This window comes from Centropristis striata, chromosome 7 (assembly GCF_030273125.1).
Source record: "Centropristis striata isolate RG_2023a ecotype Rhode Island chromosome 7, C.striata_1.0, whole genome shotgun sequence".
In the NCBI taxonomy this organism is placed as follows: Eukaryota; Metazoa; Chordata; class Actinopteri; order Perciformes; family Serranidae; genus Centropristis; species Centropristis striata.
In genome coordinates this window covers 236,923-361,099 of record NC_081523.1, presented here as the reverse complement: position 1 = coordinate 361,099, position 124,177 = coordinate 236,923, and the positions used below count along the sequence as shown (strand labels likewise).

Here is a 124,177-nt window from a genome sequence, read left to right as displayed (position 1 = left end):
ATAATAAAAAGTGATAATAAAGAGATAATAAAGATGTGTAGAGCGCCCCCTGCTGCTGCAGGAAGACTTTTTTTTTTTTTACATTTGTGCATTTTTTTTGGTGCCATTTAATTTAAAAAAAATATTATTTTAAATAATCAGAATCCATGTTTCATTTATCCTAGCTATGATAATAATAATAATAATAATAATAATAATAATAATAATAATAATGTTAAATGCACTTTAAATTAGAGTAAAAATAATTCTAAAAAAGAAAATAGGTATTGGGACAAATCATTCCAACAGATATTCATGAGGGAAGTTAATTATTAATCATTAATAAAAGTTTTATTTGGATAAAAAAAAATATTTTCAAGTCCCTGGCTTTTTATTATTATTTTTAATAATCAGAATCTATGTCTTTTTTATGCTAGCTTTTAATAATAATAATAATAATTATTATTATTATTATACATTGTGAAATGCACTTCAAATTAGAGTAAAAATAATTGTATGAAAGAAAGAATCTAATGTGATTCATGAGAGGAACAAACTTTATTATATTAAAAACACTGACAACTTATAACTTGTAATTTATAAGTATATTATAATAATAATAATTTTTGTGTGCATTCAGCATTTTCAATGCATTTTTTCTTCAATCTTTTGTGCTTAATGTTATTTTCTGTGTCATTTGTGTGGTTTTTGATTTCTGTAATTTTTGTGTTTTTAAATGTTTTTTAATTATTTTTTGTATGTTTTTGTATTTTTTGTTTGTTTGTAATTTTTTGTTTTTGTGTGGGGTTTTTTGTTTGTGTTTTTTTAATGTTTAATTATTTTTTGTGTTTTTATGTGGTTTTTTGGTTTTTGTATTTTTTGTGCGTTTTTTGTAATTTTTGTGTGTTTTTTTAATGTTTTTTGTATTTTGTTTGTGTGGGTCTTTTGTTAGTTTTTTTGTGTGTTTTTAAAAATATTTCTGGGTTTTTTTGTATTTGTATTTTTTGTGTGTGTTTATAATGTTTTTGTGTGTTTTTTAAATGTTTGTGTGTTTTTTTGTATTTTTTTTGTGTGTTTTTGTGTTTTTGAAATGTTGATCCAGTAAGTCAAAATGAAAAACAATAATCGGGTCGTATCAATAAAACAATAACACCAACATGACGTGTTGAACACTTTTTAACTGTTTTATAAACAGACAGAATAAAAAAAGAGTCAAAAACCAAGAAAATAAAAACTCTGAAGAGAAAGAAGGCGTTAAACTGCTGCTGATGAAAAGAACGAGACAGAAACAAACTCAGATTAGATTTTTATTATTTAGAAGTCATCTCAAACAGAAGAAAACAGAAGCTTTGTGTCTAAATATTGCGGTTAGAATAGAATCATTTGTTAGATTTAATAGAAATAAAAGGAGGCGAGTCGTGTGCGTAGCTTAGAACCAAACCTCCCAAAAACAAAACCACAAATATATAAATAAATGCTTTCAAAGAAAAGTAGATCGACTATAAATCAGTGGTTCATCCATGTGATTAATAAACAATAAACACAAACAAAGTAGTGATTCAACAAATAGATGTAGTGTGAAGAAACAAACACCTTTACTGAGAAGGAGAGAGGCTTAAAAGATGATTTTTTATTGTTAAAAAGGAGAAAATATTCTGCCAGAATGATTATTTGATTTGTTTTTATTCAGCTTCACCACAATAAGTCAACAAATGTCAACTTTTAAAGAGTTTTTATGATTGTAAATTGCATTTTTGATCACTTTACTGGACTTTTTAAATCATTTTCTGACATTTAATCGTCTAAATGACGAATGAAAGATTATTAAACTAATTATAGCAGAATTAAATCAATCAGGAAAATGATGCTGATTTAGAAAAGTGTTAGAAAATAAAATCCACGTCGTTTAATCAATTTAAAGAGATTCATAAACTGAATTTAAAGAGATTCATAAACTGAATTTAAAGAGATTTATAAACTGAATTTAAATAGACAAACAAACAGAAAAATGATGTTTTAAAACTGTGCACAAGATAAAATAAGTTCACTGATAAAGAACAGAATCTTTAAAGTTGTGTGAAGATTTGCTGTTTGATTATTGCTAATCAATTAATTTATTAACTGATTAATCTGGGTTTTTTTAAATCAAGCATAAATGTCAATAATTAGCTTGTTTCCAGGTGCTTTTCTCTATTTTATATGATTATAAATTGAATATGTTTCTGTTTAAGGCAGACAAATAAAAATAAAATAAAATCAGGACATTTTAGACTCTTTTTAAAACAATTATCTGACATTTAACAGTCTAAAAACTATAATTAAACTAATTATTACCAGATTTAAACTGATGAGTTGCAGCCAGATCTTCAAAATAAAATCCTCTCGTTCTACTAAATCAAGAGATTTTTTAAAAAAAAGGATCATAATTCTCAGACTGACGGATTATTTTCACCTTTTTGTTACAAACTAAAACTTCAGATTTTAAGACTCTCGGTCGTCTCGTTTGCAGTTTAAACCTCCAACAGAAAACTTTCCTCTAAAAACTAACAAAATAAAAGCTGAACCAGCCGGCTGGTTGGAACTCGTCTTCTGTTTCTGTCTCTCCGCTGTTTGTTTGTTTGTTTACGTCGAAACATATGTAAACAAACTCAAAGTAAACATGTTTGTAAACACCAAAGGGCCCAGACGGCTGCAGTAACACGTCGCTCCACCAGGGGGCGCCGGAGACCACAGACCGCCAAGAAACCGCCAACAAACCGCCAAGAAACCGCCAAGAAACCGCCAACAAACCACCAAGAAACCGCCAATAAACCACCAAGAAACCACCAATAAACTACCAATAATCCACCAATAATCCACCAATAAACCACCGATAAACCACCAATAATCCACCAATAATCCACCAATAAACCACCGATAAACCACCAATAATCCACCAATAATCCACCAATAAACCACCAGTAATCCACCAATAAACCACCGATAAACCACCAATAAACCACCAGTAATCCACCAGTAATCCACCAGTAATCCACCAGAGGCTTGGTAGCAGCAGTAGTGTTTATAGAAAACAGAAAAAAAGACAAACAGGAAGTAGAATTCTCTCCTCACCGTCACCAGCTCTGATCTCACACTGAAAAAAGATCTAAAAACCAGATAAATCTGCTGCATGGACAGATCATTTCACAAAAATATAATAAAAAAAATGTCAGAAAGAAAGAAATAATTGTCAGAGAAACAGAAAAAAATAGACAAAAAAACAGGAAAAATGAATCAGAAAAACAGAAAAAAATTGTCAGAAAAACAGAGAAAAATAGTCAGAAAAACAGAAAAAATTACTCAGAAAAACAGAAAAAAATTGTCAGAAAAACAGAGAAAAAGGCAGAAAAACAGGAAAAAATGATTCAGAAAAACAGAAAAAATAGTCAGAAAAACAGAAAAAATTACTCAGAAAAACTGGAAAGAAATAGTCAGAAAAACAGGAAAAAAAGTCAGAAAAACTGGAAAAAATAGTCCGAAAAAATTACTCAGAAAAACCGGAAAAATGAATCAGAAAAACAGAAAAAAAGTCAGAAAAACTGGAAAAAATTGTCAGAAAAAATTACTCAGAAAAACTGGAAAAATTAATCAGAAAAACAGAAAAAAAGGAGTCGAAAAATTGCCCTTTAAAATACTAAATGAACTCTTAAACCAGATAAAGTAAAGCTGCCAGCAGTGATGAACTGGCCGAGCAGAGTGACCTGATGATTATTTGGTTCTTACCAAGATAAAAAAAAACTTTAGATTTAGAAGTGTTAGATCATTTATGTTTTTGTTTTAAGAGTTAATTTCTTATTTTAAGTGTTCAACATGCTTATTTCTAGATTTAATAATCTTAATTTAATAAATCTTGTCAAGGTAAATTATCTGTCCGTGCAGCAGATTTACTGTTTTTCTGGTTTTAGACCTTTTTTGTTTTGCAGTGCAACAGTTTTCGTGGCGCTTCAGGATCATGTAGAGAATGTTTCAGGCACGAAGCGGTTGTTCTGCTGCTCCTGATCAACAGGAACACATTAAACTGTTTCATGTTCTACCTTTTAAAGGGGAGAACTTTCCTCTAGTGGAGATAAACCAGGAGATTCTCTCTTTGTGCTACAGACCGTTTGAAGAGACAGATTGGTAAATCATATTTATGATCCTTAGAGGAATTATTTCCAGATTAAACTGGTTTAACATGAGATTTATTGTTATTTTTAATCAGAATTCAGGAGATTAATAACCTACATCAGACATGAAAACTATCCCTGAAAGAGGAGAATCAAACTGGACTCTTTAGATCTGGATCCACCTTTAGAACCGGCTCAGACAGACGGAGTCTCGTTAAAGTGCAAACTGACGAAGGTTCGATTCCCTCTCCGCCTCAGACCGGCCGGAGCGCGGAGGGGACCAGCCACACAGGAGAACAGCCGGTCCAGAGGGGCCCCGGGGCCCTGAGGGGCCCTGGGGCCCAGAGGGTCCAGAGGGTCTGAGGGCCCCTGGTCCAGAGGTCCGAGGGCCCCTGGGTCCAGAGGGTCCGAGGGTCCAGAGGTCCGAGGGCCCCTGGGTCTGAGGGCCCCTGGGTCTGAGGGTCTGAGGGCCCCTGGGTCCAGAGGGTCCGAGGGCCCCTGGGTCCAGAGGGTCCGAGGGCCCCTGGGTCCAGAGGGTCCGAGGGTCCAGAGGTCCGAGGGCCCCTGGGTCTGAGGGCCCCTGGGTCTGAGGGCCCCTGGGTCCAGAGGGTCCGAGGGTCCAGAGGTCCGAGGGCCCCTGGGTCTGAGGGCCCCTGGGTCCAGAGGGTCTGAGGGCCCCTGGGTCCAGAGGTCTGAGGGCCCCTGGGTCCAGAGGTCTGAGGGCCCCTGGGTCCAGAGGGTCTGAGGGCCCCTGGGTCTGAGGGTCTGAGGGCCCCTGGGTCCAGAGGGTCTGAGGGCCCCTGGGTCCGAGGGTCTGAGGGCCCCTGGGTCCAGAGGGTCCGAGGGCCCCTGGGTCCAGAGGGTCCGAGGGCCCCTGGGTCTGAGGGTCTGAGGGCCCCTGGGTCTGAGGGCCCCTGGGTCTGAGGGTCTGAGGGCCCCTGGGTCCAGAGGGTCTGAGGGCCCCTGGGTCCGAGGGTCTGAGGGCCCCTGGGTCCAGAGGGTCTGAGGGCCCCTGGGTCCAGAGGGTCTGAGGGCCCCTGGGTCTGAGGGTCTGAGGGCCCCTGGGTCTGAGGGCCCCTGGGTCTCCTGCTTTAATGGCTCTCGATGACGACGGGCTCGTAGCCGCCTGCAGAAACTCTGAAAACAACCAAAGAACAAATTCATCATTCTGATGTTTGTTTCTGTTAATGGTCACTATGGTTACTGCTGACAGCAACACATTCATAGAGTCGGCTCGTCAAAAGTATCAATACTAAAAAAAGTATCAATACTAAAACATGTATCAATACTAAAACATTGTATCCAGATACGATACTCATTTTCAAAAGTATCGATCGAGCAACTTATTAAGCAGCTAAACCATACAACCTCTAAATATTGTTCTAACTGTTATTGTTTATTGTATTATTATTATTATTATTATTATTATTATTATATGTCACTATATATTATGTGTTGAACTACCTTGTTATCATAGTTGCAGTTTCGGTTTTTTATTATAAATATTTAACCTGTTTGGTTCTGTTCATTTTTAAATGTCTCACCTGTCTGATTATTAATGTCTCACCTGTCTGATTATTAATGTCTCACCTGTCTGATTATTGATATCTCACCTGTCTGATTATTAATGTCTCACCTGTCTGATTATTAATGTCTCACCTGTCTGATTATTAATGTCTCACCTGTCTGATTATTAATGTCTCACCTGTCTGATTATTAATATCTCACCTGTCTGATTATTAATATCTCACCTGTCTGATTATTAATGTCTCACCTGTCTGATTATTGATATCTCACCTGTCTGATTATTGATATCTCACCTGTCTGATTATTAATGTCTCACCTGTCTGATTATTAATGTCTCACCTGTCTGATTATTGATATCTCACCTGTCTGATTATTAATGTCTCACCTGTCTGATTATTAATGTCTCACCTGTCTGCTTATTAATGTCTCACCTGTCTGATTATTAATGTCTCACCTGTCTGCTTATTAATGTCTCACCTGTCTGATTATTAATGTCTCACCTGTCTGATTATTAATGTCTCACCTGTCTGATTATTAATGTCTCACCTGTCTGATTACTAATGTCTCACCTGTCTGATTATTGATATCTCACCTGTCTGATTACTAATGTCTCACCTGTCTGATTATTGATATCTCACCTGTCTGATTATTGATATCTTACCTGTCTGATTATTAATATCTCACCTGTCTGATTATTGATATCTCACCTGTCTGATTATTAATGTCTCACCTGTCTGATTATTAATGTCTCACCTGTCTGATTATTGATATCTCACCTGTCTGATTATTAATGTCTCACCTGTCTGATTATTAATGTCTCACCTGTCTGATTATTAATGTCTCACCTGTCTGATTATTGATATCTCACCTGTCTGATTATTGATATCTCACCTGTCTGATTATTGATATCTCACCTGTCTGATTATTGATATCTCACCTGTCTGATTATTGATATCTCACCTGTCTGATTATAGATATCTCACCTGTCTGATTACTAATGTCTCACCTGTCTGATTATTGATATCTCACCTGTCTGATTATAGATATCTCACCTGTCTGATTACTAATGTCTCACCTGTCTGATTATTGATATCTCACCTGTCTGATTATAGATATCTCACCTGTCTGATTACTAATGTCTCACCTGTCTGATTATTGATATCTCACCTGTCTGATTATTAATGTCTCACCTGTCTGATTACTAATGTCTCACCTGTTTCCCAGCCTGATGCCGCTGAGCTCGGTGGTCCCGTCTCTGCTGACGAACAGTCGCAGGTTGCTGTCTGAAACAGTCAGAAACACTTTCACACATTAATAATCGTCACACCTGAGACATCACTGCTGCTAAAATCAGTTCATGTTTGGTCGTTTTGAACAAGTCTGGAGTTGTTTAAGAGATTTATGGAAAAAAATCTGAAAAAAATATTGCTGTATGTTGATTTAACAGCAGTTTGAGTGAGCGTGGAGGCTCACCAGAGGGCAGTAAATGCATTAATGGAGGATAAAAGACATGGAAGGGTTAAAGACTATGGATTTAAAAAAATTACTAAAAAGAAAAGTGGGGGGGGCACTGGAGGTAGTATCAAAAAGACACAAAATGACACAAAAAAGACACAAAATCACAAAAAACAGACATATAAGGACTGAAAAACCACTAAATTACTTAAAAGAGACACAAAAAGACAAAAAAAGACACAAAATGACCCCAAAAAAGACACAAAATGACCAAAAAAAAGACACAAAATGACAGAAAAAAAACCTAAATTACTTTAAAAAGACCCAAAATCACAAAAAACAGACTTATAATGACTGAAAAACCACTAAATTACTTAAAAAAGACACAAAATGACCCAAAAAAGACACAAAATCACAAAAAACAGACATATATTGACTGAAAAACAACTAAATTACTTAAAAGAGACACAAAAAGACAAAAAAGACACAAAATGACCCAAAAAAGACACAAAATTACACAAAAAGACACAAAATCACAAAAAAACAGACGTATGACTGAAAAACCACTAAATTACTTAAGAGACACAAAAAGACACAAAAAGACACAAAATGACCCAAAAAGACACAAAAAACAGACATATGACTGAAAAACCACTAAATTACTTAAAAAAAAGACACAAAATGACCCAAAAAAGACACAAAAAACAGACATTTGACTGAAAAACCACTAAATTACTTAAAAGAGACACAAAAAGACAAAAAAGACACAAAATGACCCAAAAAAGACACAAAATCACAAAAAAACAGACATATGACTGAAAAACCACTAAATTACTTAAAAAAAGACACAAAATGACCCAAAAAAGACACAAAAACAGACATATGACTGAAAAACCACTAAATTACTTCAAAGAGACACAAAAAGACAAAAAAAGACACAAAATGAAATGAATGCCTCAAGCTGCAACACAGGCAAAATGATCAACAAATGAAACAAAAAAAGAAGAGAAAAATGTACAAAAATCCCTTTTAAAGCGGCCGTGTGACCTGTGACATCATGTCATCATGTGATAAAACAAGTCGACCTTTAACCTTTAGAGCCGTGACGAGACTTGTTTCATATTTTATGACCTCTGTCCCGGCAGGAACTCTGATAAAGATAAAGATTGTGATAAAGAGCTGCTTCAGCTTGTTGCACCTTGTTGTGACTGTGATGGATGATTGACTGGAGATAAACACACCATCTTCACTGTGGCGGCCATCTTTAACCAGCAGGTTTAACACGTTTGGGACTAAGTCCTCTCTGATAACTGGAGCCTTCAGGGTTTTCTGCTCCCTCGGCCTCATTCCTGCCCGTTTCCTTCTTCTTCTAAGCTGTAAAGTCTTGTGATTACCAAGGTTACAATAGTTTGGGATTTTTCATCAGTTTTAGTTTTAATTTCGTTGTTAGTTTTTGTTTTCAAACTCAGTTAGTTTTTAGAGTGAGTTTGCTAGTTTTAATCAGTTTTTATTTTTTGGAAAATGCTTAGTTTTAGTTTAGTTTTTATTAGTTGTAGTTTAGTTTTTATTAGTTGTAGTTGTTTTGTAATGGGGTATTTGTTGGGTGCCAGATTCAATAAGGTCACAATAAATGTTTCCTGTTTGTCACTTTTTTCTCATTAATTTGTCACTTTTTTCTTGTAAATTTGTGAATTTCTTCTTGTAAATTCGTCACTTTTTTCTCATTAATTGGTCACTTTTTTCTTGTAAATTTGTGACTTTTTTCTCATTAATTCGTCACTTTTTTCTCATTAATTCGTCACTTTTTTCTCATTAATTCGTCACTTTTTTCTTGTATATCTGTCACTTTTTTCTTGTAAATTTGAGAATTTTTTTCTTGTAAATTTGAGAATATTACTGGTTTTGGAAAGTCTTGACAAGACAAATTTTCTTGTTCCATTGGCAGCAAATTTTGATATTTTAAAGCAAAATAAACCTCATTTTTGTACTTTTGTCCTTGTTTTTGTGAGGTGTCTGTTTTCAGTGTGATGCTGTTTTTCCACCTCACCTTCAGTGTTGTTGATGTCTGCAAAGTTTTGGCTTTGGACGATTTTCTCCACGATGTCGTCGGCATCGATGCGAGTGTCGTTGACCCAGGAGGGGTGAGTCTCCACCGAGTCCTGCTTCCTCCTGACACCAGCAGGAGAAGAAAACCAGAGTTAGAGCGGGACACCAGAGTTAGAGCGGGACACCAGAGTTAGAGCGGGACACCAGAATTAGAGCGGGACACCAGAGTTAGAGCGGGACACCAGAGTTAGAGCGGGACACCAGAGTTAGAGCGGGACACCAGAGTTAGAGCGGGACACCAGAATTAGAGCGGGAAACCAGAATTAGAGCGGGACACCAGAATTAGAGCGGGACACCAGAGTTAGAGCGGGACACCAGAATTAGAGCGGGACACCAGAGTTAGAGCGGGTCACCAGAGTTAGAGCGGGACACCAGAGTTAGAGCGGGACACCAGAGTTAGAGCGGGACACCAGAATTAGAGCGGGACACCAGAGTTAGAGCGGGACACCAGAGTTAGAGCGGGACACCAGAGTTAGAGCGGGTCACCAGAGTTAGAGCGGGACACCAGAGTTAGAGCGGGACACCAGAGTTAGAGCGGGACACCAGAGTTAGAGCGGGTCACCAGAGTTAGGGCGGGACACCAGAGTTAGAGCGGGACACCAGAGTTAGAGCGGGACACCAGAGTTAGAGCGGGACACCAGAGTTAGAGCGGGACACCAGAATTAGAGCGGGACACCAGAGTTAGAGCGGGACACCAGAGTTAGAGCGGGTCACCAGAGTTAGGGCGGGACACCAGAGTTAGAGCGGGACACCAGAGTTAGAGCGGGACACCAGAGTTAGAGCGGGACACCAGAATTAGAGCGGGACACCAGAGTTAGAGCGGGACACCAGAGTTAGAGCGGGTCACCAGAGTTAGAGCGGGACACCAGAGTTAGAGCGGGACACCAGAGATAGAGTGGGACACCAGAGTTAGACTCGTTACACTAGAATTAGAGCGGGACACCAGAGTTAGAGCGGGAGACCAGAGTTAGAGCGGGACACCAGAGCTAGAGTGGGCAACCACAGTTAGAGCGGGACACCAGAGTTAGACTCGTTACACTAGAATTAGAGCGGGACACCAGAGTTAGAGCGGGACACCAGAGTTAGAGCGGGACACCAGAGCTAGAGCGGGACACCAGAGTTAGAGCGGGTCACCAGAGTTAGACTCGTTACACTAGAATTAGAGCGGGACACCAGAGTTAGAGCGGGACACCAGAGTTAGAGCGGGACACCAGAGTTAGAGCGGGACACCAGAGTTAGAGCGGGACACCAGAATTAGAGCGGGACACCAGAATTAGAGCGGGACACCAGAGTTAGAGCGGGACACCAGAGATAGAGTGGGACACCAGAGTTAGACTCGTTACACTAGAATTAGAGCGGGACACCAGAGTTAGAGCGGGAGACCAGAGTTAGAGCGGGACACCAGAGCTAGAGTGGGACACCACAGTTAGAGCGGGACACCAGAGTTAGACTCGTTACACTAGAATTAGAGCGGGACACCAGAGTTAGAGCGGGACACCAGAGTTAGAGCGGGACACCAGAATTAGAGCGGGACACCAGAGTTAGAGCGGGACACCAGAGTTAGAGCAGGACACCAGAGTTAGAGCGGGACACCAGAGTTAGAATGGGACACCAGAGTTAGAGCGGGACACCAGAGTTAGAGCAGGACACCAGAGTTAGAGCGGGACACCAGAGTTAGAATGGGACACCAGAGTTAGAGCGGGACACCAGAGTTAGAATGGGACACCAGAGTTAGAGCGGGACACCAGAGTTAGAGCGGGACACCAGAGTTAGAGCGGGACACCAGAGTTAGAATGGGACACCAGAGTTAGAGCGGGACACCAGAGTTAGAGCGGGACACCAGAGTTAGAATGGGACACCAGAGTTAGAGCGGGACACCAGAGTTAGAGCGGGACACCAGAGTTAGAATGGGACACCAGAGTTAGAGCGGGACACCAGAGTTAGAGCGGGTCACCAGAGTTAGAGCGGGACACCAGAGATAGAGCGGGACACCAGAGATAGAGCGGGACACCAGAGTTAGAGTGGGACACCAGAGTTAGACTCGTTACACTAGAACTAGAGCGGGACACCAGAGTTAGAGCGGGAGACCAGAGTTAGAGCGGGACACCAGAGCTAGAGTGGGACACCACAGTTAGAGCGGGACACCAGAGTTAGAGCGGGACACCAGAGTTAGAGCGGGACACCAGAGTTAGAGTGGGACACCAGAGTTAGAGCGGGACACCAGAGTTAGAGCGGGACACCAGAGGAGCTGGAGGCTACGGTTCTATGAATTCTGGATGACCGCCAGAGTTCTCCGTCACTCGGATCTCAGTTTCGTGAGAAGATCCAGTTGGAACAGATCCTCTGGTGACACCAGAACTTAGAGATGTTCCCGGGTCATCCAGGGGTCATCCAGGGGTCATCCAGGGGTCACAGGTCACTTTGTTGGCATAACTACTCGACCAGCGCATGCCCGAGATAGAATATCCAGTGTTTAAAGCAGCTCACCTGGCGGTCAGTAAGAATTCATAGAACCGTAGTTACATATGTAACTCTCGTTTCACACCATCTCCACCATCTTTTTATATGATTTTTTTTTTAGGTTAAATGTAGTGAAGTTAAATATTTTCCTCCAAACTGTAGGAGAGTAGAAGTAAAATGGTTCATACAGTCACGGAAAAACATGTCAGACCTCCTTGTTTTCTTCAGTTTCTTGTTCATTTTAATGTCTGGTTCAACTAAAGGTTCATTTGTTTGGACAAATATAATGATAACAACAACAATATCTGATAAGAGTTTAGTTTAAGAGCTGATATCTAGACATTTAACATGGTTTTATTCATAATGATTTTGGTTATTATCAATAAAACCATGTTAAATGTCTAGATATCAGCTCTTACATAATTATCTCTGTTATTATGTCTGTGAGTACCTGGAGGGCCTGTTGGGGGGCAGGGCAGGCCGCGGGGGGCGAGGGGGTCTCTCTGGACGTCCGGCGTCCTTGTCCCCGTCGGGGGGCGTGTCCACAGTGAAGGCCACGCCCCCAGAGGTGCTGCTGCCTGTCGACGTGTTCCTGCGGTGAGTGAGGTCAGACAGGCTGGACGAGCACGACAGCTCGGTGCTGTAGCCTGAGATCCTGCTGTGCTGGCTGGCGTAGCTGGAGTTACGGGAGTGACCGGACTGGAAGACGTCTGCAGGACCAGACTGGTTCACCTCGGACTCCTCCAGCAGACCTGGAGACAACAAGACAACAAGACACAGCTGGAACCATCGATGGGGATTTATTCTGACTCACAGTATTGGTTTTCAGCTAACTGTTAGCCTGTTAGCAATTTGTAGACTGGACGCTAAGGGGTTAACATCCCCTCCGAGGAGGACTGTGCCGCTTCGACTCGTTCTTACTCTTCTTAACGAGCCTCTGGCCCCGCGGCTTGTTAAGAAGAGCCTCTGGCCCCCGCGGCTCGTTTAGAAGAGCCTCCGACCCCCGCGGCTCTTTAAGAAGAGCCTCAGGCCCCCGCGGCTCGTTAAGAAGACCCTCCGGCCCCCGCGGCTCGTTAAGAAGACCCTCCGGCCCCCGCGGCTCGTTAAGAAGACCCTCTGGCCCCCGCGGCTCATTAAGAAGAGCCTCCGGCCCCCGCGGCTCGTTAAGAAGAGCCTCCGACCCCCGCGGCTCGTTAAGAAGAGCCTCCGGCCCCCGCGGCTCGTTAAGAAGAGCCTCCGACCCCCGCGGCTCGTTAAGAAGAGCCTCCGGCCCCCGCGGCTCGTTAAGAAGAGCCTCCGACCCCCGCGGCTCGTTAAGAAGAGCCTCCGACCCCCGCGGCTCGTTAAGAAGAGCCTCCGACCCCCGCGGCTCGTTAAGAAGAGCCTCTGACCCCCGCGGCTCGTTAAGAAGAGCCTCCGGCCCCCGCGGCTCGTTAAGAAGAGCCTCCGACCCCCGCGGCTCGTTAAGAAGAGCCTCCGACCCCCGCGGCTCGTTAAGAAGAGCCTCCGGCCCCCGCGGCTCGTTAAGAAGAGCCTCCGGCCCCCGCGGCTCATTAAGAAGAGCCTCTGACCCCCGCGGCTCGTTAAGAAGAGCCTCCGGCCCCCGCGGCTCGTTAAGAAGACTAAGAACGAGTCTCCAAAAGTCTCCTATAACACCAGAAAAAGTCACTGGATTTGTCTCCAGTCGCCTTCTTGAAAAATAGTCTCTAAGGGGGTCTGGAAAGTCTCTAAATTTAGCAACTAAGTTGCTAAGTTGCCAACACTGCTTCACCAGCTTTTACAAATGTTGCGTGTTGTTGTGGCGTCCAGTACTACGTCACATCCTGCTTAGCGTTCTATCCAATCAGCAACCAGGCTGTTTTCAGGGGAGAATAAAGACCCTGCTCTTCTACAGGGACTAAAGAAGTCCAGACTAAAGACCGCTAGGACGGCTCGTATTCAGATTAGAGGCGTTTCGGCGAGTGAGACCGCCTCATTCTGGGTGTTGGACTTTAGTGCTACATGATAAAAACTATGAGGTTTTAGCCTTAAACTGCATGTTATCAGCATAAAGCATCATGTATGTAAAGAGGAGACCAGTGGGACACAGAGAGCCTGTTTTCATTCACAGAGCAGGAGGTCAGAGGTCACATGACCGCTTTGAAAATCACCTAAACAGACTAAAATAAACTTTGCAGCGTTTGTTCAGCAGCTTCCCGTCCTGGTACCCAGACATGAGACACCAGGAAGTAGAGCTGAAGGAGACGGGCTTCTGTGAACCTGAGCTGATGATGGAGGGTCTGGGTTTGGGGGCTCGGCCCAGAGAGACTCCTCCTCCTGCTGCTCCTCCTGCGCCTCCTGCTGCTCCTCCCGTCCCCTCCCCCTTACAGTCCAGCTGCAGGGTGGGCTCTCGTCCCGGGACGGAGATGGACTTGGCTGAGCTCGGAGGCCTCGGAGACAAAACACAACACCAGTTATCAGTGAGGGACGGATTCAAGAGCTCAGAGCTAAAGATTATTATTATTATTATTATTATTATTATTATTGTTATTATTATTATAATGGCTTAATAATCTGGTTAAAAGGTTAAACATGGATATAAGATATATAATTGTTATTATAAATTCCTAATAATCTGTTAAAAGGTTAAAAATGGAAATAAATATATAATAATAATAATAATTATTATTATTATTATTATAAAGGCTTAATAATCTGGTTAAAAGGTTGAACATGGACATAAAATATATAATTATTATGATAAATTCCTAATAATCTGTTAAAAGGTTAAAAATGGAAATAAATATGTAATAATAATAATAATTATTATTATTATAATAAGGGCTTAATATTCTGGTTAAAAGGTTAAACATGGACATAAAATATATAATAATAATTATAATAATAATAATAATTATTAAGATATAATAATAATAATTATTATTATTATTATTATAAGGGCTCAATAATCTGGTTAAAGGGTTAAAAATGTATATATATATATATATATATATATATATATATATATATATAATATAAATTCTGTATCTTTAGAAATCTCTGTAAATGTAATTTTTAATTTTATTAGTTTCAGTTTAGTTTTCATTGCTTTTAGTTTGGTATTAATTTAATTTAATTAATTCTGTATCTTTCTTCTGTGACATTAAAACAGACCGTCACGATAAAAAAATGTGACGATTATAAATACTCACGTTTTAAAACATGGATCTCCAGACAGCAGGGTCATCCCGATGATCACCTGTCACAAATATCAAATAAATATTAACACTTCATTTTAAAACAAGGGATGAAACATGCAAAGCTACAAAGTTAACGCTACAGATCAATTATTGCCCTTTATTATAATTAACCCTTTGATGCACAACACGGAGTTTTTATGTTCTATATCTTTGTAATAAATTATTTTCATCATTGAGTATTGCAGGTTTTCCTCAATTAGTTTGTTTTTGATCATCATACATCCTCATTTTATGTTTTCATTTCTTACTTTTTGAATAAAAACCCTTCTTTTAAAATGCTACGCTTCTAATGCACAAGGTAATTTTTGATCATGGGTCTCAAACTGGCGGCCCGCGGGCCAATTGTGGCCCTCGTGATGATATTTTGTGGCCCCCACCTTGATATGAAAGTTTAATGTGAGTTTTATATGAATGGCACTTTACCGTGTTGTGTGTGGAAGGTCCCTTTAATTACTGTTTTTGGTAATTTTGTGTCTTTTTTGGAAATGTTGTGTCTTTTTTTAAATAATTGTGTGTCTTTTTAATAATTTTGTGTATTTTTGTAATAATTTTGTGTCTTTTTAAAAATAATTTTGTGTCTTTTTTGGTAATTTTGTGTCTTTTTTTGGTCATTTTGTGTCTTTATTAAAATAATTTTGTGTCTTTTTTTAAATAATTGTGTGTATTTTTAATAATTTTGTGTCTTTTTAAAAATAATTTTGTGTCTTTTTTTTTTATAATTTTGTGTCTTTTTTAAATAATTGTGTGTCTTTTTTTGGTCATTTTGTGTCTTTATTAAAATCATTGTGTCTTTTTTAGTAATTTTGTGTCTTTTTTGGTAATTTTGTGTCTTTTAAATAATTGTGTGTCTATTTAATAATTTTGTGTATTTTTGTAATAATTTTGTGTCTTTTTTAATAAGTGTGTTTCTTTTTTATAATTTTCTGTCTTTTTTGGTAATTTTGCATCTTTTTAATAATTTTGTGTATTTTTGTAATAATTGTGTGTCTTTTTTAATAATTTTTGTCTTTTTTTGGTCATTTTGTGTCTTTATTAAAATAATTTAGTGTCTTTTTTTCTTACATTTTCTAATGTAAGTGATTATTTGGTGGCTCTAATAAGTCTCAAATGTTAAAATATGTGATTTTCCAATGTAATCTGGTGGTTCTAACAACTCTTTTAAAGTTAAACCTTCAAAATAAGACAAACATAGTTACACATATACTCACATTGTTAATGTAGTGAATCACTTTTTGTATCACTACTCTTCTAATGCACAAGGTCATTTTAGACCCATGTCTGTAAACTTGATGTAATAGTACAAAAACTATTTTTCTTCATAAAGTATGAAAGGAAACATGGATATAGGTTTGTGTATTAGAAGGTGTTTATATGTTGAGCATCAAAGGGTTAAAAGACAGAAAATGACAAAAAAAAAGACACAAAATGACCAAAAAAGACACAAAATGACCAAAAAAAGACACAAAAAGACTAAAAAAAGACACAAAATGACACAAAATGACACAAAATGACCAAAAAAAGACCAAAAAAGACACAAAGACACAAAATGACCAAAAAAGACACAAAATGACAAAAAAAAGACACAAAATGTCAAAAAAGACACAAAATGACCAAAAAAGACACAAAATTACACAAAAAGACCAAAAAAGACACAAAATGACTAAAAAAAAGTCACAGAATGACAAAAAAGACCAAAAAAGACACAAAGACACAAAATGACCAAAAAAAGACACAAAAGACCAAAAAAAAGACACAAAATGACTAAAAAAGACAGTGAATCACTTTTTGTATCACTACTCTTCTAATGCACAAGGTCATTTTAGACCCATGTCTGTAAACTTGATGTAATAATACAAAAACTATTTTTCTTCATAAAGTATGAAAGGAAACATGGATATAATGATCTGTTGTAATAAATAAAGATATTCAAACACACAGCAGCATTAATAACATGGAGAATGAACCATGTTGTGTATTAAAAGGTGTTTATATGTTGAACATCAAAGGGTTAATATTCATGGAGGAGAAACAAAGTGAAGAGTTGCAACAATAAAACAGACGCAGTGGAAACGTTTGGAGTCATTTCAGACTCTGACGTCTCCAGACTAGAGACACAGAGGAACTCGTGACTGTTGGTTGGTGGGGACGACCAGCAGGAGGCGCTAAAACACCCACACACACACTCCAGACATGCAGGAGACTAACAATAAAACTAATAAAAACTATCTAAAACCAAGAAAAACACTCCTGATCCCACACACACACTGAAGACATGCAGGAGACTAACAATAAAACTAATAAAAACTATCTAAAACCAATAAAAACACTCCTGATCCCACACACACACTGAAGACATGATTAAAACTAAGAATAAAACTAATAAAAAACTATCTAAAACTAATATAAATAAAGTTAAACCAATAAAAACACTCCTGATCCCACACACACACTCCAGACATGATTAAAACTAAGAATAAAACTAATAAAAAACTATCTAAAACTAATATAAATAAAGTTAAACCAATAAAAACACTCCCGATCCCACAGACACACTGAAGACATGCAGGAAACTAAGAATTAAACTAATAAAAAACAACCTAAAACCAATAAAAACTAAACTAAACTAATAATAAACCAACAAAAACTAATATAAATAAACTTAAACTAATAAAAACTGAACTAAAACCAATAAAAACACTCCTGATCCCACAGACACACTGAAGACATGATAAAAACTAAGAATAAAACTAATAAATAACTAACTAAAACCAGTCAAAACTAAACTAAACCTAATATAAATAAAGTTAAACCAATAAAAACACTCCTGACCCCGCAGACACACTGAAGACATGCAGCTGCAGCTGCTGATCGCTTTATTATTAAGTAATAAAAGAAACACAAAGCTTCACCTGTTAAACTAAAACCAATAAAAACAAACTAAACAATAATAAACCAACTAAAACTAATATAGATAAACTTAAACCAATAAAAACTAAACTAAAACTAATATAAATAAACTTAAACCAATAAAAACTAAACTAAAACCAATAAAAACGAAACTAAAACCAATAAAAAACAAACTAAAACTAATATAAATAAACTTAAACCAATAAAAAACAAACTAAAACTATTATAAATAAACTTAAACTAATAAAAACTAAACTAAAACTAATAAAAAACTAACTAAAACTAATAAAAACTAAAGTTTAATTTTATTAGTTTTAGTTTAGTTTTTTTATTAGTTTAACTTTGTTTTTATTAGATTTAGTTTGGTATATAAATAAATAAATATAAGTAAGTATAAATAAGTAAAGAAATTCATCTTGCATTTTTTCATTCTTTGTAATGATTTATGTCACTATAACTGTGTTATTCTGCACAAAATACGTGTTTTGTTCTCCTACTTCTAGCCATGATGGTGCTGATTCCATAGAGGTGAATATATATATATATATATATATATATATATATATATATATATACAAATATAAATATATATCTCATTAAGTGAGAAAGTGGAATGAGGAAATGTTCATTATTTTGCTACAATCACAAACAATCATCTGTTAATAAACACTAATAAACTCATTAATTTGGTGATAAAACAGATTTTTTTGTCTCCAGTTTTACGTAACAAAGGTCCCTGTGACCTCTGACCTCTGACCTGCTGACTGAACATGTGAAGTGGAAGAGATCAATGGAAAGGTCAGAGGTCAGAGTTAATGATAAAACTAGTTTCAGCCTCAGAGTTTATGACATAATAGAAAAAGTCTAAAACCATGTTGTTATCACTTTTAGTTTAGTTTTATTACTTTTAGATTGTTTTTTATTAGTTTAGTTTCAGGTTTTTTTAGTTTTTATCACATTTAGTTTAGTTTTTAATTGTTTTAGTTTGTTTTTCATTAGTTTTAGTTTAGTTTTTATACGTTTTTATCAGATTTAGTTTGTTTTTTATTAGTTTTAGTTTAGTTTTTATTAGTATTAGTTTAGTTTTTTTTTGTTTTTATCACCTTCAGTATGGAGTTGTCCTGCCGTGTGTTCTTGGTGTCGTATCCCTCCAGCAGACAGCAGCGAACGGTGGAGCCAGAACCTGCAAACTCCGCCATGTTGAGGTCTGTGAAGCCCAGCTGAGGGAGCAGAAGAAGAAGAAGAAGAAGAAGAAGAAGAGTTTATATTAGATGCACCAGTGGCTCTCTAAAGTCTCAGGCCACGCCTACTGCTACAGAGCTAACTGTTAGCCTGTTAGCACATACACACTGTACTGCTACAGAGCTAACTGTTAGCCTGTTAGCACATACACACTGTACTGCTACAGAGCTAACTTTTAGCACATACACACTGTACTGTTACAGAGCTAACTGTTAGCCTGTTAGCACATACACACTGTACTGCTACAGAGCTAACTGTTAGCCTGTTAGCACATACACACTGTACTGCTACAGAGCTAACTGTTAGCCTGTTAGCACATACACACTGTACTGCTACAGAGCTAACTGTTAGCCTGGTAGCACATACATACTGTACTGCTACAGAGCTAACTGTTAGCCTGGTAGCACATACACACTGTATGCTACAGAGCTAACTGTTTACTTGTTAGCATATACACACTGTATGCTACAGAGCTAACTCTTTACTTGTTAGCATATACACACTGTACTGCTACAGAGCTAACTGTTAGCACATACACACTGTACTGCTACAGAGCTAACTGTTAGCACATACACACTGTACTGCTACAGAGCTAACTGTTAGCCTGGTAGCACATACACACTGTACTGCTACAGAGCTAACTGTTAGCCTGGTAGCACATACACACTGTACTGCTACAGAGCTAACTGTTAGCCTGTTAGCACAAACACACTGTACTGCTACAGAGCTAACTGTTAGCCTGTTAGCACATACACACTGTACTGCTACAGAGCTAACTGTTAGCCTGGTAGCACATACATACTGTACTGCTACAGAGCTAACTGTTAGCCTGGTAGCACATACACACTGTATGCTACAGAGCTAACTGTTTACTTGTTAGCATATACACACTGTATGCTACAGAGCTAACTCTTTACTTGTTAGCATATACACACTGTACTGCTACAGAGCTAACTGTTAGCACATACACACTGTACTGCTACAGAGCTAACTGTTAGCACATACACACTGTACTGCTACAGAGCTAACTGTTAGCCTGGTAGCACATACACACTGTACTGCTACAGAGCTAACTGTTAGCCTGGTAGCACATACACACTGTACTGCTACAGAGCTAACTGTTAGCCTGTTAGCACATACACACTGTACTGCTACAGAGCTAACTGTTAGCCTGTTAGCAGATACACACTGTACTGCTACAGAGCTAACTGTTAGCCTGTTAGCACATACACACTGTACTGCTACAGAGCTAACTGTTAGCCTGTTAGCACATACACACTGTACTGTTACAGAGCTAACTGTTAGCCTGTTAGCACATACACACTGTACTGCTACAGAGCTAACTGTTAGCCTGTTAGCACATACACACTGTACTGCTACAGAGCTAACTGTTAGCCTGTTAGCACATACACACTGTACTGCTACAGAGCTAACTGTTAGCCTGGTAGCACATACACACTGTACTGCTACAGAGCTAACTGTTAGCCTGGTAGCACATACACACTGTATGCTACAGAGCTAATTGTTTACTTGTTAGCATATACACACTGTATGCTACAGAGCTAACTCTTTACTTGTTAGCATATACACACTGTACTGCTACAGAGCTAACTGTTAGCACATACACACTGTACTGCTACAGAGCTAACTGTTAGCACATACACACTGTACTGCTACAGAGCTAACTGTTAGCCTGTTAGCACATACACACTGTACTGCTACAGAGCTAACTGTTAGCCTGTTAGCACATACACACTGTACTGCTACAGAGCTAACTGTTAGCCTGTTAGCACATACACACTGTACTGCTACAGAGCTAACTGTTAGCCTGTTAGCACATACACACTGTACTGCTATAGAGCTAACTGTTAGCCTGTTAGCACATACACACTGTACTGCTACAGAGCTAACTGTTAGCCTGGTAGCACATACACACTGTACTGCTACAGAGCTAACAGAGGCTCTTCTTATCTCTCTAATCATCAGGACTAAAAGAACACTAAAGATACTGATTACAGCGATACGCCTTCATGACCTTTGACCTCTGATCGAGCCACTAAAGGTTCCCATTCTTCACTCTGTTTTCACAGGTTTGTGTTTTAAAGGAAGCAACCTTCTCAGGAGGGAAGTGGAGCTATATTCCGCCCGAAAGGAAACCTCAATGGAAACGTGGCGACAACAGAGGAAACGGTTCCTGTCGAGGATCAACACAACGTTTACCTCCACCAGACATGACTCCTCCACCGCTACTATATATATATATATATATATATATATACACACACATATATATATATATATATATAGTGGTGGGAAGTAACTAAGTACATTTACTCAAGTACTGTACTTAAGTCCAATCTTGAGGTACTTGTATTTTACTTGAGTATTTCCATTTTATGTAACTTTATACTTCTACTCCACTACATTTTGAGGCAAATATTGTACTTTTTACTCCACTACATTTAGCTGACAGCTTTAGTTACTTTTCAGATTCAACATGAAAAAATACCATATGTTTAATATGATTACACATTTATAAAACATAACAGTGTATTAAGTAGTTAACATTAGTTCTATCTGGACAACAGTAAAATGCTACTTTTATAAATGCATCAATACAAATAATCTTATAATATATTTAGAATATATAAAACAATCTGAGTGGGTCCACTCTGCATAACAAGTACTTTTACTTTTGATACTTTAAGTACATTTTGTACTTTTACTTCAGTATGTTTTTGAATGCAGGACTTTTACTTGTAGTGGAGTCATTTCACAGTGTTTTTATTAGTACTTTTACTTAAGTAAGGGATCCTAATACTTCTTCCACCACTGTATATATATATATATATATATATTTATGCAAACAATTAGAGAGAGAGGAGTCTGTTGAGCACTTTAAAACATTATTAAAAACGTTTTATTTATTCTCCTTCGCGTTCAGTCCCCAAATCCTTGGCTTTCTTTTACTTTTTGAGCCTTTTATTTTTCTTTTCTATCTGTTTTTGGATTGAGTTTTTATTTACAACTATTTGTGTATGATTTTATTCTATTTTAATAACTCTACAGCACTTTGGTCGACTGAGGTTGTTTTTAAATGTCTATAAATAAACTATATATATATATATATATATATATATATATCTCATTAAGTGAGAAAGTGGAATGAGGAAATGTTCATTATTTTGCTACAATCACAAACAATCAACTGTTAATAAACACTAATAAACTAATTAATTTGGTGATAAAACAGATTTTTTTGTACTGCTACAGAGCTAACTGTTAGCCTGTTAGCAGATACACGCTGTACTGCTACAGAGCTAACTGTTAGCCTGTTAGCAGATACACGCTGTACTGCTACAGAGCTAACTGTTAGCCTGTTAGCACGTACACGCTGTACTGCTACAGAGCTAACTGTTAGCCTGTTAGCACATACACACTGTACTGCTACAGAGCTAGCTGTTAGCCTGTTAGCACATACACACTGTACTGCTACAGAGCTAACTGTTAGCCTGTTAGCACATACACACTGTACTGCTACAGAGCTAACTGTTAGCCTGTTAGCACATACACACTGTACTGCTACAGAGCTAGCTGTTAGCCTGTTAGCACATACACACTGTACTGCTACAGAGCTAACTGTTAGCCTGTTAGCACATACACACTGTACTGCTACAGAGCTAACTGTTAGCCTGTTAGCACATACACACTGTACTGCTACAGAGCTAACTGTTAGCCTGTTTTTAAATGTCTATAAATAAACTGTGACCTGACTTGAGTCAGTGGGAACAGAAGGAGGAAGAGTGATTCATTAGTCACATTTCCAGGAGGAGACGTGGAGGTTTGCAGAGAGCAGGAGGTGTTTATGAGGAGGAGGGGAGGACCTCTTACCTTCGAATAAGCTTTTCCTCCTTTGAGTTCCTGCAGGAGAACAAACAGGAAGACAGTCATGAAGCTGAACCAACTTTATATCACTGTGGCCTCCAATTACAGAGCAGGGCTGAGATTAGAGAGCAGCACCAGGAGGTTTCTGCACACAAATATCCTCCAGACGTTAGCGTGAGAACAGAAATCTGCCTCTGCCGAGTCCCTGAACAGGCCGAAACACCGCTCTGCCGACTGTCACGCCAATAAAACCTTCAGAATCTAAGTGTCCGGAAACAGAGACGGGAAGAGTAGAAGTATAAAAGGTAAAGAGACGATATAAAGGCAGCTTTTCCTTCCAGAACACGGACTAAAAGTGGCAGAAAACAACCACTTATCATACAAAGAAAACCTGTAAAAACAGGCATTATCGTCAAAATATGACCTGTCCTTGAACGCATCATCCGAATAGAAAGTTTCCTTGAGAAAAAGTGACCAAAACGAAGCTTAAAAAAAGTGAGATTTCGGTCAGAATCTCTTGATTCTGTCCCACCGAGAACAACTGCAGCTTTAAAAACATCTACACAAAAACACTGGAGACATTTACTCAAAAAAAGCTATCGGCAGGTTTTTCCACAGAAAGTCTTTATAATCTTTACTCAGGCTGTTTATAAGTCATATTTATTTGACCGTGTTGGTCTCCAGAGGACCCTGTTGGTCTCCAGAGGACCGTGTTGGTCTCCAGAGGACCGTGGTGGTCTCTAGAGGACCGTGGTGGTCTCCAGAGGACCGTGGTGGTCTCTAGAGGACCGTGGTGGTCTCCAGAGGACCCTGTTGGTCTCTAGAGGACCGTGGTGGTCTCCAGAGGACCGTGGTGGTCTCTAGAGGACCGTGGTGGTCTCCAGAGGACCCTGTTGGTCTCTAGAGGACCGTGGTGGTCTCCAGAGGACCGTGGTGGTCTCTAGAGGACCGTGGTGGTCTCCAGAGGACCGTGGTGGTCTCCAGAGGACCCTGTTGGTCTCTAGAGGACCGTGGTGGTCTCCAGAGGACCGTGGTGGTCTCTAGAGGACCGTGGTGGTCTCCAGAGGACCCTCTCCAGAGGACCCTGTTGGTCTCTAGAGGACCGTGGTGGTCTCCAGAGGACCGTGGTGGTCTCTAGAGGACCGTGGTGGTCTCCAGAGGACCCTGTTGGTCTCTAGAGGACCGTGGTGGTCTCCAGAGGACCCTCTCCAGAGGACCCTGTTGGTCTCTAGAGGACCGTGGTGGTCTCCAGGGGACCCTGGTGGTGTCCAGAGGACCGTGGTGGTCTCCAGAGGACCGTGTTGGTCTCCAGAGGACCCTGGTGGTCTCTAGAGGACCCTGGTGGTCTCCAGGGGACCGTGGTGGTCTCCAGAGGACCCTGGTGGTCTCCAGGGGACCCTGGTGGTCTCTAGAGGACCCTGGTGGTCTCCAGGGGACCGTGGTGGTCTCCAGAGGACCCTGGTGGTCTCCAGAGGACCCTGGTGGTCTCTAGAGGACCCTGGTGGTCTCCAGGGGACCCTGGTGGTCTCTAGAGGACCCTGGTGGTCTCCAGGGGACCGTGGTGGTCTCCAGAGGACCCTGGTGGTCTCTAGAGGACCCTGGTGGTCTCTAGAGGACCCTGGTGGTCTCCAGAGAACCCTGTTGGTCTCCAGAGGACCCTGGTGGTCTCCAGGGGACCCTGGTGGTGCTGAGTCCTACCTTCCTGACGGAGACCCTGCAGACGGACGGGTCCAGGACTCCGGTGGCCGGGTTGGCGCTCATCTTGGACACGAAGGTGAAGCGTTTCCTCCAGCGGACGCAGTTCTCCTGCACCTCCTGCCTGAGGAGGAGAAACACAGGAGGAGCCATTACAAACACAGCATCAACACACACACCTCCTCCAGGAGGAGCCATTACAGACCTCCTCCAGGAGGAGCCACTACAGACCTCCTCCAGGAAGATCCATTACAGACCTCCTCCAGGAGGAGCCATTACAGACCTCCTCCAGGAGGATCCATTACAGACCTCCTCCAGGAGGAGCCATTACAGACCTCCTCCAGGAGGATCCATTACAGACCTCCTCCAGGAGGATCCATTACAGATCTCCTCCAGGAGGATCCATTACAGATCTCCTCCAGGAGGATCCATTACAGACCTCCTCCAGGAGGAACCATTACAGACCTCCTCCAGGAGGATCCATTACAGATCTCCTCCAGGAGGAGCCATTACAGACCTCCTCCAGGAGGAGCCATTACAGATCTCCTCCAGGAGGAGCCATTACAGACCTCCTCCAGGAGGAACCATTACAGACCTCCTCCAGGAGGATCCATTACAGATCTCCTCCAGGAGGATCCGTTACAGATCTCCTCCAGGAGGATCCGTTACAGATCTCCTCCAGGAGGATCCATTACAGACTTCCTCCAGGAGGATCCATTACAGACCTCCTCCAGGAGGAGCCATTACAGATCTCCTCCAGGAGGATCCGTTACAGATCTCCTCCAGGAGGACCCGTTACAGATCTCCTCCTGGAGGATCCATTACAGACTTCCTCCAGGAGGATCCATTACAGATCTCCTCCAGGAGGATCCATTACAGACCTCCTCCAGGAGGAGCCATTAAAGATCTCTTCCTGGAGGATCCATTACAGACCTCCTCCAGGAGGAGCCATTACAGACCTCCTCCAGGAGGAGCCATTACAGACCTCCTCCAGGAGGAGCCATTAAAGATATCTTCCTGGAGGATCCGTTACAGATCTCCTCCTGGAGGATCCATTACAGACTTCCTCCAGGAGGATCCATTACAGATCTCCTCCAGGAGGATCCATTACAGATCTCCTCCAGGAGGATCCATTACAGACCTCCTCCAGGAGGATCCATTCAGGGGATCGGCCATTTCACTTCAACTTTTTTTTCGTTATTTTGACTATTTTCTTGTTATTTTAACTTTTTTTTGTGATTTTTACTTTTTTCTCGTGACTAAAAATCTAAAAAAAATTAGTTAAAAGTATTTTTTCATGAGAAGAAAACATTTAAAATGAAAAATACATTTTTTTTAAACCAATGTCATGTAAAACTTTTATATTTTATATGTAGGTCTTTCCAATGTTCATTTAAAAAGTTTTAACATGCATTTCTTGTGACTTCAACTTTTTTCATTATTTACTTTTTTTTCGTGACTTCGACTTTTTTTTTTTCATTTTGACTTTGTTCTCATGACTTCAATTTTTTTTCAAAGTTAAAAATCTAAAAAAAAATAGTTAAAAGTATTTTTTCATGAGAAGAAAAAATGTAAAATAAATGTTTTTAAAACATTATTTTGACTATTTTCTCATTATTTTAACTTTTTTTCGTGACTTCGACTTTTTTCTTCTCATTTTGATTTTTTTTTCATTTTGACTTTTTTCTCGTGACTCCAGCTTTTTTTTTTTTCCATTATTTTGACTGTTTTCTCGTTATTTTGACTCTTTTTCATGATTTTGACTTTTTTCTCGTGACTCCAGCTTTTTTCTCATTATTCTGACTGTATATATTTTTTTACAGTGCACCCGTTGTGCATTGAAAGGACATTTTGTCAACATTTCCAGAACTCTCGGAGGACTTTCTCTCCTGATTTACTGACAAGAAAGAAACCTGCAGAGGAAACGGAGGACAATGGTGAAAAACACCAAAGTTGCTTGGTGAGAAAGTGGAAAAGCTTTAAGTGTCCATTCATCCTGCTGACTCATCAGTTTGTTCCTCCACAAACACAGAAACACGAGACAGACAGGAATAGAGATTTATGGTCTAGAAAGAGAAGAATTACACTCCAAATAATAATAATAGTAATAATAATACTGCATATGACTTCATTCAATCAGTGCAACATTTTACACCTAAAAACATTGAGTTGATCTGAAAACTCAATCAGTTAATCAAATCAGTTAAAACATGAGAAATGAGTAAATTTAAGTCATATTTTCAAGTACGTCTGAATGAAAATATGATGTTAAACATATGGAAAACTGAGTAGAAATCACTAAACAAACTCAGTAAATATAACTGAAAACATTTATAGGATAAAACTGCACATTTGCTTCTGATTTCCTTAAAAAAGAAAAGTGTTGTACTGACTGATTTTACGCTTATTATTACACATATTTAAAGCATGTAATCTGTGAGTCAAATATTTATTTATTTTGAAGAAATAAACTTAATTTATATATGGATATTATACACTAAGAGTCCTGTTGGAGTTCTGTCTTTTTGTGTCTTTTTTGGACATTTTGTATCTTTTTTTTGTCATTTTGTATCTTTTTTTTTTTTAGTAATTTTGTGTCTATTTTTGTAATTTTGTATCTTTTTTTTTAATTTTGTATCTTTTTTTAGTCATTTTGTATCTTTTTTTTAGTCATTTTGTGTCTTTTTTTTAGTCATTTTGTATCTTTTTTTTGTAATTTTGTGTCTTTTTTTAGTCATTTTGTATCTTTTTTTATTCATTTTGTATCTTTTTTTAGTCATTTGTATCTTTTTTTTTTTTTAGTAATTTTGTGTCTTTTTTTGTAATTTTGTATCTTTTTTTTTTAAATTTTGTATCTTTTTTTAGTCATTTTGTGTCTTTTTTTTAGTCATTTTGTATCTTTTTTTTGTAATTTTGCGTCTTTTTTTAGTCATTTTGTATCTTTTTTTATTCATTTTGTATCTTTTTTTAGTCATTTGTATCTTTTTTTTTTTTTAGTAATTTTGTGTCTTTTTTTGTAATTTTGTATCTTTTTTTTAAATTTTGTATCTTTTTTTAGTCATTTTGTACCTTTTTTTTAGTCATTTTGTGTCTTTTTTTTAGTCATTTTGTGTCTTTTTTTGTCATTTTGTATCTTTTTTTTTGTAATTTTGTGTCTTTTTTTAAGTCATTTTGTATCTTTTTTTTAGTCATTTTGTGTCTTTTTTTTAGTCATTTTGTATCTTTTTTTTGTAATTTTGCGTCTTTTTTTAGTCATTTTGTATCTTTTTTTATTCATTTTGTATCTTTTTTTAGTCATTTGTATCTTTTTTTTTTTTTAGTAATTTTGTGTCTTTTTTTGTAATTTTGTATCTTTTTTTTTAAATTTTGTATCTTTTTTTAGTCATTTTGTATCTTTTTTTATTCATTTTGTATCTTTTTTTAGTCATTTGTATCTTTTTTTTTTTTTAGTAATTTTGTGTCTTTTTTTGTAATTTTGTATCTTTTTTTTTAAATTTTGTATCTTTTTTTAGTCATTTTGTATCTTTTTTTTAGTCATTTTGTGTCTTTTTTTTAGTCATTTTGTGTCTTTTTTTTGTCATTTTGTATCTTTTTTTATTCATTTTGTATCTTTTTTTAGTCATTTGTATCTTTTTTTTTTTTTAGTAATTTTGTGTCTTTTTTTGTAATTTTGTATCTTTTTTTTTAAATTTTGTATCTTTTTTTAGTCATTTTGTATCTTTTTTTTAGTCATTTTGTGTCTTTTTTTTAGTCATTTTGTGTCTTTTTTTTGTCATTTTGTATCTTTTTTTTTGTAATTTTGTGTCTTTTTTTAAGTCATTTTGTATCTTTTTTTTAGTAATTTTGTGTCTTTTTTTAGTCATTTTGTATCTTTTTTTTGTAATTTTGTGTCTTTTTTTTTAGTCATTTTGTATCTTTTGTAATTTTGTGTCTTTTTTTTGTAATTTTGTGTCTTTTTTTTAGTCATTCTGTATCTTTTGTAATTTTGTGTCTTTTTTTGTCTTTTTTAGTCATTTTGTGTATTTTTTTTATTAATTTTGTGTCTTTTTTAGTCATTTTGTATCATTTTTGTGTCCATGATGGAGCTCATTCTATAGAGGTGAACATATTGTGGAATAATGAAATAAAACGTGGACGGGAGCAGAAAACCCTGTAACAGCTGCTCAGTTAACCCTTTAAATTCTCAGACTGGTTGCTTTGTTTTTCTGAGGAGAAACGGCCCAAACATGAGCTCATCCAGCTCACAGCTCCAGCTGGGGACTTCCAGCTTTTTCTGTCTTAGGAGATGTTTACTTTTGTATTTTTCACTCTTGTTCATACCAGAAAGAACACATTTAACCCTTTGTTAAGAGTTTGTTTTGGGGAGATTTTGTCTGTTTTTTGACTCCTTCTTATGAGATCAGTTTTTAGTTTTGCTGCAGCACACGGACAGAAAGAAATACAGACACACAAAGGACGAAAGTGTGTACGCTCTAATCATGCTGCTGTGTTGTTTCTGCTTCATTATAAATGTAATAAAGAAAAAACAGAAAAAATAGTCAGAAAAACTGAAAAAATTACTCAAAAAAAACAAACAGGAAAATTGAGTCAGAAAAACTGAAAAAAAAAAATTGTCAGAAAAAACAGAAAAAAATGTCAGAAAAACTGAAAAAAATACTCTGAAAAACTGAAAAAAAAAAGTCAGAGAAAAACGAGAAAAAATAGTCAGAAAAACTGAAAAAAATACTCTGAAAAAATGAAAAAAAAATGTCAGAAAAACGAGAAAAAATAGTCAGAAAAACAGAAATAAATTGCCCTTTAAAATAATAAATGAACTGTTTAAACCAGATAAAGTAAAGCTGCCAGCAGTGATGAACTGCTAGGCCGAGCAGAGTGACCTGATGATTATTTCTAGATTTAATCATCTTAATTTAGCGATCAGAAGTGACCAAAAACTTGTGTTAAATGTTGATATTTGTGTCAGAATGGTCTTTATCTTCTCCATGTGTCATTTAAAATAAAGCGTTTGCACGAACCAGATCCTCTTCTCGTCTCTCTCTCTCTCTCTCTCTCTCTCTTCTCTCTCGTCTCTCTCTCTCTCCTCTCTCTTCACTCTCTAATCCCTCTCTCTCCCTCTCTCTCTCCTCTCTCTCTCTCTCCATCTCGCTCCCTCTCTCTCCTCTCTCTCCCCTCTCTCTCCTCTCCTCTCTCCCTCTCTCTCCTCTCTCTCTCTCTCTCTTCTCTCTCCTCTCTCTCTCTCTCTCTCTCGCTCCTCTCCCTCTCTCTCGCTCTCCTCGCCTCCTCTCTCTCCTCTCTCTCCCTCTCTCTCCTCTCTCTCTCTCTCTCTCTCTCCTCTCTCTCTCTCTCTCTCTCTCTCTCGCTCCTCTCTCTCCCTCTCTCCCTCTCTCTCCCTCTCTCTCTCTCCCTCTCTCTCTCCTCTCTCTCCCTCTCTCTCTCTCCTCTCTCTCCCTCTCTCTCCCTCTCTCTCTCTCTCTCTCTCCTCACTCTCTCTCTCCTCTCTCCCTCTCTCTCCTCTCTCTCTCTCCCTCTCTCTCCTCTCTCTCTCCCTCTCTCTCCTCTCTCTCTCTCTCTCTCTCTCCCTCTCTCTCTGTCTCTCTCTCTCTCGCTCTCTCAACCCTAGCTCACTCTCTCTCTCTCTCTTAACCCTAGCTCGGCTCTCTCTCTCTCTCTTCTCTCTCTCTCTCTCTCTCTCTTCTCTCTCTCTCTCTCTCTCTTCTCTCTCTCTCTCGCTCTCTCAACCCTAGCTCACTCTCTCTCTCTCTCTTAACGTCTCTCTCTCTCTCACTCTCTCTCTTAACCCTAGCTTGCTCTCTCTCGCAACTCTCTCTCTCTCTCTCTCTCTCTCTCTCTCTTAACCCTAGCTTGCTCTCTCTCTCTCTCTCACTCTCTCTCTCTCACTCTCTCTCTCTCTCTCTCTCTCTCTTAACCGTCTCTCTCTCTCGCTCTCTTCAACCCTAGCTCACTCTCTCTCTCTCTCTTAACATCTCTCTCTCTCTCCGCTCTCTCTCTTAACGTCTCTCTCTCTCTCTCTCTTAACCCTAGCTCGTCTCTCTCTCTCTCTCTCTCTCTCTCTCTCTCTTCTCTCTCTCTCTCTCTCTCTCTCTACCCTAGCTCACTCTCTCTCTCTCTCTTAACGTCTCTCTCTCTCTCACTCTCTCTCTTAACCCTAGCTTGCTCTCTCTCGCAACTCTCTCTCTCTCTCTTCTCTCTCTCTCTCTCTCTCTCTTAACCCTAGCTTGCTCTCTCTCTCTCTCTCACTCTCTCTCTCTCTTCTCTCTCTCTCTCTCTTAACCGTCTCTCTCTCGCTCTCTCAACCCTAGCTCACTCTCTCTCTCTCTCTTAACATCTCTCTCTCTCTCGCTCTCTCTCTTAAACGTCTCTCTCTCTCTCTCTCTTAACCCTAGCTTGCTCTCTCTCTCTCTCTTAACGTCTCTCTCTCTCTCTCTCTCTCTCACTCTCTCACTCTCTCACTCTCTCACTCTCTCTCTCACTCTCTCTCTACATTCCTCAGTCCAGATGGTTTTGTTCAGACTCCATGGAAACCTCACACAGCCGCTCTGCAGCAGGAGGAGGAGGAGGAGCAGCAGCAGGAGGAGGAGGAGGAGGAGGAGGAGCAGCAGGAGGAGGAGCAGGAGCAGTTTTTTATTTTGTTTTGTTAACCATGTTTTTATGTGAAAATGTAATTAATATTGTCTGTGTTCTCTTTGTTTCATGTTATGCATCATATAATGTCTGTTATCATTCCTACATTGTATCTGTCACACTGAAATATGATGATAATAAAAAATCTAAATAAAAACAAACAAACAAAGCCTCAGAGGGTTTTATAATCACTCTGTTGTTGCTTTTAAAACCTTTCTGTCTCTTGTCTGCAGGACGTTTAAGAGTTAATCCGTCTTTAACGGATCGTTTCAGCCTCAAACTCTGACTCACGTCTGAACACTGTCAACAACATAAAAAGCTGCCCGTCGCCCGCACCTGTTGCAGCTCTGATCTGAACTAGAGATAGACCGATACATATGTCTGTATTTTGTGTTTTTTTTACTTGTATCGGCATTTTTTATACTTCAGCCCGTTTCACTGAGCCAACAGCAGGCGAGGCTGTGTGCAACACCTCCAGTCTCTGGTGAGGGTTAGGGTTAAAATAAGAAAAAAAACACATCAAATATAAAATAATAAATATATAAATAATAATAAAATATGTGGATCATGTGAGGCCTGGAACAACATACACGTTGTTTACTATCCAACTGTTAATATGTTTGGTTTGGTTTGTTAATAAATGTTTCTTTTGTTGTTTAAATTGACTTTTGAATTTGATTCAAATTTGATTTGAATTTTTATCATGTAAATGGAGGATAAAAGACAATATCGGCTTCAAGAATCGGCCCAAAAACATCAGCAGCACATATCAGGGATCGGTTCAGACTGATGTCAGAATAATAAGTATCGGCCTTAAAAACCGGTATCGGTCGACCACTAATCTGAAGCAGATTCATATCAGACACTAAATCACATCCAGAGGGAAACAGACTTCACCTCACAAACATTACCACATATTCAGGAAACTAAATATGGACCTTAGAGGGAAAACAGTTTGGTAACTAACCTAAGCAGAAAAAATAAATACAGATTTTTTTTTTTGTCAGACAAAGTTGGGATGTACCAATAAGACTTCTCTGGATAATAACCACAATCATTATGAATAAAACCATGTTAAATCTCTAGATATCAGCTCTTAAATTAAACTCTGATCAGATATTTTTGTTGTTATCATTATGTTTGTCCAAACAAATCAACTTTTAGTTGAACCAGGCATTAAAATGAACAAGAAATTAAAGAAAACAAGGAGGTCTAATCATTTTTCCATGACTGCATTTCCATATTTGCATGACAACAAATCGCGAAAGAAAAAGATCAGAATGATCAAAATGACCAAAAAATACACAGAATTACCAAAGACAAAAAATGACCAAAGAAAGACACAAAATGACTAAAAAAAGACAAAATTACAAAAAAAAAGACACAAAATGACAGAAAAACTGAATTATTTAAAAAAAAGACACAAAATTACTTAAAAAAAGACACAAAATGACAGAAAAAAACTGAAGTATTTAAAAGAAGACAAAATGACCAAAAAAGACACAGAATTACCAAAAAGACAAAAAATTATTTAAAAAAAGACACAAAAAAGACACAAAATGACCAAAGAAAGACACAAAATTACTAAAAAAGACACAAAATTACAAAAAAAAGACACAAAATGACAGAAAAAAAACTGAATTATTTAAAAAAAGACACAAAATTACTTAAAAAAAAGACAAAATGACCAAAAAAGACACAAAATTACCAAGAAAAGTAATTAAAGGGACCTTCCACAAACAACACGGTAAAGTGCCATTCATATAAAACTCACATTAAACTTTCATATTAAGGTGGGGGCCACAAAATATCACCACGAGGGCGAGTTTGAGACCCCTGCCCTAAAGTAAAACTGAGTAGTGATATAATAATAATAATAATAATAATAATAATAATTCTTCTCCTCCTGCTGACCAACAGAAGCTGATCTGGTCGGTGGAGAGAATAAAGACGTCAGCAGACAGAAGACGAACTCAGCTCACACAAACATGAAAACGCCTGCGGAGGACACCGGAACACAAAGGCGGCCATTGTTCCCGTCCTCCTCCGTGCATTTTAAACTTTGATCACGCTGCACCAAATGGATGTGTTTCTGACAGAAAACTGCTCCGACCAAAGATCATTTCTGACAGCTGGAAATAAAGCCAAACCTCATGTTTATCATCGTGATGACGGAGAGCTCTGCTCCATCTCTAGCGCCATCTAGTCCTGAATCTGACACCACCTGAATGTAGAAATGCCCTAAAGCAGGGGTCTCAAACTCAGATTACCTGGGGGCCGCTGGAGGCAGTATCAACATGACCAAAAAAAAGACACAAAATTACTGAAATAAAACGAAATTACTAAAAAAAGACACAAAATGACAGAAAAAAAACGAAATTACTTTAAAAAAAGACACAAAATTACTATAAAAAGACACAAAAATACTATAAAAAGACATAAAATGACAGAAAAAAACTAAATTACTTAAAAAGTAACAAAATGACCAAAAAAAGACACAGAATGACAGAAAAAAAACTAAATTACTAAAAAAAGACACAAAATTACTATAAAAAGACAAAATGAGAAAAAAGCTAAATTACTTAAAAATACACAAAATTACAATAAAAAGACACAAAATGACAGAAAAAAACGAAATTACTAAAAAAAGACACAAAATTACTATAAAAAGACAAAATGAGAAAAAAGCTAAATTACTTAAAAAATACACAAAATTACAATAAAAAGACACAAAATGACAGAAAAAAACGAAATTACTTTAAAAAGACACAAAATTAGAAGAAAAAGACAAAATGAGAAAAAAACTAAATTACTTAAAAAAGACACAAATTGACAAAAAAGACAAAAAATGACTAAAAAAAACTAAATTACTTAAAGACACAAAATTACCAAAAAAAGACAGAATGACCAAAAAAAAAGCAGTTTGTCCTTCACCGATAAGAGTCCCAAAACAAGAACAGAGTCAGAAAACACCAGAGAGCAGATCAGATTCCTACATCATCAACAATTACACGCAACTTAAAGTAAAGAGGCCAAGAGTCAAAGGCAGATCAACAACCAGAGAGGGAATAAATATATCCCTGGGACTCTAGGATCTCCAGAGTGGATCAGGGAAGTGGTAGGAGAAGAAATAAAGAAAAACTGAAGAAACCGTCCTGCCTGCAGGCTTGAAAAGTATGTTTTCTTTAAGAAAAATCGCAAAAGTTGCACCACTTATTGCACAAAAACACTGTAAAAATAGGCATTATCGTCACAATGGGAACTTTCCGACGGCCCTTGAACGCATCATCAGCATAAATAGTTATAAAAAGAAACCAAAACTTGAGTTAAATGTTGATATTTGTGTCAGAATGTCTTTATTCTCCATGTGTCATTTAAAATAAAGCGTTTGCACAGACCAGATCCTCTCTCTCTCTCTCTCTCTCTCTCTCTCTATATATATATATATTCTCTAAAATCGCAAAAAATGCACCATTTATTGCACAAAAACACTGTAAAAATAGGCATTATCGTCACAATGGGAACTTTCCGACGGTCCTTGAACGTATCATCAGCATAGATAGTTATAAAAAGTGAAACAATGGTTCCCAAACCCCCAGGTTTGAAAAGTATGTTTTCTTTAAGAAAATCGCAAAAAAACGCACCATTTACTGTAGAAAAACACTGTAAAACAGCCATTATCGTCACAAAGGGAACTTTCCGACGGTCCTTGAACGCATCATCAGCATAAATAGTTATAAAAAGAAACCAAAACTTGTGTTAAATGTTGATATTTGTGTCAGAATGTCTTTATTCTCCTTGTGTTATTTAAAATAAAGCATTTGCACAGACCAGATCTCCTCTCTCTCTCTCTCTCTCTCTCTCTCTCTCTCTCTCTCTATATATATATATATATATATATATATATATTCTCTAAAATCGCAAAAATTGCACCATTTATTGCACAAAAACACTGTAAAAACAGGCTTTATCGTCACAATGGGACCTTTCCCATTATAAAAAGTGTCCAAAAAGAAGCTAACAATTACAAAGTAATTCCCTTAAAGTAAGGAAAAGCCAAGTAGAGATGGAAGAACAACATAGTGGTGTGACTTTAGGATCTCCAGAGTGGATCAGGGAAGTGGTAGGAGAAGAAATAAAGCTGAGGAAGAGAGGATTTAAGGCCTGAAACACTGGAGCAGGCGGCCAGGGAGGAAATGTGACAAGAGGTTTAAATTGGGAAGGGAAAAAGAAAGATTAGGAAAGATTGTCTCCATGGGAAGAGAAAGAGAGGTTTGACATGCAACAATGGAACCAAAGACGGAGGTTTGATGGCGTGTGATGTAACCACGAGGCCACCCAAGACAGAAAGACACCACGCCTCAATCTACCAGCAAAGACGCTTCAGAAACTGGATGCAAGACTTTAAAAAGTTCTGCTTTGGACACTCTTTGCTTGTGTTTTCTGCTTGGATCAAAAGAAGAGAAGAGTTCAAAACCGGAACAAACACCCTGATCCTCCCAAAGTCTAACAGGGAACCTCAGGACTGTTTCAGAGTTAAACACACTGAATAGAACTAACATGAATCAATGACGCCTTCATGTTTATATCAATAAAACCTTCTGATTGAAACAGAAAGTTTGTTCATCCTGGAACAAGAGTAAAAGATAGTTTTCCGCTTTAGTTTTTGCAAATCTGGGGATAAAATCTGGAGCACGGACTGAAAGTGGCAGCAGAAACAAAACTGAAGAAACGTCTTTCCTGCAGGTTTGAAAAAAGTATGTTTTCTTTCAGAAAAACGCAAAAAATGCACCATTTATTAAATACAAATATTGCATTTTTTGTCAGACAAAGTAGGGATGTACAAATAAGACTTAAAACTTCTCTGGATAATAACCAAAATCATTATGAATAAAACCCAAAATCATTATGAATAAAACCATGCTAAATGTCTAGATATCAGCTCTTAAATTAAACTCTGATCAGATATTTCTGTTGTTATCATTATATTTGTCCAAACAAATGAACTTTTAGTTGAACCAGACATTAAAATTAACAAGAAACTGAAGGAAACAAGGAGGTCTGATCATTTTTCTGTATTTCCATATTTGCATGACAACAAATCGCGAAAGAAAAAGATCAGATGAGCCTAAATGCACACTGTAAAAAAAAACCTGTTGTTTTTAGGGTAAAAACCGGCAGAACTTTACCGTAATAAATACGGTGCAACTTTTTTTAATATTACGGTAAAATGATTTTAGCATTTATTGTAGAAAAACACTGTAAAAACAGGCATTATCGTCACAATGGGAACTTTCCGACGGTCCTTGAACGCATCATCAGTATAGGTAGTTATAAAAAGTGAAACAATGGTTCCCAAAGCCCCGGGTTTGAAAAGTATGTTTTCTTTAAGAAAATCGCAAAAAACGCACCATTTATTGTAGAAAAACACTGTAAAAACAGGCATTATCGTCACAATGGGAACTTTCCGACGGTCCTTGAATGCATCATCAGTATAGTTAGTTATAAAAAGTGACCAAAACTTGTGTTAAATGTTGATATATTTGTCAGAATGTCTTTATTCTCCATGCATCATTTAAAACAAAGCGTTTTCACTGACCAGGGACAAGGACACCTGAGGAAACGAGTCTTTCGATGTGAAAAATGTCTGTTTGTCAGCAGGATTACAGAAAAACTACCGACACGATTTTCATGAAACTTGGTGTCATGTTGCAGCACGGGACAAGAACCAGCACTGCACAATATTATTATTATTATTATGAGTTTTACATGTTCTATAATGTTTTTGCTGTGAATTAGACTCAATATTTTGTCACCAAATAGTCAAGGTTGTGCTCGTTTATCAAGTTTCTGAATATATTACGTTTTTTTAAGTATATTAAGTAAAGTAAATTAAGTTTTTCACCACTTACAGAAACCAAACGGACCAGTTTTATTCCTCACTATATTCTGCAGGTTTTTACAGTCATTCATCCTGATTTATAAACATTTTGTTCCTAAAAACAGTACTATGCAAAATCAGCTTTTGCATTATACTGTTTTTATGTATACATCTTTTATTTTGTGCATGTGTGCATGCAGCGATTAATGCATTAACGTTTTAGATAATCTAGTTTTTGTCTTTACATTGTTTGGAAATGTGTTTTCCTGGTTTTAAAGGCTCCATTACAGTAAAGTGATGGAACTTTCTGGCTCTTTTGGCTGTTGTATTATTTGCTCTTACCTACTTATAATAGTCAAACACTTCATTGAGTAAATATTTTGTACAAGCACCAAAAGCCAACCCTCCAGTATCATCACAATATGGCTGCTGAGAGATGAGATTATTAATCAGCCTGCCCTGGTTCAAACTGTCCCAAGTTAATCAGATTCTGACGCTCAAATGTTTGGTTTTGGTCGTTCTTTTATGTGATTTATCTCCATCTTGTGTGTCTGTAACTCTTTGTTTTTGCAGCCTATCTTGACAGGAACCCAAACATGATGGAACTCTCTGTTTTTCTAAGAGTTTTTGGGGATTTGGTCTCCTAATGGGCTGTCCCTGCTGCTTGGAAACCCTCCATAATAATAATAATAATGATAGCAGAGTAAAGTCATCACGCTGAGCTCCACTTACAGGAACAGGAATCACATTTGTTTTGACCTTATCGCCGCTGCCAAAAAGAAAATACTGTGTTCAGAAGTGCTGTTTGTCTGGTTATGTAAGAAAAGGAGCAGAAAGAGAAGTTGAGAGTGAAGAAGACAGACGAGAGCTGTGATTAAACCTTCAGAGTGGAGAGAAGAATGTAAACATCCCTGATAGCGTTGACCCCCACAGGACCCCGCCTGTGGTGACTCAACATGTCAGCCATGCAGCACTAAGGGATCCTTATCTCCCATCCTGGCCCCGGGGCCCCCCAGGGCCCCCCCAGGCCCCCCCGGGGCCCCCGGCCACTCTCCGGGCTGGGCTCAGATAAACAACCAGCAGAGACAGCAGAGTGCTGAGGAAGCAGACAGATCCTGCAGAGGAGAGGAGGAACCAGGAACCAGGAACCAGGAGGAACCAGAATGAACCAAAAGGAACCAGGAGGAACCAGGAGGAACCGAGGACGGTCCCCTACCCAACACAGTTTACAGGTTCTAAAGATAGAGCTTGTTTATACTCCTTATAATACTGATATTAGGTTTGATTTTAATAAAAAATGTCTAATCACTTTAAATCAGGGGTCTCAAACTCAAATGACCAGTATCACAGTATCACAATGACCAAAAAAAGACACAAAATGACTAAAAAGGACACAAAATTACAAATAAAGACCCAAAATGACAAAAAAAAAGATACAATTACAAAATGAGTCATTTTGCCACGCCCATTCCCGCGAACACTAGAATACGTAAATTTCACGTGAGATTGACGTTTATTCCAAATATGGTGAGTTTTTGAATATGATAAAGCTTCCAAATTAGCGATTCATTTTTGGGAAGGACGGACCAATAACAATAGGGGCCTCGCACTGGTAGTGCTCGGTCCCTAAAAATACACAAAATGACCAAAAAGACAGAATTACCAAAAAAGACACAAAATTATTTAAAAAAGACACAAAATTACCAAAAAAGACACAAAAGGCTCTTCTTAACGAGCCGCGGGGGTCGGAGGCTCTTCTTAACGAGCCGCGGGGGCCGGAGGCTCTTCTTAACGAGCCGTGGGGGCCGGAGGTTCTTCTTAACGAGCCGCGGGGGCCGGAGGCTCTTCTTAACGAGCCGTGGGGGCCGGAGGTTCTTCTTAACGAGCCGCGGGGGTCAGAGGCTCTTCTTAACGAGCCGTGGGGGCCGGAGGTTCTTTTTAACGAGCCGTGGGGGCCGGAGGCTCTTTTTAACGAGCCGCGGGGGCCGGAGGCTCTTTTTAACGAGCCGCGGGGGCCGGAGGCTCTTTTTAACGAGCCGCGGGGGTCGGAGGCTCTTCTTAATGAGCCGGCCACCAAAACAACATGTGGGACCCTTCACTCTTATGTTTATGCAACTTTTAAGGAATAAAAACAGTAAAAGTATCAGCATGAACATATACTTAAAGGATCAAAAGTAAAAGTAGTCGTTATGCAGAATGTTTCTATTCCAGTTATTTGTATTGATGCATTTGTGTAAGCAGCAGTTTAATTGTGTTCAGATAGGGTTCATTTAAACTACTTATAATAAATACTGATATTAGGTTTGATTAAAAAAAAACATCTAAACATTTAATAAATCTAAAAAGAGAAAAAAGTTCTCACAATCAATTTCACAGGAATTCCCTGGCCACACACACACACACACACACACACACACACACACACCTCCCCTCACATCCCACCAAAACGCAAACGGCTGGAAAAGTGAGATGAAAACAGGAAACAGCTGTTGAAGTTTGTCTTTTCCTGCCTGATCCCAATCTGTACTGCACATGTGCAACTCTGATCCCAATCTGTACTGCACATGTGCAACTCTGATCCCAATCTGTACTGCACATGTGCAACGTGTCCTGAGTTTTTGGTTTCGTTATAGTTCAACATACATAAAACTAGGGATGGGCATCAATTTTAGAATATTCCAATAGTCATTCAATCATAAAAAATTTGATGATACAGTATGGCGGCTAGATGTCAAACTGTAGAAGAAGAAACTAACTGTAGAAGAAGAAACAAACTGTAGAAGAAGAAACAAACAGAGGGTTTCTACGACGGGACAAGTTAGTTAGCCTCCAGAGGGATTTAGAGACTCTGGAGGTGACGTTTGGTTTTCACAGTCGCTAACTGTACACAACGTCAGCAGCTGATCATAAACAAACCAGCATGGCTAATTATGCACAGAGTCTCTGCTGATCATAAACATAGTGAAGATGAATTAACCGGCATCGATAACTGTACACAGAGTGTCTGGTGCTTGTTGTAAACAAACAGAGATCGCTAAGTGAACACCTCCTGCAGCAGCAGCACATACACACTGTACTGCTACAGAGCTAACTGTTAGCCTGTTAGCACATACACACTGTACTGCTACAGAGCTAACTGTTAGCCTGTTAGCACATACACACTGTACTGCTACAGAGCTAACTGTTAGCCTGTTAGCACATACACACTGTACTGCTACAGAGCTGTTAGCCTGTTAACACATACACACTGTACTGCTACAGAGCTAACTGTTAGCCTGTTAGCACATACACACTGTACTGCTACAGAGCTAACTGTTAGCCTGTTAGCACATACACACTGTACTGCTACAGAGCTAACTATTAGCCTGTTAGCACATACACGCTGTACTGCTACAGAGCTAACTGTTAGCCTGTTAGCACATACACACTGTACTGCTACAGAGCTAACTGTTAGCCTGTTAGCACATACACACTGTAGTGCTACAGAGCTAACTGTTAGCCTGTTAGCACATACACACTGTACTGCTACAGAGCTAACTGTTAGCCTGTTAGCACATACACACTGTACTGCTACAGAGCTAACTGTTAGCCTGTTAGCACATACACACTGTACTGCTACAGAGCTAACTGTTAGCCTGTTAGCACATACACACTGTACTGCTACAGAGCTAACTGTTAGCCTGTAAGCACATACACACTGTACTGCTACAGAGCTAACTGTTAGCCTGTAAGCACATACACACTATACTGCTACAGAGCTAACTGTTAGCCTGTTAGCACATACACACTGTACTGCTACAGAGCTAACTGTTAGCCTGTTAGCACATACACACTGTACTGCTACAGAGCTAACTGTTAGCCTGTTAGCACATACACACTGTACTGCTACAGAGCTAACTGTTAGCCTGTTAGCACATACACACTGTACTGCTACAGAGCTAACTGTAGCTAACTGCCGCTAACGAGGTCGGCCGGCTTGTTAACCAGCCTGCCGACCTCGTTAGCGCTCGTTAAGACGGAGTCGCTGGATTTGTCTCCAGTCATTAATGAGGAGATGTTGTGTCAGAGCTGCATGTACCCCATGCACACCGTTTGACCATTTTAAACTTAAAATCTCAACAAAAAACACATAAAAAAGACTGAAAACGGACAAACTCCAATGCATTTCAATGGATGTGGAAGCAGAGAATGTCCGAGTGTATTGAGTTAGCTATGCGCACTGTGATTGGCTCATCGCGTTTGGGGGTGTGGCTTAGCCATAGGTGAATTATCACATTCACGTCTATGAATCATCTTCATCCCTCAGTAATCAAGGCCGTTGAGAGCTGAAGCTGGTGGAGTGGTGTGTGACAGTCAGCAGACAGTCAGGAAGCTCTGGCAGCTCCACCCAGAGGACCCACACCCTGACCCGTCCTACTGGGAACCCTCACACCACCTGGCCACAGCAACCCGCAGCTCTTCCAAAAGACGTCACGTCAAATAGTTTTTAAAAAAGACGTAAAACAAAACAGACTTTGGCAGAGAAAATTAAAGACGTTTTGCATGAATCCAGTGATGTATCAGAGTGGTTTTTAGGGTAAAAGTGTATTAAATGGCACCAAATGACTCTAAAACGCCTCTGGAAGAAGATTCACATTCATTCAGTGATGAACAAAAGTGTTTTTTCGGGTAAAAGTGTAGTAAATTGACTTTAAAATTACTCTTACAGAAGTTTTGCATGAATCCAGTGATGTTTAAGGATAATTTTTGTGCAGAAAAAGTGTATTACAGTGCACCAAAAGACTCTAAAACACCTCTTAAAGAAGATTTTTATGAATCCAGTGATGTTTAAGGGTGTTTTTCGTGGCAGAAAAGTCTATTAAAATGCACCAAAGGACTCTTAAACACCTCTTAAAGAAGATTTTTATTAATTCAGTGATGTTTAAGGATAATTTTGGTGCAGAAAAAGTGTATTACAGTGCACCAAAAGACTCTAAAACACCCCTTATAGAAGATTTGCATTAATTCAGTGATGAACAAAAGTGTTTTTTCGGGTAAAAGGGTAGTAAATTGAGCCAAATTACTTTAAAATTACTATTACAAAAGTTTTGCATGAATCCAGTGATGTTTAAGGGTGTTTTTTCATGCAGAAAAGTCTATTAAAATGCACCAAAAGACTCTTAAACACCTCTTAAAGAAGATTTTTATGAATCCAGTGATGTTTAAAGCAGTTTTTGTGCAGAAACAGTGTATTAAATTGCACCAAAAAACTCTAAAACACCTCTTACAGAAGTTTTGCATGAATCCAGTGATGTTTAAGGATAATTTTTGTGCAGAAAAAGTTTATTACAGTGCACCAAAAGACTCTAAAACACCTTTTAAAAACAGATTTTTATGAATCCAGTGATGTTTAAAGCAGTTTTTGTGCAGAAACAGTGTATTAAATTGCACCAAAAGACTCTAAAACACCTCTTACAGAAGATTTTTATGAATCCAGTGATGTTTAAGGGTGTTTTTCGTGCAGTAAAAGTGTATTAAAGTGCACCAAAAGCCTCTGGACTTGTTCTGTATGCAGGGTTGTGGAGTGGAGCCCTGCTGTGACGCTGTCATGACGTTATGTTTCTATGAGTCAGTGTTCCAGCACTGCGGAGGTTAAATATGTGAGCAGGAAATGAGGACAATCTGTCCACGTTGCCACATCACAAAGACTGGCTGCAGCCACGTTTCACTTCTTCTTCTTCTTCTTCTTCTTGTGCCTCCACCTGTCTTCCTCTCAGGTGTCTCTAACTGCTCCAACATTCCTGCTCTCCCTTAAACCTTTTAAAAACACAGAAATCCCTCTGTCGTCTTCCCCTCGCCTCTTATTTCCACTGCTGGCTCTTCTCTCACTGCTGCACCCAAACAAAAGGCTGTTTTAACCCTCGAGAGTCTCTAAAAGCTCCAAATAATCCAGACTTGTTGCCTCCATCAGACTAGAAAACAAAGCAGCGCGGAGCCCTACTACTAAAATTTACATTTTATGTTGGACTAAAGGACTAAAAAAGACACAAAATGACCAAAAAATAAATACAAAAAGACACAAAATCACTAAAAAAAAGACACAAAATCACTAAAAAAAAGACACAAAATCACTAAAAAAAGACACAAAATGAATTAAAAAAAGACACAAAATAACTAAAAAGACACAAAATGACAAAAAAAAGACACAAAATTACCAAAAAAAGACACAAAATAGCTAAAAAAAGACACAAAATGACCAAAACAAGACACCAACAGAAAATGACTAAAAAAAGACACAAAAAGAAACAAAAAGACACAAAATGACGCAAAAAAAGACACAAAATGACCAAAAAAAGACACAAAATAACTAAAAAAAGACACAAAATGACCAAAAAAAGACACCAACAGAAAATGACTAAAAAAAGACACAAAAAGAAACAAAAAGACACAAAATGACGCAAAAAAAGACACAAAATGACCAAAAAAAGACACAAAATAACTAAAAAAAGACACAAAATGACCAAAAAAAAGACAAACAGAAAATGACTAAAAAAAGACACAAAAAGAAACAAAAAGACACAAAATGACTAAAATTGTTCCTCTAAACACAAAGAGCCAAATCAAACAGAGTCCCACTAGAATAAAAACCAGAGTTGATGACAGGATCACACACAATCACAAGATCACATTTATGTTGGTTTTTCTTTGTTTCTTTTTGGTTCTAAATGTTGATCCAGTAAGTCAGAATAAAAAATCTATTATTATTATTATCAGGTCATATAGGTGAAAAATATACCAACATGGTATTTAAACCTGTTTTAAGGTGAATACAGGCAGGATGGAAGGAGTCAGACATGGAGGAAACAGAGTTAAAAGACTCGGTAGAGTCCAGATAAAAACATCAGCTTGATGTCTCGAATGAACCTTTTAAAGGAGAGATGAAGAGAGAGTGAAGCAGCTGATAGAGACTCAACTAATGAACCAGTTCTCTGCCAAACAAGGATGAGAGCACATGGTTTGTAAAGCTGACAGTCAGAACTCAGTTCCTATCTCCAGGTGTGTCTGTCTGCATGTAGTGTCTGGCTGCTGGACGTGAAGACGCTTCGCTCTGTTTGAAATGTGTCTCGTTCACAGCTGTCAGTGTGTTTTCTCACAGGAAAAGGACACAAACAAGAGAAGGAAGCTTTAAAATCTCGTCACAAAGCCGAAACTTAACTTCAATCTTTAACTTCATTTCAGTTTTATACTTTAAAAAACAGATTATCAGCTCAAAGTAAACACAGAACTAATGATACGACAAGAAGAAAAACCAGTTTCCTCTCCAACGGACCTCATTTTATACTCTCTTTTTTTATTTAATTTGTGTAATTTGCATCTGTTGTCTATTTACTCAGAGCAAAGTGTATTAAATTGCATCAAAAGACTCTAAAACACCCCTTCAAGAAGATTTGCATGACTAAAGTGATGTATGAGTGTTTTTTTAAGGGTAAAAGTGTAGTAAATTGTACCAATTTACTTTAAAATTACTCTTAAAGAAGATTTGCATGAATCCAGTGATGTTGAAGGGATGTTTTTTGTGCAGAAAAGTCTATTAAATTGCACCAAAAGACTCAAAAACACATCTTAAAGAAGATTTGCATGACTGAAGTGATGTAAAAAATGTGTTTTTTGGGGAGAAAAAGTGTATAATATTGCACCAAAAGCCCCCAAAATGCCTCTGAAATTAGTTTTGCATGAATTAAGTGATGTATAAGAAAGTTCTTTTAGGATTAAAGTATATTAAATTTCAGTAAAAGACTCTAAAACACCTCTTAAAGAAGATTTGCATGAATAAAGTGATTTATAATATTATATATGAGTGTGTTTTAGGGTAAAAGTGTATTAAATGGCATCAAATTACTTTAAAATTACTCTTAAAGAAGATTTGCATTAATTCAGTGAATCTTAAGGGTGTTTTTTGTGCAGAAAGGTCTATTAAATTGCACCAAAAGACTCTAAAACACATATTCAAGAAGATTTGCATGAATCCAGTGACGTGATCCACACAGTCAAAAACACACATTCTATCTCCAGATCTGACTGACTGCAAAACAGAAAAAATATACAGTTTGAGAGAGATTTTGCACGTTTTTCAAGTATAAAAGTATTTGAAATACTTAAATCTTGAACTTAATTTCAGTTTTGTACTTTAAAAAAAGAGTTTATCAGCTCAAAGTAAACAGAACTAATGACACGACAAGAAGAAAAACCAGTTTCCTCTCCAACGTTCATCATTTTCTTCAGTAAACATAAACATTTGTAAACATTACCGATCACCAGATATCACTATCATATATTCATTTGCCACAAACAAGAGAAGGAAACTTCAAATGTGATCTCAAAGCCTTCAAAAACATCAGTGTCCATTCAGAAAATGCCTCTTAAAGAACTAAAATTGCATGTATGAAGTAATGTAAAGGGGCGTTTTAGGGGGTCAAAAAGTGTCTGAAATGGCACCAAATGACTTTAAAATTACTCTTAAGGAAGTTTTGCATGAATCAAATGAAGTTTAAGGTTGTTTTTTAAGCAGAAAAGTCTATTAAATTGCACCAAAACACCCAAAAACACCTCTTAAAGAAGATTTGCATGACTGAAGTGATGCTTAAGGGTGTTTTTTGTGCAGAAAAGTCTATTAAATTGCACCACAAGAATCTAAAACACCTCTTAAAGAAGATTTGCATGAATAAAGTGATTTATAATATTATATACGAGTGTTTTTTTAGGGTAAAAGTGTAGTAAATTGTACCAAATGACTCTAAAACACCTCTGAAAGAAGTTTTGCATGAATCAAATGAAGTTTAAGGTTGTTTTTTAAGCAGAAAAGTCTATTAAATTGCATCAAAACACCCAAAAACACATCTTTAAGAAGATTTGCATGACTGAAGTGATGTAAAAAAGGTGCTTTTTTGGGAGATAAAGTGTATAACATTGCACCAAAAGCCCCCAAAATGCCTCTGAAATTAGTTTTGCATGAATTAAGTGATGTATAAGAAAGTTCTTTTAGGATTAAAGTATATTAAATTTCAGTAAAAGACTCTAAAACACCTCTTAGGGAAAATTTGCATGACTGAAGTGATGTAAAAAGGTGATTTTTGGGAGAAAGGGTGTATTAAATTGCACCAAAAGCCCCCAAAATGCCTCTGAAAGAAATTTTGCATGAATCAAGTGATGTTTAAGGGTGTTTTTTGTGCAGAAAAGTCTATTAAATTGCACCAAAACCCCAAAAATGCATCTGAAATAAGTTTATACGAGTGTTTTTTAGGATAAATATGTATTAAATTGCAGTAAATGCATCTTAAATGCCTCTTAAAGAAGATTTGCATGAATCAAGTGATGTTTAAAGGTGTTTTTTGTGCAGAAAAGTGTATTAAATTGCACCAAAACCCCAAAAATGCATCTGAAATAAGTTTATACTAGTGTTTTTTAGGATACATGTGTATTAAATTGCACCAAAAGACTCTAAATCACCTGTTAAAGAAGATTTGCATGAGTAAAGTGATGTTTAAGGGTGTTTTTGTGCAGAAAAGTTTATTAAATTGCACCAAAAGACTTTAAAACACCCCTTATAGAAGATTTGCATTAATTCAGTGATAAACAAAAGTGTTTTTTCGGGTAAAAGGGTAGTAAATTGAGTCAAATGACTTTAAAATTACTATTACAAAAGTTTTGCATTAATCCAGTGATGTTTAAGGGTGTTTTTGTGCAGAAAAAGTTTATTAAAATGCACCAAAAGACTCTAAATCACCTCTGAAATTAGTTTTGCATGAATTAAGTGATGTATAAGAAAGTTCTTTTAGGATTAAAGTATATTAAATTTCAGTAAAAGACTCTAAAACACCTCTGAAAGAAGTTTTGCATGAATCAAGTGATGTTTAAGGGTGTTTTTTGTGAAGAAAAGTCTATTAAATTGCACCAAAAGACTCTAAAACACAAATTAAGTGATGTATAAGAGGTTTTTTTTAGGGTAAAAGTCTATTAAATTGCACCAAAAGACTCTAAATCAGCTGTTAAAGAAGATTTGCATGAGTCAAGTGATGCATAAGAGTGTTTTTGAGGGTAAAAGTGTGCTGAAGACATGAGACTGGTGCAGCAGGGACCCTGGGGTTTTCCAGCCTCGGAGCATGAACTCACTGTTGAACTCCCTCCACTGTTCCCGAGGACACAACAAGGAGAGGCCCGACCACAAAGAGCGCTCTGTCACATCTGTGACATAACGCTAATCTGTGGAGGGAGCAGGAGCAGGAGGAGCAGGAGGAGGAGGAGGAGGAGCAGCAGGAGGAGGAGCCTGGCTGTGCCGTCTCCGTCCTCTGAGACGGTCTTGTTTTTGTTGTTGTTTTTGTTGTTTGTTGTTTGATCACCAGCTGGAGGCTGCAGAACCTCCAGAGACCTCACAGTGAAATATTAACTCTTGTTTTTATAGTAAAAACCAGCAGAACTTTACCGTAAAAAACACGCTGCAACTTTTTATAATATTTACGGTAAAATGATATTAACACTGTTGATTCCACGTTTAAGATCGACATTTTATTCCATTTTTTTTTTTTTTACTGTTTTTCCATCAATAGAAACGCTGTTCTGCCATATAATTGACCAGGAAATACTTTATAAATGCTGCATGAATTATAGGTTTTACCATTAAATATTACAGTATATTTCTGTTAGAGATATGGTGTTTAGTACATTTAACAGTGAGAAAAAGGATTTTTACAAAAAACAAAAAAATACAAAAAATAAATGCAAAAATTACAGTGATGCTTGTATATATATATATATATATATATACATATAAATATATACATATAAACACGGTGCCAGAGTATTTTACAGTGGAGTAATTTATAAAAAAATATATAAATGTATTTTAGTAATTTTGTGTCTTTTTTAAAATTAATTTTACATCCTTTTTTTTGTAATTTTGTGTCTTTTTAATTAATTTTACATCCTTTTTCAGTAATTTTGTGTCTTTTTTAAAATTAATTTTACATCCGTTTTGGGTCATTTGTCTTTTTTTTTTAAATTTCATTCATATGCATTCATTTTTTACAAAAAATAAATGCAAAAATGATGTCTCATATATATATTACAGTATATTTTTTAGATATATTAGAGTATTTTACAGTGGAGTAATTTATTTTTAAAAGAAAATAAAACTGTAACGAAATCCTGTTTTGTCTGATATAAACATTCACAGTGTTTCATTGTTACTGAAACTGAATTTGACGTCTTTTACTATCATGGTTTAGCAGTTTTTCACCCTAAGATCTGTTCTGCAGGGACCTCCCGGAGAAGAGGAGTTGAGGAATGTGAAGTTGAACGGGCCTGTTGGAGCACGAGGGACGGAGCGGCTGCTGGTTCCTGAACACTTGGTTGTGTTGCAGCAAACTGCAGTTAAAGTTTCACATTTTTATGAGCCATTAAAAAAAAATATCTCCCTGGAGGTCAACTTGAAGCAGAGGCAACAAAACACCATGTTTTTATGGTGATTAAGGCACGGCAGAGTGACTTATTCACACTGTTGGAGCACGCAAACAAACTGTGACTACATGAGATTTAGCATATTATCTTGGAATAACTGGTTGTGTTTCACTGCAACATGAAGAGGAGAGCAAAGACACACACACGTTTATACAGTGTTTTTTTAGGGTAAAAGTGTTTATAATTGCAGTAAATAATCTTAAATGCCTCTTAAAGAAGTTTTGCATGAGTCAAGTGATGTTTAAGTGTGACTTTATTGCAGAAAAGTGTATTAATTTGCACAAAAAGACTTTAAAAAAGAATATTTACATGCCAAAAGTGATGCACAATATAGTATTTCAGGTCAAAAGTGTATTAAATTGCAGTAAATAATCTTAAATGCCTCTTAAAGAAGTTTTGCACGAATTAAATGATGAAAAGGGGCGTTTTAGGGAGACAAAAAGTCTTAAATTGTACTCATTTACATTTAAATTACTCTTAAAGAAGTTTTGCATGACTGAAGTGATATAGAAGAGTGTTTTTGGGGGGAAACAGTGTATTAAATTGAACCAAAAGCCCCAAAAATGCCTCTGAAATATGTTTATACAACTGTTTTTTTAAGCGTAAAAGTGTTTATAATTGCAGTAAAATAATCTAAAATGCCTCTTGGAGAGCTTGTGCATGAATTAAGTGATGAAAAGGGAGATAAAAAGTGTCTTAAATTATACTAAATTACATTAAAATTACTCTTAAAGAAGTTTTGCATGAATCAAGTGATGTTTAAGTGTGACGTTATTGCAGAAAAGTGTATTGAATTGCACAAAAAGACTTTAAAAAAAGAATATTTGCATGCCTAAAGTGATGCACAATATAGTATTTAAGGTAAAAGTGTATATAATTGCAGTAAATAATCTAAAATGCCTCTTACAGAAGTTTTGCATGAATTAAGTGATGAAAAGGGAGACAAAAAGTGTCTTAAATTGTACTTAATTACATTTAAATTACTCTTAAAGAAGTTTTGCATGAGTCAAGTGACACACACACACACACACACACACACACACACACACTTCTGCAATCGATCCAAAAGTTATCAGCAGTATTGATCCTTTGCGAACATCGAGAAATGAAGCCAACAGTTGTTGCCATGGCGAGTATTGATTCAATATATTGTGATTGTTTTGTCCAGTCAGATAAACTTCTCAGTGTTTTCATGTGACTTCAGTCTTTTTATTCTCCACAATGAGAGTCAAAGACACAAACTGACAACAAAGTATCCAGTCAGACTGAACTGATAGTAAACAACAACAACTGCAGCATTTTATCAAACACACAAACAAACAACAAGCTGCTCTCATAAACATGGTTCTGAATCAGACAGAAGAAAAGATTAACTCTGCCGCGTTGTTTAGACAACTTCCCTTTAGGAATCTAAAGTTTAGGAATGTGAAGTTTAGGAATCTGAAGGTTAGGAATCTAAAGTTTAGGGATGTGAAGTTTAGGAATCTAAAGTTTAGGAATCTAAAGTTTAGGAATGTGAAGTTTAGGAATGTGAAGTTTAGGGATGTGAAGTTTAGGGATGTGAAGTTTAGGGATGTGAAGTTTAGGAATCTAAAGTTTAGGGATGTGAAGTTTAGGAATCTAAAGTTTAGGAATCTAAAGTTTAGGAATGTGAAGTTTAGGAATGTGAAGTTTAGGGATGTGAAGTTTAGGAATGTGAAGTTTAGGGATGTGAAGTTTAGGAATCTAAAGTTTAGGAATGTGAAGTTTAGGAATGTGAAGTTTAGGGATGTGAAGGTTAGGAATCTGAAGTTTAGGAATCTGAAGTTTAGGAATCTAAAGTTTAGGGATGTGAAGTTTAGGAATGTGAAGTTTAGGAATGTGAAGGTTAGGAATCTGAAGTTTAGGGATGTGAAGTATAGGAATGTGAAGTTTAGGAATGTGAAGTTTAGGAATCTAAAGTTTAGGGATGTGAAGTTTAGGAATGTGAAGTTTAGGAATCTAAAGTTTAGGAATCTGAAGTTTAGGAATCTTAAGTTTAGGAATGTGAAGTTTAGGAATGTGAAGTTTAGGAATCTGAAGTTTAGGAATCTAAAGTTTAGGGATGTGAAGTTTAGGAATGTGAAGTTTAGGAATGTGAAGGTTAGGAATCTGAAGTTTAGGGATGTGAAGTATAGGAATGTGAAGTTTAGGAATGTGAAGTTTAGGAATCTAAAGTTTAGGGATGTGAAGTTTAGGAATGTGAAGTTTAGGAATCTAAAGTTTAGGAATCTGAAGTTTAGGAATCTTAAGTTTAGGGATGTGAAGTTTAGGGATGTGAAGTTTAGGAATGTGGAGTTTAAGAATGTGAAGTTTAGGAATCTGAAGTTCAGGAATGTGAAGTTTAGGAATCTAAAGTTTAGGGATGTGAAGTTTAGGGATGTGAAATTTAGGAATGTGAAGTTTAGGAATGTGAAGTTTAGGAATGTGAAGTTTAGGAATGTGAAATTTAGGAATGTGAAGTTTAGGGATGTGAAGTTTAGGAATGTGAAGTTTAGGAATCTGAAGTTTAGGAATCTGAAGTTTAGGAATCTGAAGTTTAGGGATGTGAAGTTTAGGAATGTGAAGTTTAGGAATGTGAAGGTTAGGAATCTGAAGTTTAGGGATGTGAAGTATAGGAATGTGAAGTTAGGAATCTGAAGTTTAGGGATGTGAAGTTTAGGAATGTGAAGTTTAGGAATGTGAAGTTTAGGGATGTGAAGTTTAGGGATGTGAAGTTTAGGAATCTGAAGTTTAGGAATCTGAAGTTTAGGAATCTGAAGTTTAGGAATCTAAAGTTTAGGGATGTGAAGTTTAGGAATGTGAAGTTTAGGAATGTGAAGGTTAGGAATCTGAAGTTTAGGGATGTGAAGTATAGGAATGTGAAGTTTAGGAATGTGAAGTTTAGGAATCTAAAGTTTAGGGATGTGAAGTTTAGGAATGTGAAGTTTAGGAATCTAAAGTTTAGGAATCTGAAGTTTAGGAATCTTAAGTTTAGGAATGTGAAGTTTAGGAATGTGAAGTTTAGGAATCTGAAGTTTAGGAATCTAAAGTTTAGGGATGTGAAGGTTAGGAATCTGAAGTTTAGGGATGTGAAGTATAGGAATGTGAAGTTTAGGAATGTGAAGTTTAGGAATCTAAAGTTTAGGGATGTGAAGTTTAGGAATGTGAAGTTTAGGAATCTAAAGTTTAGGAATCTGAAGTTTAGGAATCTTAAGTTTAGGAATGTGAAGTTTAGGAATGTGAAGTTTAGGAATCTGAAGTTTAGGAATCTAAAGTTTAGGGATGTGAAGTTTAGGAATGTGAAGTTTAGGAATGTGAAGGTTAGGAATCTGAAGTTTAGGGATGTGAAGTATAGGAATGTGAAGTTTAGGAATGTGAAGTTTAGGAATCTAAAGTTTAGGGATGTGAAGTTTAGGAATGTGAAGTTTAGGAATCTAAAGTTTAGGAATCTGAAGTTTAGGAATCTTAAGTTTAGGAATGCGAAGTTTAGGAATGTGAAGTTTAGGGATGTGAAGTTTAGGAATGTGGAGTTTAAGAATGTGAAGTTTAGGAATCTGAAGTTCAGGAATGTGAAGTTTAGGAATCTAAAGTTTAGGGATGTGAAGTTTAGGGATGTGAAATTTAGGAATGTGAAGTTTAGGAATGTGAAGTTTAGGAATGTGAAGTTTAGGAATGTGAAGTTTAGGAATGTGAAATTTAGGAATGTGAAGTTTAGGGATGTGAAGTTTAGGAATGTGAAGTTTAGGAATGTGAAGTTTAGGAATCTAAAGTCTAGGAATGTGAAGTTTAGGAATCTAAAGTTTAGGAATCTAAAGTTTAGGAATGTGAAGTTTAGGAATGTGAAGTTTAGGAATGTGAAGTTTAGGAATGTAAAGTTTAGGAATGTGAAGTTTAGGAATGTGAAGTTTAGGAATGTGAAGTTTAGGAATGTAAAGTTTAGGAATGTGAAGTTTAGGAATGTGAAGTTTAGGAATCTAAAGTTTAGGAATGTGAAGTTTAGGAATCTAAAGTTTAGGAATCTAAAGTTTAGGAATCTAAAGTTTAGGAGTCTGAAGTTTAGGAATGTGAAGTTTAGGAATCTAAAGTTTAGGAATGTGAAGTTTAGGAATCTAAAGTTTAGGAATCTAAAGTTTAGGAATGTGAAGTTTAGGAATCTAAAGTTTAGGAATGTGAAGTTTAGGAATCTAAAGTTTAGGAATGTGAAGTTTAGGAAATTGAAGTTTAGGAATCTAAAGTTTAGGAATGTGAAGTTCAGGAATGTGAAGTTTAGGAATGTGAAGTTCAGGAATGTGAAGTTTAGGAATGTGAAGTTCAGGAATGTGGAGTTTAAGGGGCCTGTTGGAACACGAGGGACGGACTGGGTGTGGAAATGTCTCAATAAAAGGAGGTTTTAACTCCTGAAACACTGCAGTCCTGAATGTGGGAAGTCCTGGACTCAGACCTGGAGAACCAGGAACATTCCTTCATGGGAACAATGGGTTAACAGCAGTTTAGAGATTCTCTGCCAATAAAACACTCAGCCGGCCGACAATATAACAAGTTGAGTTCATAGGTCAGAATGTAGAGAGAGGAACCAAAGCACCTCCTCAACCACAACTCATCTAATAGAGTCACCGCAAAATCACTCAATTTAACACAACAAACACGTTTAAACACCTTAAAAGAATATTAAAATCAACATTTAGATTTAGTAAATGTCAATACATTCACTGTGCAGCTCCTTTGAGCTAAGTTAAGTGAGTTAAAGACGCTTAAATAGAGAGAAAACATGTTTGTTACTGTATCAAGTTTTACCAAGACTTAAAAATGTATCTGAAATAAGTTGTGCATGTGTGAAGTGATGATGGAAGTCGGGGCGAATCTAAATCAACCACTTAAAATATAAGAAATCCCATATCGACACACAATAAACGCATCACAAACAAGTCAAGGAACCATAAAGAATTCTTTCAGGAGCACCATGAGCTTTAAAAAGCCAATAAATTTACTAAATAGCTTCTTAGAAGCACTTTAAGCTCACGTAAATGTAAAAAAGTGGTTTTGAAAGAGGAAAATTATTTCTAAATTATATCAAATTGGACTGAAATACTTTTGAAATGCAACTTAAAGATGTTTTGCATGAATGAAGTGATGTTTGAGGATCTTTTTTAGGGTAGAAAGTGTCTTAAATGGCACCAAATTACTTTAAAATTAATATCAAACAAGTTTTGCATGAATCCAGTGATGTTTAAGGGTGTTTTTTATGCAGAAAAGTGTATTAAATTGCACCACAAGACTCTAAAATACCTCTGAAAGAAGATTTGCATGAATGAAGTCATGTATAAGAGAGTTTTTTATGGTAAAAGTGTATTAAATGGCACCAAATGACTTTAAAATTGCTCTTAAAGAAGTTTTGCATGAGTCAAGTGATGTTTAATTGTGTTTTTTGTGCAGAAACGAGTATTAAATTGCAGTAAAATAATCTAAAATGCCTCTTTAAGAAGTTTTGCATGAATCCAGTGATGTCTAAGGGTGTTTTTTGTGCAGAAACGAGTATTAAATTGCAGTAAAATAATCTAAAATGCCTCTTACAGAAGTTTTGCATGAATCCAGTGATGTCTAAGGGTGTTTTTTGTGCAGAAACGAGTATTAAATTGCAGTAAAATAACCTAAAATGCCTCTTAAAGAAGTTTTGCATGAATCCAGTGATGTTTAAAGGTGTTGTTTGTGCAGAAACGAGTATTAAATCGCAGTAAAATCATCTAAAAAAAAAAACTCTTAAAGAAGATTTACACAAATGAAGACATGTATAAGAGTGTTTCTTGTGCAGAAAAGTCTATTAAATTGCAGTAAAATAACCTAAAATGCCTCTTAAAGAAGATTTGCATGAATCCAGTGATGTCTAAGGGTGTTGTTTGTGCAGAAACGAGTATTATATTGCAGTAAAATAATCTAAAATGCCTCTTAAAGAAGTTTTGCATGAATCCAGTGATGTCTAAGGGTGTTTTTTGTGCAGAAATGAGTATTAAATTGCAGTAAAATAATCTAAAATGCCTCTTACAGAAGTTTTGCATGAATCCAGTGATGTCTAAGGGTGTTTTTTGTGCAGAAACGAGTATTATATTGCAGTAAAATAATCTAAAATGCCTCTTAAAGAAGATTTGCATGAGTCAAGTGATGTCTAAGGGTGTTGTTTGTGCAGAAACGAGTATTATATTGCAGTAAAATAATCTAAAATGCCTCTTAAAGAAGTTTTGCATGAATCCAGTGATGTCTAAGGGTGTTTTTTGTGCAGAAATGAGTATTATATTGCAGTAAAATAATCTAAAATGCCTCTTACAGAAGTTTTGCATGAATCCAGTGATGTCTAAGGGTGTTTTTTGTGCAGAAATGAGTATTAAATTGCAGTAAAATAATCTAAAATGCCTGTTAAAGAAGTTTTGCATGAATCCAGTGATGTCTAAGGGTGTTTTTTTGTGCAGAAACGAGTATTAAATTGCAGTAAAATAACCTAAAATGCCTCTTACAGAAGTTTTGCATGAATCCAGTGATGTCTAAGGGTGTTGTTTGTGCAGAAACGAGTATTAAATTGCAGTAAAATAACCTAAAATGCCTCTTACAGAAGTTTTGCATGAATCCAGTGATGTCTAAGGGTGTTTTTTGTGCAGAAATGAGTATTATATTGCAGTAAAATAACCTAAAATGCCTGTGAGAGAAGTGTTGCATGTGTGGAGGGATGTCTGAGGGCGTTTCTGTGCGAGCTGCAGTGTTTGTAGGTCAACGCTGTAACAGAGAGGAAGGCTTTGTGCTGCAGGCTGGCTTTGGAAAGAAAGGAGGATAAACAATGTCCCAGAGCTTTAAAAAGTGATGTTTGCCCTCTTATTTAGTTCATGTAGGACAGTCAGAGCACCCAGGGGCCTTTTAAACACCTGGTAGAGAAACACACGACACACTAACTTACAACACAAACGTTTGTGGAAACTGAGCTGCAGGTTTTCAGGTCATGTGTCAACGTGGAGAGTCTTTTCACAGGCTTTTTCTGCAGCACAGTGAGGTCAGGAAGGGTGTTTTTTGTGCAGAAAAGTCTATTAAATTGCACCGAAAGACTCTAAAACACCTCTGAAAGAAGATTTGCATGAATAAAGTGATGTATAAGAGACTTTTTTATGGTAAAAGTGTATTAAATGGCACCAAATTACTTTAAAATTACTCTTAAAGAAGTTTTGCATGAGTCAAGTGATGTTTAAGGGGTTTTTTGTGCAGAGAAGTGTATTAAATGGCAGTAAAATCATCTTAAAAAAAACTCTTAAAGATTTACACAAATGAAGACATGTATAAGAGTGTTTTTTGTGCAGAAAAGTCTATTAAATTGCAGTAAAATAATCCCAAATGCCTCTTAAAGAAGATTTGCATGAATCCAGTGATGTTTAAGGGTTTTTTGTGCAGAAAAGTCAGAGCGAATAAAAAAATCCCAATGAATGCAGGCAGGAAGAAGAGATGGAAGGTGTTGATGTTATGGAGGGAATCTGGAGGAACAAAGACTAAAAACAAAAACGTTGCTTCATAAATGCACTTTAAGTTCATTATAGTGAGTTTTATACGAGGAAAATCTGTTTTAAATTATATTAAATGGCTTGATGTGTGATGTTTGAGGTGTTTTGGGTGTTTTGGAGTGATTTTGAGGTGTTTTGTCGTGATGTTGGAGGTGTTTTGGGTGTTTTGGAGTGATTTTGAGGTGTTTTGTAGTGATTTTGAGGTGTTTTGTAGTGATTTTAAGGTGTTTTGGAGTGATTTTGAGGTGTTTTGTCGTGATGTTGGAGTGATTTTGAGGTGTTTTGGAGTGATTTTAAGGTGTTTTGGAGTGATTTTGAGGTGTTTTGGAGTGATTTTGAGGTGTTTTGTCGTGATGTTGGAGGTGTTTTGGGTGTTTTGGAGTGATTTTAAGGTGTTTTGGAGTGATTTTGAGGTGTTTTGTCGTGATGTTTGAGGTGTTTTGGAGTGATTTTGAGGTGTTTTGTAGTGATTTTAAGGTGTTTTGGAGTGATTTTGAGGTGTTTTGTCGTGATGTTGGAGGTGTTTTGGGTGTTTTGGAGTGATTTTGAGGAGGTTGAGAGGTTGCAGAGGAGATAATGTAACTGGTGTGAAGTGGTTTGGAGAGGGTTTCCTCTGTGTTTAGTCTGCTCGTCCAGGGCAACACCCTGCCTTTAAATGTGACTCTCACAAACCAGCCTTTCATTAACCAGCAGCAAAAAACCCTGACACTGAAATAGTTCAGTGCAACAAAGCAACAACAATGATTTTATGGGAAATTTTATAACAGCAAAGATTTTTATCGACTTTTATGGCACCAAAAGGGGAAAAAGAAACCTAAACTGAATGGAGACTGCAAAACACGACATGTACCGTAATAAAAAACATCATAAACAAGTTTCTGGAACCTTGAAGAAGATTATAAAATATATCTGAGCTGTAAAACTCCATGAAACATTAGAAAAAAGTCACTTTATAACTTTTTAAATGCACTTTAAGCTCCTTTAAGTGTATTAAAGTGACTTAAATAGAGGAAAACTGGGGCTTTTCTGTATCAAACTGCAACAAAAGACTTTAAAATGCTTCTTAAATAAGTTTTAATAAACACTACAACAACAAAAATAAACACACAACCTTAAAACATATGAAATTCTGTATGGAGATGCCAAAAATACTACATGTACCATAATAAAAACATCATAAACAAGTTTTAGGGTCTATATAGAATACAATAGAATCACTGTATAGCTTCTTAAATGCACTTTAAGTGTATTAAAGTGAGTTAAATAGAGGAAAACTGGGTTTCTATATGTATCAAACTGCAACAAAAGACTTTAAAATGCTTCTTAAAGGAGATTTGCATGTGTGCAGTGATGACGGGGTGGGGAAAATCTAAAACCTAAAACGCCTAAAATATAAGAAATCCTTCATGGTGACAGCAAAAAAACTACATTTGCCATAATAATCACAACACAAACCAGACTAGGAACCATCTAGAATGTTATAGGAACACTGTATGAGCTGAAAAACTAGCTTTGTGTTTATGATTTATTATATAAACACCATAACGTAGAAGAAAAATACCAATAAATGCAGTTAGAGTGCATTAAAGTGACTTTAATAGGGGGGAAATCCTCTTAAAAGGTATATTTAATCGTACCAAATGTAACTGAAAGTAGTGTTGTGTTTATGATTTATTACAGAAACACCATAACCTATTAGAAAATAAACATAATACGCATAAATAAATAAATAAATGCACAACGTAGCTTCATAAATGCACTTTAAGTTCATTATAGTGAGTTTAATACGAGGAAAATCTATTTTAAATTATATTAAATGGCGTGATGTGTGATGTTTGAGGTGTTTTGATGTGTTTTGTAGTGATTTTAAGGTGTTTTGATGTGTTTTGTAGTGATTTTAAGGTGTTTTGGAGTGATTTGGAGGTGTTTTGGAGTGATTTTAAGGTGTTTTGGAGTGATTTTAAGGTGTTTGAGATGTTTTGTAGTGATTTGGAGGTGTTTTGTAGTGATTTGGAGGTGTTTTGTAGTGATTTGGAGGTGTTTTGGGGTGATATTTGAGGTGTTTGAGGTGTTTTGTAGTGATTTGGAGGTGTTTTGTAGTGATTTGGAGGTGTTTTGGAGTGATTTGGAGGTGTTTGGGGTGATATTTGGGGTGTTTGAGGTGTTTTGTAGTGGTTTTCAGGTGTTTTGTAGTGATTTGGAGGTGTTTGGGGTGATATTTGAGGTGTTTGAGGTGTTTTGTAGTGATTTGGAGGTGTTTTGTAGTGATTTGGAGGTGTTTTGGGGTGATATTTGAGGTGTTTGAGGTGTTTTGTAGTGATTTGGAGGTGTTTTGGGGTGATATTTGGGGTGTTTGAGGTGTTTTGTAGTGGTTTTCAGGTGTTTTGTAGTGATTTGGAGGTGTTTGGGGTGATATTTGGGGTGTTTGAGGTGTTTTGTAGTGGTTTTCAGGTGTTTTGTAGTGATTTGGAGGTGTTTGGGGTGATATTTGAGGTGTTTGAGGTGTTTTGTAGTGATTTGGAGGTGTTTTGTAGTGATTTGGAGGTGTTTTGGGGTGATATTTGAGGTGTTTGAGGTGTTTTGTAGTGATTTGGAGGTGTTTTGTAGTGATTTGGAGGTGTTTGGGGTGATATTTGAGGTGTTTGAGGTGTTTTGTAGTGATTTGGAGGTGTTTTGTAGTGATTTGGAGGTGTTTGGGGTGATATTTGGGGTGTTTGAGGTGTTTTTACCTGGAAGAAGTGGCCATGAAGTCTCCGTCCAGCAGCCTGATCTTGCAGAAGAGGACTCCGTTGACAAAAGGAACCGCCGTCAGCTCCTCCAGCGTCAGATGAGTCTGGAACTTGAATTTCTTCTTTTTCACGAAGAACGCCATTATTTAGTGTTTTAGTGTCTCCAGTCGCATAAAAGCCGCTGGAGATGTTGGAGAGGCGGATCCGAGGCGGAACACAGTGAACAAAGTGTTTCTGCTTCTCTTCTCTTCACTTTGTCTTTTCATTCTCCAGGAATGATCCAGAGCACAAATCTGGAAACAAATCACACTTTATTTCCGTTAATAAGGTGTGAAAACGGACAGAAGCCGCGAGTGTGTGAGTGTTTACCGGGACCAGAGACTTACCGGGACACATGTCGGCTCCTGTTCACTTCAACGGCGACAACAACAGAAAAATAAAGACTTTCTCTCTTTTCTCTCTTCGGGACCCGAGAGGCATGGGACTTCCGGTTAGGCTCTTTCCGAATAAAAGCCTAAATCAAGATACAACATGACTCAAATGTGAAAACAGAAAAGTAGGTAAATTATCGATGTATTTTATTATATTTGTAGTTTACTTTAGTAATTGTATGTTACCATGAGGGCATCAGAGACGGTTCATATTTTTAAGATTTATCTGTTTAATTTGGCTTTTACTGTCTTAAACCATTTTTAAAGATTTTCTGCTCTTATTGTTACAACATCTTCTCTTTTATTTATTCATTTGCTATTATATTTTATATATATATATATATATATATATATATATATATATATATATATATATATTTATATATATATATATTTATGTAAATATATATTTTTATCATGCTTTACTTATGAAATATTTATTATTATTTATTTTTATTATTTTCATCACATATACACACACACACACACACACACAGAAACACACACACACTTATGGTTACATTGTTGTTGTTGTTGTTGTTGTTGTTGTTGTCACTAAATGTTATTTGCTTCATTTCTACTTAACTTGACATTATTATGATTTTAATTAACATTTGCTTGTGTAAAAACTTTTAATGATAATCACTTTTAGAAAAACTAGAAAGAATGTGTAAACAATTAATAAATGAATAACAATAAATTGAAAAATACTGATATATAAGAAAATAATAAGAATAATTCATATAATAATACAAATACATCCAGGTACATTCAATATATCTAAACAGAAACATTTCTACTCCACTACAACTCAGGGAAATGTTGTTGTTGTTGTTGTTGTTGTTGTTGTTGTTGTTTTACTGCACTAAATGTGTTCATTTCTAATTAACTCAACTTGACATTATTGTGATTTTATTTTAATAATACAGATACATCCAGGTACATCCAGTAAATCTAGAGTTATAGTTTATGCTGGATTAATCTAAAACATTTAATTTAAAACAATTATTTTTATCTCTTGAAGTTTACATTTAAGGGGTTTTATTTTTAAAGGCATATGATCTGGTTTCCGGTCTGTTACCAGCTTACCTTCAATAACTTGACAGTCACCGTGCAGGAACCATAGAGATCTATGGTGGAACCACCATAGATCTCTACGGTGAAACAGCGCCGCCGTGTGGCGACAGTCTGGTAATTCACTCATGCAACCTTCAGGGACTCCTTGTAAATTCTAACGACACGGAACAGAAAAAAGGAACAAACAAATGACAAATAAATGTTTCCTTAGTTTATCTTAAAGTATTTTTTTCCTCCTAAGAGCAGAATTGAATTACAAACTGGATTATACAATTTGTGTATTAAAATGTAAATAATAGCACATTTTTTTATGAACTTGCAGCACTAAAGAAGAAGATAAACTTCATTATAATCTGATGTTGTTTCTCCCCAGAACCCCCAAAAGGTTTCTGTAAGTTTATTTTGAAAGGTGCTTTATAAATAAACACTTTTTTCTCTTTTGGTCATTATTCCTATTTATTTATTTATTTATTTATTTATTTATTTATTTATTTATACGTCTTTATTACTTTGTCACTTTACTTATTATGATTATTATTATTATTATTATTATTGTTATTATTATTATTATTTATTTACATTTTTATTACTACAACAAAATGATATTATAGAATATATAATATTATATATAATAATATAATATAATAACATCATTACATTATTATTACAAAACTATTTATATGATATACATGGCTTTATTTTATATTGATGATTTTATTATTATTATCTATATTTTTTATTATTATATCCATTTGAGATTTTTAATATTTTAATTAATTTACAATATGGATCAGTAGTTGTAGTATGCCCAGCATATTATTATTATTATTATTATTGTTATTATTATTATCTTATTCATAATAATAATAATAATAATAATAATAAAAATAATAATAATAATAATAATAATACTTTTTTACTATTATATTAATTTTAGATTTTTAATATTTTAATTAATTTACATTTTGGATCAGTAGTTGTAGTATTATTATTATTGTTATTATTATTATTATTATTATTATTATTATTATATATTTTTTTTTATTATATTAATTTGAGATTTTTTATATTTTATTTAATTTACACACACATATGTATATATATATATATATATATATATATATATACACAAGGTGCTTCGGTCTGAGACCAAGTAGATGTGATATAATATGATTTATACATTAAGATGAGAAAACAACATTTCCTTTTTAAAAGTTGTTTTAATTAAAACCTGTTCAAGGCAAAAGAACACATCATGGTCTACACACACACACACACACACACACACACACACAGCATACAGTACAGTAAACCAGTGAGCCCTCCTCTTCCTTCGGTCTCTCTCTCTAATAAAAACAGCCTGACTTCTTGTAAATGGAGAGGGGAGGAGGGGAGGAGGGGAGGAGCAACAGTGACTGAAAGTGAAAGAGTCAGTCAGCTCAGACTCCATGTTTAGGAGGAGAACATGGAGGAGGACACGGTGAGTTTTAATCAGACTCCATGTGGAGGAAGAGAAGAGAACATGGAGGAGGACACGGTGAAGCCGACACGGTGAGTTTTAATCAGCACACAAAGTCATGATGGCTGAATAAATGACAGTAGAGCTGCTGTAAACTAAGAACAAGACCGAAGGAAGAGGAGGGCTCACTGGTTTACTCTGCTGTGTGTGTGTGTGTGTGTTGTAATGATCGCCTTCTGAGTACTTTCACTTTAAATTACTTGTGTTTCTTTTGGTTACGACGGTAACGTAAGGTCGTATTTGAGGTTGACTGTACTTTTTCCCGGGCTGGACAGAACTCCTCCGTAACCATCTTTACGTTGTTTTTCTTTTTTTTACCTTCAAGTCTGGCATATAAATGGTGTTTGAGCTTCCCCTGCATAAAATAAACGTGCAGTGTGACGGTAAAGACTTGTTTTCTGTTCTTATTACAACTTTAACGACCCGTGGAGACTCCCCGGATCTGCACAGTTTCTGTGTGTAGGTGTGTGTGTTTGTGTGTTTGTGTGTGTTACTTCCTTGTCTCTAAGTTTTGGGCGTGAACAGACTTGTTCTCCTGTAATGTTCAGAGTTAACAGTCAGTGCTGCTGTTTTCCCTCTCAGACTGACTTCAGATCAGAAGATGAGTGGTTGTGTGGAGGAAGAGGAGGACGGAGCAGAGTCTCTAGTGTCCGGCTGTCTGTCCATGAAGAGTGACTGGTCAATGATAACGCCTCCAACCTTCAGTCCTGAACCTGGACCCTCAGACACAAAGTAAGAACTGATACTAAATCATTTTTGTGACTCATTTTCAGTTTTGTCTGCCAATGTTTTTGTCATGACACAGACAAGAGGAATCCTTTGTTCCATCTTCCTCTTTTTATCAGTGAGAGCTGTTAGTCACCTAGAACAGTGATTCTCAACTGTTGGTTACTTTGAAGGGCATGTATTTCCCATTACACAGTGTCTCTGAATATTACATTACATTACATGTCATTTAGCAGACGCTTTTGTCCAAAGCGACTTACAATAAGTGAATTCAACCTGATGGTACTAGACATAGACCACAGGAATCAGGGAAGTACACAACTTTAAGAGCTAACTGTCATTGCTAAGGAGTGAATAGCCTGTTAGTTGATAACAGAAAGCTGTTCAGTAGCTTCTGTTTCCCCTGTTAGAGTCATCTCTGCTACACTTACAAGTTAAAGCATCCCCACTTTAACTTGTTTAAAAGCATAAATCTGTCATTCAAGATAAGTTTGGCTTTTTATCTATCTAAAGAAAACAAAAGTCTTCATAAAGTTAGATATATATTACTGAAGCTTGATGAGCATCAACAGTGAACTTGTTTAAAAAGCACATAAACGTATAACAAGATAGAAACCTTGTAAACTCACTCTAAAGTTAAGTCTGCCTTTAGCTTAGTTGCACTTTTTGTTGCACTTTGTGTGTGTTTATTTCATGTTTTTAACAGTGCATGAAGTCATTGTGTATTGCTCCAGTTTTCTTGCAAAATAAATTTGGATGTTTAACGATTTTCAGAAATTTGTGTTACAACTTCATGTCTGAGGGAAAAGGAGGGTCCTGAGGCCGACCAGCTGAGAACCACTGACTGAGAAAACCTGTTATCCAATCTAAGAGGATTTATTATTATTATTATTATTATTATTATTATTATTATTATTAATAATAATAATAATAATAATAATAATAATAATAATAATAACCCTCCTTATGATCTACACTAACAGTATTTAGAACTTCCTTCAAATAAGATAATTTGTAAAGATGTGTAACTCTTCAGAATCTGCCATATGTGTGCTCCAAATATACAATTAATTTCCTAATATTTTGTTGGTACGGCTTCTCAGATCAGCTGTTTTGACCAGCAGGTGCCATCTTGAATCATAATTGTGAAACGTGGTGAAAAAGCATTGATATGAAATATGTGTTGACAGTTTTTTTTCACAAACTGCTATTACTTTATAAAATCTATGCGAAATGTTATATAATAAGTTTTGTAATAATCAAAAGTTTTTAATTATTATTAGTAAGTGTAACTTTGAGCTTAGATGCTCTTCACCATTTATTGTTGGTGAAGCTCAAGAAGGAACAGGAACATCCATGGGCCGTGCTGATCTAAATGTTATCAGCTCATTAACTATACACTCATGTATATTTAGGCCACGTCTCTTTTTACAACATGAGAATTATACGTATGTCTTCTTTGATAGTTTACAATAGAGACAGACAGAAAACTAAAAATAACCCATCTGAACTTTTTAATAAAGTAATCTGTTTATGGGAAATGCATGCCTCGTGTGAATTTGGGAGCAATTACAGAAAAACTGTGAAGGTCGGCCAACAATGTTAACAGGAGCTAAAATGAATGTGTACATGAAGCCTGTGATTGTGATCTGAGCCAACATTTAACAGAGCCCTAACTAGGGTTCATAAAAAAATTGGCTTTTTTTTGTTGTAATCCTGCTGATAAACAGACAAACAAACCAAAAACATGACTGCCTTGTTGTAAGAAATAAAGTAATCAGTTCAGGTAACTGTTTTCAGAATACCACACATTTAATTTGCAACTGTAATGGAATACACTAACTGATATGTATTATTTAAATGTATAGTCCTATTACTTGTATTCTTTTTCTCTCCATAAACATGAACATTTCCCATCTAGAAATGTTGAAGAAAATACTGAATGACTGCTACATTCCCAATGATGTGAAACTGAACACCTCCAGTTACATATTTACATCCATTCCTTCAACATGAACTGGGAACAGGTGTAAAGCTTTTCTTCTTTATTGTGTTTTGTAAATAGCTTTTATTTTGTATATCTGGTAAAGTTTATTTTGAAAGGAGTGTCAGTATGATAGATAGATATGATAACAGTTAATTGACTGTAAATATAACATGTATTAAATTCCAGCAGTATGGGAGTGTGAAGTGTTTCCACTTAGTGATAAAGAAATGTGTTGACAGAGAGAGGAAGAGGAGTGATGAGGAGGAGCAGCCGTCCTGCAGTGCTTCCTGTCAGGACGTCCTGAAGGATCCCGTCTCTAGCAGCTGTGGACACATCAGCTCATACTGGGACCAGTCTGCTTCACCAGGAGACTCCTCCTGTCCCCAGTGTGGACAGAGACCCAGAAGCAGACTGGGACTGCAGACAGCCAGTCAGAGCAGCAGTGAACTGAGTGAGACTGTCCGTCTGTCTGCTGATGTCTTCATGTCACATGTTTAACAGGCTCCTCTCACTTCAACAACCTCTGCTAACAAACATTCTCTGCTTCACTTTAGAAGCTGCAGCTTTCAGCATGCTTGTCTCTTGCTGGTTTTACATGTAACGGTCCGGCCTGAGATGATCTCCTCCCTCAAACCAAACCATGTCTGTAACTAAAGTGACTGGATCAACACGTGTGTCTCTGCTGCAACCAGAGAGAAAGTTCTCAGTGCTTTAGGAGATTCTTACTGAATCTTTGTGGTTGGGAGTTTATTTTTCCTGCTGTGTCCAAGTTTAAACTTCAAGATATCAGCTTTATTTGACCTTTTACTGATTTAAGGCACTCAGTAATATGTGAAATAAAGCATTTCAGAGCCTTGTTCACGTACTGCTGATTTAAACAAACATCTGGTGTTGCTGCTGCTTCACATAAAAGTTTCTACTGACTAAAGCTGCTGAGGCTCAGCCTCCTGCTGTCAATCAAACAAACAACCAACACACAGTCAGAGGCTGAGAGGAAAAGGAGCATTTCTGATGTTCCCCAGAAAACATCTTTTCTTCTCTTCAATGAAAAACAAAACCATGAATGTTAAAATCACTTTGATGTTGTTTTTTAGCTCAATAACAGAAGATTACTTTATAAACTTTACTACTTCATAAGTTCTAATATGGATTCTTCATATTGGTAATAAATATAATCTCTTTTATGCTTTTCATCTTGTTCCTGTTTTTAGTGGCTGGTGGTCTGCAGGAGGTTTTAGATGATTATAAGATCAGTCTGAGGAGGAGATGTGAACGTGTGACTGAAGGAAGTGATGCAACAGGAAGTGGAACCCTCCTCAACAGGATCTACACTGAGCTCTACATCACAGAGGGACAGAGTGAAGAGGTTAATACCCAACATGAGGAGAGGCAGCTGGAGACAGCTTCCAAGAAGAAGACCGTCCACGACGCTCCAATCAGGTGCCAGGACATCTTTAAAGCCTTACCTGACCAACAGGGACCCATCAGAGTGGTTCTGACCAACGGCGTCGCTGGCGTTGGAAAAACCTTCTCGGTGCAGAAGTTCAGTCTGGACTGGGCAGAGGGTTTGGAGAACCAAGATGTCAGTGTGGTGGTTCTGCTTTCCTTCAGGGAGCTGAACTTGATCAGAGATGAGCAGTACAGTCTTCTGGAGCTGCTCCATGTTTTCCATCCAACATTACAGAAGGTCCCAGCAGAGAAGCTGGCCGTCTCTAAACTTCTCTTCATCTTTGACGGCCTGGATGAAAGCAGACTTTCTCTGGATTTCACCAACAAGGAGGTTGTGTCTGATGTCACACAGAAGTCATCAGTCAACGTGCTGCTGACAAACCTCATCGAGGGGAATCTGCTTCCCTCGGCTCTCGTCTGGATAACTTCCCGACCCGCGGCGGCCAATCAGATCCCTCCTGAGTGTGTCGACAGGGTGACAGAAGTACGAGGCTTCACTGAGGCCCAGAAGGAGGAGTACTTCAGGAGGAGGGTCAGTGATGAAGAGCGCTCCAGCACAATCATCTCACACATCCAGACATCCAGGAGCCTCCACATCATGTGTCTGATCCCAGTCTTCTGCTGGATCACTGCTACAGTTCTGGACCACATGTTGACTACAGAGCAGAGAGGAGAGCTGCCCAAGACCCTGACTGACCTGTACTCACACTTCCTGCTGGTTCAGACCAAGAAGAAGAAGCAGAAGTATGATGAGGGACATGAGACGAGTCCACAGGAGCTGATGGAGGCTGACAGAGAAGTTCTTCTGAAGCTGGGGAGGCTGGCGTTTGAACAGCTGCAGGAAGGAAACATCATGTTCTACCAAGAAGACCTGGAGCGCTGTGGTCTCCATGTCACAGAGGCCTCGGTGTACTCAGGAGTTTGTACAGAGATCTTCAGAAGAGAGAGTGTGATCTTCCAGAAAACAGTCTACTGCTTCGTTCATCTGAGCGTTCAGGAGTTTCTGGCTGCAGTCTACATGTTCCACTGTTACACCACCAGGAACACAGAGGTGCTGAGGGCTTTTCTGGGGACAGACTGGGACAATAAAAACAGTGACCCGTCCCTTCCTGACTTCCTGAGGAGAGCCATAATTAAATTAGATTACCGACCATCTCTGGATTACTTCCGAGGGGAAGAAGAAGAAGAAGAAGAAGAAAACGATTACCCATCTCTGGATGTCTTCCTGAGTGCAGCCATGAAGAAATCCCTTGAAAGTGAAAATGGCCACCTGGACCTGTTTGTCCGCTTCCTTCATGGCCTCTCTCTGGAGTCCAACCAGAGACTGTTAGGAGGCCTGCTGGGTCAGACAGACAACAGGCCAGAAGTCCTCCAGAGAGCCATCAACAACCTGAAGGAGATGAAGACTGAAGAATCTCCTGGCAGATTCATGAAGATCTCTCCTGACAGAAGCATCAACATCTTCCACTGTCTGACGGAGATGAACGACCTCTCAGTCCATCAGGAGATCCAAGAGTTCCTGAAGTCAGAGAACAGATCAGAGAATAAACTCTCTGAGATCCACTGCTCAGCTCTGGCCTACATGCTGCAGATGTCAGAGGAGGTTCTGGATGAGTTGGACCTGAAGAACTACAACACATCAGAGGCGGGACGATGGAGACTGGTTCCAGCTGTGAGGAACTGCAGGAAAGCTGAGTAAGTCCAGATTCATCAACATTATACAGCAATGTAAAGCTGAAGCATCAGTGTTAGAGTAAAGATACACACTTTACACACATGCACAGTATAAAAGCTGCAGAATACAAACCTTTTCTTCAACTACCATTAAACCTGCGTATTGAAAACATTCTCCATTAAACTGCCAACGTCATCATCTCCTATCTGTCTCTGTTGGAGTGATGGAGGCTTCATACAAATCCAGCCCAGAAAACTAAAGAGTGTGTGCTGGAAATGTTTCCACACTCATCATTGAATCACAACACACAGCCTGTTTGACATCGTATACAGTGTCTGCATCATGTTTCTATAACCTCTCTATTTATTATTCTCTGTAGAGACACACACACATGTAATATTTGTCTTCTACTGGAAATTATGTCACTGGAGTTTTATTGTTCTCAACGTAGCTTCAATCAATTATTTCTGTCTTATTTCTTCTCAGCAGCTTCTGAACTATTTAATATGAAGGAATGTTTCCAGTTTCTACAGAATCTATAATTCTTGCTTGTTTTGGGAGGATGTGGAGGGAAGCCATCCTCCATCTGAAAGAACAAAACATCTCCAGTTCTCTTCAATAAGAGCTCCAACTTTACATTTAGTTCCCAACAATGAATGAATAAGGAGCATTTTTAAAGTCTGCTCATTGTTTTCTCTATGAACCTGGTCCCCCTGATGTTAGTCATGTTTTCCATGGGCTCTTATCATTGGATGCAACAGGGGCCAGTCTAGGGTCAGAGCTTTAGGGCTGCTGAGCCCCACTGAGCCCCGCTGCCACCACCCACCCTCAATCAGCAGTCATTAGAAGTGATTACATTGAACTTTACTGTCACTGAACAAAGTAACAGCTACTTGGACAACAAAATGCTAAATACAGGCCATCTTTCTCTCTTTCCCTTGGCACTGACAACCATACACAAATATATTGGAGCAGACCATTTCCTACATTCTTAGTTATTCTGTGTCATTTATTGGTCATTTTGTGTCTTTTTAGTCATTTTGTGTCTTTTTTTAAGTAATTTAGTCTTTTTTGTTATTTTGTGTCTTTTTTTGGTCATTTTGTGTCTTTTTTAGTTATTTTGTGTATTTTTTGGTCATTTTGTGTCTTCTTTAGTAATTTTGTGTGATTTTTTTTAGTTATTTTGTGTCTTTTTTAGTCATTTTGTCTCCTTTTTAGTTATTTAATGTCTTTTTGTGTCCTTTTTAGTTAATTTGTGTCTTTTTTCTGTCATTTTGTGTCTTTTTTCTGTCATTTTGTGTCTTTTTAAAGTAATTTAGGTTTTTTTGTGTCATTTTGTTTGATTTTTTTAGTTATTTTGTGTCTTTTTTTGGTCATTTTGTGTCTTTTTAGTCATTTTGTGTGTTTTTTTTTCCGTCATTTTGTGTGTTTTCTCTGTCATTTTGTGTTTTCTTTAGTAATTTTGTGTCTTTTTTCGGTCATTTTGTGTCTTTTTAAAGTAATTTAGTTTTTTTTCTGTCATTTTGTGTCTTTTTTTGGTCATTTTGTGTCTTTTTTGTTATTTTGTGTCTTTTTTTGGTCATTTTGTGTCTTTTTTTGGTCATTTTGTGTCTTTTTAGTTATTTTGTGTCCTTTTTTGGTCATTTTGTTACTTTTTTTGGTCATTTTGTGTCTTATTAGTTATTTTGTGTCCTTTTTTGGTCATTTTGTCTTTTTTTAAAGTAACTTAGGTTTTCTTGGTCATTTTGTGTGATTTTTTTAGTTATTTTGTGTCTTTTTTCTGTCATTATTTTTCTTTTTTAAGTAATTTAGGTTTTTTTCTGTCATTTTGTGTCTTTTAAGTTATTTTGTGTCTTTTTTGTTCATTCTGTGTCTTTTTTTAGTAATTTTGTGTCTTTTTTAGTTATTTTCTGTCCTTTTTTGGTCATTTTGTGTCTTTTTTTGGTCATTTTGTGTCTTATTAGTTATTTTGTGTCCTTTTTTGGTCATTTTGTCTTTTTTTAAAGTAACTTAGGTTTTCTTGGTCATTTTGTGTGATTTTTTTAGTTATTTTGTGTCTTTTTTCTGTCATTATTTTTCTTTTTTAAGTAATTTAGGTTTTTTTCTGTCATTTTGTGTCTTTTAAGTTATTTTGTGTCTTTTTTGTTCATTCTGTGTCTTTTTTTAGTAATTTTGTGTCTTTTTTAGTTATTTTCTGTCCTTTTTTGGTCATTTTGTGTCTTTTTTTAAAGTAACTTAGGTTTTTTTGGTCATTTTGTGTGATTTTTTTAGTTATTTTGTGTCTTTTTTCTGTCATTTTTTTTCTTTTTTAAGTAATTTAGGTTTTTTTTCTGTCATTTTGTGTGATTATTCATCATTTTGTGTCTTTTTAGTTATTTTGTGTCTTTTTTGTTCATTCTGTGTCTTTTTATAGTAATTTTGTGTCTTTTTTCTGTCATTTTGTGTGATTTTTTTAGTTATTTTGTGTCTTTTTTTCTGTCATTTTATGTCTTTTTTTGGTCATTTTGTGTCCTTTTTAGTTATTTTGTGTCTTTTTTTCTGTCACTTTATGTCTTTTTTTGGTCATTTGGTGTCCTTTTTAGTTAATTTGTGTCTTTTTTTGGTCATTTTGTGTCCTTTTTAATTAATTTGTGTCTTTTATTGGTCATTTTGTGTCTTTTTTTCAGTAATTTAGTTTTTTTTTTGGTCATATTGTGTCTTTTTTGTTATTTTGTGTCCTTTTTGGTCATTTTGTGTCTTTTTTGGTCATTCTGTGTCTTTTTTTGGTCATTTTGTGTCTTTTTAGTTATTTTGTGTCCTTTTTTGGTCATTTTGTGTCTTTTTTTAACGTAACATAGGTTTTTTTGGTCATTTTGTGTGATTTTTTTTTTATTTTGTGTCTTTTTTCTGTCATTTTTTTTCTTTTTTAAGTAATTTAGGTTTTTTTCTGTCATTTTGTGTCTTTTTAGTTATTTTGTGTCTTTTTTGGTCATTTTGTGTCTTTTTAGTTATTTTGTCTTTTTTTGGTCATTTTGTGTCTTTTTTAGTATTTTTTTTGTCTTTTTTCTGTCATTTTGTGTCTTTTTTTAAACTAGCTTAGGTTACTAGCTTTTTTAAACTAGCTTAATAACTTAGGTTTTTTTGGTCATTTTGTGTGATTTTTTAAGTTATTTTGTGTCTTTTTTCTGTCATTTTGTGTCTTTTTAGTTAGTTTGTGTCCTTTTTTGGTCATTTTGTGTCCTTTTTAGTAATGTTTTGTCTTTTTTTCTGTCATTTTGTTTCTTTTTTTTTTTAAAGTAATTTAGGTTTTTTTTCTGTCATTTTGTGTCTTTTTTCCTGTCATTTTGTGTCTTTCTTTGGTCATTTTATATCCTTTTTAGTTATTTTGTGTTCTTTTTTTGTCATTTTGTGTCCTTTTTAGTTAATTTGTGTCTTTTTTCTGTCAATTTGTGGCATTTTTTAAAGTAATTTATCTTTTTTTCTGTCATTTTGTGTGATTTTTTAAAGTTATTTTGTGTCTTTTTTGTTCATTCTGTGTCTTTTTTAGTAATTTAGTTTTTTTTCTGTCATTTTGTGTCTTTCTGCGGTCATTTTGTATCCTTTTTAGTTATTTTGTGTCCTTTTTTTGCCATTTTGTGTCCTTTTTAGTCATTTTGTGTCTTTCTTCTGTCAATTTGTGTCTTTTTTGAAAGTAATTTATGTTTTTTTCTGTCATTTTGTGTGATTTTTTTTAGTTATTTTGTGTCTTTTTTTTCTGTCATTTTGTGTCTTTTTAAAGTAATTTAGTTATTTTCTGTCATTTTGTGTATTTTCTTGGTCAGTTTGTGTCTTTTTTAGTTATTTTGTGTCTTTTTTGGTCATTTTGTGTCTTTTTAGTTATTTTGTGTCTTTTTTGGTCATTTTGTGTCTTTTTAGTTATTTTGTGTCTTTTTTGGTCATTTTGTGTCTTTTTAGTTATTATGTCTTTTTTGTTCTTTTTGTCTTTTTTAGTTATTTTGTGTCTTTTTTGGTAATTTTGTCTGTTTTAGTTATTTTCTGTCTTTTTTTGTCATTTTGTGTCCTTTTTAGTGATTTTCTGTCTTTTTCTTTTGTTATTTTGTGTCTTTTTTAAGTAATTTAGTTTTTTTTCTGTCATTTTGTGTCTTTTTTTGGTGATTTTGATACTGCCTCCAGCGGCCCCCAGGTAATTTGAGTTTGAGACCCCTGCTCTCTAGTAACGATAAACTTTAACAACACAGACACAAGTACACACTTCACAGGTACGCAGTTAATTTGTCGCACTGCTCCTTTTGTTTAATAAACGGACCGCTCCAGTTTGACTGTAGCTGCGCTAATGGCGCTAACGAAGCTAACCGAGCTCAAAAAAGAGTTTTAGCTCCAAAACATGAACTTCAGCCCGTTCAATCAGTCAACAAATGATAATATTACAATCTTTAGAAGTAATTCTACTGTAAATGCATCATGAGTCAATAAATGAATTAAATGTGAGATGAAAAGAGATCAGAACAAAGTGTTAGAACTGGTTTTATTTAAATGTTATATTATCTGTAATCACAGACTTTCTCACTGTGGACTCTCTGAGACTGGCTGTGAAGTCGTGGCCTCAGCTCTGAAGTCCAACCCCTCCCATCTGAGAGAGCTGGACCTGAGTAACAACTACCTGCAGGATTCAGGAGTGAAGCGGCTGTGTGCTGGACTGGAGAGTCCAAACTGCAGACTGGAGACTCTGAGGTCAGTTCCTGTGTTGTGCTCACACACAGTGTATATCAGCTGAATTTAAATCATGATTGAGGTTTCAGATGTAGTTTGGTTCCTTTGTTTTCTGAGTTTGCCTGAGCACAGATCTGTAACCCAGTTTGTCGGTCCGTTCTCTTTCACTTGGACTCACATATCACAGAAATCCTTGTCAGGCTTCAGGTCATGTGTTTGGGTCTGAACCACCAGTGGTTTGGACCAATCAGTGTCCTGGGAGGAGCTTCTGGTTGCTACGGCGACGCTTTAGATGTGTGTGACGACAGCAGTTTGTTGGAAACAATAATGTTGCTCAGGTCAAATCTTTATTGTTGTTGTATGAGACAATGAAACAGAGAAAGAGGCGAGTGAAGGTGCTGCAATATCATCAGTTCTATTAAAACAGAGAGTTTCTTCTTCATTAAAGGAAGATCAAAGAACACTGAAGGCTTTTCCTGATGGAAGATGTTTTAGCTCTTCTCCCAACTGGCTGCAGCAGCCTGTGATAGACGCTGATAGACACATAGTTCATCCAGTCACCTGGCAGCTGTTTATGAAAACATAAGTACAATACATGTATAAAAGTATCTCTCTTTCAACCATCAGACAATAACTAATATATATTCAGTGTTTTTTTCTTTTGCAGCATTGTTATGAAGCTATCTGATGCTTCTACTGACTCAAGAGTTTAAACTGAAGAGGCTTTGAATGTTTGACTCCACGATTCCTAAAACAAATATTGTAAATGTTTGTTGTTTCCATTTCCAAAATTCCTCCTGACATATTTGTCATGTTAGAAACTTTGGTATCTAGCTACGATACAAAGTAGGTGATGTATATTTTCTCTCTGGAATGATGAATACTATATCAGATGGAATACAGCAGGTTAGTGCTGAATGTCAGAGAATGTTTTTGTTCTAATAATTTGCCGTTAGAAGTAATATGAAGGAGAAATATGATGTAGAAATGTGTTTAGAGCAGCACGTTACGAGGGAACACAAACGGTGGACAGCACAACATTTGATGGTTCATTTAATCTGTTTTAAATATCTGAAACAACACGTAGAAAAGGAACACTTGAACTGTGTAATATTTGTCTTCTACTGGAAATTATGTCACTGGAGTTTATTTGTTTGTAGCTTCAATCAATTATTTCTGTCATATTTCTTCTCAGCAGCTTCTGAACTATTTAATATGAAGGAATGTTTCCAGTTTCTACAGAATCTATAATTCTTGCTTGTTTTGGGAGGATGTGGAGGGAAGCCATCCTCCATCTGAAAGAACAAAACATCTCCAGTTCTCTTCAATAAGAGCTCCAACTTTACATTTAGTTCCCAACAATGAATGAATAAGGAGCATTTTTAAAGTCTGCTCATTGTTTTCTCTATGAACCTGGTCCCCCTGATGTTAGTCATGTTTTCCATGGGCTCTTATCATTGGATGCAACAGGGGCCAGTCTAGGGTCAGAGCTTTAGGGCTGCTGAGCCCCACTGAGCCCCGCTGCCACCACCCACCCTCAATCAGCAGTCATTAGAAGTGATTACATTGAACTTTACTGTCACTGAACAAAGTAACAGCTACTTGGACAACAAAATGCAAAATACAGGCCATCTTTCTCTCTTTCCCTTGGCACTGACAACCATACACAAATATATTGGAGCAGACCATTTCCTACATTCTTAGTTATTTTCTGTCTTTTTTTGGTCATTTTGTGTCTTTTTTAGTTATTTTGTGTATTTTTTGGTCATTTTGTGTCTTCTTTAGTAATTTTGTGTGATTTTTTTTTGTTATTTTGTGTCTTTTTTAGTCATTTTGTCTCCTTTTTAGTTATTTAATGTCTTTTTGTGTCCTTTTTAGTTAATTTGTGTCTTTTTTCTGTCATTTTGTGTCTTTTTTCTGTCATTTTGTGTCTTTTTAAAGTAATTTAGGTTTTTTTGTGTCATTTTGTTTGATTTTTTTAGTTATTTTGTGTCTTTTTTTGGTCATTTTGTGTCTTTTTAGTCATTTTGTGTGTTTTTTTCCGTCATTTTGTGTGTTTTCTCCGTCATTTTGTGTTTTCTTTAGTAATTTTGTGTCTTTTTTCGGTCATTTTGTGTCTTTTTAAAGTAATTTAGTTTTTTTTCTGTCATTTTGTGTCTTTTTTTGTCATTTTGTGTCTTTCTTTGGTCATTTTGTGTCTTTTGTAGTAATTTTGTGTCTTTTTTAGTCATTTTGTGTCTTTCTTTGGTCATTTTGTGTCCTTTTTAGTTATTTTATGTCTTTTTTTGGTCATTTTGTGTCCTTTTTAGTTAATTTGTGTCTTTTTTTGGTCATTTTGTGTCTTTTTTAGTTATTTTGTGTATTTTTTTGGTCATTTTGTGTAGTTTTTTGTAATTTTGTGTCTTTTCTTAAGTAATTTAGGTTTTTTTGGTCATTTTGTGTCCTTTTTAGTAATTTTGTGTCTTTTTTGTGTAATTTTCTTTCTTTTTTTTAAAGTAATTTAGGTTTTTTTTGTCATTTTGTGTCTTTTTTCAGTTATTTTGTGTCTTTTTTTAGTTATTTTGCGTCTTTTTTCTGTCATTTTGTGTCTTTTTAAAGTAATTTAGGTTTTTTTCTGTCATTTTCTTTGATTTTTTTAGTTATTTTGTGTCTTTTTTAGTTATTTTGTGTATTTTTTTGGTCATTTTGTGTAGTTTTTTGTAATTTTGTGTCTTTTCTTAAGTAATTTAGGTTTTTTTGGTCATTTTGTGTCCTTTTTAGTAATTTTGTGTCTTTTTTGTGTAATTTTCTTTCTTTTTTTTAAAGTAATTTAGGTTTTTTTTTGTCATTTTGTGTCTTTTTTCAGTTATTTTGTGTCTTTTTTTAGTTATTTTGCGTCTTTTTTCTGTCATTTTGTGTCTTTTTAAAGTAATTTAGGTTTTTTTCTGTCATTTTGTTTGATTTTTTTAGTTATTTTGTGTCTTTTTTTCTGTCATTTTGTGTCTTTTTTGTCATTTTGTGTCTTTCTTTGTCAATTTGTATCCTTTTTAGTTATTTTATGTCTTTTTTTGGTCATTTTGTGTCTTTTTAGTTATTTTGTGTCTTTTTTTAGTTATTTTGTGTCTTTTTTTAGTTATTTTGTGTCTTTTTTTGGTAATTTTTTGTCTTTTTAATTTTTTGTGTCTTTTTTGTTCATTTTGTCTTTTTTAGTTATTTTGTGTCTTTTTTGTAATTTTGTCTTTTCTTTAGTTATTTTCTATCTTTTTTGTCATTTTTTGTCCTTTTTAGTTATTTTCTGTCTTTCTTTGGTCATTTTGTGTCTTTTTTTAGTTATTTTGTGTCTTTTTTCTGTCATTTTGTGTCTTTTTTAGTTATTTTGTGTCTTTTTTGGTCATTTTGTGTCTTTTTAATTTTTTGTGTCTTTTTTTGCTCATTTTGTCTTTTTTAGTTATTTTGTGTCTTTTTTAGTTATTTTCTGTCTTTTTTCTAGTTATTTTGTGTCTTTTTTTTCTGTCATTTTGTGTATTTTTTTGGTCATTTTGTGTCTTTTTTAGTTATTTTGTGTCTTTTTTGTTAATTTTGTCTTCTTTAGTTATTTTGTGTCTTTTTCTGTCATTTTGTGTCTTTTTTAGTTAATTTGTGTCCTTTTTTGGTCATTTTGTGTAGTTTTTAGTAATTTTGTGTCTTTTCTTAAGTAATTTAGGTTTTTTTGGTCATTTTGTGTCCTTTTTAGTAATTTTGTGTCTTTTTTGTGTAATTTTCTTTCTTTTTTTTAAAGTAATTTAGTTTTTTTTTTGTCATTTTGTGTCTTTTTTCAGTTATTTTGTGTCTTTTTTTAGTTATTTTGCGTCTTTTTTCTGTCATTTTGTGTCTTTTTAAAGTAATTTAGGTTTTTTTCTGTCATTTTCTTTGATTTTTTTAGTTATTTTGTGTCTTTTTTAGTTATTTTGTGTATTTTTTTGGTCATTTTGTGTAGTTTTTTGTAATTTTGTGTCTTTTCTTAAGTAATTTAGGTTTTTTTGGTCATTTTGTGTCCTTTTTAGTAATTTTGTGTCTTTTTTGTGTAATTTTCTTTCTTTTTTTTAAAGTAATTTAGGTTTTTTTTTGTCATTTTGTGTCTTTTTTCAGTTATTTTGTGTCTTTTTTTAGTTATTTTGCGTCTTTTTTCTGTCATTTTGTGTCTTTTTAAAGTAATTTAGGTTTTTTTCTGTCATTTTGTTTGATTTTTTTAGTTATTTTGTGTCTTTTTTTCTGTCATTTTGTGTCTTTTTTGTCATTTTGTGTCTTTCTTTGTCAATTTGTATCCTTTTTAGTTATTTTATGTCTTTTTTTGGTCATTTTGTGTCTTTTTAGTTATTTTGTGTCTTTTTTTAGTTATTTTGTGTCTTTTTTTAGTTATTTTGTGTCTTTTTTTGGTAATTTTTTGTCTTTTTAATGTTTTGTGTCTTTTTTGTTCATTTTGTCTTTTTTAGTTATTTTGTGTCTTTTTTGTAATTTTGTCTTTTCTTTAGTTATTTTCTATCTTTTTTGTCATTTTTTGTCCTTTTTAGTTATTTTCTGTCTTTCTTTGGTCATTTTGTGTCTTTTTTTAGTTATTTTGTGTCTTTTTTCTGTCATTTTGTGTCTTTTTTAGTTATTTTGTGTCTTTTTTGGTCATTTTGTGTCTTTTTAATTTTTTGTGTCTTTTTTTGCTCATTTTGTCTTTTTTAGTTATTTTGTGTCTTTTTTAGTTATTTTCTGTCTTTTTTCTAGTTATTTTGTGTCTTTTTTTTCTGTCATTTTGTGTATTTTTTTGGTCATTTTGTGTCTTTTTTAGTTATTTTGTGTCTTTTTTGTTAATTTTGTCTTCTTTAGTTATTTTGTGTCTTTTTCTGTCATTTTGTGTCTTTTTTAGTTAATTTGTGTCCTTTTTTGGTCATTTTGTGTAGTTTTTAGTAATTTTGTGTCTTTTCTTAAGTAATTTAGGTTTTTTTGGTCATTTTGTGTCCTTTTTAGTAATTTTGTGTCTTTTTTGTGTAATTTTCTTTCTTTTTTTTAAAGTAATTTAGGTTTTTTTTTGTCATTTTGTGTCTTTTTTCAGTTATTTTGTGTCTTTTTTTAGTTATTTTGCGTCTTTTTTCTGTCATTTTGTGTCTTTTTAAAGTAATTTAGGTTTTTTTCTGTCATTTTCTTTGATTTTTTTAGTTATTTTGTGTCTTTTTTAGTTATTTTGTGTATTTTTTTGGTCATTTTGTGTAGTTTTTTGTAATTTTGTGTCTTTTCTTAAGTAATTTAGGTTTTTTTGGTCATTTTGTGTCCTTTTTAGTAATTTTGTGTCTTTTTTGTGTAATTTTCTTTCTTTTTTTTTAAAGTAATTTAGGTTTTTTTTTGTCATTTTGTGTCTTTTTTCAGTTATTTTGTGTCTTTTTTTTAGTTATTTTGCGTCTTTTTTCTGTCATTTTGTGTCTTTTTAAAGTAATTTAGGTTTTTTTCTGTCATTTTGTTTGATTTTTTTAGTTATTTTGTGTCTTTTTTCTGTCATTTTGTGTCTTTTTTGTCATTTTGTGTCTTTCTTTGTCAATTTGTATCCTTTTTAGTTATTTTATGTCTTTTTTTGGTCATTTTGTGTCTTTTTAGTTATTTTGTGTCTTTTTTTAGTTATTTTGTGTCTTTTTTTGGTAATTTTTTGTCTTTTTAATTTTTTGTGTCTTTTTTGTTCATTTTGTCTTTTTTAGTTATTTTGTGTCTTTTTTGTAATTTTGTCTTTTCTTTAGTTATTTTCTATCTTTTTTGTCATTTTTTGTCCTTTTTAGTTATTTTCTGTCTTTCTTTGGTCATTTTGTGTCTTTTTTTAGTTATTTTGTGTCTTTTTTCTGTCATTTTGTGTCTTTTTTAGTTATTTTGTGTCTTTTTTGGTCATTTTGTGTCTTTTTAATTTTTTGTGTCTTTTTTTGCTCATTTTGTCTTTTTTAGTTATTTTGTGTCTTTTTTAGTTATTTTCTGTCTTTTTTCTAGTTATTTTGTGTCTTTTTTTTCTGTCATTTTGTGTATTTTTTTGGTCATTTTGTGTCTTTTTTAGTTATTTTGTGTCTTTTTTGTTAATTTTGTCTTCTTTAGTTATTTTGTGTCTTTTTCTGTCATTTTGTGTCTTTTTTAGTTAATTTGTGTCCTTTTTTGGTCATTTTGTGTAGTTTTTAGTAATTTTGTGTCTTTTTTTAAGTAATTTAGGTTTTTTTGGTCATTTTGTGTCCTTTTTAGTAATTTTGTGTCTTTTTTGTGTAATTTTCTTTCTTTTTTTTAAAGTAATTTAGGTTTTTTTTTGTCATTTTGTGTCTTTTTTCAGTTATTTTGTGTCTTTTTTTAGTTATTTTGCGTCTTTTTTCTGTCATTTTGTGTCTTTTTAAAGTAATTTAGGTTTTTTTCTGTCATTTTCTTTGATTTTTTTAGTTATTTTGTGTCTTTTTTAGTTATTTTGTGTATTTTTTTGGTCATTTTGTGTAGTTTTTTGTAATTTTGTGTCTTTTCTTAAGTAATTTAGGTTTTTTTGGTCATTTTGTGTCCTTTTTAGTAATTTTGTGTCTTTTTTGTGTAATTTTCTTTCTTTTTTTTAAAGTAATTTAGGTTTTTTTTTGTCATTTTGTGTCTTTTTTCAGTTATTTTGTGTCTTTTTTTAGTTATTTTGCGTCTTTTTTCTGTCATTTTGTGTCTTTTTAAAGTAATTTAGGTTTTTTTCTGTCATTTTGTTTGATTTTTTTAGTTATTTTGTGTCTTTTTTTCTGTCATTTTGTGTCTTTTTTGTCATTTTGTGTCTTTCTTTGTCAATTTGTATCCTTTTTAGTTATTTTATGTCTTTTTTTGGTCATTTTGTGTCTTTTTAGTTATTTTGTGTCTTTTTTCCGTCATTTTGTGTCTTCTTTAGTAATTTTGTGTGATTTTTTTTAGTTTCAAATGTGATATGATATTAAGAAAACAAGTAAATAAGCTTTAGATTTATTTTGGGTTTTTTTAAAGTAATTTAGGTTTTTTTCTGTCATTTTGTGTGATTTTTTTGGTTATTTTGTGTCTTTTTTGGTCATTTTGTGTCTTTATTTTAGGAATTTTGTGTCTTTTTGTCATTTTGTGTCTCTTTAAAGTAATTTAGGTTTTTTCTTTCATATTGTGTGATTTTTTTAGTTATTTTGTGACTTTTTTTCTGTCATTTTGTGTCTTTCTTTGGTCATTTTGTAACCTTTTTATTTATTTTTTGTCTTTTTTTGGTCATTTTGTGTCCTTTTTAGTTATTTTGTGTCTTTTTCTGTCATTTTGTGTCCTTTTTATTTTTTCCGTGTCTTTTTTTGGTCATTTTGTGTCTTTTTAATTATTTTGTGTCTTTCTTGTTCATTCTGTGTCTTTTTTTAGAAATGTTGTGTCTTTTTTACGTAATTTAGGTTTTTTTCTGTCATTCTGTGTGATTTTTTTTTGTTATTTTGTGTCTTTTTTGTTCATTCTGTGTCTGTTTTTTTTTTTTTTTTTAGCAATTTTGTGTCTTTTTTTCTGTCATTTTGTGTCTTTTTTTAGTAATTTAGGTTTTTTTCTGTCATTTTGTGTGATTTTTTGGGTTATTATGTGTCTTTTTTGGTCATTTTGTGTCTTTTTTTTAGGAATTTTGTGTCTTTTTTTCTGTCATTTTGTGTCTTTCTTTGGTCATTTTGTATCCTTTTTAGTTATTTTGTGTCTTTTTTGTTCATTCTGTGTCTTTTTTAGTAATTTTGTGCCTTTTTTCTGTCATTTTGTGTATTTTCTTGGTCAGTTTGTGTCTTTTTTAGTTATTTTGTGTCTTTTTTGGTCATTTTGTGTCTTTTTAGTTAATATGTCTTTTTTGTTCTTTTTGTCTTTTTTAGTTATTTTGTGTCTTTTTTGGTAATTTTGTCTGTTTTAGTTATTTTCTGTCTTTTTTTGTCATTTTGTGTCCTTTTTAGTGATTTTCTGTCTTTTTCTTTTGTCATTTTGTGTCTTTTTTTGGTGATTTTGATACTGCCTCCAGCGGCCCCCAGGTAATTTGAGTTTGAGACCCCTGCTCTCTAGTAACGATAAACTTTAACAACACAGACACAAGTACACACTTCACAGGTACGCAGTTAATTTGTCGCACTGCTCCTTTTGTTTAATAAACGGACCGCTCCAGTTTGACTGTAGCTGCGCTAATGGCGCTAACGAAGCTAACCGAGCTAACCGAACTAACTGGACAACGGTGCCTGGACTCCAGTACTCAAAGACGAACAAAATTTTTAGAATAACAACATTACTTACTCCAAGTTGTAGGGCTGCTGAGCTCATTTTTAGGGGTGCTGAAGCCTCGCCCATGGGATGCAATAAGCTGTAGATGTTTCAGAGAAGCATCTAAGTGTAATTAAATGTAATGTGGTGCTGTTAGACTGCATTGATAGTCCAGGTGCTGCCTCCCTTAGTGCAGCAAACGGCAGAGCAAACACTTTTTCCACCACAGTGAAAATGTTGTTTTTGAAAGGCTAAACGCCAGCAACAATAAACTGAAGCAGAATATTTCCTCAGATAAAACATGTTGTGAATCTTGGAAACGATTGCGTCTGTCTGCTTTAAATAAATGTGGACTTTTCAACGCTCTGAGGTTATTGGAGACGTTTGGAACGTCCCTCATCGTCCCTCAACATCCCTCTCTTTTCACCTTGTTCTTCATCAACATTATTGGGCTTTTTAAACCTTTGGACACTTTTAGCAGCAGGTGCAGCAGCTGTTTGAATTAGAGAGAAGCCACTCCAGTCCAGATGGTGGCGCTAATTTACCTCTTAGCTGCTTTTCAACTCACAAAAAACAGGCCAAGAATAATAATAATAAAAAAGAGGATGAAAGAGAAGAGAGCGAGGCTCACCTTTTGTCCAAAATGTTTCCACATTGTAGAGTTTGAGTTTTCTTTGAGACAAAGTCAAAGAAGAGGTGAACTTTCCAGTAAACAAAGCCAACATCCTGAGAGCCCCTCCACCTCTACTGATCTGCTTTATCAGCTCTGTAGTAACGTTACATTGAGCACGCTCTGTCACACACTAGTGGCTCTGTTAGTCCCTTTGTAAACTAATATAATATGGACATCACATTGTCATATGGCTCCATGTCCACGTCCTCTAACGTTCCTTTATTAGCAGAGAACGTCTCTCTCTCTCTCTGTGACTGCAGAGCATCTGTGATACAGCGAGGGGAGATCATCACTCATAGATGGGCTCCTAAAATAAACCACATGCTAATAATAGTGAATGTGGCTGTATTTAATGAAGCTCAACATGTGTTGTGTCTGTGTATTTATCAGCTGATGTACTCAGACAGCAGCTCATCACACAGTCAGCTGCTGGGACCTCCAGGTTCATTCTGCCAGTGAACCAGAGCTCAAAAAAGAGTTTTAGCTCCAAAACATGAACTTCAGCCCGTTCTATCAGTCAACAAATGATAATATTACAATCTTTAGAAGTAATTCTACTGTAAATGAGTCATGAGTCAATAAATGAATTAAATGTGAGATGAAAAGAGATCAGATTAAAGTGTTAGAACTGGTTTTATTTAAATGTTATATTATCTGTAATCACAGACTTTCTCGCTGTGGACTCTCTGAGACTGGCTGTGAAGTCGTGGCCTCAGCTCTGAAGTCCAACCCCTCCCATCTGAGAGAGCTGGACCTGAGCTCCAACAAGCTGAAGGATTCAGGAGTGAAGCGGCTGTGTGCTGGACTGGAGAGTCCAAACTGCAGACTGGAGACTCTGAGGTCAGTTCCTGTGTTGTGCTCACACACAGTGTATATCAGCTGAATTTAAATCATGATTGAGGTTTCAGATGTAGTTTGGTTCCTTTGTTTTCTGAGTTTGCCTGAGCACAGATCTGTAAACCAGTTTGTCGGTCCGTTCTCTTTCACTTGGACTCACATATCACAGAAATCCTTGTCAGGCTTCAGGTCATGTGTTTGGGTCTGAACCACCAGTGGTTTGGACCAATCAGTGTCCTGTGAGGAGCTACTGGTTGCTACGGCGACGCTTTAGATGTGTGTGACGACAGCAGCTTGTTGAAAACAATAATGTTGCTCAGGTCAAATCTTTATTGTTGTTGTATGAGACAATGAAACAGAGAAAGAGGCGAGTGAAGGTGCTGCAATATCATCAGTTCTATTAAAACAGAGAGTTTCTTCTTCATTAAAGGAAGATCAAAGAACACTGAAGGCTTTTCCTGATGGAAGATGTTTTAGCTCTTCTCCCAACTGGCTGCAGCAGCCTGTGATAGACGCTGATAGACACATAGTTCATCCAGTCACCTGGCAGCTGTTTATGAAAACATAAATACAATACATGTATAAAAGTATCTCTCTTTCAACCATCAGACAATAACTAATATATATTCAGTGTTGTTTTCTTTTGCAGCATTGTTATGAAGCTATCTGATGCTTCTACTGACTGAAGAGTTTAAACTGAAGAGGCTTTGAATGTTTGACTCCACGATTCCTAAAACAAATATTGTAAATGTTTGTTGTTTCCATTTCCAAAACTCCTCCTGACATATTTGTCATGTTTTAAACTTTGGTATCTAGCTACGATACAAAGTAGGTGATGTATATTTTCTCTCTGGAATGATGAATACTATATCAGATGGAATACAGCAGGTTAGTGCTGAATGTCAGAGAATGTTTTTGTTCTAATAATTTGCCGTTATAAGTAATATGAAGGAGAAATATGATGAAGAAATGTGTTTAGAGCAGCACGTTACGAGGGAACACAAACGGTGGACATCACAACATTTGATGGTTCATTTAATCTGTTTTAAATATCTGAAACAACACGTAGAAAAGGAACACTTGAACTGTGTAATATCTGTCTTCTACTGGAAATTATGTCACTGGAGTTTTATTGTTTGTAGCTTCAATCAATTATTTCTGTCTTATTTCTTCTCAGCAGCTTCTGAACTATTTAATATGAAGGAATGTTTCCAGTTTCTACAGAATCTATAATTCTTGCTTGTTTTGGGAGGATGTGGAGGGATGCCATCCTCCATCTGAAAGAACAAAACATCTCCAGTTCTCTTCAATAAGAGCTCCAACTTTACATTTAGTTCCCAACAATGAATGAATAAGGAGCATTTTTAAAGTCTGCTCATTGTTTTCTCTATGAACCTGGTCCCCCTGATGTTAGTCATGTTCTCCATGGGCTCTTATCATTGGATGCAACAGGGGCCAGTCTAGGGTCAGAGCTTTAGGGCTGCTGAGCCCCACTGAGCCCCGCTGCCACCACCCACCCTCAATCAGCAGTCATTAGAAGTGATTACATTGAACTTTACTGTCACTGAACAAAGTAACAGCTACTTGGACAACAAAATGCTAAATACAGGCCATCTTTCTCTCTTTCCCTTGGCACTGACAACCATACACAAATATATTGGAGCAGACCATTTCCTACATTCTTAGTTATTTTGTGTCTTTTTTTCTGTCATTTTGTGTCTTTTTAAAGTAATTTAGTTTTTTTTGTTGTCATTTTGTATCCTTTTTAGTTATTTTATGTCTTTTTTTTGGTCATTTTGTGTCCTTTTTAGTCATTTTGTGTCTTTTTTTGGTCATTTTGTGTCTTTTCTTAAGTAATTTAGGCTTTTTTTGGTCATTTTGTGTCCTTTTTTAGTAATTTTGTGTCTTTTTTGTGTCATTTTCTTTCTTTTTTTTTTAAAGTAATCTAGGTTTTTTTCTGTGATTTTGTGTTCTTTTTAGTTATTTTGTGTCTTTTTTTGGTCATTTTGTGTCTTTTTAAAAAAAACTAATTTAGGTTTTTTTGGTCATTTTGTGTAGTTTTTAGTAATTTTTTGTCTTTTTTGTGTCATTTTCTTTCTTTTTTTTAAAGTAATTTAGGATTTTTTGGTCATTTTGTGTCCTTTTTAGTAATTTTTTGTCTTTTTTGTGTCATTTTCTTTCTTTTTTTAAGTAATTTAGGTTTTTTTCTGTGATTTTTTTTGTTTATTTTGTGTCTTTTTTGGTCATTTTGTGTCTTTTTTCCTGTCATTTTGTGTCTCTTTAAAGTAATTTAGGTTTTTTCTGTCATTTTGTGTCTTTTTTGTCATTTTGTGTTCTTTTTAGTTATTTTGTGTCTTTTTTTGGTCATTTTGTGTCTTTTAAAAAAAAAAAAAGTAAATTAGGTTTTTTTGGTCATTTTGTGTTCTTTTTAGTTATTCTGTGTCTTTTTTCTGTCATTTTATTTCTTTTTTTAAAAGTAATTTAGGATTTTTTGGTCATAATTTAGGATTTTTTGGTCATTTTTGTGTCGTTTTTAGTAATTTTCTGTCTTTTTTCTGTCATTTTGTGTCTTTTTAGTTATTTTGTGTCTTTTTTGTTCATTCTGTGTCTTTTTCAGTAATGTTGTGTCTTTTTTCTGTCATTTTGTGTGATTTTTTTAGTAATTCTGTGTCTTTTTTAAAAGTAATTTAGTTTTTTTTCTGTCATTTTGTGCGATTTTTTTTGTCATTTTGGGTCTTTTTTTGTCCTTTTTAGTTATTTTGTGTCTTTTTTTGATCATTTTGTGTCCTTTTTAGTAATTTTGTGTCTTTTTTGTGTCATTTTCTTTCTTTTTTTTTAAAGTAATTTAGGTTTTTTTCTGTGATTTTTTTGGTTATTTTGTGTCTTTTTTGGTCATTTTGTGTCTTTTTTTTAGTAATTTTGTGTCTTTTTTCCTGTCATTTTGTGTCTCTTTAAAGTAATTTCGTTTTTTTCTGTCATTTTGTGTCTTTTTTGTCATTTTGTGTTCTTTTTAGTTATTTTGTGTCTTTTTTTGGTCATTTTGTGTCTTTTTAAAAAAAAAAAGTAAATTAGGTTTTTTTGGTCATTTTGTGTAGTTTTTAATTATTCTGTGTCTTTTTTCTGTCAAATTTTTTTTTTTAAAGTAATTTAGGATTTTTTGGTCATTTTGTGTCGTTTTTAGTAATTTTATGTCTTTTTTCTGTCATTTTGTGTCTTTTTAGTTATTTTGTGTCTTTTTTGTTCATTCTGTGTCTTTTTCAGTAATGTTGTGTCTTTTTTCTGTCATTTTGTGTGATTTTTTTAGTAATTCTGTGTCTTTTTTTTAAGTAATTTAGGTTTTTTTTTTCATTTTGTGTCTTTTTTGGTCATTTTGTGTCATTTTTTAGTCATTTTGTGTCTTTTTTCTGTCATTTTGTGTTTCTTTAAAGTAATTTAGGTTTTTCTGTCATTTTGTGTCTTTTTTGTCATTTTGTGTTCTTTTTAGTTATTTTGTGTCTTTTTTTGGTCATTTTGTGTCTTTTTAAAAAAAAAGTAATTAAGGTTTTTTTGGTCATTTTGTGTCGTTTTTAGTAATTTTGTGTGTTTTTTCTGTGATTTTATTTCTTTTTTTTAAGTCATTTAGGATTTTTTGGTCATTTTGTGTCTTTTTAGTTATTTTGTGTCTTTTTTGTTCATTTTGTCTTTTTTTGGTCATTTTGTGTCTTTTTAGTTATTTTCTGTCCTTTTTTGGTCATTTTGTGTCTTTTTAGTTATTTTCTGTCCTTTTTTGGTCATTTTGTGTCTTTTTTTAAAGTAACTTAGGTTTTTTTGGTCATTTTGTGTGATTTTTTTAGTTATTTTGTGTCTTTTTTCTGTCATTTTTTTTCTTTTTTAAGTAATTTAGGTTTTTTTCTGTCATTTTGTGTCTTTTTAGTTATTTTGTGTCTTTTTTGTTCATTCTGTGTCTTTTTTAGTAATTTTGTGTCTTTTTTCTGTCATTTTGTGTCTTTTTTTGTCATTTTGTGTCTTTTTTTAAGCAATTTAGTTCTTTTTGGTCATTTTGTGTTCTTTTTTGTTATTTTGTGTCTTTTTTTGGTCATTTTGTGTCTTTTTAGTTATTTTGTCTTTTTTTGGTCATTTTGTGTCTTTTTTAGTATTTTTTTTGTCTTTTTTCTGTCATTTTGTGTCTTTTTTTAAAGTAACTTAGGTTTTTTTGGTCATTTTGTGTGATTTTTTAAGTTATTTTGTGTCTTTTTTCTGTCATTTTGTGTCTTTTTAGTTAGTTTGTGTCCTTTTTTGGTCATTTTGTGTCCTTTTTAGTAATGTTTTGTCTTTTTTTCTGTCATTTTGTGTCTTTTTTCCTGTCATTTTGTGTCTTTCTTTGGTCATTTTATATCCTTTTTAGTTATTTTGTGTTCTTTTTTTGTCATTTTGTGTCCTTTTTAGTTAATTTGTGTCTTTTTTCTGTCAATTTGTGGCATTTTTTAAAGTAATTTATGTTTTTTTCTGTCATTTTGTGTGATTTTTTAAAGTTATTTTGTGTCTTTTTTGTTCATTCTGTGTCTTTTTTAGTAATTTAGTTTTTTTTCTGTCATTTTGTGTCTTTCTGTGGTCATTTTATATCCTTTTTAGTTATTTTGTGTTCTTTTTTTGTCATTTTGTATCCTTTTTAGTTATTTTGTGTCCTTTTTTTGTCATTTTGTGTCTTTTTTTAAAGTAACTTAGGTTTTTTTGGTCATTTTGTGTGATTTTTTTAGTTATTTTGTGTCTTTTTTCTGTCATTTTTTTTCTTTTTTAAGTAATTTAGGTTTTTTTTCTGTCATTTTGTGTGATTATTCGTCATTTTGTGTCTTTTTAGTTATTTTGTGTCTTTTTTGTTCATTCTGTGTATTTTTTTAGTAATTTTGTGTCTTTTTTCTGTCATTTTGTGTGATTTTTTTAGTTATTTTGTGTCTTTTTTCTGTCATTTTATGTCTTTTTTTGGTCATTTTGTGTCCTTTTTAGTTATTTTGTGTCTTTTTTTCTGTCACTTTATGTCTTTTTTTGGTCATTTGGTGTCCTTTTTAGTTAATTTGTGTCTTTTTTTGGTCATTTTGTGTCCTTTTTAGTTAATTTGTGTCTTTTATTGGTCATTTTGTGTCTTTTTTTCAGTAATTTAGGTTTTTTTTGGTCATATTGTGTCTTTTTTGTTATTTTGTGTCCTTTTTTGGTCATTTTGTGTCTTTTTTTGGTCATTTTGTGTCTTTTTAGTTATTTTGTGTCATTTTTTGGTCATTTTGTGTCTTTTTTTGGTCATTTTGTATGTTTTTAGTTATTTTGTGTCCTTTTTTGGTCATTTTGTGTCTTTTTTTAAAGTAACTTAGGTTTTTTTGGTCATTTTGTGTGATTTTTTTAGTTATTTTGTGTCTTTTTTCTGTCATTTTTTTTCTTTTTTAAGTAATTTAGGTTTTTTTCTGTCATTTTGTGTCTTTTTAGTTATTTTGTGTCTTTTTTGTTCATTCTGTGTCTTTTTTAGCAATTTTGTGTCTTTTTTCTGTCATTTTGTGTGATTTTTTTAAAGTAACTTAGGTTTTTTTGGTCATTTTGTGTGATTTTTTTAGTTATTTTGTGTCTTTTTTCTGTCATTTTTTTTCTTTTTTAAGTAATTTAGGTTTTTTTCTGTCATTTTGTGTCTTTTTAGTTATTTTGTGTCTTTTTTGTTCATTCTGTGTCTTTTTTAGTTATTTTGTGTCTTTTTTTCTGTCATTTTATGTCTTTTTTTGTAATTTTGTGTCTTTTTTTAAGCAATTTAGTTCTTTTTGGTCATTTTGTGTTCTTTTTTGTTATTTTGTGTCTTTTTTTGGTCATTTTGTGTCTTTTTAGTTATTTTGTCTTTTTTTGGTCATTTTGTGTCTTTTTTAGTATTTTTTTTGTCTTTTTTCTGTCATTTTGTGTCTTTTTAGTTAGTTTGTGTCCTTTTTTGGTCATTTTGTGTCCTTTTTAGTAATATTTTGTCTTTTTTTCTGTCATTTTGTTTCTTTTTTTTTTTAAAGTAATTTAGGTTTTTTTTCTGTCATTTTGTGTCTTTTTTCCTGTCATTTTGTGTCTTTCTTTGGTCATTTTATATCCTTTTTAGTTATTTTGTGTTCTTTTTTTGTCATTTTGTGTCCTTTTTAGTTAATTTGTGTCTTTTTTCTGTCAATTTGTGGCATTTTTTAAAGTAATTTATGTTTTTTTCTGTCATTTTGTGTGATTTTTTTTTAGTTATTTTGTGTCTTTTTTGTTCATTCTGTGTCTTTTTTAGTAATTTAGTTTTTTTTCTGTCATTTTGTGTCTTTCTGTGGTCATTTTGTATCCTTTTTAGTTATTTTGTGTCCTTTTTTTGTCATTTTGTGTCCTTTTTAGTCATTTATCTGTCTTTTTTCTGTCAATTTGTGTCTTTTTTGAAAGTAATTTATGTTTTTTTCTGTCATTTTGTGTGATTTTTTTTAGTTATTTTGTGTCTTTTTTTTCTGTCATTTTGTGTCTTTTTAAAGTAATTTAGTTTTTTTCTGTCATTTTGTGTCTTTTTTTGGTGATTTTGATACTGCCTCCAGCGGCCCCCAGGTAATTTGAGTTTGAGACCCCTGCTCTCAAGTAACGATAAACTTTAACAACACAGACACAAGGACACACTTCACAGGTACGCAGTTAATTTGTCGCACTGCTCCTTTTGTTTAATAAACGGACCGCTCCAGTTTGACTGTAGCTGTGCTAATGGCGCTAACGAAGCTAACCGAGCTAACCGAACTAACTGGACAACGGTGCCTGGACTCCAGTACTCAAAGACGAACAAAATTTTTAGAATAACAACATTACTTACTCCAAGTTGTAGGGCTGCTGAGCTCATTTTTAGGGGTGCTGAAGCCTCGCCCATGGGATGCAATAAGTTGTAGATGTTTTAGAGAAGCATCTAAGTGTAATTAAATGTAATGTGGTGCTGTTAGACTGCATTGATAGTCCAGGTGCTGCCTCCCTTAGTGCAGCAAACGGCAGAGCAAACACTTTTTCCACCACAGTGAAAATGTTGTTTTTGAAAGGCTAAACGCCAGCAACAATAAACTGAAGCAGAATATTTCCTCAGATAAAACATGTTGTGAATCTTGGAAACGATTGCGTCTGTCTGCTTTAAATAAATGTGGACTTTTCAACGCTCTGAGGTTATTGGAGACGTTTGGAACGTCCCTCATCGTCCCTCAACATCCCTCTCTTTTCACCTTGTTCTTCATCAACATTATTGGGCTTTTTAAACCTTTGGACACTTTTAGCAGCAGGTGCAGCAGCTGTTTGAATTAGAGAGAAGCTACTCCAGTCCAGATGGTGGCGCTAATTTACCTCTAAGCTGCTTTTCAACCCACAACACACAGAAGAAGAACAATAATAATAAAAAAAGAGGATGAAAGAGAAGAGAGCGAGGCTCACCTTTTGTCCAAAATGTTTCCACATTGTAGAGTTTGAGTTTTCTTTGAGACAAAGTGAAAGAAGAGGTGAACTTTCCAGTAAACAAAGCCAACATCCTGAGAGCCCCTCCACCTCTACTGATCTGCTTTATCAGCTCTGTAGTAACGTTACATTGAGCACGCTCTGTCACACACTAGTGGCTCTGTTAGTCCCTTTGTAAACTAATATAATATGGACATCACATTGTCATATGGCTCCATGTCCACGTCCTCTAACGTTCCTTTATTAGCAGAGAACGTCTCTCTCTCTCTCTGTGACTGCAGAGCATCTGTGATACAGCGAGGGGAGATCATCACTCATAGATGGGCTCCTAAAATAAACCACATGCTAATAATAGTGAATGTGGCTGTATTTAATGAAGCTCAACATGTGTTGTGTCTGTGTATTTATCAGCTGATGTACTCAGACAGCAGCTCATCACACAGTCAGCTGCTGGGACCTCCAGGTTCATTCTGCCAGTGAACCAGAGCTCAAAAAAGAGTTTTAGCTCCAAAACATGAACTTCAGCCCGTTCAATCACTCAACAAATGATAATATTACAATCTTTAGAAGTAATTCTACTGTAAATGCATCATGAGTCAATAAATGAATTAAATGTGAGATGAAAAGAGATCAGATTAAAGTGTTAGAACTGGTTATATTTACATGTTATATTATCTGTAATCACAGACTTTCTCACTGTGGACTCTCTGAGACTGAATGTGAAGTCGTGGCCTCAGCTCTGAAGTCCAACCCCTCCCATCTGAGAGAGCTGGACCTGAGTATAAATGACCTGCAGGATTCAGGAGTGAAGCGGCTGTGTGCTGGACTGGAGAGTCCAAACTGCAGACTGGAGACTCTGAGGTCAGTTCCTGTGTTGTGCTCACACACAGTGTATATCAGCTGAATTTAAATCATGATTGAGGTTTCAGATGTAGTTTGGTTCCTTTGTTTTCTGAGTTTTCCTGAGCACAGATCTGTAACCCAGTTTGTCGGTCTGTTCTCTTTCACTTGGACTCACATATCACAGAAATCCTTGTCAGGCTTCAGGTCATGTGTTTGGGTCTGAACCACCAGTGGTTTGGACCAATCAGTGTCCTGTGAGGAGCTACTTGTTGCTACGGCGACGCTTTAGATGTGTGTGACGACAGCAGCTTGTTGGAAACAATAATGTTGCTCAGGTCAAATCTTTATTGTTGTTGTGTGAGACAATTGTCTTTTTAGTTATTTTGTGTCTTTTTTTGGTCATTTTGTGTCTTTTTAGTAATTTTGTGTCTTTTTTGTTCATTCTGTGTCTTCTTTAAGTAATTTAGGTTTTTTTGGTCATTTTGTGTCCTTTTTAGTTATTTTGTGTCTTTTTTTGGTCATTTTGTGTCTTCTCTGAGTAATTTAGGTTTTTTTTAGTCATTTTGTGTCTTTTTTAAGGAATTTAGGTTTTTTATGGTCATTTTGTGTCCTTTTTAGTTATTTTGTGTCTTTTTTGGTCATTTTGTGCCTTTTTTTTAGTAATTTTGTGTCTTTTTTTGGTCATTTTGTGTCTTTTTAGTAATTTTGTGTGTTTTTTCTGTTATTTTATTTCTTTTTTTTAAGTAATTTAGGATTTTTTGGTCATTTTGTGTCGTTTTTAGTAATTTTGTGTCTTTTTTCTGTCATTTTGTGTATTTTTAGTTATTTTGTGTCGTTTTTGTTCATTCTGTGTCTTTTGTCTGTCATTTTGTGTCTTTTTTGTAATTTTGTGTGATATTTTTTAGTTATTTTGTGTCTTTTTTTCCGTAATTTTGTGTCTTTTTTGTTCATTCTGTGTCTTTTTTAGTAATTTTGTGTCTTTTTTTCTGTCATTTTGTGTTTTTTTTAAGTAATTTAGTTTTTTTTCTGTCATTTTGTGTGATTTTTTGTCATTTTGTGTCTTTCTGTGGTCATTTTGTATCCTTTTTAGTTATTTTGTGTCCTTTTTTTGTCATTTTGTGTCCTTTTAGTGATTTTGTGTCTTTTTTCTGTCAATTTGTGTCTTTTTTTAAAGTAATTTATGTTTTTTTCTGTCATTTTGTGTGATTTTTTTTAGTTATTTTGTGTCTTTTTTTCTGTCATTTTGTGTCTTTTTTAAAGTAATTTAGTTTTTTTCTGTCATTTTGTGTATTTTCTTGGTCAGTTTGTATCTTTTTTAGTTATTTTGTGTCTTTTTTGTTCATTTTATCTTTTTTAGTTATTTCCTGTCTTTTTTGGTAATTTTGTCTTTTTTTGGTCATTTTGTGTCTTTTTTTTTAAATTAATTTTGTGTCTTTTTTCTGTCATTTTGTGTCTTTAAAGTAATTTAGGTTTTTTTCTGACATTTTCTTTCTTTTTTTTAAGTAATTTAGGATTTTTTGGTCATTTTGTGTCTTTTTTAGTAATTTTGTGTCTTTTTTTTCTGTCATTTTGTGTCTTTTTAGTTATTTTGTGTCTTTTTCAGTAATGTTGTGTCTTTTATCTGTCATTTTGTGTGATTTCTTTAGTTATTTTGTGTCTTTTTTGTGACTTTGTGTCTTTCTTTGTTCATTCTGTGTCTTTTTTAGTTATTTCGTGTCTTTTTTTCTGTGATTTTGTGTCTTTTTAAAGTAATTTAGTTTTCTTCTGTCATTTTGTGGTTTTTTTTTGTCATTTTGTGTCTTTTTAGTTAATTTGTGTCTTTTTTTGGTCATTTTGTGTCTTCTTTAAGTAATTTTTTTTTTTTAGTTATTTTGTGTCTTTTTTTGGTCATTTTGTGTCTTCTTTAAGTAATTTAGGTTTTTTTTGGTCATTTTGTGTCCTTTTTATTCATTTTGTGTCTTTTGTTTGTCATTTTGTGTTTTTTAAGTAATTTAGTTTTTTTTCTGTCATTTTGTGTGATTTTTTTAGTCATTTTGTGTCTTTTTTGTCATTTTGTGTCTTTTTTAAGGAATTTAGTTTTTTTTTCATTTTGTGTCCTTTTTAGTTATTTTGTGTCCTTTTCTGTCAATTTGTGTCTTTTTTTAAAGTAATTTATGTTTTTTTCTGTGATTTTTTTAGTCATTTTGTGTCTTTTTTTGTGATTTTGTGTCTTTTTTTAAAAGTAATTTAGGTTTTTTTGGTCATTTTGTGTCCTTTTTAGTTATTTTGTGTCTTTTTTTTGTAATTTTGTGTCTTTTTAGTTATTTTGTGTCTTTCTTTGGTCATTTTGTGTCTTTTCTTTAAGAAATTTAGTTTTTTTGGTCATTTTGTGTCGTTTTTAGATATTTTGTGTCATTTGTCCGGCATTTGTGTCTTTTTAGTTATTTTGTGTCTTTTTTGTTCATTCTGTGACTTTTTTTTTAGTAATTTTGTGTCTTTTTTAAGTAATTTAGGGTTTTTTTTTCTGTCATTTTGTGTGATTTTTTGTCATTTTGTGTCTTTTTCTGTCAATTTGTGTCTTTTTTAAAGTAATTTAGGTTTTTTTCTGTCATTTTGTGTATTTTTTAGTTATTTTGTGTCTTTTTTTCTGTGATTTTGTGTCTTTTTAAAGTAATTTAGTTTTTCTCTGTCATTTTGTGTCTTTTTTAGTTATTTTGTGTCTTTTTTGGTCATTTTGTGTCTTTTTTGGTCATTTTGTCTTTTTTAGTTATTTTGTGTCTTTTTTTGTAATTTTGTCTTTTTAAGTTATTTTCAGATTTTTTTTGTCATTTTGTGTCCTTTTTAGTTATTTTCTGTCTTTTTTTTGGTCATTTTGTGTCTTTTTTAAGTAATTTAGTTTTTTTTCATAGTAATTTTGTGTCTTTTTTTGGTGATTTTGATACTGCCTCCAGCGGCCCCCAGGTAATTTGAGTTTGAGACCCCTGCTCTCTAGTAACGATAAACTTTAACAACACAGACACAAGTACACACTTCACAGGTACGCAGTTAATTTGTCGCACTGCTCCTTTTGTTTAATAAACGGACCGCTCCAGTTTGACTGTAGCTGCGCTAATGGCGCTAACGAAGCTAACCGAGCTCAAAAAAGAGTTTTAGCTCCAAAACATGAACTTCAGCCCGTTCAATCAGTCAACAAATGATAATATTACAATCTTTAGAAGTAATTCTACTGTAAATGCATCATGAGTCAATAAATGAATTAAATGTGAGATGAAAAGAGATCAGATTAAAGTGTTAGAACTGGTTTTATTTAAATGTTATATTATCTGTAATCACAGACTTTCTGCCTGTAACCTCTCTGAGACTGGCTGTGAAGTCGTGGCCTCAGCTCTGAAGTCCAACCCCTCCCATCTGAGAGAGCTGGACCTGAGTGAAAACTACCTGCAGGATTCAGGAGTGAAGCGGCTGTGTGCTGGACTGGAGAGTCCAAACTGCAGACTGGAGACTCTGAGGTCAGTTCCTGTGTTGTGCTCACACACAGTGTATATCTGCTGAATTTAAATCATGATTGAGGTTTCAGATGTAGTTTGGTTCCTTTGTTTTCTGAGTTTTCCTGAGCACAGATCTGTAACCCAGTTTGTCGGTCTGTTCTCTTTCACTTGGACTCACATATCACAGAAATCCTTGTCAGGCTTCAGGTCATGTGTTTGGGTCTGAACCACCAGTGGTTTGGACCAATCAGTGTCCTGTGAGGAGCTACTGGTTGCTACGGCGACGCTTTAGATGTGTGTGACGACAGCAGTTTGTTGAAAACAATAATGTTGCTCAGGTCAAATCTTTATTGTTGTTGTATGAGACAATGAAACAGAGAAAGAGGTGAGTGAAGGTGCTGCAATATCATCAGTTCTATTAAAACAGAGAGTTTCTTCTTCATTAAAGGAAGATCAAAGAACACTGAAGGCTTTTCCTGATGGAAGATGTTTTAGCTCTTCTCCCAACTGGCTGCAGCAGCCTGTGATAGACGCTGATAGACACATAGTTCATCCAGTCACCTGGCAGCTGTTTATGAAAACATAAATACAATACATGTATAAAAGTATCTCTCTTTCAACCATCAGACAATAACTAATACATATTCAGTGTTTTTTTCTTTTGCAGCATTGTTATGAAGCTATCTGATGCTTCTACTGACTGAGGAGTTTAAACTGAAGAGTCTTTGAATGTTTGACTCCACGATTCCTAAAACAAATATTGTAAATGTTTGTTGTTTCCATTTCCAAAACTCCTCCTGACATATTTGTCATGTTAGAAACTTTGATATCTAGCTACGATACAAAGTAGGTGATGTATATTTTCTCTCTGGAATGATGAATACTATATCAGATGGAATACAGCAGGTTAGTGCTGAATGTCAGAGAATGTTTTTGTTCTAATAATTTGCCGTTAGAAGTAATATGAAGGTGAAATATGATGAAGAAATGTGTTTAGAGCAGCACGTTACGAGGGAACACAAACGGTGGGGAGCACAACATTTGATGGTTCATTTAATCTGTTTTAAATATCTGAAACAACACATAGAAAAGGAAAACTTGAACCCACCCTCAATCAGCAGTCATTAGAAGTGATTACATTGAACTTTACTGTCACTGAACAAAGTAACAGCTACTTGGACAACAAAATGCTAAATACAGGCCATCTTTCTCTCTTTCCCTTGGCACTGACAACCATACACAAATATATTGGAGCAGACCATTTCCTACATTCTTAGTTATTTTGTGTCATTTATTGGTCATTTTGTGTCTTTTTTTAAGTAATTAAGACTTTTTAGTTATTTTGTGTCTTTTTTTAGTCATTTTGTGTCTTTTTTTAGTTATTTTGTGTCCTTTTTTGGTCATTTTGTGTCTTTTTTTGGTTATTTTGTGTCCTTTTTTGGTCATTTTGTGTCTTTTTTTGGTCATTTTGTGTCTTTTTAGTTATTTTGTGTCCTTTTTTGGTCATTTTGTGTCTTGTTTTAAAGTAACTTAGGGTTTTTTGGTCATTTTGTGTGATTTTTTTAGTTATTTTGTGTCTTTTTTTTGTCATTTTGTGTCTTTTTTTCAGTAATTTCGTTTTTTTTTGTCATTTTGTGTCCTTTTTCGTTATTTTGTGTCCTTTTTTGGTCATTTTGTGTCTTTTTTTAAAGTAACGTATGTTTTTTTAGTTATTTTGTGTCTTTTTTCTGTCATTTTTTGTCTTTTTTAAGTAATTTAGGTTTTTTTCTGTCATTTTGTGTGATTTTTTGTCATTCTGTGTCTTTTTAGAAATTTTGTGTCTTTTTTTAAAGTAATTTATGTTTTTTTGGTCATTTTGTGTCTTTATTTGGTCCTTTTGTAACCTTTTTAGTTATTTTGTGTCTTTTTTGTCATTTTGTGTCTTTTTAGTTATTTTGTGTCTTTTTTGTTCATTCTGTGTCTTTTTAGAAATTTTGTGTCTTTTTTTAAAGTAATTTATGTTTTTTTGGTCATTTTGTGTCTTTTTAGTTATTTTGTGTCTTTTTTCTGTCATTTTGTCCCTTTTTTGTAATTCTTTGTCCTTTTTAGTTATTTTGTGTCTTTTTTTCTGTGATTTTGTGTTTTTTTTTTAAAGTAATTTAGTTTTTTTCTGTCATTTTGTGTCTTTTTTTAGTCATTTAGTGTTTTTTTTAAGTAATTTAGTTTTTTTTCTGTCATTTTGTGTCTTTCTTTGGTCATTTTGTATCCTTTTTAGTTATTTTGTGTCTTTTTTAGTCATTTTGTGTCCTTTTTAGTTTTTTTATCTGTCCTTTTTTGGTCATTTTGTGTCTTTTTTTGGTCATTTTGTGTCTTTTTTTGGTCATTTTGTGTCTTTTTTTCAGTAATTTAGTTTTTTTTGGTCATTTTGTGACCTTTTTAGTTATTTTGTGTCCTTTTTTGGTCATTTTGTGTCTTTTTTTGGTCATTTTGTGTCTTTTTAGTTATTTTGTGTCCTTTTTTGGTCATTTTGTGTCTTTTTTTAAAGTAACTTAGGTTTTTTTGGTCATTTTGTGTGATTTTTTTAAGTTATTTTGTGTATTTCTTCTGTCATTTTTTGTCTTTTTTCAGTAATTTAGGTTTTTTTTCTGTCATTTTGTGTGATTTTTTGTCATTTTGTGTGATTTTTTCTAGTTATTTTGTGTCTTTTTTGTCATTTTGTGTCTTTTTTTGTAATTTTGTGTCTTTTTTCTGTCATTTTGTGTTTTTTTTAAAGTAATTTAGTTTTTTTCTGTCATTTTGTAACTTTCTTTGGTCATTTTGTATCCTTTTTAGTTATTTTGTGTCTTTTTTAGTCATTATGTGTCCTTTTTAGTTTTTTTCTGTCCTTTTTTGGTCATTTTGTGTCTTTTTTTGGTCATTTTGTGTCTTGTTTTAAAGTAACTTAGGGTTTTTTTGGTCATTTTGTGTGATTTTTTTAGTTATTTTGTGTCTTTTTTTGGTCATTTTGTGTCTTTTTTTCAGTAATTTAGTTTTTTTTTGGTCATTTTGTGTCCTTTTTCGTTATTTTGTGTCCTTTTTTGGTCATTTTGTGTCTTTTTTTAAAGTAACGTATGTTTTTTTAGTTATTTTGTGTCTTTTTTCTGTCATTTTTTGTCTTTTTTAAGTAATTTAGGTTTTTTTCTGTCATTTTGTGTGATTTTTTGTCATTTTGTGTCTTTTTAGTTATTTTGTGTCTTTTTTGTCATTTTGTGTCCTTTTTAGTTATTTTGTGTCTTTTTTTCGTCAATTTGTGCCTTTTTTTAAAGTAATTTATGTTTTTTTGGTCATTTTGTGTCTTTTTAGTTATTTTGTGTCTTTTTTTGTAATTTTGTGTCTTTCTTTGGTCATTTTGTGTCCTTTTTAGTTATTTTGTGTCTTTTTTTCCATCATTTTGTGTCGTTTTTGTCATTTTGTTTCTTTCTTTGGTCATTTTGTGTCCTTTTTAGTTATTTTGTGTCTTTTTTGTCAGTTTGTGCCTTTTTTTCCGTCCTTTGTGTCGTTTTTGTCATTTTGTGTCTTTCTTTGGTCATTTTGTGTCCTTTTTAGTTATTTTGTGTCTTTTTTGTTCATTCTGTGTCTTTTTTTGTCATTTTCTGTCCTTTTTAGTTATTTTGTGTCTTTTTTGTCAGTTTGTGCCTTTTTTTAAAGTATTTTTTGTTTTTTTGGTCATTTTGTGTCTTTTTAGTTATTTTGTGTCTTTTTTCCGTCATTTTGTGTCTTTTTTGTCATTTTGTGTCTTTCTTTGGTCATTTTGTGTCTTTTTAGTTATTTTGTGTCTCTTTTCTGTCATTCTGTGTCTTTTTAGAAATTTTGTGTCTTTTTTTAAAGTAATTTATGTTTTTTTGGTCATTTTGTGTCTTTATTTGGTCCTTTTGTAACCTTTTTAGTTATTTTGTGTCTTTTTTGTCATTTTGTGTCTTTTTAGTTATTTTGTGTCTTTTTTGTTCATTCTGTGTCTTTTTAGAAATTTTGTGTCTTTTTTTAAAGTAATTCATGTTTTTTTGGTCATTTTGTGTCTTTTTAGTTATTTTGTGTCTTTTTTCTGTCATTTTGTCCCTTTTTTGTAATTCTTTGTCCTTTTTAGTTATTTTGTGTCTTTTTTTTCTGTGATTTTGTGTCTTTCTAAAGTAATTTAGTTTTTATCTGTCATTTTGTGTATTTTCTTGGTCAGTTTGTGTCTTTTTTGTTCATTCTGTGTCTTTTTTTTAGTAATTTTGTGTCTTTTTTCTGTCATTTTGTGTGATTTTTTTGTCATTTTGTGTCTTTCTGTTGTCATTTTGTATCCTTTTTAGTTATTTTGTGTCTTTTTTAAGTAATTTAGGTTTTTTTGTCATTTTGTCTCCTTTTTAGTTATTTTGTGTCTTTTTTGTTCATTCTCCGTCTTTTTTAGTAATTTTGTGTCTTTTTTCTGTCATTTTGTGTTTTTTTAAAGTAATTTAGTTTTTTTTCTGTCATTTTGTGTGATTTTTTTGTCATTTTGTGTCTTTCTGTGGTCATTTTGTGTATTTTTTCTGTCAATTTGTGTCTTTTTTAGTTATTTTGTGTCTTTTTTGGTCATTTTGTGTCTTTTTAGTTATTTTGTGTCTTTTTTGTTCATTTTATCTTTTTTAGTTATTTCCTGTCTTTTTTGGTAATTTTGTCTTTTTTTTGGTAATTTTGTCTTTTTTTAGTGATTTTCTGTCTTTTTTTTATCGTTTTGTGTCCTTTTTAGTTACTTTCTTTCTTTTTTTGGTCATTTTGTGTCTTTTTCAAGTAATTTAATTTTTTTTCTGTCATTTTGTGTCTTTTTTTGGTCATTTTGTGTCTTTTTTAAGCAATTTAGTTTTTTTTCATAGTAATTTTGTGTCTTTTTTTGGTGATTTTGATACTGCCTCCAGCGGCCCCCAGGTAATTTGAGTTTGAGACCCCTGCTCTCAAGTAACGATAAACTTTAACAACACAGACACAAGGACACACTTCACAGGTACGCAGTTAATTTGTCGCACTGCTGCTTTTGTTTAATAAACGGACCGCTCCAGTTTGACTGTAGCTGCGCTAATGGCGCTAACGAAGCTAACCGAGCTAACTGAACTAACTGGACAACGGTGCCTGGACTCCAGTACTCAAAGACGAACAAAATTTTTAGAATAACAACATTACTTACTCCAAGTTTTAGGGCTGCTGAGCTCATTTTTAGGGGTGCTGAAGCCTCGCCCATGGGATGCAATAAGCTGTAGATGTTTTAGAGAAGCATCTCAGTGTAATTAAATGTAATGTGGTGCTGTTAGACTGCATTGATAGTCCAGGTGCTGCCTCCCTTAGTGCAGCAAACGGCAGAGCAAACACTTTTTCCACCACAGTGAAAATGTTGTTTTTGAAAGGCTAAACGCCAGCAACAATAAACTGAAGCAGAATATTTCCTCAGATAAAACATGTTGTGAATCTTGGAAACGATTGCGTCTGTCTGCTTTAAATAAATGTGGACTTTTCAACGCTCTGAGGTTATTGGAGACGTTTGGAACGTCCCTCATCGTCCCTCAACATCCCTCTCTTTTCACCTTGTTCTTCATCAACATTATTGGGCTTTTTAAACCTTTGGACACTTTTAGCAGCAGGTGCAGCAGCTGTTTGAATTAGAGAGAAGCTACTCCAGTCCAGATGGTGGCGCTAATTTACCTCTAAGCTGCTTTTCAACCCACAAAAAACAGAAGAAGAAGAAGAATAATAAAAAAGAGGATGAAAGAGAAGAGAGCGAGGCTCACCTTTTGTCCAAAATGTTTCCACATTGTACAGTTTGAGTTTTCTTTGAGACAAAGTCAAAGAAGAGGTGAACTTTCCAGTAAACAAAGCCAACATGCTGAGAGCCCCTCCACCTCTACTGATCTGCTTTATCAGCTCTGTAGTAACGTTACATTGAGCACGCTCTGTCACACACTAGTGGCTCTGTTAGTCCCTTTGTAAACTAATATAATATGGACATCACATTGTCATATGGCTCCATGTCCACGTCCTCTAACGTTCCTTTATTAGCAGAGAACGTCTCTCTCTCTCTCTGTGACTGCAGAGCATCTGTGATACAGCGAGGGGAGATCATCACTCATAGATGGGCTCCTAAAATAAACCACATGCTAATAATAGTGAATGTGGCTGTATTTAATGAAGATCAACATGTGTTGTGTCTGTGTATTAATCAGCTGATGTACTCAGACAGCAGCTCATCACACAGTCAGCTGCTGGGACCTCCAGGTTCATTCTGCCAGTGAACCAGAGCTCAAAAAAGAGTTTTAGCTCCAAAACATGAACTTCAGCCCGTTCAATCAGTCAACAAATGATAATATTACAATCTTTAGAAGTAATTCTACTGTAAATGCATCATGAGTCAATAAATGAATTAAATGTCAGATGAAAAGAGATCAGATTAAAGTGTTAGAACTGGTTTTATTTAAATGTTATATTATCTGTAATCACAGACTTTCTGACTGTAACCTCTCTGAGACTGACTGTGAAGTCGTGGCCTCAGCTCTGAAGTCCAACCCCTCCCATCTGAGAGAGCTGGACCTGAGCTCCAACAAGCTGAAGGATTCAGGAGTGAAGCGGCTGTGTGCTGGACTGGAGAGTCCAAACTGCAGACTGGAGACTCTGAGGTCAGTTCCTGTGTTGTGCTCACACACAGTGTATATCAGCTGAATTTAAATCATGATTGAGGTTTCAGATGTAGTTTGGTTCCTTTGTTTTCTGAGTTTGCCTGAGCACAGATCTGTAACCCAGTTTGTCGGTCCGTTCTCTTTCACTTGGACTCACATATCACAGAAATCCTTGTCAGGCTTCAGGTCATGTGTTTGGGTCTGAACCACCAGTGGTTTGGACCAATCAGTGTCCTGTGAGGAGCTACTGGTTGCTACGGCGACGCTTTAGATGTGTGTGACGACAGCAGTTTGTTGGAAACAATAATGTTGCTCAGGTCAAATCTTTATTGTTGTTGTGTGAGACAATTGTCTTTTTAGTTATTTTGTGTCTTTTTTTGGTCATTTTGTGTCTTTTTAGTTATTTTGTGTCTTTTTTGTTCATTCTGTGTCTTCTTTAAGGAATTTAGGTTTTTTTTGGTCATTTTGTGTCCTTTTTAGTTATTTTGTGTCTTTTTTGGTCATTTTGTGCCTTTTTTTTTTTAGTAATTTTGTGTATTTTTTCTGTCATTTTGTGTCTCTTTAAAGTAATTTAAGTTTTTTCTGTCATTTTGTGTATTTTTGGTCATTTTGTGTTCTTTTTAGTTATTTTGTGTCTTTTTTTTAAAGTAATTTAGGTTTTTTTGGTCATTTTGTGTCGTTTTTAGTTATTTTGTGTCTTTTTTTGGTCATTTTGTGTCTTTTTTAAGGAATTTAGGTTTTTTTTGGTCATTTTGTGTCCTTTTTAGTTATTTTGTGTCTTTTTTGGTCATTTTGTGCCTTTTTTTTTAGTAATTTTGTGTATTTTTTCTGTCATTTTGTGTCTCTTTAAAGTAATTTAGGTTTTTTCTGTCATTTTGTGTATTTTTTGTCATTTTGTGTTCTTTTTAGTTATTTTGTGTCTTTTTTTAAAGTAATTTAGGTTTTTTTGGTCATTTTGTGTCGTTTTTAGTAATTTTGTGTGTTTCTTCTGTTATTTTATTTCTTTTTTTTAAGTAATTTTGGATTTCTTGGTCATTTTGTGTCGTTTTTAGTTATTCTGTGTCTTTTTTTGGTCATTTTGTGTCTTTTTAGTAATTTTGTGTGTTTCTTCTGTTATTTTATTTCTTTTTTTTAAGTAATTTTGGATTTCTTGGTCATTTTGTGTCGTTTTTAGTAATTTTGTGTCTTTTTTCTGTCATTTTGTGTATTTTTAGTTATTTTGTGTCGTTTTTGTTCATTCTGTGTCTTTTGTCTGTCATTTTGTGTCTTTTTTGTCATTTTGTGTGATATTTTTTAGTTATTTTGTGTCTTTTTTTTCCGTAATTTTGTGTCTTTTTTGTTCATTCTGTGTCTTTTTCAGTAATTTTGTGTCTTTTGTTTGTCATTTTGTGTCTTTTTTAAGGAATTTAGTTTTTTTTTTCATTTTGTGTCCTTTTTAGTCATTTTGTGTCTTTTTCTGTCAATTTGTGTCTTTTTAAAGGAATTTTTTTTTTCATTTTGTGTCCTTTTTAGTTATTTTGTGTCTTTTTCTGTCAATTTGTGTTTTTTTCTGTGATTTTGCGTCCTTTTCACATTTTGTGTCTTTCTTTGGTCATTTTGTGTCTTTTTTAGTAATTTTGTGTCTTTTTTGTGTCATTTTCTTTCTTTTTTTTAAGTAATTTAGGTTTTTTCTGTGATTTTTTTGGTTATTTTGTGTCTTTTTTGGTCATTTTGTGCCTTTTTTTAGTAATTTTGTGTCTTTTTTCCTGTCATTTTGTGTCTTTTTTTTAGTAATTTTGTGTCTTTTTTCTGTCATTTTGTATCTCTTAAAAGTAATTAAATTTTGTGTCTTTTTGTCATTTTGTGTCCTTTTTAGTTATTTTGGGTCTTTTTAGTTATTTCGTGTCTTTTTTTCTGTGACTTTGTGTCTTTTTAAAGTAATTTAGTTTTTTTCTGTCATTTTGTGTTGTTTTTTTTGTCATTTTGTGTCTTTTTAGTTAATTTGTGTCTTTTTTTGGTCATTTTGTGTCTTCTTTAAGTAATTTAGTTTTTTTTTAAATTAATTTGTGTCTTTTTTTGGTCATTTTGTGTCTTCTTTAAGTAATTTAGGTTTTTTTTGGTCATTTTGTGTCCTTTTTATTCATTTTGTGTCTTTCTTTTGTCATTTTGTGTCTTTTCTTAAGTAATTTAGGTTTTTTTGGTCATTTTGTGTCCATTTTAGTCATTCTGTGTCTTTTTAGGTCATTTTGTGTCTTTTTTAAGGAATTTAGGTTTTTTTTTGGTCATTTTGTGTCATTTTTAGTTATTTTGTGTCTTTTTTGGTTATTTTGTGTCTTTTTTCCTGTCATTTTGTGTCTCTTGTTACGACTCGGCTCGATTTTGAGAGCAGTAACATGTGAAAAGGGTATAGAAATTAAGGTGGAACGTTTTGTGTCTTTTTTTGGTCATTTTGTGTCTTTTTAAAAAAAAGTAATTTAGTTTTTTTTGGTCATTTTGTGTCTTTTTTTTAAATTAATTTTGTGTCTTTTTTCTGTCATTTTGTGTCTCTTTAAAGTAATTTAGGTTTTTTCTGTAAATTTCTTCCTTTTTTTTAAGTAATTTAGGATTTTTTGGTCATTTTGTGTCTTTTTTTTAAGTAATTTAGGATTTTTTGGTCATTTTGTGTCTTTTTTAGTTATTTTGTGTCTTTTTTAGTAATTTTGTGTCTTTTTTTCTGTCATTTTGTGTCTTTTTAGTCATTTTGTGTCTTTTTTTGTGATTTTGTGTCTTTTTTTTAAAGTAATTTAGGATTTTTTGGTCATTTTGTGTCCTTTTTAGTTATTTTGTGTCTTTTTTTTGTAATTTTGTGTCTTTTTAGTTATTTTGTGTCTTTCTTTGGTCATTTTGTGTCTTTTCTTTAAGAAATTTAGGTTTTTTTGGTCATTTTGTGTCGTTTTTAGATATTTTGTGTCATTTGTGTCTTTTTAGTTATTTTGTGTCTTTTTTGTTCATTCTGTGACTTTTTTTTTTAGTAATTTTGTGTCTTTTTTAAGTAATTTAGGGTTTTTTCTGTCATTTTGTGTATTTTTTAGTTATTTTGTGTCTTTTTTTCTGTCATTTTGTGTCTTTTTTGTTCATTCTGTGTCTTTTTTTAGTAATTTTTTGTCTTTTTTAAGTAATTTAGGTTTTTTTCTGTCATTTTGTGTGCTTTTTTTAGTTATTTTGTGTCTTTTTTGTGACTTTGTGTCTTTCTTTGGTCATTTTGTATCTTTTTTTAGTTACTTTGTGTCTTTTTTGTTCATTCTGTGCCTATTTAGTTATTTCGTGTCTTTTTTTCTGTGATTTTGTGTCTTTTTAAAGTAATTTAGTTTTTTTCTGTCATTTTTTTTTTTTTTTTGTCATTTTGTGTCTTTTTAGTAAATTTGTGTCTTTTTTTGGTCATTTTGTGTCTTCTTTAAGTAATTTAGTTTTTTTTAGTTATTTTGTGTCTTTTTTGGTCATTTTGTGTCTTCTTTAAGTAATTTAGTTTTTTTTAGTTATTTTGTGTCTTTTTTGGTCATTTTGTGTCTTCTTTAAGTAATTTAGTTTTTTTTTCTGTGACTTTGTGTCTTTTTAAAGTAATTTAGTTTTTTTCTGTCATTTTGTGTTGTTTTTTTTGTCATTTTGTGTCTTTTTAGTTAATTTGTGTCTTTTTTTGGTCATTTTGTGTCTTCTTTAAGTAATTTAGTTTTTTTTTTAATTAATTTGTGTCTTTTTTTGGTCATTTTGTGTCTTCTTTAAGTAATTTAGGGTTTTTTTGGTCATTTTGTGTCCTTTTTATTCATTTTGTGTCTTTCTTTTGTCATTTTGTGTCTTTTCTTAAGTAATTTAGGTTTTTTTGGTCATTTTGTGTCCTTTTTAGTCATTCTGTGTCTTTTTAGGTCATTTTGTGTCTTTTTTAAGGAATTTAGGTTTTTTTTTGGTCATTTTGTGTCCTTTTTAGTTATTTTGTGTCTTTTTTGGTTATTTTGTGTCTTTTTTCCTGTCATTTTGTGTCTCTTGTTACGACTCGGCTCGATTTTGAGAGCAGTAACATGTGAAAAGGGTATAGAAATTAAGGTGGAACGTTTTGTGTCTTTTTTTGGTCATTTTGTGTCTTTTTAAAAAAAAGTAATTTAGTTTTTTTTTGGTCATTTTGTGTCTTTTTTTTAAATTAATTTTGTGTCTTTTTTCTGTCATTTTGTGTCTCTTTAAAGTAATTTAGGTTTTTTCTGTCAATTTCTTCCTTTTTTTTAAGTAATTTAGGATTTTTTGGTCATTTTGTGTCTTTTTTTTAAGTAATTTAGGATTTTTTGGTTATTTTGTGTCTTTTTTAGTTATTTTGTGTCTTTTTTAGTAATTTTGTGTCTTTTTTTCTGTCATTTTGTGTCTTTTTAGTCATTTTGTGTCTTTTTTTGTGATTTTGTGTCTTTTTTTTAAAGTAATTTAGGATTTTTTGGTCATTTTGTGTCCTTTTTAGTTATTTTGTGTCTTTTTTTTGTAATTTTGTGTCTTTTTAGTTATTTTGTGTCTTTCTTTGGTCATTTTGTGTCTTTTCTTTAAGAAATTTAGGTTTTTTTGGTCATTTTGTGTCATTTTTAGATATTTTGTGTCATTTGTCCGGCATTTGTGTCTTTTTAGTTATTTTGTGTCTTTTTTGTTCATTCTGTGACTTTTTTTTTTAGTAATTTTGTGTCTTTTTTAAGTAATTTAGGGTTTTTTTTCTGTCATTTTGTGTGATTTTTTGTCATTTTGTGTCTTTTTCTGTCAATTTGTGTCTTTTTTAAAGTAATTTAGGTTTTTTTCTGTCATTTTGTGTATTTTTTAGTTATTTTGTGTCTTTTTTTCTGTCATTTTGTGTCTTTTTTGTTCATTCTGTGTCTTTTTTTAGTAATTTTTTGTCTTTTTTAAGTAATTTAGGTTTTTTTCTGTCATTTTGTGTGCTTTTTTTAGTTATTTTGTGTCTTTTTTGTGACTTTGTGTCTTTCTTTGGTCATTTTGTATCTTTTTTTAGTTATTTTGTGTCTTTTTTGTTCATTCTGTGCCTATTTAGTTATTTCGTGTCTTTTTTTCTGTGATTTTGTGTCTTTTTAAAGTAATTTAGTGTTTTTCTGTCATTTTTTTTTTTTTTTTGTCATTTTGTGTCTTTTTAGTTAATTTGTGTCTTTTTTTGGTCATTTTGTGTCTTCTTTAAGTAATTTAGTTTTTTTTAGTTATTTTGTGTCTTTTTTGGTCATTTTGTGTCTTCTTTAAGTAATTTAGTTTTTTTTAGTTATTTTGTGTCTTTTTTTGGTCATTTTGTGTCTTTTTTTGGTCATTTTGTGTCTTCTTTAAGTAATTTAGGTTTTTTTTGGTCATTTTGTGTCCTTTTTATTCATTTTGTGTCTTTCTTTTGTCATTTTGTGTCTTTTCTTAAGTAATTTAGGTTTTTTTGGTCATTTTGTGTCGTTTTTAGTAATTTTGTGTCTTTTTTCTGTCATTTTGTGTTTTTTAAGTAATTTAGTTTTTTTTCTGTCATTTTGTGTGATTTTTTTTAGTAATTCTGTGTCTTTTTTTAAGTAATTTAGTTTTTTTTCTGTCATTTTGTGTGATTTTTTAAGGAATTTAGTTTTTTTTCATTTTGTGTCCTTTTTAGTTATTTTGTGTCCTTTTCTGTCAATTTGTGTCTTTTTTTAAAGTAATTTATGTTTTTTTCTGTGATTTTTTTAGTCATTTTGTGTCTTTTTTTGTGATTTTGTGTCTTTTTTTTAAAGTAATTTAGGTTTTTTTGGTCATTTTGTGTCCTTTTTAGTTATTTTGTGTCTTTTTTTTGTAATTTTGTGTCTTTTTAGTTATTTTGTGTCTTTCTTTGGTCATTTTGTGTCTTTTCTTTAAGAAATTTAGTTTTTTTTGGTCATTTTGTGTCGTTTTTAGATATTTTGTGTCATTTGTCCGGCATTTGTGTCTTTTTAGTTATTTTGTGTCTTTTTTGTTCATTCTGTGACTTTTTTTTTTAGTAATTTTGTGTCTTTTTTAAGTAATTTAGGTTTTTTTCTGTCATTTTGTGTGCTTTTTTTAGTTATTTTGTGTCTTTTTTGTGACTTTGTGTCTTTCTTTGGTCATTTTGTATCTTTTTTTAGTTATTTCGTGTCTTTTTTTCTGTGATTTTGTGTCTTTTTAAAGTAATTTAGTTTTTTTCTGTCATTTTTTTTTTTTTTTTGTCATTTTGTGTCTTTTTAGTTAATTTGTGTCTTTTTTGGTCATTTTGTGTCTTCTTTAAGTAATTTAGTTTTTTTTAGTTAATTTGTGTCTTTTTTTGGTCATTTTGTGTCTTCTTTAAGTAATTTAGTTTTTTTTAGTTATTTTGTGTCTTTTTTGGTCATTTTGTGTCTTCTTTAAGTAATTTAGGTTTTTTTTGGTCATTTTGTGTCCTTTTTATTCATTTTGTGTCTTTCTTTTGTCATTTTGTGTCTTTTTAGTTATTTTGTGTCTTTTTTGTTCATTCTGTCTTTTTCCGTCATTTTGTGTCTTTTGTTTGTCATTTTGTGTTTTTTAAGTAATTTAGTTTTTTTTCTGTCATTTTGTGTGATTTTTTAAGGAATTTAGTTTTTTTTCATTTTGTGTCCTTTTTAGTTATTTTGTGTCCTTTTCTGTCAATTTGTGTCTTTTTTTAAAGTAATTTATGTTTTTTTCTGTGATTTTTTTAGTCATTTTGTGTCTTTTTTTGTGATTTTGTGTCTTTTTTTTAAAGTAATTTAGGTTTTTTTGGTCATTTTGTGTCCTGTTTAGTTATTTTGTGTCTTTTTTTTTGTAATTTTGTGTCTTTTTAGTTATTTTGTGTCTTTCTTTGGTCATTTTGTGTCTTTTCTTTAAGAAATTTAGGTTTTTTTGGTCATTTTGTGTCGTTTTTAGATATTTTGTGTCATTTGTCCGGCATTTGTGTCTTTTTAGTTATTTTGTGTCTTTTTTGTTCATTCTGTGACTTTTTTTTTAGTAATTTTGTGTCTTTTTTAAGTAATTTAGGGTTTTTTTTCTGTCATTTTGTGTGATTTTTTGTCATTTTGTGTCTTTTTCTGTCAATTTGTGTCTTTTTTAAAGTAATTTAGGTTTTTTTCTGTCATTTTGTGTATTTTTTAGTTATTTTGTGTCTTTTTTTCTGTCATTTTGTGTCTTTTTTGTTCATTCTGTGTCTTTTTTTAGTAATTTTTTGTCTTTTTTAAGTAATTTAGGTTTTTTTCTGTCATTTTGTGTGATTTTTTTAGTTATTTTGTGTCTTTTTTGTGACTTTGTGTCTTTCTTTGGTCATTTTGTATCTTTTTTTAGTTATTTTGTGTCTTTTTTGTTCATTCTGTGTCTATTTAGTTATTTTGTGTCTTTTTAAAGTAATTTAGTTTTTTTCTGTCATTTTTTTTTTTTTTGTCATTTTGTGTCTTTTTAGTTAATTTGTGTCTTTTTTTGGTCATTTTGTGTCTTCTTTAAGTAATTTAGTTTTTTTTAGTTAATTTGTGTCTTTTTTTGGTCATTTTGTGTCTTCTTTAAGTAATTTAGTTTTTTTTAGTCATTTTGTGTCTTTTTTTGGTCATTTTGTGTCTTCTTTAAGTAATTTAGGTTTTTTTTGGTCATTTTGTGTCCTTTTTATTCATTTTGTGTCTTTCTTTTGTCATTTTGTGTCTTTTCTTAAGTAATTTAGGTTTTTTTGGTCATTTTGTGTCGTTTTTAGTAATTTTGTGTCTTTTTTCTGTTATTTTGTGTCTTTTTTGTTCATTCTGTCTTTTTCAGTCATTTTGTGTCTTTTGTTTGTCATTTTGTGTTTATTAAGTAATTTAGTTTTTTTTCTGTCATTTTGTGTGATTTTTTTAGTCATTTTGTGTCTTTTTTTTCATTTTGTGTCTTTTTTAAGGAATTTAGTTTTTTTTCATTTTGTGTCCTTTTTAGTTATTTTGTGTCCTTTTCTGTCAATTTGTGTCTTTTTTTAAAGTAATTTATGTTTTTTTCTGTGATTTTTTCAGTCATTTTGTGTCTTTTTTTGTGATTTTGTGTCTTTTTTTTAAAGTAATTTAGGTTTTTTTGGTCATTTTGTGTCCTTTTTAGTTATTTTGTGTCTTTTTTTGTAATTTTGTGTCTTTTTAGTTATTTTGTGTCTTTCTTTGGTCATTTTGTGTCTTTTCTTTAAGAAATTTAGGTTTTTTTGGTCATTTTGTGTCGTTTTTAGATATTTTGTGTCATTTGTCCGGCATTTGTGTCTTTTTAGTTATTTTGTGTCTTTTTTGTTCATTCTGTGACTTTTTTTTTAGTAATTTTGTGTCTTTTTTAAGTAATTTAGGGTTTTTTTTCTGTCATTTTGTGTGATTTTTTGTCATTTTGTGTCTTTTTCTGTCAATTTGTGTCTTTTTTAAAGTAATTTAGGTTTTTTTCTGTCATTTTGTGTATTTTTTAGTTATTTTGTGTCTTTTTTTCTGTGATTTTGTGTCTTTTTAAAGTAATTTAGTTTTTCTCTGTCATTTTGTGTCTTTTTTAGTTATTTTGTGTCTTTTTTGGTCATTTTGTGTCTTTTTTGTTCATTTTGTCTTTTTTAGTTATTTTGTGTCTTTTTTTGTAATTTTGTCTTTTTAAGTTATTTTCAGATTTTTTTTGTCATTTTGTGTCCTTTTTAGTTATTTTCTGTCTTTTTTTTGGTCATTTTGTGTCTTTTTTAAGTAATTTAGTTTTTTTTCATAGTAATTTTGTGTCTTTTTTTGGTGATTTTGATACTGCCTCCAGCGGCCCCCAGGTAATTTGAGTTTGAGACCCCTGCTCTCTAGTAACGATAAACTTTAACAACACAGACACAAGTACACACTTCACAGGTACGCAGTTAATTTGTCGCACTGCTCCTTTTGTTTAATAAACGGACCGCTCCAGTTTGACTGTAGCTGCGCTAATGGCGCTAACGAAGCTAACCGAGCTAACCGAACTAACGGGAAAACGGTGCCTGGACTCCAGTACTCGCCGATATGGTATCGGAATAGAAACAACTCCAGGTAAAAGGAAAGTATGAGACAGAGCTTTGGAGCAACTTACTGAGTTGATTCACAACACGACAACTAAAGGATTCTCACTCTGCGTGTGTCGCTGGATGCCGGTCGGCCAGCGGAGCGGTGCAGCCCGGAGAGGGAGCGCTGAGAGGAGGATGATACCATTTGCGAAGCGGGGGTGTTTTCATTTTCATCCTTTACATATACATTTAAACCACAAACTACAGAGTTTGTTTTGGACATCATCTAAGTTTTTCAAAGACGAACAAAATTTTTAGAATAACAACATTACTTACTCCAAGTTTTAGGGCTGCTGAGCTCATTTTTAGGTGATTTAGGTGAAGTTTTATTTTTTTCAAACCTTGGAAATCTGCCCTAACAGACTTACATCCCCACAGCCCTTTGAGTGCGAGATGTGAAAAAAGGGTTAGGGTTAAGGTTAGGGTTGTCATAGAGCTAAACCAAATACATCACCGGAAAGGTCTTGGCCTGGAGAGTAACATAAATCAATTTCAAGGTTCTATAATATTCTTACTTTGAGATATTGACCTTTGAACCTTAACCCTGGGGCATATTTAAATGATTATAACTAAGAGACAAAAAGGGTTACAGACATGAGACCTACTGTTATAGAAAGGTGTTGACATGGACTATAATGTGAGCATAGTCACTAAGGGGTGGGAGTGGGGGGGCTTTAGGATATGCTGAAAAAACAACAAATCCCCCATTGAACAAGACAATATTTAAATTCTGGTGCCAAAAATGTGATTGACATCTCCTCAAACCCCTGGAAAGCCACTAATTAAGTATTTCCAACTTCCAATTTGAGGGAAAAACCTGTTTTATTAAAAAAAACTACAACTCCCTAGACTTCTCGTTTTGTAGTTCTTCCCTATTAGGGCTGTGAAAACCTATTTCTACCCAATATATCGAATATCACACACTGTCTAATAAATAATTACACTGTATGTATATTATCTATGCTAAAAAAAGACAACAATGTTTGTTTAATGAAGATATTTTAACTAAAACAGGAGAGCAGAGTCGGGGCCATTTACAGTGAAGCGCGATTCAATGAGATCGCACAGCACATCCGCGAGGATAGGACCACATCCGCTATGATCGCGGTAGATTACAAAATAAAACAGATTTCAAAATAAAACACAGCGGATCGTCTTTTTCTGGCGAGATCTTCGCCACAAAGTGATTATGTACATTCACTGAGTGAATATTAAGAACATAAAACATATATTTCTCGCTAGAAATGTAATCAAAATCCATTTTTATGCAGAAACAAAGTCAAAATATTTATTTATTTTTTTCACTAAAAATGAGAGAAATGTCCGCCAGTGCAATGCCATAAAACAAATGAATAAAAGTTTATTTCTCAGAATCGAAGGAGAAAAAAATTATACTGAGAGCCACAACATGAAGCTATTTTATTGTTGAATTATCAGTGAGACTTTGATGTGTTTGTGTTGAGAAATGTTGACGATGTCATTAAAAGAAATCCTTAAAATAGGGAGAAAAATACTTCCGTGCACAGGGTCCTCGGTTCTCCATTCAGATTGTCGCTGGCAGCGTCATGGAGGGCCGTGGTCGGGATATTATTGGAGTGAATAGACGGCTGTAAGCCTCTGCTCTAAGCGTTTCTCAGCGCCGCGAGCGGGTTTATATTGGAGTCAATGGAGAACCCAGAGCGTTTCACACAGACGTGGAAGGGTACCCTTTTCGTCAGTATGATACGTTCAGGGGCGTGACAAATCGTCGGTATTTTACGCTTCGGGAATGAGAACGGGTTGCAAAATTCCAGGATCATTCTGATCCCACCTCAGAGGATTTCACTTTGATTGACAAAGTCTCAGCTCCACTTCTCCTAGATATTTTTACTCAAGATGTTCATTACACTTAATCAAGTGTTAGTGTTTAACTTTTAATAATTAAAGTAGCCTAATTGAAATAAATTTAAAGCATAGTAAATATATCATGCTGCACATTGAAGCTCTTTCCAAGCATTTTCAAGGTATATTTTCATGCTTCTGATTATTGAAGACAAATTCTGTCAGAAACTTAAAAATGTACTTTTAAAATGTCTGGAAATAGCTTGAATGTGATTTTCAAAACATGCAGTAAGGTGTTTGTGTACAAACTGATTATTCTACTTCATCAAATCAGATGCCATTTTGCTATAAATTACCATAATTATGTTTAGTGAGAGTCTTCTATATAAGGGAGACAAAATAGGATGAAAAATGTTTCTTATTGTGTCACTTACAATGCCATACAGCATGAAAGTAACGCAATTACAATTTCAAGCAGTTTCAATCACTTTATTCAGAATCCAATAACTTAAACATGGAATGGATCAATACAATTAAAGTGTTTCCAAGAATTCCCAGCACTCAGGGACCCGGTTGTCCTTAATAGCTGAGAGGTCCACAGATTTTTGATGTCTGCCGCGTTGCCAATAATGTAACGCTAATAAGCTCTAAACAAGTTGGTGTTAGTTTGAAGAGTTAAGGTATGATGTACGTCCGATTAGTTCTTTTATAAGTTCAACCATAGACTAAAATGAATCAACAAAGCAGCTACCTCGCTAGCCCGCTAGCTGCTTAACACACAAGTCAATGAAGCAGAGTTAGCTACCGTTAGCACGGTCGCGTCTCAATTAGAGATCGCTGCAGCCTGGTTTTAATTAGGTGACAATTCAAGAAGTTGGCTAGCATGATATGTTGGTTGGTGTTCATATGGCCTTGAAACCGCTACACATTAGACGGCGGTAAACTTACACTTTTGACGTGAAAGTGGTGCTCCCGGCTCCTTTCGTCAGGTAGTCCGCCATGTTTCGATCCCAGAGTCGGAGACACGACAAGATTTGGAAATCCAGATCCGCCCACATGGATGATCCACTCCACCAATGTTTTGAAATACTCAGATAAAGTCAGCAGGATCACCTTGATCCATGGCTGAGAAAAGGAGGATTTCGTTTTCCGGATAATCCTGATCAGGATTGCAAGGTTTGAAATACTGGCCCCTGGTGTGTTTGTAATTGCAGAGCTCACATGAGCGCTTTGATGAGAAAAGCCTGAGTCAGTGGTTTGATGAGAGAGAATATCCAACATGTCTGATTTGATGTCAGTGTTCTCACACAACTTGTTTTTAACCTACATCATGAAAAGTTCAGTTGTTAATTTTAAACCTTCTTCAGCTCTGAACACATTATTAAACACTGAATGATTTCAAGCAGGAACTTGTTTCTTAAGTCACATCATTTATTCTATATTCAGATTGAAGCACTGCAGTTTGTCAGAGATCAGCTGTGCTTCTCTGGCCTCAGCTCTGAAGTCCAACCCCTCCCATCTGAGAGAGCTGGACCTGAGAGACAACAAGCTGCAGGATTCAGGAGTGAAGCTGCTGTGTGATCTTCTGCAGAGTCCAAACTGCAGACTGGAGACTCTGAGGTCAGTAGAGGGTTGGAGTCAGTCCGTACTGTTGACCCATGTGTTGGTTCCAGGTGGTATTTTGGAACAAACCGTTATCATCCAGTGTTTCCAGTCGCAGTGAAGCTGAGTCAGAGCTGAAGGTGTTAGGGGAGATTGGAGCATCGAGTTTGTTCAGGCTGAAGTCACATTTTCAGTAACTGATCAGCAGCTCATCCATCAGCTTGTTGGCCACCAGCTGACCAGTAACATCCAATCATATTCATCCAGGTGTCTCAGTATCACCTGACACATTAAATAAAGTCCAGAAGAAGAGTGATTCAGGTGAATTATTTAACTCATCAGATAACTGCTGTATTTGTGTTTCTCCCTTCAGGGTGGATGACGGAGTATTCAGGGCTCCACCTGACAGATATGAAGGACGTGAGTAAAAGACACTGTAACACCTTAAAGAAACATATTCTGTCATTAAAGCAGGATCATAACTGGAGACTGGCTGCTGTGTGTTTTATAGCACTGGTTGATCCCAGTAACCAGAGCAGAACTTTACTTCTGTTCTCTTCTGGTTTCAATGTTGGGAAAGATGATGTCTTCAATCTGTCTGAGTCATTTTGGTGTCGTTATTATTGTATAGACTCGGTCTTATCTTGGCATCGACCCCTTTTGGACTTGATCCCAACATAAACATAATGTTTTTTGTTCATGTTGACTTTGGGACAAAGGGCTCTGATCACCTTGAATTTGGGACGTTGTTGTTCCAGGTTTATGAATGTTTGGTCATCAGGAAGTCCAAATGTGTGTTTGTCATCTGCTGTGTCTTCTCTCCATCTGACGGCTCTAATCACCCACCAGATCCGTCCACGTCCAACCCAACCCTGGATGAGTCTGAGGACAGCAGGAAGGAGAGTGTGGATGAAGAGGATCCGCTGTGTCCTGATGATCCAGAGAAGTCCAAGCAGCAGCTGGTGTGTGGAGAGGCTCTCAATGCAAACGTCAGTTTTTGACTTTAACATTTTCATGAATGTATCAGTGATCAGACTGGGGTTCATCAGGTCGACCCCTCAGGGTTTAATATTCCTTTTCTTCTACAGTTTCCTCTTCTTCTCATCTGTGAAACCACTGGCTGCTGTCCTGCAGGATCATTTACTGAATAATAACAATAATTTATCATTTTGACGAGGGACAGTGAAGTGATGACACAGAGTGAAGAGTGCAAGTGGAGCAGAAAGTGAAGCAGTGAGGATCCTGTCACCTCTATACAACTTTAAAAAAAAATACATTTTATAAACAATATAAGGAGTAAAGACCAACAAGGCATACTTTCAGCTCATATTCAACCAAAAAATACACTTCTGATTCAGGTTGATCATAATCAGAACCAACGGAGACAGAAGTTAAACACGTCAAGTAAAGAAAATAATTTAAGAGCTTTATTGTCATTAACACATTCAGAGACTTACTAAAGTTTATTAGCTCATTGTCCTGATGCTTCACAATGAGTTTAGTTTTAAAGTTTCTGCTTTTATGTTTAAATCAATCAAATCAAATCAATTTTATTTATGTAGCCCAAAATCACAAATCACAGATTTGCCTCAAAGGGCTTCACAGACTGTACATGGTACGACACCCTCTGACCTTCACATCGGCCAGGGAAAAACTCCTTAAAAACCCTTTTAACAGGGGAAAAAGAAGAAGAAACCTCAGGGAGAGACAAAGGAGGATCCATCTCCCAGGACGGACAGACGTGCAATAGATGTCGTTGTACAGGTCAACAGAGAAGAGTAGAGTAGATAGAGGCTGAGGGAGGATAGAGAGAGACGAGGGACTCCTCCTCCTCGGCCTGTGCCACGAGGGATATGAGTATTAATATGACTAGGAGGAGTAGATTCATTTAGGCAGCCAGGTTTCAGTTAGACAAAGTAAGTCAATATTGAACTCATTTGCTAATAAAGCTTTAGATGATAAGGATCTAATGTTTAAGAGTCCACATTTAATTATTTTGGGTTTGTTTATTTGCAGTTGAAGTTTCAGTTTTTATCAGGTTATTTTGGGTAACTCCTCTTCTGCTAGAACCTGGTTTAAATAACTTAGCTTTGGGAGGACGGGGGACAGACACAGTCTCTATGGGGTTTTGGGAGGACGGGGGACAGACACAGTCTCTATGGGGTTTTGGGAGGACGGGGGACAGACACAGTCTCTATGGGGTTTTGGGAGGACGGGGTACAGACACAGTCTCTATGGGGTTTTGGGTGGATGACTGCTCTAAGGGAAAGGCAGAGAAGTGTTTTACACTGCGACTCTGCCTCCTGGTCTCAACTCTGACTTGTCACGGGTTTGGACCGCTGATAAACTTGGTCAGGTTGCTAGATATTAGAGCGGCTCCATCCAAAGTGGGATGAACACCATCTCTCCTAATAAGACCAGGTCTCCTCCAGAAAGTTTGCCAATGATTCAGTTTAAAATCGTCCCCAGTTACAACACAGTGAGATCAATGTCAAACTTGACGTTTTCCCTGTAAAAGGTGACGACTCAGTCTCCCTGAACCGACTGCTCTGATTCACAACAGGAAAAGTTGGTGTGAAATTATATTAGTTTCCAACAGAGTAAGACTTTCTGATGAAAGCAGAAGTTTTATTCGCAAATGAGCCCCAATCAAATCCACAAGTCACAAAAACTTTATTTTACCCAGTTTATAAAATGATGCGTTCAAGACAATTAACCAAAAACAGCTCCTGCACATAACTGGGAGAGTTGGTGTCCAGTTTCTGCTCCCGTCTCAACGTTTCTAATGAAATCTTTGTTCCTTTTTCAATTCAGGAAAAGTTCAGTTTCACACCTGAACTGCTGACTGAGTCTGGAAAGACTTCATACAGGTAACCAGATCACAAAATGTAGAAGACTTCTACCTTCAACCAAGCCCACTCCTTTCAGCTCCTACACTCTCACCTACACTTCACCTCCTTTCAGTGCCTACACTCTAACCTACACTTCACCTCCTTTCAGCTCCTACACTCTAACCTACACTTCACCTCCTTTCAGCTCCTACACTCTCACCTACACTTCACCTCCTTTCAGCTCCTACACTCTAAACTACACTTCACCTCCTTTCAGCTCCTACACTCTAACCTAGACTTCACCTCCTTTCAGCTCCTACACTCTAACCTAGACTTCACCTCCTTTCAGCTCCTACACTCTAACCTAGACTTCACATCCTTTCAGCTCCTACACTCTCACCTACACTTCACCTCCTTTCAGCTCCTACACTCTAACCTACACTTCACCTCCTTTCAGCTCCTACACTCTCACCTACACTTCACCTCCTTTCAGCTCCTACACTCTAACCTACACTTCACCTCCTTTCAGTGCCTACACTCACCTACACTTCACCTCCTTTCAGCTCCTACACTCTCACCTACACTTCACCTCCTTTCAGCTCCTACACTCTAACCTAGACTTCACCTCCTTTCAGCTCCTACACTCTAACCTACACTTCACCTCCTTTCAGCTCCTACACTCTAACCTACACTTCACCTCCTTTCAGTGCCTACACTCTAACCTACACTTCACCCCCTTTCAGCTCCTACACTTTAACCTACACTTCAACACCTTTCAGCACCTACACACCAACCTACACTTTACCTTCTTTCAGTGCCTACGCTCTAACCTACACTTCACCTCCTACTATATACTCGATCAGAACAACATGTCAGATGGTCGAACATCTTCAGAAACACCTCCTCACACACATATCAACTGTCACTTCAACTCCTTTCAGTGAGTCACTTTGCAGGCACCAGCTGGTTGTAATCGTCCCTCTGTGTCCTACAGGTTCAGGTGTCCCGGTCCAGGTGTGTTCCAGTGTGCTTTGACTGGACTGGTGTTTGTTTTGGCTCAGGAGGCGGAGCTTCAGTACAACACTGTCATATGGGACGAGAGCCTCGTCCAATCAGCTGGCAGGATGGCTGCAGGGCCGCTGTTCAGAATCGAGAGTTCAGATGATGCTGCTGTCTGTCAGCTCCACCTGCCACACTGTGAAACAGAGGAAGGTAAAGACATCTCTGTCTTCAAAGCTCAATAAATAATGAGTAACACTGCAAAGATGCATGTGCACTACAAGTAAAAACTATCTGCATTCAGGTACTTTATAACGCTAAAGGCACACACCCAGACTGATCTAATGTTAATAACAGATTCATCTGAACTCTGAACTCCAGCGGTAAGAAATGATAAACCAGTTATCAGTAAAGAAAAGCTGAACATGTGTTTTCTCTCTCAGCGCTGCGTGTTGACGGCCTGTTGTCTGTCGTCCACATCACTGATGATGGAATGAGCTTCTTGGAGCCGCTGGAGGTCTCAGACACTCATGTGATGGTGAAGGTTCCTCACCTCTCTGCCTTTGGTCTGACTCGCATCACCACATGGCTTCGGAGCATCGTTTGGCCAATAAAGGCCCAAGTTCTGCTGTTCCTGCGACCTCCCATCAGAAGGTTTCCAGTACTGGATGTATTACTGCTGCCTGGCAACGTTCCTCTAACTGAGGTAAAGCTTTCTGTCTCATGAGCCTCCCGTCAGTCTAAAGTCTTGTTTTATCCACAAGAAGATTCAGGACAGTCACACTTTGTTCTTGTTATTTATAAACCTTCTCGTGCTGTGGTAACAACAAGTCCTCTCAAGTCGTTATGAGGCTTTTATAAAAAGTTATATTAAACATAATGAGGTGTTGGAGGTCAGAGGTCACGAGGTCCCTGATTGGTCGTCTGTGTCGTCGACTATGATGCAGCTTCTGAGCTAGAGTTAGTGGATGAGACGCGAGCCAAAGTAGAGGTAAAAACATCTTTCCCTTTCAGTTTGTTCTCAGTGTTCATTTTGATCGGTTTGGTCTTAAATAGTTATTTGATTCTATAAAACGGGGCTGTGATGTAATGACTGACGGCTGTAACTGACTCCTGATTGGTCGGGGCAGGTGTTTTGGCGGGAACCCGATACCGCTCTTGGAAAAGCCAATTCAAAGTATTTTGTGTGTGATCTTGTGGTGCCGGTTAGAAAGAGAAGGCTTAGTTGCATATAAGATCCTGTGTCTGTGTAAAACATTGAACATTGAACTTGAAGTGGTTGGGAGCGTCAGAGAGGAGAGTGGAGCAGGGAGTCCCCAGAGAGAGACAAGAACAAGTGGGAGTCCTGGCCTTTTTAAGCCGGAGACCACCTGTGGTGACAGAGGTTCTTCTGACCAAACGTTGAGGCCGGGGTCCACACAGCTGTTGTATCCTCCATTAGAATCAGTCCAAGGTGCACAAATGAAGGACTACTTACTTCACTATCTGAGCATAAATTAAATGATTAATGTCCTGTTCTTAAAGGTTCCAGAGAGACATAGCCGTGGTGAGCACCTCCTGATCCCTGCCCACTGTGAACTGATCGTAGGTAAACCCTACAAGGTTCACTGTTCACCTGGGAACTTGAAAGTACAGCCGAAGGTGAGTCAACTTCCGTACTTCTTATGGTCATAAACAGAATTATCATGCTGGCTTCATGTTGAAAGTATAGTCACATTTATCCAGATAAACATTTTCAACAGGTTAATAAATGTTTATTCTGTTTTTCAGCGTGATAAATTTCGCTTAGACTATGGACCAAATTACCATCCAACATTTCAAGTGTCACTGAATCCGATCCCAGAGAACGTGACTTTGACGGTCCAGGATGAAGAGGGGCGAGAAGTCTGGGCACATGACGTGGATCTGCCAGGTAAAGGCTTCACCCTCCTGCAGCAACAGCACTAATTCATTCTGGATGTAGTTGACAATAAATAAACCATAATCAAAGATACTGAACTCAAGCCTGAAGAACATGAACTGTGAATAATAGATGAAATGCGGATAAAGCCAGTTTTGTGGACTTTCAGGCGAATGATTTAGAGGATTGAACTCATTCTGAGCCCATGGAGAAAAGGAACGTCCTGGTTTCCAGACTTTACTTACTGTCAGCTGGCTTCCTGTTTAGTGCAGCTGGTCACAGTCACCACTAGGTGGTACTGAAGACACATAAAAGAGACCAGTACTCTGATTTTAATACAGAGCCTGCCACTTCCTGCAGTATTTATCCTGTTCAGAGACACACAGGCAGATGTTGAAACATTTCACAGACTGTGATGGTTACAGTTACACTTCATCCTGGCATCACTTCCTCAAGTGAAGCCAGCATATTATAATCACCCAGATCCCTTTAAATATTTAGCCTTTCTCAATAGATGTTGTGTGTTTGTGTTTCAGGCCAGTCTCCCAGCACGACAAACACTGAAGCTGTTTCTGAGCAAACTGAAGGTATTGTTCTGTCTGAAGTTAACATATGAAACCCAACCAGAATGAATATTATGAAAGAGTTGTGGAGATGACATGATGTTTTGCTTCCTAAATGAAAGCTGACTTGAATCTTTGTACCTTAATGGCATCTTCACATCTTGTTGGTCTATGGATGTTTATTTTTATCCATTATTCTGGAGCCTGGTTTGGTTCATGCAGAAATTCTTCTGACACTTATACGGACCAGAGATCTGTCCAAGTAGATCTGAGCCAGAACCAGGACTTCAGTCTGGACCCGGACTGGATCATGTTTAGTTCTTAGCTTTTGTCTGAAAACGTAACATGCATACCTGCTGTATTTTCAAACTCTAAATGGACACATGATTTTTATTATTCTTTTAGTTAAAATCTGAAGGTGCCGAGCTGAACTGAAATCTAACCTTAAAAATCGAACAGAGGATCTTTCTCAGGGAACAAAGGAAGACGGGTGTTCGACCCCTTTAAACAAGATCTATACAGCTTTACATCACAACAGGAGGCAGTGGGGAGGTTCATAGTGTTGGGAATTTAGGATACTTCTTCTATGAATAAATGACCTTACACAGGGCGTCAAATGTGTAAATAAAAGTGCATTATCATAAATGCTATCCCTCCCATAGGTATATCAGATATGTAAGGATGAACCTGAGCAACACTTGTGTGGATCTCACGGTTAGATGGCTATCAGAATTATTAATAATTATAATAAAAATTAACCAATTCACCTAAATCAGTCTCATAAAGTTATTAAACTATCAATTTGTAACACTGATTAAGAATTAACTCAATAATTATAATCAAATAACCATATGTATATTTAGTAGTGGTTGAAGGTTTGGAATTCTTTCATAGAAGAGGTTGACATATCGTTCACAGTGTACAACATCAAATAGACAGCATGTGTATTCAAAAAGGTATTTATTCTAAATAAACAAGTAAACGCAATGGATTTCCTTCTCCTCATCTCTAACTCAATCACTTCATGTTCACTATTGTTGTGATCGTACCACAAGTGTATCTTGGTTTTCTTGAATCTTTTTGCTGTTAATATAGTTAATATGTTCCCATTTCCAAGAAGTGAAGGGTTTGAAAACCATCAGACTACAGCAGGTCAAGTGTTTGGTCATCTTTGACGGCCTCGACAAAAGCCAGTTGGATTTCAAGAAAAATGAGATATGCTGTGATGTTACAAAGCTCTCAACATTAGACGTCCTGCTTACGAACTTAATCTCAGGGAAACTGCTGCACAAAGCCTCGATCTGGATCACAAGTCGACCAGCTGCAGCCACGTTTACCATCCAAGTAAACAGAGAACTAACACTATGTGAACAGAAAAACTGGAGGCGATCAAGAATCCATAAAATGGTCAATTTAATTCTCCATTTTGGTTTTCGATTATTTCTTAGAATAGCAAACAGGACAACTGATTGAGAGAGCAGGTGATGACTGTTACTGTAGCAGACAGAAACATTAACGTCAGACATTTAATATCAGATTGATCTGATTAAAGAACTTTTTTCCCCGGTTTTCTTCCAGGTCCAGGAAGAAATGTCCCAGCAGAGGACAGCGTCCCAGCAGAGGACAGCGTCCCAGCAGAGGACGCTGACCCACCAGAAGAGAAGCTGTTGTTGGTTCGGACAGAGTTTGTAAAAAGAGTCTCTGATCCTGTTCTGAACCAGCTTCTGGATAAACTCCTGGAGCTTCACGTTATAAATGATGAAGAAATGCAGTCACTCAGAGCGAAAGGCCGAGCAGACAGAGCACGAGACGTGATGGACACGGTGAGAAGAAAAGGAAGAGCAGCCAGCTCAGTCCTGATGGAGGCTCTCTGGGAGCTGGATCCACACCTTTCCACAGTGCTGAGGCTCAGATGAAACAAGAAGCTGAAGTGTGACGATCCAAACTGATGTCAGAGTGTTGTTCTCTGTTTCAGCCACTAGATGGAGGCAGAACGTCTCTGCAGCAGATTTCTGAGTGACGATTGGACGCCTGATTTTAAAGGATTACTGCACAATATTTTTTTACAGTTTGTCATGTACATGTTCATCTCTTCTTGGTGTCAGAAATCTTCAGGAGTATTCAGAGAAAAGGCCGGAAGGAAAGGAACAATAGTGCATGAGTTGATTTGACGTTGACTGTTTTTGATGTAAAATATTGCAATTGATAACCAGGGACATTTAAAATAATTTCTGTCGATGGAAAATTCCCTTTTTTCATACATACCAAATCCAAAATTGTTAGATGGAGAAAAATTGTGTCTCTCTTTATTGAGAGCAACATAATTTGTTTGAACAAATGTGTAGGCCAAATTTTTTTGTTCGCTTTTGTTTTAGTCTTTACCTATTACAAAGACCACCAACATTTGGTGAACACAAAAATAAGTCATAGTATAGTATGTTTATTTTTGTCAAAAATGGTTAAACTTTGAAAAGTCTCAAAATGTTAAAAATGGCCCAATTATACTAGTTGATACATATCAGAGCATAATTTATCCTGAAATGACAGGAAAAAAGCTTATTATGGGATGTCCAACATTTGGAGAGAAAAAAAGTCATAGTATAGCATGTAGATTTTTGTCAAAAATGGTCAAATATTAAAATGCCTAAAAATGTTAAAAGTGGACCAATTATAGTATGTTGATACATAATACCACATAATTTTTTCCTGAAACTCCATATTATAGGATGTCCAAACATGTTGTTTTTTGTCAAAACTGATCAAATTTTAAAATGCTTTAAAATGTATAAAATGGGTCAATTATAACCTTTTTTTTAATTCACTTTTTATTGAGGAATTTTTGTAACATTTTATACAGAACAAAGAACAAGAACAGTTGGGTCGGGGGGTACCAATATCGCACAGCATCATCATTTTCTCCTATTAGCATTCTTTGCAGCAGTCGTTGTTAGTTAAATGACAGTTTTATATAAAATCAGAACTTGTAGCTTAACATATTCTGTCCATTTTGACCAGGTTTTGTAAAATTAGTCCATTTGTAACTTCAGATGAAAAGTCACTTTTTTCCATTGTGTAGATGTCTTGTATGATGTTGATCCAGTCCTCATTTTGTGGTTGCTCAGGTAACGGCCTTTTTGCTTGCTGCTAAAAGAATATAAAGCAATTTCTTGTCTGCATTGCTAAAGCCGTCTAGAAATATGTTACCGAGATACACAGTTTCAAATAAAAAGGGGAAAACAATTGAGAAATTTCGAGAAATGGGAAATTCTTGCTTGTTTGACTGCGTTATTGTAAGTTTTGAGTTGTTCACGTAGTATTTCATGATGAACTGTCAATTTAGTTTTTCTCCACCTTCTCTCTGCACACTTTTAGTTTTTTGATATTGGCAGTTCTCCACGGTGGTACATGGCCTTAATGGCAGAGTGATGCAACAGCGCTCCCGGCTTTAATGGTAGAAATGCGGTAATGCTTTCCCGGCGTCAATGGGTTAAATAAGAGATCAAAACACTTGATAAACAACGATCAGTTTAGTGATTGGTCACTTGATGACTGATGATGAAGATCTGAACGATTCTTCCAACATTTGAACTCGTTTCTCTGATTTACTTTGGTGAAACTTTAGAATCTCTGTCAGCTTCAGAAAACATGTTTTTGGTTGTGAAATGTTGTGATTGAAAGACAAAGTGAAGCTTTAATGAGAAGAAGTTTGTCAGCAGTCTGTCCCAACAATCCAACCGTTAGCTGCAGCTTCTCCTCTCAGCAGCAGAGTGATTGTTGCTCCTCTTATTGATTATTGATCAGAGCGTCTCACCTCTATCACTGCTGCACATTGGGACTGTTTGTCTCGTCCTGCAGGTTAAAGCGTCTCCGTCTGTCCTTTACTTTCAGCTGAGTGACGCAGACCATTCAGAAGCTTCAGCAACATGTTTAGATTCTCTCTGTTCTTTAACTGCTGCGATCACTGTCAACAGTTCTAGCTGCTTTATTTAACACACATGAGAACAGTGGAAGTCAATATATTTACTGCACTGCAAGTTCACCTTAGAGGTTTTTATTCTGCTTTTCAGCTGCTTTATAATTCTTCCCCAGTGTGCAGCGAAACATTCAGAGCAGAAGAAGTTTCCACTGCTGTTAAGTCCTGAATTCAACTTGTTACTGAACTAAAAGAAGAGAAGTATCACAAGTATCACAATGACACATTTTCACTTTGTTGACTGCACTAAAGCGTCTTTAACAAGACAGAATCAGAAATGCAGTCGTTTGCTTCAGTATCATTTATTTCCATCCTTTTCTTGTGAACACGATATAAACGTCCACTTGGATCTGAGGATGAACTGATCAGCTTTCAGAGGTCAAAGGTCACTGTACTGTGACCTCATCTGCGTCTCATTCTTCTGAACACAAAATCTCAGGAACTCCTGGAGGGAAATTCTTCAAATGTGGCTCCAACATTCACTTGGACTCCAGTTTGAACTGATTCGTTAATGGCCGGAAGTCAACAACTCATTTGCTAATTATGTCAAACTTTACATAACGTTTCTAAAACAAACTTCACTGTGACATCATGATGGTTTGGAACAAAACCACTTATTCAAAACCAAAACTAAGAACAGAAAGGGAAACATCTGGTCGGACACTGAATCAGTGTCACTGATCACAGAACTGGACTGAATTAAATAACTTCGTCTTTATTTACTTTCTTGTCGAGAGAATCCATAAACAACGTGATTCAGTTTTACAAATGATTTTTCTTCCTTTTTTTTTTTTTCCCCCAAATACACATTTATTTGTAAAAACCAACACACAAGTTACAAATCCTAAATGAGTGTTTGTGGAAGGAATATTTGTATGCAACAACACTGGTTGAGGAGGGCGGATCTGTGAATC

At 35.0% G+C, this 124,177-nt stretch overlaps 2 protein-coding genes across 2 annotated transcripts; one reads left to right on the top strand and one right to left on the bottom strand.

The window, feature by feature from the left end:
* Window positions 1–5,164: 5,164 nt before the first annotated feature.
* On the bottom strand, window positions 5,165–59,351 carry eeig1a (estrogen-induced osteoclastogenesis regulator 1a). Its single transcript, XM_059337820.1, has 11 exons — window positions 59,304–59,351; window positions 58,918–59,226; window positions 24,644–24,764; window positions 22,952–22,981; window positions 18,922–19,038; window positions 14,864–14,910; window positions 13,932–14,101; window positions 12,124–12,424; window positions 9,154–9,275; window positions 6,865–6,934; window positions 5,165–5,261 (listed from the first exon to the last, which is right to left on the bottom strand). Exons 2-11 carry the CDS (start codon window positions 59,058–59,060, stop codon window positions 5,216–5,218), a joined length of 1,167 nt encoding a protein of 388 aa, XP_059193803.1. The 5' UTR covers window positions 59,061–59,226; window positions 59,304–59,351; the 3' UTR covers window positions 5,165–5,215.
* Window positions 59,352–62,411: 3,060 nt separating this feature from the next.
* On the top strand, window positions 62,412–123,062 carry LOC131975222 (NACHT, LRR and PYD domains-containing protein 12-like). Its single transcript, XM_059337826.1, has 18 exons — window positions 62,412–62,676; window positions 64,897–65,108; window positions 65,869–67,801; window positions 72,318–72,491; window positions 82,024–82,197; window positions 90,322–90,495; window positions 93,792–93,965; window positions 100,412–100,585; window positions 112,842–113,015; window positions 113,371–113,417; window positions 113,847–113,986; window positions 115,812–115,867; window positions 116,823–117,040; window positions 117,271–117,533; window positions 118,352–118,468; window positions 118,598–118,739; window positions 119,264–119,314; window positions 120,869–123,062. Exons 1-18 carry the CDS (start codon window positions 62,546–62,548, stop codon window positions 121,204–121,206), a joined length of 4,692 nt encoding a protein of 1,563 aa, XP_059193809.1. The 5' UTR covers window positions 62,412–62,545; the 3' UTR covers window positions 121,207–123,062.
* Window positions 123,063–124,177: the final 1,115 nt, after the last annotated feature.

Coding starts and splice junctions, on each gene's coding strand:
- eeig1a (XM_059337820.1), bottom strand. CDS start 59,060: ATGGCGTTCTTCGTGAAAAAGAAGAAATTCAAGTTCCAGACTCATCTG. Junction 24,765..58,917: donor TTCATGGCCACTTCTTCCAG/GTAAAAACACCT, acceptor TCTCCTCCTCAG/GCAGGAGGTGCAGGAGAACT. Junction 6,935..9,153: donor AGACATCAACAACACTGAAG/GTGAGGTGGAAA, acceptor TGACTGTTTCAG/ACAGCAACCTGCGACTGTTC.
- LOC131975222 (XM_059337826.1), top strand. CDS start 62,546: ATGAGTGGTTGTGTGGAGGAAGAGGAGGACGGAGCAGAGTCTCTAGTG. Junction 67,802..72,317: donor AGGAACTGCAGGAAAGCTGA/GTAAGTCCAGAT, acceptor CTGTAATCACAG/ACTTTCTCACTGTGGACTCT. Junction 115,868..116,822: donor TCTGGAAAGACTTCATACAG/GTAACCAGATCA, acceptor TGTGTCCTACAG/GTTCAGGTGTCCCGGTCCAG.